This window comes from Limanda limanda, chromosome 12 (genome assembly GCF_963576545.1).
Source record: "Limanda limanda chromosome 12, fLimLim1.1, whole genome shotgun sequence".
Lineage (NCBI taxonomy): Eukaryota > Metazoa > Chordata > Actinopteri > Pleuronectiformes > Pleuronectidae > Limanda > Limanda limanda.
In genome coordinates, this window is record NC_083647.1 from 20,808,376 (window position 1) to 20,915,130 (window position 106,755).

The following is a 106,755-nucleotide window of genomic DNA, read 5'->3' on the forward strand; positions in this document are numbered from 1 at the left end:
TACTAGAACTCTGAGGAAAGAAGAATCCATGTGATGAGATTAGATCAAGTTTAACAATTGTATTAAATCTTAGTTGGAATAAGCACATGGAAAGATATGATGATGGAATAAAGATGGGAGGACGAACACTGGACATCGATGTCTGGACATTTGGGCACAAACGTGGTTTTCAATTTCAACAAGCATTGAAGAGGAAACACAATATTTGCTGCCTCCAGATGTGTCTCTGAGCCGAGTGCTTTGAGGGAAAAGCTGTAAATGTGTGCGAGGTAAACAAGTTAATGGGCTGACATGGGACCTGTACCCACGTGCGTATGTTCACTTCAGGTATGTTGTGCTTTCTTCTTCTTCCACCGCTGCAACATCTGATTCCAGTCGTCTCCTGCAGCTGTAGCTTTAAAGCTCTTGATGTGTGTTCTCCGGCGGCGAGGCTTCATTTAGGATTTTCCCGGGAGATTTCTGAACTTCTTTGGAATTCGGGGGGAAGAACTGGTCTTTAAATGAACACTGACAATTGCTTCCACCTCGACGAGTTATCAGTCACCATCAGCTGTCCCGAGAGCACCGGGGGGTTAGATGTGTGCATGCGTGTGTGCGTGTGTGTGTGTGTGTGTGTGTGTGTGTGTGTGTGTGTGTGTGTGGTTTACTGACACCAGCAGAAGGACAGAAACACCCTGAGGTTTAAAAGAGGATGTAGCATTCTCTGATTTATTTTCATTTCTGGGCCGTACCTCATATGAGTACCTTACACAAACCTGGTATTCACAAACACACACACACACACATCCATACACACACACACACACACACACACACACACACACACACACACACACACACACACACACACACACACACAAACACACACCAAACAGAAGCTTTTAATCCTTGGATTTCAGTGAGGCTGTGCATATGTGTTTACTGTGCAGCGTGCATGTGTTGTGTGTATGATGGGGGGGGGGTTGGGATTTTTTTGGCAATGTGCTGAGCAGAGAGAAGGTTCAAAGCTTCGGGTTTTTTCTTTTTTTTGCTGTCGCTCTGCTCTGCTTCAGCATGTGCACCACCAATGACCTCAATTAGCTCAGTGTCTGATAGATATACACACACACACACACACATGCACACACACACACAGAGAACATCTCCAAATCACACACTCATACAGAAACAAATACTGGGATGTAGCATAAAGAAGCAGGGGAAGAGAGGTGACAGTTGTGTTATGTAGTTTGATTAGATGAAAAGACGAATATTTGAATTTGCTGCTCGAACATATTTGTGCACTTCTCATCATTTGCTATAAACCTTAATTTCCTGGGTTTCGCTGCCTGGCCGACAGAACAAGAAGGAGTGTGACAGTTCGTGAGAAAATGGGGGAAAGTAAGGAGAAGGAGAGAGAGAATGTCAAAGCCTCTAAACAATGAACCGGACGAGACAGCGGGAGGAACTTTGGTTTGGAGACAGGACAGAGTCACAGAGCCGTAAATATAGAAAAAGTAGATATAGCGTACGCAAAATGGAAGGAAGAATGACACATGAGAACATGGAGGAGAACATAAAAGTAAGGAAGATGAATTAAGGAAAGAGAGTGAATAAAAACACAGAAAATATGGAGATAGAGGAAGAGGAAGGAGGGCGATAGACCAAGAGGATGTCGTTGGCTGTGCACAGATGTAGATGGAGGAAGGAGGGATCTGTCAAACTGCAGGCACACTGAGAAACCGTGCTCTGACCTTCACGGGATAAGCTGCTGCCGCTGACAGGAATTTATGTGTGCTCTCACTTTATATTATTACCGTAGTACAGTTAGAGTGTATACGACGGCACAGCCATGCAGGCATGTGTGCAGTTTTTATATTTGTGGACATGTGTGTGCCGCAGAGTTTTGTGTGGGAGTCAACATGTGTGAGAATGTTTTGTTTACAGAGTCAGCCTCAGCGTGAGTGAGGTAAAGATTTAGGGTTTTCCCTTCATCACACACACTCTCCGCACCTCTCTTTCCTCTCTCTCTCTCTCTCTCTCTCTCTCTCTCTCTCTCTCTCTCTCTCTCTCTCTCTCTCTCTCTCTCTCTCTCTCTCCCCTCTCCTCCTGTCGACCCATCTCTCCACGGGAACTCCATTAGACCTCGCACCATGTTATCTTTTCCCAGTAAAGTAGACAAACCGCCCGCAGTTCAGAGCAATTATTGTACAGCATATCTCAGGAGGAGTTACAAATTAAACATGGCTAGGGTCATGCACGTTTAGCTCCAAGCAACAGCCTACTGTATCACATGTATTAATAAGGATCTCAATCCAACGTGTGGCACACATTACTTTAATAATAAAGTAAAGTAGAAAGTGGACGGCCCCCGAGGTCGTAGAATGTGAGAAAAAGGTCGTCTTACCGTGTTGATTCATCTTGTGCAAAAGGATTTGGTTAAATACAAACAAGACGTGAATGTGGGCAGCCCTCAGGAACCTGTCAGTGAGGAAGAACGTTCTCTGACACATTCAATATTAGTCCAAAGGGATTTCTCTCTGAAGAGTGCCTGGCTGTGATATAGCTACTGTCTTAATTCCCTTCTCAACAAGAGCAAACATGGCCCTGAGCGATTCGGGGGCTGCTCAGCGATCATCTCAGTGGTCAGACTGTGATCTTCTTTGACCCCTCTAGGATTAAAAATTAATGAAAAGCATCATGTGGGCTGACTGCAGCTGAAGTATCTCCTGGTATATTGATACAGATTTACCCTCCTTAAACAAGCGGTTCACTTGTGGTGAAAGCCTATGAGCAAACAAGAAGATCCTAAGTGAAGCCCACAACAAATCTTTTCCGGAATATTTAGCAGGGGAACATAAAGTCATGAGATGCGACTGCTCATTTCCTCTTCATGACATTTCTTATTAATTAATTTGCGGTGTGAATTGATACAAATTCATCGTAGCTTATTCAGCGTATTTGCTAAATGTTCTCAATAAGTTTGGAGGTTTATGAGCTCAACATTACATAACTGAATCAAACGTAGCCCATGGGGCTGAATGCAGATGAACCGCGGAGGACACGTTTTAGATTCTTTCCGCTCCGCTGCCGTACTTACGGGGGAATACTGTAACCAAAACAAATTGCTTCCTTGTAGCTATCCTGCAGTACTAATGCGAGATAGCTGCACGCAAGGCAGAATTTCTACAATGGCCAACACTGCAGGCTCGTTTCCAGTGAATTTAATAAATATCTGCTGCACAGCTCAAAATGTCAGGCAACTTAAACACATACACACCAAGGAAGCACAAAGAATCCACTTTGCAGACTCTGCTTTTTTATTGTCTTTTCCCTCTCTGCTGTCTTTCCTGATCTGAGTCGGCATGTGTGCACATGTGTGTAGAGCTCTGGGTGTGCACCATGCTTTGGAACGTATGTGTGTACTTGTGTGTGTGTGTGTGTGTGTGTACTTGTGTGTGTGTGTGTGTGCCTGCAGGCGATTCACGGTGTGTTATCTTGATTGCAGGAAGCTTGAGCTTGCAATCTGGTTACTCGAGCATCTGCATCTCTGACGGCAGCCATCCACCTGTGGTGAACGCCAACAGCACAGGAGGCTTTTCCAAGATCTGGGAGAGAAGAGGGAGGAATCATCACGAACGCAGACTGATCACTTCTGGTGTCTCGCCATGGCGCCAGCGGGAGATTCGTGGCCGCACCCCAACGTGAGATCCAAAAACTAGAGAGGGCAGAAACTTGAACTTTCGAATCCTTTCACTTCTTCTGGACAGCAAAGAAAACACACACACACACACACACAAACACACACAAACACACGCTTACAGACACCCGCTGACCTAACACAAACGCACTAATACCTGCAGACAGCCAGCAGGGCTTAAAACCTACACACATACACAACTTACACAGGCCAGAGGCTGTTTGCTAACATGTGATTAGTGATGACTTCTAGGAGTTAAACTAGCCTCTGGTGGCACGCACACACACACACACATGCACACGCAGACACACACACACACACACACACACACACACACTCTCTGTTAAGTTAAAGAGGTTTTCTGCCCTGTGGTTGTCCTTGGGCAATATCATCACAGAGAGAATCAATAGAGCCATCGCTCAGGGTGAATGGAAAGAAAGAGAGAGACATTGAGAAATATCTACGACGAGAGAGGGGTGGGGGGGTTGTACAGAAAGATCGGGGGGGGGGGTAGGGGAAGAATAATAGATGTGAGGCAGCGGAGGTGAGGGAGGAAGGAAGGGAGGAAGTGCTGGAGCGAGGTAGAAAAATAAAAAAACAGAAAAGTGTGAAAAGAGTGTATCATTAGAGCGAATGAGTAGGAGAGTATCACAGCGGGATAAGAGGAGGAGTGAAGAAGGGAGCAGGCAACGGAGTACAGAAAGGAAGTCGGAGACGAGATGACAAGGATGGATGGAGGAAGCAAATGAAAGAACAGATGAGGGACGGAGGGAGCAAATAAGGGTGTGCATAGAAACAGGATTAGCGAGCGAACAGGTATAACCGAGCACGTAAAAGAGTGTGAGAGGGGACGGAGAGATAAGGAGGGAAGAGTGAAGTGCCATAAATGAGTGTGTGATGAGGTAAGAAAAAGAGAGGACAGGAGGACGAGAAAGACAAAGAGTAAAGTCTGGACTGAGAGAGAAGGGGTGGGCGAGGGAAGAAGGGAAGAAGAAGGGTGAGAAAGTTCACAGGGAATGGAGGGAGGAGGGAGGACGGAGGAGAAGAAAGAGTGATTAAGCGTTTGAGTGAGCCGGTGATTAAGTGGGAAAAAGACTGACCCTGCAATCAAGTTTTGTCAGATTTACGGCGGCTGTACATGAATGACACTTTATTAGGTCTCAGGATCAATCTGGGATGTGGGTGCTCGTGTCAACATGGCCGACCGGGTGCTGGGTTTCTGCTGTAGCAGTAATAAATGTCGGAAAAGTCCAACCCGGCAACAAATTAAGTACAGAACTGGAGGGCATGCTGCGATCGCTATCAAACATCACATTTAGGCCTTTATTAAAAAGTACTTTTTTGGAAGCTGCACTTATCAGCCTTATTAAGCAGATTAGGATCTTTCTGATTGTTGTTTTGGTTATATTGGTTTTACCTGCAACTTCTGCTGTTTTGATGTTCCGGTTTTGCAGTCTCACTTTATTTGACAGGGACAGTGTATAATAATAAAACTTTTCAAAATATTTCCTCTGTCGTCCCTGGTTCAGGCCAATAAAAGCGCAGATGTTAAGGATAAAAGCAGTGAAAAATAAAGAGACACAAACAACCTTGAAAATCACTGCGGCACAAACTGGTGTTTTAGCTCGTAAAGGAGAATTTCGGTATTTTTTAACCGTTGGCCTAGGTTTATGAGTGTTAGAAGATAAAAATTTCTGGAAAAGGTCCATTAGATCGACTGTAGCAGCGGCCATTGCATGGTCACACTGGTTGCTATGTAATCTGATGGGGCAACTGCATCAGTCCATGAAATGTCCAGTAAAAGTTCTTTCTTTTTAAAGGCTCAAATTTTGGGTCTTTGCTAAGAGTCTCATTGGTTCAGAGAGAAGGCAATGCCCGTTGTAAGAACAGTATTTCCCTCAGGAAATGCAGGAGAGCTAAAAGGAGCCGACTTCCATCGATCCAATCGACACAACTGTTTATTTTCCTCCATGTGTGCTCGGCGTCTGTAAAGGAAATGTTTGTTTGACATATCTACATTATTATGGGAAAATGATAGAAAAAAGCTGTGCTTACAACTTTTTCTGGTTGTCTTGGAATGAAAAAATAAATCAGTTGAAGCTGCTCAATTTAGCACCAGGCTGAAAATAGTGTTTGCTGGTTTTAGATTTTTTAAAATCCGTTGGGTGCGTTCAGAACTTTGCCTTGTTGCATCTTTATCCTCAACTAACAAGTACAGGTCCTGGTGTAAAAGTGTATAAAGTTAAATCTATGTAGAGCAGCTGAAACAAGATATTTTTTGAGGGGGAATAAAGTTACTCGTAACATCCGATACAATCAACAATTGTTGGTAATAACGAATCTACTGCTGCAAAACTAAACTATTATTGGTCAATACACAGAACCATTGTTTTTTTGATCTTCGTCTGACCATAAAACATAAGAAGTCAGAGTCTGGAGAAATTCAGTGTGTCAGGAGGAGAGCCCGGAGTTCAGGGGCTTTACGGAGGTGGAGGAGCGAGAGGTGGGCGGAGTGAACTCTGTGATGGTGTCATTACATGGGACTCGTCCCGGCCAGGAGGACAGCCTGCCTGTCACCAGCTTCATTAGCGGGTCCCATGTTAAAGCAATGACAAATGGCCGACACGGCGATGTGGCTGATTAGATTTGAATAGATCATAGAAGACACAGATTAGCTCATATTAGCCTCAAACAGGAGCTCCCATTATCACCCAGTCGGCCTGTGCTCCTGCTGTGAGGTGAGCTCAGGCTGCCCGGCCTTCATCCTCCTCCTCCTCCTCTTCCTCCTCCTCCTCCTCCTCTCTCCTGTATTATACATTGCAAAGTGCTGTAAACGCTTGGGAAGAGGCACAGTGGCCTGTATTAATGTAATCCCCGGCACCTAGCAGCGCCAGCTCAGCACTGTGCAGCCTCTCCTACGACAATGGGAGTAATGGGCACGACTCTCACCTATTATCGCAGCTCACTGTTAGCCAGGGGGACATTAACCTGTGGAACTCAACATGTTCATCTTCGTCACCATGATTGTCTGCTGCAGTCAGATTTCTTCCCCCCCTGGAAGCGTGAAGGAACCGATCCAGGAATGTAGTCTGCATCTTTACTGCAGTTCCAAGGGATTCTCTATCAGTACGTTATTATTTTTTTTATTTTTGTCCTGCAGCTCAGGAAAAGTGCAGCTGCAAAAACAGTTGCAAGGTACAGCTAATCTTTTTACCTTAAAAAAAAAAAAAAGAAAAAAAAAAATGTAATTAACTCGCACATCCCTCGGGCATGAAGTGAAAAACACACACCCAATTAGTTCCCACATATCAGGTCGATCAAAGACAATTTGCTCTATATTTGTTTATGGATCGTAGAGATACACATTCTCTACTGAAGCAGCGCTAAAGATTAGCATTTATCTCAATCAATCTGCAAAGACTGTGTGTGAAGAACGGGGGGGGCAAATATAGTGGATCAAAGCTTTAAAGTGTGGTGATGAAACCAAGAGGCTGCTGATGAAATGGAGCCGTCAAGCTTCTTGAGAAATATAAGGAAAGAACTTAACTCCGATAAACTTAAACTAAACTTTGGAAATTGAAGATCAAGTGGCCTCTCTGTAAATGAAAAAAATGAAGCAAAGCAGAAAATGACTTTGACAATTGATAATGGAGCTGATAGAAACCATGTGATGATGTAATGACCTTTTAATACCGGATCCTATATATTTTATGGATTATGCATGAAGACGTGAGCAGCACATGTTAAACATCTTATATATCTGTCACATTAAACCTGACGCCCTGCTGTAATCACGCCTCTCGAGGGGGGGGGGGATGACTCACGCTGGTCGTCTTGTTACTGCCGGATGTCAGCTGCCTCTAAACTCACAAGATCACATTCAACCATCATCACTCGCCTCAGCGTGGAAACAGCAGAGCGACGTGTCACTCCTCCGCCTCCATGTCATTTTAAAGTTTTTTACTTTATAGGATAAATACGTTGGAAGTGAATCTTAAGCTTTTCATTCATTCTGCCGTTTCCCTTCGTGTGAAACTCTAAAAGCTTTAATTCGGCTCCAGTCTTCTTCCAGTGATGTGCTGTTAAAGTCATCTCCGCCAATCTGACCCGATCACATAATTGGAAAAATGATTTGCATGTGGTTTTTTATTGTTGAGATAATGAGTCTAATTTGACCGATTGGACGAAGATGACTTAGTTCAATTTAGAAAATGTGCTGGTTTTCTTATCAATAATTTAAAGTGGCATTAATTTCCCTTCTATTACATTGACATCTGTCATATTAGCAAATTGATGTCTATTTTTACTTCCAAGCTCAGACTGTAAATAAAGATGGATGATGGGAGCTGCCATCTCGTGCTGCTGGTATCATTTGTAGCCAGAGGTCCCGCGGTACATGTGCATTAACCCCATTACTGCCAGTGATTGAATGAATTCTGAGGCAATCGTTGTAGAGAAAGTGACAGAAAAAGGATTCCTGTACCAGCTCATTTATTCAGAACCACTCTAACAATTAATAAGTTCTTCATGGAGTCACATCCCACCCCTCCACAAAATGTAATGGAAATAGGTGAAGTAGATCCTTGAAAATGTATTACTTTAGTCAATTAACTTTTGACTCCACTTTTATGTCAATGTCCCATCCATGAACATGGAGGCGGCCTGGTTTATGACCTATACTGCAGCAAGCCACCAGGGGGCGATCAATGTGATTTGGCCTCACTTCTGGGGAGCAGTGATGCTGTTGCTCTTTCTATAAAGTCACAGTGTAAGTCTCAATCAGCTCCTTTTGGTTTCATTGTGTAAAAATGTGTGTGTGTGTGTGTGTGTGTGTCTCTTTGGTCCCATGTAGGATTAACATCGAGTCAATCAACACAACCTCTTCATGCTCAAAGTCGGGAAAATAAATCCAATATTATAATTTCAGTGTTTCACATCACACGCATTTGAATTCAATGTCAAACTATTGATTAGTGCAGCTTTAAATCGGACTTGACAGAATTTTGCTTTGAACGTGTAAATAACATAACTTGTCAAATCATTACTGTCGCAGCCATATGGCCACTGTTGTCTTTTAATTCTGGCTGGTGAGCGAATAACTCTCTGCGCTGTCACACTATCCCCTCCGGCGATGTCGTGATTAAATAAAACACTTAATTTGAACTGAGCGAGTCTTTTTTTTCGTTATGCGGTGGAATGCAAAGACTGGAGTCACCATGGGAAATTTCAGCAGCCAATAAAATCGAGTTTGTGACAGAATAAGACGGACTACAATAAAAGTCAACAGCCTCGATCTGAGTGTTTTGTCCATATAACCAATGAGACAAGACGTGTGGAGACGATAAGTCCACTTCTCTTGCGTGCATTTCTTATTCATCATCATGTGCGAGTCATTCATCCACGTTTTTGTTTTGAAGTAACTCTGAGTTTCCATCTGTTTCTCCAGCCTTGTTTTCTTTCCACCGAGTTAATGACACAACAAAGCACAACACGCTGTCGGCGGAACACAAGAAAAAGCATCTGTCTCTCCTCCTCTGTCTTTTGTGCACATCAGCAACAGGTGTTACGCGCTCATCGGAGATAAAGGAACACAAACAAAGAAATATCCTCATTTGTCTTTTGATGAATGTGCGTCTCTCCTCTGCTGCTCAATGATTTTAAGAAGCTATAACGTGTCTGAAGCTACGTTGTGATAATCAAAGACCAAGCAGGACGAAAGGAGGGAGAACCTCAGCAGAGGAGCTCCAGGTCGGCCCTAACTTCCACCTTGGGAAAGTTTAAATGATTAAAAAGCTTGCGGTGCACCCCCCATCCCCCCGCCACCCTCCTCTGCCATCCTGCCGCTCATTATACAGCTTGTCCCACTATTGGGCCTCATCATTTTCTATAATTGCCCCCATTGGCCGGACTCCTATCTGGCCCATTTTATCCCGTTCTGCTGAGAAACTAAGGCATTCCTGCAGCGACCCTGACCCGTCCCAGGCCCCGTCGGTTGACTGACAGCCCATTAGCGGCCCATTGATTGGTCGAATCTTGGAATGTGCGAGCCAACCTAATTAGGAGCGAGTCCCTCCTCATCTGAATGTCAATTGAGACCCTCGGAGGAAACAAAAAGTGCAGGCAAATTAGACGTTTTCTAATCCCGGGGAAATGAGACTGCTGTTTTTACACAACTAGATCAGTGTGATTAACAGTACACAGGCTCTTACAACAGCAAATCACACACACACACACACACACTTGGATAATGTTATGTAGAGTCCAATATAATATGCACATTTTAATCAGTCAGAACGTGCAACTACGCAAATACATACTCACTTGGGTATTGCCTGTACGTTCCCTCTGTCTTCACATATATACGTTACATTAATTGAACCATCGCCACAGGTCCTGATTAACGTTTCACCCCCGTCACCTGAACAAACCTTCACCGTCCCAGTGGGAGGTGACGGAGCGGACACACAAACACACACTCTTCGGTACATATTCATATGCGAACACTGCCTTCTCCAATGTGCGGTTACTTTAGATGTGTGTGAGTGTACTTTAGTTTCCTTGAAGACACATTCATGCTAAAACATAAGACACGATACAACAGATATGAGGCAATAAGATGAGGTCAGTCGCAGTTGAACACAAGTTCAAATGTTTATTGCATCAGTAAACATGTTAGCTACAGGTGGATGCTGGGGGGGGTTGGAGGGGCGGAAGCAACTGGCAGGAAAACCTGACACAGCAGCGAGGGCAATCAAAGGGAGTGATGGGAAATTTTCTCTGCTTCAATAGACCCCCTAATGGAGTGGGAGTGTATAATGGGTGATTGTGCCGAGTGAGGTATGTCACATGATGTATGTCACATGTTGGCTGCCTGAATGCATCGCTCAATATGAGATAAGTGCGTGCAGTTTTTTTCTGGAAACTGCTTTTATCTACGCTTTATCTATCTACATACAACAACAACAAGGGGACTCAGAGCCCATCGGCCATTGTCTGGAGATGAATTAGCCTCTAGGGGCAACAGCCAATATTTGGAGGCAGCTATCCCGGTCAAGACTCCGTCTTCCAATCGCCTTCCACCACACAACTCTGACATTTCTCCACACGAACACAAACACTGATACTTTGTGTAGGTGTTTCAGGCCCAGATGACATTTTGGCTAATCTCTATTTACAGCTATTTCTATACCAATGCAGATTAATTAAAAAGCCAAAAGTCGATGGTTCTCGGTCAATGTGTTCCTCCTCTTTCTCTCTCCTCACGGGTCGTGTACCCTGCAAGCAACCAAAGCCTGCTCCACGGTGATTGGTCAAACTAGAACCCAGAAGGCCTGAAAATCTTGTCCCTTCACCTCCTGATTCTGCATATTCACATGCAGAATCTATTTATAGAGATTCTATCCCAGGCTAATCAGTGCAGCTCTCCACCACAGATGGTCGCAGACTGAATCTACTACTTTCCTGCCATTACTCATCTTGCCTTCTCTTCTCTGGTCGTGCAGCAACAACAACGTATTCTTCCCAAAACCCACCTTGGCAGTGGTAATGGGTTTGTGAAGTCAGTGATGAAAATGGAAGTCGTACGGTCACAGGCGAGATCAAGGTGATTTTTTATTTTTTTTATATACCATAAACGAGAAGCTAATGAGATGTGCTGCTGATGAGTTTTTTTTGGTTTGAAAAATTTGAGCAACAGTCGACGACAGCTTTCTTGGGATGAGAGGGATCGGGATCGTGAGCAAGATCCGCGACACCTCAGATATTGCTCTCGAGTTTTATGTGTGACTTTCTGCACATTTCCACAATGGGATTTCTTTATGCAGCAGATCTTTGTGCAGAGCTACTTTCCCAGAGTGTTTGTTTTGTTTGTTTGTGTCTGAGGGTCCAAGGTCTTTTTGAGGACACCGACCTAACTTGATTTGCTGATCAGCTTCAATTCTCAGCGGAAACTAGGGAAAAGAACAGATCGGGAAAAAAAGCACAGTGGTTGGAATGAAAACACAGTCTGCGAGTATAATGAAAATCTCAGAGGACATATGCAATATTGACACCCTGTTTTTGAAAGAAAAATACATAATTAAAAGAACACATCCGACAATAGCTTACCTTACTCTGCTGCATTTTAATATTTTATTTTCATATTCCACTGTTAAAAGCTTGTTGTGTGAAATTATTTAACAGACAAACAACATTTCTTTGTCACGATTGGCACTTGAGAGTTTTGTGTGTTGACTGAATTTCCCCTGGATGTTTTGTTTATATATTTAAACATCTAATGGTAATCGGATGCTTCCCACCGAGGAATCTGGAAAAGCAGATTTACACAAAACATTTTTTCCTATTAGAAATGATAAACAATGTTTTTTTTTGCATTAGAGTCTCAAGTAATGCTAAATGTTAGCAACATTATGCTAACAGGCTCAAATGACAGTGATAATTGCTGATCTACACTATAAAGGTTAAAGGAAGTGATATCATATTGCTGGTGTTTGATAAAAACCCAACGTACTGGACAAATGGACAAATGTGCCTGATAATGCTGTTAAAGGAAAAGTTAAGGTTAAAAGTTATTTGAGGTTTTGTTTATATGTTCATATGTCTCGCTACGGCTGCATCTATTCTCAATGATCTGTTCGAATGTCATGGTACCTGGACATATACCTTCAGGATGCCTCTGTACAAACTGAATACTTTCCATTCTGTAAGGAAAGAAGACGAGATAAAACCGTTTTGATCCACCCTACCAGGGGAATGCACATGTTACAGCAGCCAACAAGTAAGAATGAGGTATAGACTACGGAATGAAAATATAAAAAGGCAAGAGAATGACAATTCTCCGAACTTAACATCAACCAGAACCCATGAGAACCTGACCCGGATCCCTAAAGACTCTGCTGCTAAAGTCACAGTTGTTCCTTTGTCTGTCCTCACAATAAAGAATCAGAAAATCATTGAACGGCTGTAAAACATCTTACTACGCTGTGAATGTCATTGATTGTGTGAGTCTGTCAGTCAGTGTTTGTACCAGACTTCAGAAATCCTCAGTGAGACAATTCTATCACCTGAGCGCTCGAGCAGCGAGTTAAAGACAGAACACGGAAATCTTGGCACATAGTGGAACACACACACACACACACACACACACACACACACACACACACACACACACAAGCCCCCAATGTGTTCCCTTTACAACACACATGTTAACATATAAGTACACACTCACAGACACTTACAGCACACAAAACCACTCTGAAAACAGAGGCATGCACACACACACACACACACACACACATACACACATGCACGGAGCTGCTGTTGCTTCCTGATAAGTTCCTCTCTCCACAGCCCAGTGTCTTTGTACATCAGGGGAGCACAGAGGGAAAAAAGAACTGAGGGAAATGAACTCATGTCGTTAATTTGTTTCAACTGGAGACACAGACCACAGCAGCATCGAATCGTCCCTAAACAGTCCTGCTCTGCCACAATGTGTACCTTCTCATGCTCCACACAACCCCTTCCAGCTTTGTTACACTCCATTATTTGTCTTTCTGTCTTCTCTCTTCCTTCCTTTTTTCTTCCTCCGGCCCTTCTCTCTGTCTCTGTCTTGCTCCCGGTTAGTGAGCATTGTGCTAAAAGGTGATATTAGTGCCTTTAGTGCTGTGCCAGGAATACTAAGTCACAGCTCTCTGGCATTTCTTCAGAGTCTGTGCTACCTGGGCCTGCACGGGCAGATTACTTAGGATTACATTTAGACACACGCCCACACACACGCACAGACTACTCCCCCGACAGAAGAGCACTCACCCTTACTCAAATTGGCAGTTGTTGTTGGCTCACCCTTCAGCTGAACCGCCATGTCCTCCTGCAGTCTTTTACCAGCGTAATTGCAGTTTTGGTAGAGGAATGAATCACTGATGTGGTTTAATGCTGTGTCTCGTATGTTGGTGGGGCGAATTGCGAACGTGCGTTCTTCCCCACAAAATCTGACAAAAAAGGGGGAGAGCGAGGAAGTGCGAATGAAAAGATCATAGGGATGAGGGTGAAAGGCGGCAGGAAATAGGTGGAGCGGAGGCTGATAAACGAAAAAAGGAGACGGATGAATTGAGGAATGTGTTCGCGTGTAAAATGCAAAGACGGAGGGCAGGTACGGGAGGAGGCGAGGAACAAACAGAGGGCAGGAGGTGATGAGCGAACAGGAGGAGGGATCTCACGCCGTGAAAGGGAGACGCAGCCCCTGCAAGCGAAGATGAAGGGCTTCTTTAATTGGGTTTCCGATGCCTGCTTAATCCTATTCTCCATATTAATCCCTTACAATGTACATAATCAAAACAAATACACCCAGGGGGGAGAAGCTGTTAATAGGAAACAGTAATACAGTTAAAGGATGCATGCGGGACACCTGTGTACAAGCTTTGGGGACAAACTGAGGACATGTCCCACTCATCGATCTCCCTCTGCAGGGACTGGGGCTCCATTTGGGTTTTGCAATCACATTGTAGATTCCGGAAATTCATTCTGCTGCTGATATGTAAGTGCACTATTATTCTATTCCTGAAAATTGCTTTATATCTTCGCAACAGAGCAACGGAGCAACAAGTGCCAGCAGTCACCTTCCCCCGAAAATGAAATGGAAAAAAAGTATATATATATATCCGAGCGTACCTTTGTTCAGCTGTGTTTATTCCTGCCGCTGGCAAAAATATCTATTTTCTGCGCTCCCGGTGTTACTATTCGTCATGCTGCCACTTACCAGCCTCGAGAGCCTGTGTCTATACTTAACAATGCTTATAATTAATTTCACAGTTAATTCTAATCTCTCTCTCTCATGGTGGATTCGATTTGGATTGTTTCCTCTCCACTGTAAGTCTCACTAAGTGTCTTTTCCAAGAGGTGTTATTCATATTCTTAGAGAGGTGAATACGTTTTAGAGTGAATGGGAGAAGATGCCACCCTGAGTTAAACGATCCCTCCATCCATTTTCTACTGTTTGTCTGACGGCGGCTGAAGGAAGCAGCTGGCCGAGCAGGATGGTCCAGACAGCTCTCGTCCTAACCACCGTTTCCAGCTCGTTCTGAGGGATCCCTGAGGTGCTGCCAGGCCAGATGGGATCTGCAGTCCCTCCAGTGAGGTCTACCCAGGGGTCTCCTCCCAGTTGGGTCTGCTCAGTAATCCTCCAATCGAAGGCACCCGGGAGGCGTCCCGATAAGAAGCCCATAACACCTCAACTGGCCCCGTTTTACTTGAGGGAATAGCGTCTCTACTCCGAGCTCCCTCTGGATGAACAAACTCCTCTCACTATGTCTGTGGCTAAACCAAGTGAGTCAATGAAAAATCTATTTTCAGCCACTCGTATTTCGCATTCTTCTTCTTTCGGTCTCTACTCAGAGATCCAGGTCCATATGTGAGGATAGGAACCTAGACCTATGAACCAAAATCGTCCGGTACGACCCCCGCATAACTGCCGATGCCACACCAACCAATACACCTGAGATATTTAAACCCACCCCCAACCCAGAGAGAAGTCATGCCTCAACTGGGAGGTGCTGATTAAGTAAAGGAACCAAATATGCAAATTTACTTTTTATATGTATTTGTCTTAAAACTAAGATCTTCCTCTAAGTTACAAACGTGCACAAACACTCATTGCACGACCGTGGTCTAAAGAGAATTCCAACCATGACAGTGTGAGCTCGAAACAACCTGGAAGGCATTTGGTTAATGACATCAAAAAAAGCTAATTGGAGTCAGGAGCTAGTGAACCTGGACTCCAGTTAATGAAACCAGAAAGGACGTGTGAGTTATTAAGAATCATGGGGAAAAAAAACTCTCTGCAAAAAAAGATATCTCCTAAGACTTATGATCAAAGGTTTACAAACTTATTCTGAAAGACTTATCATAAATTCATCAGGCCACAGTCGGACAGACTGAATATAAACAGAGATGATTTAGTAGTGTCCCTACAAAACGAGCGTCCAGCTAAAATGACTCCAAAGGCACGAGGCAGAATACTCAATGAGGTAAAAAAAAAAAAGGAAAGAAGGAAAGAAGTCTATAGTATCAGCTGAAGGCTTAAAGGGAATTATTGAAGCTTAACATTTCTGTCTCATGGAGGTGTCTATTCCAGGGCGCCACAAAGGGAGCTGTGAAGATGACACTAAGGTTGAAATGGAAGAACATGCAGCACTATGTGAGGGGGGGTGAGAGGGGCGACACACAGCAACATGAACAAAGCCTCCCGGGCGGTGCCGTGCTGTGGAGGGAACGTCCCGATTCCCAATTGTATCAACACATTTCACAGGATGATGTCGGAGAGCTCCTCTGACATCGTTGTGGAAGTCGGGTGAAGCGGCGGGACAGTGATCCTGTTGTGTATCGACAGAATTGGTCTTCAAATAAAGGAAATCTGCTGTTTTTCGGAGTGACCCAGTCGGAGCTTTGACCTCAACCCGTGCAGCAGAGATACTCTGGAATGAGCTCAGACAGCAGCTGTCCACAACAGACACGAAACGGACGAGACTGAGCTGAAGCAGTGTGATAAAAAAACAACTGTCCAAAAAATTCCTCCAGATCTTGTGCAGGTCTGATCCGCGGCTCCTGTAAGCGCTTGTTTGAGATTGTTGCTGCCAGAGGAGGTAATTAAATCGAGGAGTTGGACTCACACTTTTTCCAGTAGCACTAGGTGTGTTCAACAAAGACAGAAATCACATTGTGTGTGTACATACGTATACGACTCAGGAGATAAGAACTGTTTTTTTGAGCAAATACTGCAGAAAACCGGGTAATTCCAGAGTTCACTTTTTCCATCTATTTATAAAAGACACATCTGACCTCAGTATGTACAGTATAGGCTATGTTCCGGTTTACCCTATTATATTAATAGCAAATGTTTGGCCAGAGGTTCTAATCCCCAGAAGTTATCATAAAATCTATTGCTCTCTGAGGCCTTTGAATCAATAACATGTAGAATGCAGAATAACCATTGCACAGTTATAGATATAATGTCAAAGGAACAAGAAGCTGAGCTCTCTTCCTCCTATTTGTCAAATCAATGAGCTTTAAAATGTGACACCAGAGATGATTGTAAAGTAAGCAGAGAAAAACTGCTTCTGATTATGAAGGAATGGATTTTTTCTTTTCTTTCCGTATTTTGAATCCAACACCTTTTGTATAAGGCACCTTGCGATAAACTCAGCTTGACCCAATCAAAAATCTTACTTCACAAAAATAAGCAGACGGAGATAGAGTCTGAAACAGTTTGTACTCGGTCCTTCCCGGCTTCAACAGGTACCCGGGGGAGTGTGTGTGAAGAGCCATGCAAGTTTAATGCTGCTGGTTTCTGCAGCGGAACAAAGCCCACAGTGTTGGTTTTCATCTTTCCCTCCGAATCGAGCAAGTAGAGCATAAGCAGAAGGAAGAAAGGTAAGAAATCACTTATTTTGCCCGACTGTCTCCGATTTGTCAGTAAACCGCACCGGTATCACACTAGGTCACCCAGCAGGCTGTGAAATGACTTGTTGATCCCTGGGAATATGTGTGTGTGTGTGTGTGAGAGAGAGAGAATGAGTGTGTGTGTGTGTGTGTGTGTGTGTGAGAGAGACAGGAAGGCTATCTGGAAGTTGGGCGGAGGAACCTTTTTCATGACAGACCTCAAATGGTTCTGCAGATTCAACCCGGTGCCAAATCCGCAGAGAGGAAAAGCAGAGGCAGAAAAACACGAGGAGACAGATGTCTTTGGTGGCTGACAAACAATCAAGTTAACAGACGAGTGGAATGTGCTGGAACACCACACACACACACACACAGACCCACACACACACCAACCCCTGGTCAGATCTCACTGGAATGACATGGAGATTTGCTCGATGTTCCGCTCTGGCGATGGCAAATTAGATCAAGGGGGAGAAAGAAGAGAGTGCAGAATGAATGAAGGGAGGACTGAGTGCTGTCCCTTGCATTGAGCAAAATTAGCATTCGCAGTCCATCTCTTTTATGGCACAGGCGCTGGCCGTGGTGCTGAAAAGATGTGGTTACACAACGGATAATGTTCTAGTTGGACGGCGGAGAGGAAGTGGGAATAAATCTCTGAGGAAAATTGAAATTTCAGCAAGTTATTAGCTTCATGTCGGGCCAACCTGGCCGGAGCAGCGGCGGGGAGAAAAGGTGTTAGAATGTGGTCTATCACCTCACAACAACAAATGACCACTGCATTCAGAACAGCCTCTACCTACTAATCTCACATATGCCTCTCGGTCTGTATGTGGAACGAATATCATGCAAACTGTGCAACTTCTCGACTTCACCCTTTGGACGTGTGGTGTTACCGTCCAGGAAAGTGCGGAGCCAATGTTAATGCCATTTGGCAACCGGATACGTTCGATACTAATAAAAAATTTGAAGAAAAAAGCAGCCATTTATCTTATAAGTGTCTTTTATTGCTATTCACTTTACCAACTTAATGTTTATCTCAATGCCCTTCACAAGACCTCTGCTGGTTTGTTTACTTGTGCTTTTTGACACGTATCATATTGGATGTTGATTGTGCGATCGTGAACAAATGAATTGTCTTTCCTTGGGGTCAATGAAGTTCTCTGTATCTGAATCTGAATCGGAACCAGCACCAGCACCGGTAGCTATAATGCGGGCAGGGCAGCGTGTCTGTTGAACGCTAGTCTTCTTTTACGTCCTCGGACAGCAGCCGTTGGCGACTAGCAGCCTACGGACAATAACATTTATCCTGCCAGATCATCTGATGATATTTATTTCACTATAGCGAACTGACACAGGCCTTCAGCAGGTGAAGCAGGGGTCGACTTCTGTCATAGAAACCGCATTCATAGAATTACTTCCTCTTTAGCATGTGGCCTTCAAAGTAAAAGCACGTTTGTTTAGTTGCTGCAATGCTTTATATCGAGCTGAATTGCACAGCTTTTATTCGGCAAAGTTGTGACCTTGGGTCTTAAGATCACGCGATTGCTTAACAGACCCCTGGAATAGCCGACATGCAATGAATGAAATCCTCATTCGTCAAACTTATATATGCCACGTATCAATCAATCAATCAAATTGTATTTGTATAGCCCATATTCACAAATCACAATTCGTCTCATAGGGCTTTAACATTGTCGTCCTCTGTCCCTAACCCTCAGCAAGAGTAAGGAAAAACTACTAAAAACCCTTTTAACAGGTAAAAATATGTAGAAACCTCAGGGAGAGCCACATGTGAGGGATCCCTCTCCCAGGACGGACAGAAGTGCAATAGATGTCAAGTGTACATATGGGAACAGTAATAAAGCAAAGTCTGTTTCATTTTATGAAAGACATAGACTATAAAACCTTCACTGCGGATAAAACAGGTAGGATGAAAATGGTTAACTATAGATAGTTCATAAAAAATGTTGGCCACTTTTAAAGGGACACTTTTTGGTGGCCTGGACAAAATGTACCTGAGCCTAAATTGTGCCACTTGTCAAATAGCAAATGTAGACAAAATATCCTACCAAAATTAGGGACTTTTCGACAAACAAGTTGTGTTCTGGGCAAAGTCCAGTCTGGTGTGAACCTAAATTTGCACATGGGGTAAATGTTGAATATGGCAAAAATAGCACAAAACAAATATGAGCTGCCTTTGGTTGACATTAGGTTTTGCTCTGGCTTACTTCCGGCCCAGATCTGGCAAAAAGGAGCCGGCACTGCACTATAGAAGTATAAAACCTCCTTTTCTCTTTAAAACTCTTCCTCATCTACATGCATGTGTGTGTCTGAAAGATTTCTCGTTTCATTTTGCTATCAAGGAAATGAAAATCCAGTGATGTGAGTTTATCCTTCATTAAAATGCACAAATTCAAGAGTTAACTCGGCTCCATGCAGCAGCAAACTCATTTCTGCATTGGACTCTGCCTCTTTCAAATAAGAATCATTATATAATTACAAGAAAGCGTCTTCGATCGTCTGTAGTTTAAATTATGAATGAAAAAACATTAGGTGCAGATTTCTCCCTCTCTGGGTTTTGGAGAACCGGAAGGAAATGTTGCCGGACGAATTTTCATTAAAATTCAACAAGAGGCAGCCTCCGTGAGAGGTTAGATTATTGGCGGGCGGGCGCATGGACGCACACACACACAGTCATAGCCACACACACACACACACAGTCACAGCTTCACACACACACACACAGACACACACACCCTCACACAGCTGGTGAGCCTTCCTCCAGCAGAGACTGACAGAAGCTCTAAGCTCTGTGCGCTCCTCATCCCTCCTCTCCGGCACCGGCGCGTCTCTCCCGGCTGCTGTTTGACATCCAGATAGAGGAAAGAAACTTTGAGGAGGTGAGAGAGGCGACGTCCATTCACCGCTGACAGCACATCAACCCAGATCAAGAGGAAGGGGAAAGAGAAACAGAGCCATCCAGTCCGAGGCGCACGGTGGAGCTGGGAGCCAGAGGGAGCTATGCCATCTCCCGCCGAGCAGAGCCCAGTCCTCCTGTGTTGTGCGTCGGAGCTGCAGCATGGTGTCTCTCCCTGGACTCTGGACCTACTGCCTCGCCCCCGGGAGACCCCCGCTCCTCTTCCACCTCTGCACCGGAGCCCTCCTGCTGCTGCTGCACGCCTTGGCCGTGCTCTCCTCCCCGGATCCCCCCTGCTTCCCGCACCCGCAGCCGTGCCACATCCTGGCCCGGATCGGACACACCGTGCGCCTCGGTGCGCTCCTGCCGACGCGCCAGCCGGTTCGGATACAAAACGCACTCAACCGCGCCCTGGCGAGTCTCCGGCACCAGAGTGGATCTGCGGACTCCTCCACCACCACCAGCTCCCAAGCACCCCCCCTGCTGCCCTACAACCTCAGCCTGGAGATGGTGGCTCGCTCCCCGGCAGGAGGAGACCCGGAGTCGCTGTCCCGTAGCACCTGCCAGGACCTGGTGGTCAGGGGGGTGTCCGCCGTGCTCGCCTTCCCCCGCTCCAAGGAGGAGCTGATCCAGGTGGAGTTCCTCTCCTCTTTTCTGGAGATCCCCTTCATCTCCATCCTGGAGGACACAGAACCTCTCGTCACCAAGGTATGGATGGAGAGAGTGTGTGTCTGTGTGTTTCTGCTGCACTTGTAGCAGTCATACAAAACCCCAGTGAAGGTTATTTGAATACATTTCATTATGTTAATGCTTTCTGCACCTCCGCACTTTAATAAGCAACAATCCATTGCCAGACACATTTTCCATTTGGATCTTAATCAGAGTTGGAAGTGGGATTAACCTGCGACTGGCTGGTGGTTCCCTGAGGCTTCTGATGTCTGAGCTGGTGCAAAACTGTCCAGGCAGGAATGAGAGATGGATCCGGGCGAAGCAATAGCACGGAGCAAAACAAACAATTGTTCCAGGGAGGATAACAGCAATTCCTCCTAATCTATCCCCTTAAGAGTGACAAGAATAATAATGTCCGGGAACGAAAGAATATGATGTACTCGGAGGACGGGATAATAAGTTGATTAAAATGTCATTTGGTGTCTCAGATTCTTTAAATCTCAGCACTAAATGTTCTCCACTAGCAAACTTCGCTCTGCTGAGCTCGGCTGCTGAACCTGCAGGCCCCTTCACATGCATGTTTAATATCTGGTGGCTCGGCCTCAGTATTCGAATGAACCCTGACGCCCTCCAGCAGCCGAGGATTGAAGTGAAATACAGTTTTTTTCCCTCTCTATAAGCTCTCTTCCTGTGTGTGTGTGTTAACAGAGTCTGCCTCTGTCTGAGAGAGTGCACGACGTGTGTGTGTGTGTGTGTGACTGAAGATGGCTCTGTTTTGGCACCTTTCAGACCGAATCATTCACACAGTTGAGACCCCGATAGAAGGATGCTGTGCAGGAGTGTGGTGCCCACAGCGCCGGGTACTGGTGTGTGATCACATAGCCTTTGAATTTTGTATGTGTGTGTGTGAGAGAGAGTGTGTGTGTGTTGCTGCTGCTGCCATGTATTTGTGTGTAGAGATTTGTGGGCAGGCAATAAGCGTTTGTGTGAGAGTGTGTGTTAGGTTAGTATTCCCAGCAGCAATCGAGCTGCCTGCCAGTCAGTCAATCGAGCCCCAGTCACATCCGCCTCTCTCAAGCTGAGCAGCCAACTGCCTCTCTCTGCCACACACACAACGTTTGAGCGCAAACACACACACACACACATAAAAAGGACTTTCAACTTTAATTCGGGTTCAACTGAGACACACACCCACAGGCCCAAACTAAGAAGCAGCATCACGGACCCTGGGAGGAGAGGAAGAGGGAGGAGCGGTGGAGGAGATATATAGTTCGAGTCTCAAATCTTTGTCCTGTCGTGTCTCTTTGTCGACAATGGATTGCTTATTCGATTTCAATAAAGCTCGCATGAATGAGAAGTCACAGCACTTGACGAATGTGTCGGTAACGCAAGGAGATAAGCAGGAGTGGAGAGAGAGAGAGAGAGAGAGGGGGAAGATGAAGGGAGAAAGAGAAGAAGGGGTGGGACAGGAAGGAGGATGAGCTTTTTTTTTTTAGCTGTAGGAGGTCTCTTACTTCTGCATAACAGTGCCAAGTAGTCACCGAGCAAAAGAAAAACAACCTTCACTCTCTCTCTCTCTCTCTCTCTCTCTCTCTCTCTCTCACTCTCTGCTTTTCAGTATTTCTCAAAAATGTCATAAATGGAAATGGTTAGCGTTTGATGATTCTACACCAAAGTGCTCCAGCCTTATATTAAATTCATGCAATCGGCTTTCCTCCTGCCCAGTGTCAGTGTTTCTTGATTGCCGGAGGTGACGTGTTCCAGACATCTGTTTGTTTGTCAGCAGCAGAAGAGACAGAGCGGAGCTTTGAATAGTAAAAGCTAACAGCCAAGTGAGGGACTCGGGCCAGAGACTGGAAACAACTGAAGGAAATCCACAGCCAAAAGTCACAGTGCTGCGGGAAGCAGGAAAAAAAACAGGAAAAACAAATCTCAGCCATGTTACTACAACAAAATATAGAGAAGAATCTTGCATATTAAGATTATCACTAATCCTGCTTTGCTTTGGGCTGTGCACAAATGAATCAAGCAAATTGAAGACATCGCCTTAGACAGTTGAAGCCGTCGGATTCATCAGTTGTCTGATATGAGCCTTTCATATCCGTATCCTTATTTCATGTTTATCCTGTTTGCCAATATGAAAACATTTATTATACAGAAGAAGCTGTACATTTACTTGTTTTGCTTTATTATTTGTCTTTTCTTTGTCCTGGTGCAGTGGCCGCTCTAAACATGTCCGTTTGGAATGGGCTGTTTTCTGTGATTATGCTGGTTGTAGCGTTTCCATCTGAAACTATAAAAAGTGATGTGCAGTAATTGAGCCACAGCGAGTAAAGACCGACTCAGTCCACAAAACCCTGAAGCCGCAGCTGCTGCACAAAGAGCTGTTCCTCGGTTTATACAAAAATCTGTGAAACTCAACTGGAGAAGCAGTTGTTGGTGCAGATACAGAACACCGGTCGCCTGTTTATTCAAAGTTTATCACTGTTGAATTCATCCCGTGTCCAAATAGAAGAGAATTCGACAGTGCTCTTCCTTGGGCCCTTAAAAAAAACACACAGTGTGAAGCTGACGAGATGAACGGCACTCGAGATATGCCTTCCATATACAGACAGAGATTCAGATAGATAGTTTTTGGTTTAACTGTAATCTCAGTCATTTTTTATGCACGTATCAGCTGATGTATCGTTATCGGCCGCCAGAAATCCACATCGGGTGGACTCTATATCTCACAATTATCCGGATGATTTGCAGAGTGAAGGATAAAAAAAAATATGCAACTGCTTCACTCATAATGAAATAGTCAGAGGTTGCTACTCTAAAACAGAATGAATCAGTGCACAAGGGCTGTTGCATGCTCTCGCTCTCCGACACTCCAGGGTGCATCTGTATAGACAGGGAGCAACATGAGAGGGGAAATAAAAGGGGGCTGGCGGGAGGTGGGTGAGGTGGGACATGTTCCCAATACCCACACAGAGAGGACGGGCCATCGGGTCAACAGGGAGGAAATTTGTGCAAACACGTGCAAACAGGAAGCAGAAGCTGGTTTATCCACCGATAGCAAAATACACACACACACAATTCGAATTAAAAGGCTATTTAAAAATGTTTGCACCAGGAGGGAGGCGTGCTCCTGAGAGGTGGGAGGAGGGCTGGAGACAGACAGAGACAAAACAAACACGGCTGCCAGGGAAAGTGTCCTGATTCGTCATAGATTGATCCAGAAAGCGGAGGAAGGGAGTTGTTTTTGTTTGCTTTTGGAAGGAGAATCGTTTCCCCCGAGTTTTTGAGATGGCGAAGATTTTTTTCTGCAGGGTATTGGGAAGTGAGCCCATGTCTCAGTGCTGAACAGATCCTGAATATCAGACAGAAGTAGTTATACACAGGGAGGAAACTCGCACACACATACACAAGACACTTGCTGTGCCTCCTTCCAACTTGCAAGTTAACTTTTTAAATTCCCCAAAACAGAGAAAATGACTTTGTCCATCGCAGGAGAAAACACACCTCCTCAAGGTCAACGGGTATGTCGTCGAGAAAAAATACTCGGGAAGTAATTAGCGTGAGGGTTACTATCATTTGTCATAATATTTTTTCGAGTTGCTACATGGGGGGGGCAGCATGAACGACGTTTCTTCGGGGTGATGATGATGAGGAAAACGATAATGATGATGAGGGTTTTCCAGACTGCATCAACCCCCACTGTAGGGTTGTCATCATTGCTAGATGAGCACATTTCTCCCATAAATCATCACAACAGTCCCTTTATCGTCAAAAGAAATGTTCAATCCCGACAATAGACGGACTCCGAAGGGACAGAGACAAAGGACGGGAGAGGCAGACAGACGGAACTCTCGCTTGTCCGTCCGTGTCCTCCCCTCTCTGCTTAGTCAGAAGGAGCTGTGGGACTGTGGCTGATGCGTCTCCGAGAGGAAGTGCTTATTCCTTCCAACCTACTTAAGCTAATTAGAACCACTGTGTGACCCCTAACTGTAAATCTCTCCCGTCCATCTATGGCAGGCGGGATGGGGGGAGAGGAGAGGAGAGGAGGGGAGAGGAGAGGAGGGGAGAGGAGAGGAGAGGAGAGGAGAGGAGAGGAGAGGAGAGGAGAGGAGAGGAGAGGAGAGGAGAGGAGAGGAGAGGAGAGGAGAGGAGAGGAGAGGAGAGGAGAGGAGAGGAGAGGAGAGGAGAGGAGAGGAGAGGAGAGGAGAGGAGAGGAGAGGAGAGGAGAGAGGAAGAAAGGGACAGACAAGGGGAAAGGAAAAAAAGGAAATTGGCTTCTAATTCCCATCAGGGCCATTATGGGTATTTGGGCTGGTGATTTGACCATTAGTGGAATTCGGGGAAGAAATGAAATTGGGGTATTTGATGTTTGACTAAAGGAATCAGACTGCAGCCTCAATCTGACAAACTGAATGAGATGGATTTTTAGAATTGGTATTCTGCGAGTATGACGGGGCGAGTCGGTAATAGTGGCGCAGTCATCACAGGATTAAATAACGTCGTTTGCACAATTGCCAACAGATTTAATTAAAAAAGAATATCTACGCAATCTCAGTTCATTTTTTAATGTGGCCGGCCCCTTTTTTTTTAATCGCAGTCTAACCACAACACTTACAGATTGGCTGATAACATCACAGAGATTATTCCGTGGATCATGATTTCTATTCCAGAAATGTATTAGCAGCGAGTGCTGAGGGAAATGGTTTTGCTGATTCCTGAATGTGATTAGGTGAGAGGGGTGGTATGGTGTGAATTCATTATTTGTCACTGCTCAGTGGGAGCCATGTTCCTGCAGCTCGTTTTACTCCCAGCGACTCTTAACCACTGTTGAAATACACCCTGGAAATCTTCTGTACAGCACAGGACTATATTTCAGCGTCTGACACTGAATGGCAGTCATATTTTTTCTTTCCCTCTTTGTAGTTGGGTTACCAGCATTATTCACAATCTAAATGGTCTAATATGGGGCAGTTGGGTCCGGGGCCCACCACCTCAATACCCTGAGCCGTCTGCACTTTAACTCCTGATCAGCCAGTCACACTTTCCCTGTCCCCGTCCATTAAAGGCATTAAAATGTCAAACATAATAATGAAAGGTTTAAATACAGCCCGAGCGTTCGGTGACTAATTCACAGTCTCTAGTTTCCATCGCCATATTTTACTGCTTTCTGTTCCTCCCGCCTCTCCCGCGTTTTTTTATGTCCTATTGTTTTTTGGCTAATGTTGATAATGTTATCTGACATAATTTGCAAATTATCTTATTTTGCAGCCGCAATTTAAGTCCGTGTGAATCAGAGCATTAGTGGAACGCCCAAACTGCAACTCCGCTGATGTAACTCTCCATTATTCCTCCAACATAATCACCGCAACACACACTCGGGCGGATTTCTGCACCGTATTGTTCAAGGGGTTTTCACTGTTTATGATTCGGAATAACCTTCCCTCCTCTGGTGGGGAACTTTCCTTTCCCGTCTGCAATCTATCCATCCCGCGTTCTTTAATTAAGTCACTTCTTTTTTTTTTTTAATGACATACCTCATTCTGCTTAGTAAAATGAAGATTAGTACAGTAAAAAACCCAATTTGCCACTTTGAATGAAATTACATTTTAATCCAGGGACCCTGCTGAATAAGACGCATTGTGGCTCTGAGCTAGCCCCTCTCTCAAAGGACCCACACGGCGCACACGCTCTCACCCAGTAACACAAAGTCCGTGCGCTCAAATGCACACGGGGAGACACACACACGCACACAACCCACACAAACGCATACCTGCATTCACAAAAACTCACGCACACACGCACACAGTGTCTGCTCCGCGCTCACTAAAGGTTATTAAGCCTAATGAGGCTTTACAGGGCCGTGTGGCCTTTAGTGTTTTCTTTGAGATGATGAGGGGATTTGTGCCTCGACCACAGTGGAATAAACGAGTGGAAAGTGAGGGACAAAACTTGTGCTGAGCCACAGCCGGAGGCAAACTGACAGTTTGAGACAAGCAGGCCACTTAATGCAAACAGCTCAGAGCTCTTTCTTTATTAGTGTTAAGATGACAGTTCGGCGCAGTCTTGACTGAGCCAGATTAATTGAGCAGAGCAGAAACAGCAGTGTGTGTATTACCAAAAGGACTGTGGGCGTGTGGGAGCTGCTCAGTATGGCATTTGAGTCAGTGTTATAATGTTTGGTTTGTGTTTCTGCCTCTAGTGAAACATATGTCTCCAGTAGCTCCCCACCAGTGCACTGTTAGGAAAGTAAAAGAAGCCGTGTCGGAGGGAGGCAGACAGGAAAGAGAGAGTGGGAGAGGGGGAGATGTGGTTATCAGTATTGAGTTAATAGAGGGATTGAGGACGTATGTAGGGATCAAAGAACAAAGGATCAATGAGGAAAGACGGAATGAGTTGGTGGGGATTGCGGAGAGGAGGGATTAAGGCTGGAAGGGGGGAAGAGGGTGTTGGGGTACGAGGGAACGAGGGAACGAGGGATGAAGGATATGAAACAGTTGGTATCAGGGAGTTGGAAATAGTCGTAGGTTTTAGGTGTAGCAGCAAAGCCATTTTCAGACATCGAATTTTGTTGTCTTCTAAGTTGACATCTTCATCATCTTCCACATGTATGGCTCCTCTTTCTCAGCCTTGTATTGTTTTTGTTTTTTCAGTTTTGCATCCATTTCCTGTTAGAAGCGTCATCGGGGGGGTGAATCTCCAGACACAATCCTGCTGCATTCTCGTGTGAGTTGACTTGGCAGGAAGTGACTCGGACATTTGCATCCTCACACGCAGCCCCTCTAGATACATTTTTTGGAGATTAGCCGGAGTTCAGTCCATTGTCTGAAAGCCGCTGAAGTTAGGGGACAAAGGAAGGATGAATCAATGAAGAGAGAGAGGAATCAGGTAGTGGGTAACATGGGAAGGACAGGTGGAGGGAGAACAGGGGGGGGGGGGCTGGGAGTAGACCGCAAAGAAAGAAAGAGAAAGAGGAGTTGGGAGAAGGGGGGGGGGAATTAAAAGAGGGATTAAGGAAGGAATGCAGAGACGATGTACAGAAGCAGAAAAAGAAGGGATAAGGGATCAGGAAAGAAATGAGGAAAAGAGCAGAATGAGGAAAAATGAGATAAAGGGAAAGGAGGAATGATGAATGAATGGGAGGGATCAGGGAAGGCACGATCCAGGGAACGGGCGAGCAAAGGAGGGATCAAGGAAGAAATGGAAAGAGAGGAAGGAGGGACAGGACGAATCAGGTAGTAGGAAATAGTCGTGGTTATCAGGTGTGATAGGAAGTTATCGGAGGGGGGACGAGGGAAGGATAAATCAATGAAGAGATAGAGGACTCGGGTGGAGAGTAGAGTAGAAGAACATGAAGAAAGGATCGAGGAAGAAATGCAGAGACGAGGGGCAGAAGTAGGAAAAGAGAGGATGAGGGATATAGGGAAGGAAGAATGAAGAATGAATGGGAGGGATCAGGAGCTAAGAACAAGGGAAAGAATGATCTCGTAAGGTTGGAAGAACTGGGTGACATTGGAAAAGGGAAGGAGTGATCCAAAGGAAGTAAGTCAAGGATGGAGGAAGAAGGGAGTGAAGAAGGGATGATGGAGGGTGGGAGAGGATGAGGAGGGGAATTGAAGGAATGCAGAGGAGGATGACAGGAGACTCGCGCGTGGTGCTTTCTCTTCCGTTGAGAAGATTGATGGAGGCCGGTTTTATCTTAACTGTGCTGGTTCATTAGAGGATTAGTGAGTGATAACGTGGAGCTATCTGAGATTGAAAAAACACACACACACACACACACACACACAGACACACACACGCACACACAGCCTGTCTATTGATTACACACACACACACACTGTGCACATAGGGATAGCACTCATGCCTAATTATTCAAAACACACTCTGACGTCATCCTCCAAACTTTCCACATCCTGCTGAAGAGACTTTGCCTAATGTTGTTGATTGTGCAGCAGTTGTTGACACACACACACACACACACACACACACACACACACACACACACACACACACACACACACACACACACACACACACACTCAAGATTGTGGGTTATTGCGTTACAGTAGGTGGCCACTGAGGCGGAACAGCAGACATCTAGGCCAGGTGGGCGTCAGTGATAAGGGCAGACTTGGATACAGAACAGGCTGGACCCTATAGAAGCTCCCATAGGTCGCAGGTGGAAGACAAGCGGACGGAAGAGGCCGACAGGAGGAGAGAGCGGAGAGAGAGACGCTGAGGAAGACATGTGCCGATGTGAGATTAAACAGCTGCTGACAGATGCCTGTGGGACATGGCTGAGCGAGTGCCCAAACGACAGGTTAGCCAAGCAACCCCGGGGGGTGAAGACGAGAAAGTGGGGTAAAGGTTCCGGGAGGAGGAAGACAACATTAAAATAGCGGGTGAAGAGCAATGCGAGGGAAATATATACGGAATGAAACAGGCTCAGACAGACAGAGTGAGTGATTCCGACAGGTCGAGAGGTCAGACAAAAGAATGATTAAAGGAACAGAGAATCAGACAGAGAAGTAAAGTGAGGAAAGGTAGTCGGGGATAGAATAAGGACAAAAAGGAACCAGGAGGAGAAAATGCGACGGAACCAAAGCTTGCCAGAGATGAAGATATTTGGGAGGCGGTGGAGGTATAGACGGGATTGAAAGATGGTTGGACCCCAAGGTAACTCCTGTGTTCCTTCTGGGATATTTATGTTGCGAGTTGGCAAGAGAGCAGGTATGAGTTAGAGCCCATCTGGAAGGGATTCAGCAGCACCTGGCCCACGGAGGAACGCGTCTGAACAAGGAGACACACAACAGTGCAGCGGTGGCATTCACGCCGACGCACAAAACACACCTCGTTACATCCTTTACACCACTTTACGCCGCCGATTTCCCCCGTTTGGCTCGACGCCAGCTTGGATATGAAATTAAATCATCACGTTCCGGCTGATGCTGGCTTTTAAGATAATGCGGTGATCGTAAACACACGGACGGACGAGGCGGCCAAGGAGTTTTCTTGAGGTCGAACTGTGGAATCTTCTTGATTAGCATCGTCCGTAACGTGACCTCAGCCTAATTTAGCATGTGTTTAACGTGCTAAAGATAATATTGAGGGCAAGATGTCGTCGCGGCAAGAAAGAAGTGGAGAAGTCCGCTGGACCGTGAAGGACGAAAGCAGGCAGACGATAAAACTTGATAATATTCGTGTCAACAGTGTCTTAGCCTTGAAAGTCTCGGGGGGGATTTTCAAAAGGCTTGGTTGACCTGGTGTCAACTTCCTGTCCTGACTGATGAGCATCACAGTGTCAGACCAGTCAGTGAGAGCTTCATTCCTGTCTCAGTGAAAGAGCCTCAACCATTAGGAATTGAAACACTGTGAATTGGAAGCGGTGTGTTCACGTGCTTTGAAGTCAACACAGGGAAAAAACATGCTGTGAAGAAAATGTGTTGTCATGTTGTGCGTTTAGAGGGTTTAAACACCTTGACACCTCGGTCTGATATTTGCATAATAACAAAGAGCAAATAAAAAGGATCAGGTGTGTAAATAATTTAAAATGTACGCGTGTTAGTCAGATGGTGTTGAGTGCTCGGGAGAGACGTGGCAGAAATATAATATTTGACAAGTTCTTAATCCTCGACAAGAGTAAAACTACCCCAAAAAAATATTAATAGGGTTAAAAAAAATGAATAAACCTCAGATATCCACATGTGATGGATCCTCTCCCAGGACGGACAGAAGTGCAATAGAGCAAATCAATAAAACAAGAATATTACAACACTGATGAGAAAAGACAGCGCCTAACAAAGATGTATAAGTGTGTCAATGTTTAACGTATTTGTACAGAAGATAACGTCCGACAGAGAAGAAGGGAGCAGTCGAGTTGTTTGCATAATCAACGATCAGCTGCCGCCACCATGATCCACCCTCCCGGTCACAATGGATGACTTATGATAATTCGTTTGTAATTGACTCGTGTACCAAAAGAAAAATTCCGCCGACTCCCTGACTAGTTGCTCTGACTTCAGGTGAACCTTCCCAGTTGGGAATTAATTTTCCCATTATTCCGACACCACGTGGAGCGACATTCAAACTCGGGCTGAACCAGCTGCTCCGTTAGATGAGTCTGTTTGAAATCAGAAGCTGGTTGGATCAGCACCAGATGTTGAACATGTGCTGAGTCACGTGCAGCTTCCACACGGTCACTGTTGTGTTTGTCCTGCATTAGAAAGGAGGAGGAGGAGGAGGTGGGGGGGGGCAGTGAGGACTATAATTGCCTTTATTTCATGAGTCCGGTGGTGACGGCGACTAATTAGACTGTCAAAAGTCTCCACCAGGGGCCGTCCTGTGATCTGCATCCCAACACGCTGAAGCCTAATGGAGTCATGGAGCACCGTGGGGACTCGGCTGAGGTCAGAGTCGGTCCCGTGATTAACTGGATTGATTCAGATGATTAACTGGCTGCTGGAGGTGACGGAGCAGTTCTAGTACCTGACCAATTACAAATTACAAGGGCTGATATCGCCACTTGTTAAAACATTTGTAAGGATTGCTGGAGTTCTGCAGCAAAGAAACAAATAATCATGATAATTCACTTTCTTTTTGACAGCCTAAGTACTTACACTGTATTTTCGGTCTCTTGGGTTTATTCAGTATTCGAAGTGCTACATTTCCTAAACCTGCTTATCTGACATGGATGAAAACACCCATATGTTAAAGCTTCAACTTTATTGTTTCATTTCAAATTCCTCGTCCTCGTACAGATAGGTACACAGCTCAGAAGCAACTCCCCCCCCCCCCTTCTGACGCGGCTGTAAACTCCTGTAACTGCCATATGTACTACTTAGACGTACTGGTGTAGATGCCATAAAACACACACACACACACACACACACACACACACACACACACACACACACGCACACACACACACACACACACACTGCTTTTGCCCCACACATGCATGGATACACACACTCAGTCAGATTGTATCCGGGACCATCGATCATAAACACAGGCACTTGTCATTTGTTGTGAAGTCTTGTTTCGGCGCTCTCTCTCTCTCTCTCTTTTCACTTTCACTCTCTCTTTCTCTTTCTCTCGCTCTCTCTCTCTCTCTCTCTCTCTCTCTCTCTCTCTCTCTCTCTCTCTCTCTCTCTCTCTCTTTTCACTCTCTCTCTCTCTCTCTCTCTCTCTCTCTCTCTCTCTCTCTCTCTCTCTCTCTCTCTCTCTCTCTCTCTCTCTCTCTCTCTCTGTATTGACCTCTGTGTTTGAGCTGCCTCCATAAAGCAGAGCAGAGCGGAACAGTAGATAAATCCTGGGGCTGAGCACTGGTGCAGGAGAAACATCAAGACGATCTGATATTCACATGCACAGAATCTAAACGCATAAACAGCATTTACGAGCTCCGAGGAGGCAGGGAACAGCCGTCGGAGAGAGAAAGTTAACTCAAGACACTGGGCGGCTGAGGAAGAGATTTGAGAATGAGCGGATTGAAGGGAACGGATGGGTGACCGAGGCGAGGAGACAATAAATGAGAGCTGCAGGGCGGGGGGGTGACACAAAAAAGAAAAAAGAGGAGATGGAGAAATAAAGCGTAAAAAAGTGTGATAGAGAGAAGAGAAAGAGGATGTGATCAATTCTCCTCCCTCATTGCCCTTCACAGCAGAGGACAGACCGTCCTCCAGATAACGCTAAAGCAGCTTCCTGACGCACTTATCTAATGCCAAGTCACACAAGAGAGAGGAGCAATATTTCACTGTAATTCAGGTCAGTTGCATGAATATCTCGCATCTGTCCCCCGATCACTGTGCCTGTGTTAGAGGAGCGAACCGAAGAACCTGGTCAAACGACACTTTGAGACTTGAGGAGAGTTTACACCTGAACGTCCCGAGCATGGACTCAATGTCTCAATATTTACATTTTATCAGGTTTGTAATTCAGAGAGATAACTTCAGAATTTTGAATGACAAGCGTACGTCCTGTAACCATCATCTATAACGTCTACCTATCGACTAGTTTGATTGGTTTGTAGACGGGCGTGCGTCTGACATCACCCTGTTGTCAATTCAGCTACTGTATTCACTAACATGTTTTTGAATAAAGTGTAAAGAAAAAGAGGTCTTTCCGTTTGAATTGCCACTGGAATATCATTATAGTTTTATGAGCAGCAAAAGGAACCCCCTCGTCATTTAACGTTATATCATCAGAAATAAAACCACTGCTTCCACTTCTTTTTCTTCTCCTATTGTTTTTTTTATTGTCTCAACTTCCTGTGATTGGTTCGAAAGTCCAAAATATCATTTCACATTGAACCATGGAAAAGTCTCCTCTGGACCAGGGCCACCTCTTTAGTCCAGGTAGGGCGGCTGTGGCTGAGGGGTAGAGTGGTTGTCCTCCAACCTGGAGGTCGGCGGTTCAATCCCCAGTTTGACCCATCAGCATGCCGAAGCGTCCTTGGGCAAGATGCTGAACCTTGAATGGCCCCCCATAGAATAACAAAGTGTATGGAATGTAAAACTGTACTGTAAAGCACATTGAGTGGTCATCAAGACTAGAAAAGCGCTGTATAAATACAAAACCAAAACCATTTAATTCTGGTCCCTTGGTCCAGATCCTGGTCAGATGCACCTTTCACACCTTGACCACACAAGCCAGGTGTGAAGGTGTCTCTTATTGAATTAAAACTAGCACAAAAAGACAAATCACTACCATCGCTTTATTACTAAAAAGCCACACTTTACAAAAAATCAAATCCCGGCTGTGCTTAACAAAGTAAACTTGTGTTGTGTGAGTTTTGACATTATATCGAATGAGAAATACAATTGTGTTGCTGAGGCTGTGGCAGCAGGAAACAGCCCAGAATTGAGAGGAATCAATAATTTCCAAATTACCTCAGGCAGAGAAAACAGGGCTGTGAATATTTGTTTTTGGAATTTAGGAAATATACAAACATTTATTTAAAAACTAAGTTTAACTTAAATGCAGAAGGTAGAAGTGTTTTTTTTCCTGGACTGGACGAACATAAGGAGCCGTCAGGTTGAGTTTTTGCTGGAGTTACACTGTTTATTTCCGATGTCACGACAGAAGAGTGGACTGGAGCTGAGGCATCCAGGTGGAATGATCCTTTTCAGGAGGCACAGCTCAGTGAAAGAGGTTTGATGGAGATATCATTTCTGCCGGTAGCTCAGCGGTGATGACTGCTGAAGAGATTTGTCAGGTATAAAATTGAATCGAGGGACGGAGGGAATCTCTCACTTTTGGTCGAGATTCTACAGGAAAACAGGTGGAAATCTATGCTTTTAAAAAATGGAACCTCTTGTTTAAAGTGTTTCTATACATCATGTTATAATGTGATGTTGAGAAGAAAAAAGCACAAGAGAGAAATGATAGAACTTATCACTTCTTGTAGACGGATGTTCTTAAGGGAGGAAAATTCACAGCTCTGTCCATGGCGGGAATATCATGGGTTTGTCGATAAACAAATCAATCACAAGACCAAACAGCTTAGCTGTGGATTCGCCGTTTAATGCATTTCATATATATTCTCTTTTTGGACGAGATGTTGAAAGCTCGAGCAACAATTCTCCTGCTAGCAATAAAAAACAATTTTCCATGAGAGATGAAGCGTGAAAATTAAAATGTCACGCTCTGACTTTTTGGCAAATCTTTTGCTCCAAGTAAATAAGTAGTTGGATTTTGACGTGCAAGTCAGCTGGGAGACACAAGGCTTCCTCTCACGCAGCCACTGGTGTGCATGGTTATACAGTTATATGGATAAGGGGATAACCGGTTATCCAGCGGCTCATTGTTCGTTTGGCAGGAGAGAAACAAAGCAAAAGCTTATGACTCAGCAAAGCAATCGTAGTGTTGGACGTTCCAGCGACAGCACCTCCCAGACTTTGTTTTAACAGTGCTAATTTTCCAAATAGCACTGTATACAGTTGCAACATTCACTGGCAGCTTTGTGAGCTCTGGTTGAACTGAGCCAGTCAGACCGGGACGTGACCAGTCTGTCCATTCTGTGTCAGTCTCAATCAGACCATCGTGACTGGAGCTGCACTGTGGCACAGGTCGATGTGCCAAGGCTTTTCACAGCAGTGACGATGCTCTGCCAATCTCAGCGTGCATGTGCATCTGTCGTCATAACGCTGGGGATGGAAAGTGTGTGTGTGTGTGTGTGTGTGTGTGTGTGTGTGTGGTACCTTGGTATTCATGCCCTGTCCTCCATTTGTTGTGCAAAATTCTGTTGGATCTGGTTCTGCGTAGGTGAAATGATGAATTTTGTAACAAGCAACAACTTTTATTTTTCTTATTCTCTCCTTGTTGAGTTTTATATTTGAAAAACAAAAACCTGCATTGTATGAATTTCGGCTGCTTATGTGTGTGCAGCACAACAAAATAAAACACAAAACAGCATCTCATAAGGTTGTTAAGCCTAATGGGCATAATTGAACCAGTAGATGCGGAACAGCGTCAGCATTCTCTTGGGTTTGTTTGTCTCTGGTGAATTCCAATGCAATATTCAGTTTTTAGGCTGTTCGTGATCCATATGCTCTGCATGTTGTTTCCTCCGCTAGGAAGGATACTTTTTTTGTTATGTCTTTTCCGGTCTGGCAGTTTGCAGGAATAAGAAAAACCTAGTGGACTAAACTTTGTGGCAGGATGAAGTACACGTCTGGAGTGAACCCTTTAAAATCTGGGCGTGAATCCAGACCTGGAGGCAGATCCAGGAATCTTTTATTCACTCACCTGAGATTGTGATTTTAAAAAGGTTTCTTGATTTCTCCGAGAATAATTTATGGATCTTGGGGTGAAAAAAACAAATCAGGCACCGTTAGGGGACTGATATTTATGAGTGTGCGCAATTTGGTAAATATCCACAGACAAATCTGGATCTGGTGAATTTAAATGGGGATTCATGAGGGGATTGCTTGGTAGCTCTGCGCTCTGAGCACCAAGCTAACTCTGTCTGTCTGCAGCTTGGTTGTTTTATCTGTTTTTATCTGTTTCATCTTTCTTGCTGAAAATTCCTGTCGGACCCAATTCAAAACAAAGCTGGAATATCTGTAAACCCCAAACGAAAAAATGATGGAAAAAAGCTAGAATCCTCACAAGAGATGAGGGGCATCGCTGCAGAAGTGTGAATATTCTGTTGATATTGAATATATATATATTATTATACGTTGAATCTATGTCAAATAATATTAAATATAATTAATTATCGATTCCAAAGCCTCCTGAATTTTTAATTTGATCAGGTGCCTTTTTAGCCACTGGGCATAAACAAGCATGTGAGTGCACAGGAAACAGGTCACATAGTTTAAAGAGCGGAGGACCCTCGTAATTCATGGCTGGCACTTAAAGGATGAGATATTGATTGCAGCACACACAACTTATTTTCTTGCTTTAGGTAAATCACTTTGTGATTGACAGGTCCGGGTCCTGCAGCTGTCCATAGCTTTCATCAGTGCACCTGCCCCCATTCACCAGGCAGCCATGTGGGTTTACCCTCCTTTCAAATCAGCCTGCGGCCGCATCTCCAGGAATATTTATTAACAGTGGATATTTTCCAAAATCTAATAATATTGCTGGTTTTCTCTCTATGCTGCGCCTGAGATTGCACAAACCTAAGTGATTAGTTCCGCGGCTGCACAAATCTCTCCCAGGTAGCCAGAGAGCAGGAGGTGCTCTGGGGGGGGGGGGGGGCACGCGGTCCTCCTGCTATTTAATTATGAGGGCGGCAGGCGGACCCCTGGGTGCTCGGCTTCATTCTCCCACAACAGTGGCTCGCTAACAAACTGCGCTGAGTGCCTTTGATTGATCTGAAGCCATTCGAGGTGGCCGTGAACAGACAAAGGCAGCAGCACAAGGGTGGGGAGGAGGGGAAGGGAAAAAAGAGGGATGGAGAGACGACGAGGCCAGCGAGGTTGGGAGGAAAGGAACGGTAGAGGCAGGAGGGAATGGAGGGAAGAAAGATGAAAGGAGGAGGAAGGGGACAGGCAGAGGGATGTCAGCAGAGGAGGGAGGGAGGAGGAATGGATAGATGGCTGGAGGAATGGGAAGAGAGAGAGAGAGAGAGAGCGAGAGAGAGAGAGAGAGGATGGGGGGGGGGGTTGTTTCCTGGCACAGCATTTTCCTGCACTCACAACGCAACACGCACGTGGACCCAGGAGACTCACAACAAGCACACAAACCCACTCAACAGAACACAACACACACTTTTGTGACGCTGTTGTTCGGCCGTCCTCGGTATCGGGGGGGCAGAGGATGTGGATGTATTTGCATAAGTGGGTATTATGCTTTGAGCCGGTGGACAGTAGCGATGGTTTAAGTAGATCAGATAAAGCTTTCATTCTCCCTCTCTCTCTCCCTCTCTCTCCCTCCCTCCCTCCCTTACCCTGGGTACCACAGACAAACTCTCCATTTATTCCTCACTCGCCTCCTCTTTCACTCAGGACAGAAAACCTCCTCTCTCTCTCTCTCTCTCTTCTCCCCGAAACCCCTTCTCCACCTCTTCATCCCAACGCACACTCATCCTCCATGTTTGTTGTGATTCCTCTTCTCGCTCCCCTCCGAACTCTCCTCCTCTTTCACTCAGGACAGAAAACCTCTTCTCTCTCTCTCTCTCTCTCTCTCTCTCTCTCTCTCTCTCTCTCTCTCTCTCTCTCTCTCTCTCCCTCTCTTCTCCCCGAAACCCCTTTTCCACACTCATCCTCCATGTTTGTTGTGATTCCTCTTCTCTCTGTCCTCCGAACTCTCCTCCTCTTTCACTCAGGACAGAAACGTCCTCTCTCTCTCTCTCTCTCTCTCTCTTTCTCTGTCTCTCTCTCTCTCTCCCCCCGAAACCCCTTCTCCACACTCATCCTCCATGTTTGTTGTGACTCCTCTTCTCGCTCCCCTTCCGAACTCTCCTCCACCTTATCTGCTTTACTTAACTCCAAACGGGAGAACTTTTTTCAATTATCCATGACGCCACCTCAGAGGGTGGGGGGGTGGGGGGGGCGGGGAGGCCCCGGCGCTGGCAGGAGAAAGACTCCGCAGAGGAGAGAGGGAGAAAGGAGGGAAACGAGTGGGGATGGAGGGAGGGAGGGAGGGAGGGAGGAGAAGTTGAGGGAGGGATTCCGCAGTGACTCAGTTCCAACAAGTTATCTTTCATTTTTATGGCTTCAATCAAGTGTCCTTGAAGCCTAAGCAGACTGGATGTTGCTCTCTTATCCGGGCCTGGACGGCTCGGATACCTCTAAGTTTAATACCCGCGCTTCCCATTGTGAGCACACACACTTTAATGACTGCCGCTCTGATGCTGTCACTTTCTATCAAACAGCGTCCTGTCCCGGCTGCGCTCTGGCACAAATACAAGAACACACATCCCCTCCCTCTCTCTCTCTCATGTCTCCTCCAACACCTTTTCATCTCCATCTCTCTCTCTTTCTCTCTCTCTCTCTCTATCTTTCCCTTGGCACGGGACCCTGCAGCTTGTCACACACTGGGCAGTGTAGACTGTAAGATACAGCTCGGGATGTCTCAGTGGCTTTCACACATTTTGACTGGGAACACAGCCTGGACCAAAGGGGGGGGGTCTCGGTCCGAATCAAATTAAGTAAGATTTGGAAAGTGTACAATAGCCCGGCTCAAAAGATGAACCAGCTAAAAAGCTCACAGAGTCAATCATTTCCCACACCCCCTCCATACACACCCCCACAACCCAGGTAAGATGTAAAGACAGAACTAAATAAATTAATAATCAAAATAATGAGCGACGAATATAAATCTCTGCAAATTGCAATACTATAATTGATGGTCTACACTGCCCATAGAGGCTCAGGATTTATCTATATTTATTCATCAACTCTGGAAAAGTTTTCCAAGTAAGATAATAATGGTCTTGAAAGATATACCCCCGGTACTTCTCCAAAGTTAATCTCTCTAATGGCAAAAATGCGATTTGATCCAAAAACAGCTTAAAGGTTGGAGGAGACTCATTTTCCCAAAGTGAAATATGTGATCAATAAACTGCCTTTTTTTCTCCTATAAACGGAGACCAGGCATTACATTTAATAAATATAAACAGGGATTTATGTCCAATTCTATCTCTGAGTGAAAAGAGTGCATTGGACATTTCAACAGGTCTCATCGCCAAGAGAGAGAATAAATGTTCCTTCTGTAGTTTTACATCTCGGACAAGAAGGTGAAGTCTCAACCGGATCGATCGTAAACCACGTGTGTGAAAAGCTTCAGTGCATCGCTGTCTGTGTGCGTGTGTGTGTTTGTGTGTGTGTGAGGGCAAAAGAGAGAGAGAGAGAGAGAGGCGGGGGGAGTGAACTTGCTGAAGGGACCTTGTCTGTGAAAACTCGCTGCTGAAAGTCACCTGTCACCTTTCTGTGGTATCCCGGACAGTTACAGAGTTATATGAGTGTGTAATTCCATCTGCCAGAGTCTAACTCACTGTGGTGCACGTGTGTGTGTGTGTGTGTGTGTGTGTCTGTGTGTGTGCACGCTCATCCACGAGCACACACAGCAGGACAGCCTCCTGTTCCTTCAGCCTTTCCAATTCCTCGTCTCATTTCCATTTGGTCTTATTTCCGTTTAAGACCTGTCTGACCCGTCCACTCTCCGTGTCCCCATCTCTTTTCCTGTTCCTCTCCTTTCCTCATGCTTTTCTCTTCCTCTTTTTTTGATCACCTACTTTAACCTCAGCGATTCTATGTCTTGATCCATCTCTCTGCCACTCTCTTCATTTTTGTTTTACCTCTCTCCTGTTATTCGCTTTTTTCCCCCTACTCATTTCCCACCTGTGTGGGGATTGCTGTTCAGACCCATGGAGCCCAGAGCTTGTAATACCCTGACCAGAGTTATTTAGCCGCACAGTGACAGGTAGGAAAATGAAATCACCACTTGTCGATGTGTGCGTTTGTTTTTCTTTCCGTTGCCCTTTACTGTTTCTCCTTCCCATTTATGGGACCCTGCTGCAGGGCTGTTTTCAGTCGGCTGCCACCTTCTCAGTGGCTTTGTGTAAAAACCCGACCGCCAGACGTTCACTTAGGCGGAAATTCCATGATGGATGTAGGATTGATGAATGATGCTGTCGTCCGCATTTATGTTTGGTATGAATAAAAGAATAAATGAAAAAAAGCAAGGCTTTCATTTGTTGTTATAGGGCTTTCACAGAGAGTCAGAGAATCGGCTTGTGGCTGATCAATTTAAAGAACAATTAATTGATCATGTATTATTAATGTATCTGATCTATTTTTAGTTGTAGCGCCACCTTAAGGTCGGTTGGAAAGTTATGAAATTCAGGACACACTTCTATGCCCTCTTCAGGATGAATACATAAATATATATATATGTTTTTTTTATCGATGATGCCATAATTAGGTCAGAAAGTAATCAGACCATCTTTTAATTCCAATGCCACTGTTCTATTATATATTGTGACGACCCTCTCATTCTACCTGCCTGTGTGCCTTGCTCTGTGCTGGTGCTTCAGCCACCTACCTGCCCATCCGGGTGGGCTTTCCCATAAAGGATAAAACACTGCTCTTCTGGGAGTCTTCTCTCTCTCTCTCTCTCTCTCTCTCTCTCTCTCTCTCTCGCTCTCTCTCTCTCAGCAGGACCTGCTACACCAGCCTGAACCTTGATCCTTTGTTTGGTTTGCTGCACTAACAAACACGCATCACACCACATTCTCACTCTTCCACACACTTCTGACACAGCTGATGCCCTTCATACTTACACACCTCTCTAGTTAATGAATATGATGTTGTAAGAGTTCAGTTGAATACATTACTTTTGATTGATAGCTCTGTGTGTGATCTCCCTTTTTGCTGCCAGCCTTGAGCCAGGTGGTAACAAATGGGGGCTCGTCCGGGATTGGAATTGATTAGTATTGCTAAAGTGGTAAATGCAGCTTTTGTTAAAGGGAGTTTTGCCACACAGATGTTTGGTTAAATTGTATTTTCCTGAACCTGATGGCAGAGGTAAGGGCTGTGAACCCTTTTTCCTGTTCAGCATAAGCAATGAGGGGCACTAGCTGTCTCTCATTTAACCTTTTTTTGTTTTAGTTTGTTGTTTTGGTGCAGTAAGTGGTTAGAGCAGTTGCTCGGGGGCGCTTCCATGACTGTCTAGAGCTTATCTTGCTACAAATGCAACAAGAACATCGAAATACTCTGGAGTGGAAAAGTTAAGAAAAGATGCCCATCTTCGGGAGGCTGAACTAGCCCACACAGACGCTCATATTTAGATTTTTAATTGATTTGTCTGCCTGATTATTAACATGTAGTGAATTGTGGTAAAGGAGAATTAGGCTTTTTGGGTGTTTAACTCCACTAAATCTATTTTTTCTCCATATATTTGTTCAATCTGTTGTTTTAACTGACTGACGGTTTTCTTTCTAATGGACTGTCAGTGTCTGTTGATTTCCACGACACTGAAGCTTCCTTTTGAGAGGCTTCTTCTGTCCCTGTAATGATGTGGACTCCACATCAATGGGCAGTGAGCATGTTCGATTTGAGAGGGAACATTCACTGCGATTTGCACAAAGCAGAAGAAGATTAATCACTCAAAAATAAAATGTGAAACATTTGTAAAATCTATGATGTGGAAAAAACAGGTGCATACTTTAACACTGCAGGAATTATATGAATAAAATCACATTTTCTTTTAAAACATGATTAAGGGAATCTGACATTAGTTTGCATAACTGGTCAAGGCCAAAAAAAAACATGTGAAAGCGCTGCACGACATTTTAAACTGTAGAATTACTGAGGCACAGTTACTGTGACAACATTGGCCGAGTTTCTGTGGGTTGTTCACAAAGCTCTCTGGAGACGGCTCTGCTGCAAAGTGTAAATAACGATAATTAATTCATTTGTTCATTCATTAAGCCCGCGAACATCTGCATGGAAAACACAGAGCTATTAGTGGACTTTTTTAATGTCATCAAGTTGCTGCCACTGGTGTTTTGTGAAGTAGGCTGTCTAATGAGGACGTTTCGAAGTCTAGTGCAATCAACGCTCGGCTTAATGCGATATATGTCATCGGTTATTTGTCTAATATTTGTCAAACTCTGGAGACGACGACTCTGCTGAACACAAACTCTCAGCCGAGCACAAGCAGTCGCATTAGTATGGGGGGGGCAGGAAGGATACAGGCACATTGTTGAAGCTGAAATATTTAATAAACATGTACATGCACAGTGAAATGTAACTTTTTAATTAAAACTATTATGTTTGACTATAGGCTGGATTCAAATGTGTAATTGGCTGTTGGTCCAGGAACCGGCTGTATATGTGTTCTTCTGAGATCTTTTATTCTGAAGGTAATTGGAAATCTGTGGACAAAGTGAAAACTGGACATTTTAACATTCACGTTGACTTCAAATTAAGACACAAACTCACATAAGCTGCTCTCAGATGTGCAACAGTCTCCAGGTAATTTCAGGACAATATCCAGAGTGAGAACACAAATGTGAGTTGCTCTGGAGTTTCTCCCGACAGCCCAAAATTCCACATAATGTCCTAGTGAACCCATGTGAAAGCAGCAGGAGATTATATTAAAGATCCATCGTGAGCACATGGGCAGTTAATGATGTTTCTAACATGCGATGGACGCAAAACCGAAAATAACAAAATGAATTCAAATATCTCAGGATGAACATAATGTGTCATACATGTAGAAGACATTTAAGAAGACGTCAACTTGGTAAGACAGCAAGCCTCAAGATCTTTTATTGATACGGGCCGATGCCGGTAGAGATGTGCTGCAAACAAATACAATGAGCAATCTCTGGAGCAGAATTTATGTCCTGCCTTTTGCACGCTGCAGAGATTTCTGTGTTGCTGACCCGTGAATCTCCTGCTGCGTTCCTCAAATGTCAACGGCAAACTCCAGAGAAAGTCCGGCTCCAATTGTGCGGACATTATCTGGAGATCATGTCATAAAACGACTATGATCTCACAAATCCGAACCTACCTAATATGAGACCCCGTGAGATTCAAGCCAAAGGATGAAATTAGTTGTTGTTGTACATCAAACCAGGCAACTGTGCTTCCAAGGACTAGGTTGGGTTTGTATCGTGTAGAGTTATGTTGAACTCGATAACCGTAAAACCAATCTTGGTCCATTTAAATGTCAGATAAGCCAATGAAGGGGTTCCTGTGCCATAGGTCTGTGATTCTGTCCATTCTCCACTCTCATGTGTAATGTCACATCAACTTTTTCCACGTAAAACAGGCGACCCCCGGCCGCCTCACCTCTCAAGCAGAAAAATGTAAGATTAGGTTCCTTGCAGTTCAATGTTTTGTGCTCGAACGGGAAAATGAGGCCGAGGTGCTCATTCCAGACCCCCCATATTTCTCTGAAAACATTTCATACCCTCTGAAAGGACCCCACACCGGACCCACCGCCATAAAATGTGGATTGATTCGCCCATGCTTCAGCAGAGAAGTACATGTAGTAGCCTAGAGGTCGGACAGGCAGGTTTTGGGATTTGATGGTCGATGCCGGGTGAATGTGGGGAGAGAGCGCATTACAAGGTGCTCTTTTAAGCAAAGAGGAGGCCTGGTGTGACAGTGCCGAACCCTGAATGTGAAGTGAGGGGAATGTGACAAAACTCGTGCACGGTCGGTTTCGGTTTCGCAAAAGAAATTTGCCGTCAGAAAAGAGGAAACTTTTCTGAAATATCTCTTTACTTCTCTGTTTGCCAGAAAAGCCGGGGAATCATTCCCTTTTCCTTTCCGAGCAGCACGTTCCCCATCTGCATGGTTGTTTTCTTCTTTCTCCCCGGGCCCAGCTGAGGTGACAGATCGGTCCCAGGGAGAGGACGGGCTGTCTGATGCTCAGGAAGGGAAGACGTGTGATGTTCTGATCCGTAAATGTCATTTTATCTCCTGGCTATCTTTCAAAAAATTCATCCTCCCTCTATCTGTCTTAAGGGTATAGTTTTACACACTTTCTCCTGCATACTTCTTTTTTCCCTGCCTCCATCCTTCAGAACTCCCATTTACCTCTGAGACACACACGTACCTGCCAATGACACTCCCTCCTCTCCCGTCGCTGCTACCTCTCTTTTGCTCTCAGTGTCTCTTAAGTACAGGAACACACCTGCCAGAGACATTGATTTCTACCACACTTTCTCTCTCTGTCTCAGACACACACAGACACACACACACACACAAACACACTGACCTGCGAGTGCCACAAAGCAACTTTTTTCCCTTTGAGCAGCCTCCCTGCAAATGTCAGGTGGGTTATTGGAGGATGAGGAGAAGGAGGAGGAGGAGGAGGAAGGTGGTGGTATCTGGGAGGGTAGTGAGAGATGCACACATCAGACACGAGGAGGATTTCACTTTTGCGTGAAATCACATTATCAGACTGGCGCAGGGTGTGCAGGCTTCAGGAGAGAGAGAGGGGGGGAGGGGGGTGAGCGAGCAACAGGAGGGGAAAAGAAATGTTCTAGACACCGTGGGCTTTCATATCCTCGCTGGAAAATATAAAACACGTCGAAAGGCAGAGATTTTACGTCGATGCGTTTTATAATTTTTTTACTCTACAGTCGTGCTTTCTGTGAATCGCACTATTTAAGGGGCTCATTTAGACGTGGATGTGGTCCAGCCAACGGGATTGGGTGTCAATTTCACGCTTACTTTGTCTTGTACACCAACCTAAGCTTCAAAGAAATGTCTTAGATAGAAAAGAGGAGCGTATAATCGCCAACATAATGTGCGCTCACACACGCCGGTGCATGCTACACACAGTGTTGGTATAATCTCCCCCTGCTCCGGCATGTGGATGCACACTTATAGGCCCGGTGCACACTTCTGTTGTGTATGCAGCGCATTAGACGCATTTGTGTGTTTGTGTGTAGCGGAGATGGAGAGCACCGGATGTTTTTAGGAAGTATCCACATGTAGCACACAAACACATCAAACCTACTCCCAGCCTAGTGTGCTGTGCATATATTCACACGTTCTACTTTTTCCCGCGATTTATTATTTTGTTATTCCTCATTTTGTTTTGGGTGATATTAATAATTCATCGCCTGTGGCAGCCTACAAATATCATCCCGGGAGATTAATATAAAACGTAGCCGTCCCACTTCCTCAGCAACGTGTTCACCTGGGCCCGGCGTCTACCTGACACTGAGCCTGGAGCCTGTTTGCTATGCAGGCAGCCCACTGACAAGCCGGAGACCTGCAGCTGAGTTAATTAAACATTAGACATTAATCAAAATGAGATTGTTAATCTCGACACGATTATCTGTGATATTTTGTAAATTGCGTGCTTCTCCTCGGGCATACTGAGTGGGGGGGGGGACGCACACACGATGACAGACACATGCACACAGTGAGGGCGATTTGCATAGACCAGCTTGCATGTGTGTGTCTGTGTGTGTCTGTGTGTGTGCGTGTGTGTGTGTGGGCCGACAAGCCAGCGCTCATTGCTCTTTGATGCCCTTTACATGTTTCAATCAACATCAATCAACACTCGGAATGCAGCGCTTCATTTTAATTGAGACTGAAACATGCAGCTGCAGAGGGAGGGAGAGGAAGAGGAAGAGGAAGAGGAAGAGGAAGAGGAAGAGGAAGAGAAAGAGGAAGAGGAAGAGGAAGAGGAAGAGGAAGAGGAAGAGGAAGAGGAAGAGGAAGGACATTCACAGATCAGTGGATATCGCTTGCTATTCAGTTAGAACGTTACAGCGTAAGATGTCAGGTTACACCACAGGAAGCTGGCTCACCTATACACACTCCACCCACCCACACACACACACACACACACACACACACATACGCACACGGGCACTCACACAAATCATACAGACACGGCTGCTCCCTCTAATTGAAAGATCATACATTTCAGGGGTGTTTGCCAACTAAGAAAATTAGGTTTGGCTCCTAAAACTCCCTGTACTTAGGAAGATCTGACGCATGCAATCTTTTATTATGAATCTAAATTGGAGGTGACTTTGTACCGTGTTAAACTCTGAGCTTGCATTTATGGAAAGATTATTGCATTCGCTTTTTTTGAGGAGCAGAGCCGTAGTTATCGCTTTGTTTTGTCAAGAGAGACAGAGACCGGAGCTTCATGGCTCCGAGTCGAGTCTCGCTTCTTATCGCCGGTCCGCTTTGTTTCTGTCGCCTTCAAGTGTCCGCAGCCACATGGAATGTTGATATTGTGTCATGCACTCGCACAGACATTCAAAAGTTGTGTTGTGTCACGTGCGTGGACCACCCTGTGCACATAGACTCACACATGCACACGTTTCACACTCGTCTCTACAGAAGTTATCATCTAATCCCCTTTATTTTTCCTCGCTCTAAGTGGGCCACCCTTGCGCCTTTGTTGATGATAATGCCAAGTTATTTTCTATAAGTATGAAGCGCCGCAATTATACCTCCTGGCTAGAAGCGCTAATGACAGATATGCGATTAGGACCTAGTGCAGAGATCTGGCCCATTTATTTGATGCAGCAATTAATACTGAAACTGAAGTAATAGAGTTAGATTAGCCAGTTAATTTTTCTCTCGCCCAAAGGGAAGCGTCCAGAATCCCACCAATGGTATCGTGATTACATTTGGACGTACATTGGGGGGGGTCTTGAAGTTCTGTTGGCTCAGGAACCAGTGGATCACAACACAGCTTTTCCCAATTCATCTGAAACAATGTCTCGCTAAGAAGAACCTGCTTGACGCTGCACACGTCAGAAAGCTGCTTTTTTTGGTTAAATCAATTACACATCATGAATGAATGGAGGCTGGAGTTTAGTCCACGCTTCCCAAGCTGGAACTTGGGCCGTAACCGTAACTGGAAATTAGTGCGTCGCAATTTGGCTGATTGCATATGGGTTTCGGTAATGTGCACTAAAACAAAATATGCACTAAAATGAAAGTGATAAAGCAGCTCAATTATTTATCTGGCCAGAGGCATTTTTTTAGTTGATGGCCTCTACGTGGAAATCTGCTTTTAACAGCTTTATTAGTTTAGTTTGTTTTGGCAACCATACCCAAAAAATTAGGTGCAAGGTAGGAGTAATAGTTTTGGCTAAAAAAAAAATAAAAAGATCAACGCTGAGTGCCGTATAGAAACCATTACAAATAACTGTTGCAACCCTAAGGCTGCACTTACACCCCTTATCGTTAATGTTTGCTCAGGTTTATGCAACAAAAAGTTTTGTTGAGTTCAGCCAAATGTGATTTAAGTTAAAATCACTAGTTTCTTAAAAGATCCCCTGTGTTGCTTTTGGATAAGTTGGACTGTTTCTGGATGAGTCACCATTTTGTTTGTCCCGTGCACAATGCTAATGGTCTCACGCTGTTCCTCAAGTGGCAGGAAGAGCAAAAAAGAAAGGACACCGACGTGGACTGTTTGTAGGAAACTGGAAGCAAACAGTAGCTTCCCATGTTAAAGTCCCATTGACTTCCCACGACCTTCAAGCTCTGCAGACGCCCTTCCTACCCGAGCGTAATCATATTTTGTGTTTGTGCTTGAAACCTTCGATTTCCTGTGGAGGACAGTGTCTCTGCCATCTGCTTTGTACCTCAGGATCAAAATGGGCCCACAGCTCATTATTGGCCAGAGTTTCCCTCGGAGGATTCCTCAGCCCTGTCCCTGACATGTGCATTAGTTAACAAAAATGCCAACGGACAGGGTTGAATATACGAGAAAGTCTGAATTGATGAGGCAGCATGACATTTTCCTGCATATTTTCCTCACAGAAATAAAATAATACTTTTAATGTCGTATAAATAAACCAATGCACGTCCCTCTTTTGCTTTTACTGTCCCTACCGTGATTCTTAGGTTTTTCTTTGTAATTCTGAAATGTCATCTAAGTTACAAACACCAAAGTCTACGGCATTTCAGACAGAGGATGAAGAGTCGCCGCAGCATCGCACAGCTCGAAACCAATATGACATATTTTAGATATTACAACATGTGGACCTGTTCAAGTCGACACCTCATTGACACGATCAAACCTCAGGGAGTCTGCTTTCTAAAGGTCACATGTGAAGGAAGACATAGCTGGAAACAATTACACTTTTTGTTTGTTGGATGACTCATCAAACTGACTAATAGCACATTCACTTAGGAAAAAACAGGTGCTCAGGGGCCACGTTAAGTGCAAAGTCCCTTTTTCTGTCTAACCTGCACTCCCCCCCCCCCCCCGAGGATGTTAATCACACCACTTAAGAAAAAAAAAGTGTTTATTTAATGGCTTCCTGGAGTGAGTATCCTGACTACTTATTATCCTGTTGAACACATCAGTGACTTTCACCGTTTGTGCATTTCGATCATGCATAACTCTGGTGTGAGTTACTGTACAAAAAAAAAAAGACTGTTAATGAGCAGGTAGGGAGGGATTCAGCACTTCGCTTTTTTCGAAAAAGGGAGAATGAATAATGCACCAGGAGCCGGGGTGGCATGAACTCCAGCTCTCTACTTCTGTTTATCTGATGTTTGTAAGCACCGGGCCTGTAGATTTTTCACGAGAACAACAGCGAGTGTATTGCTTCTTTCTAAACATCACAGGGTTGAGGAAAGCATCCTGCCTGCAGCTGGACGTTATTCTACGGAGGTTTGACCCCGAGATCAACGCCAGCCGTGACTGAGCCGCACTCCTCCGTCTGTTCGGAGGAATAATCAAACGACCTACAAGAAGATAACTGTTAGCTGCTATTCAGGGAGGAGAACAGGACTGAATATATTCCCTCCTGAGATACGTTTACTGCCTTTTCAAATCTGCATTGACAGCTGCAGTGCTTTTGTTTATTTTTTGTAGTTTAGGCTCTGATGAACAACACGGTGTGAGGGACGCGTAATCCTAATGTAGCTGTTTACCGGGCAAACAGCTGGCGGTCAAGGTCACCAGGAAAAATGTGGTTTGCACAAACTAAACGCACTCTTTCCTGACCGTTCTAAATGTCCACTGTGCTGTCTTTGAGCAAGGCACTTCATCCTGTGGTCCTGTAGTTGTCAAGGGGAGGATGTGCTGGGGAGCTGAATATGACTGTGATTAAATGCTATTTGGTGCACTGCGTTAAAAGAACATGCATGCTCAGCATGGGAAGTGAATCATCCCGTGATAAATAAAGGTTTAAATATAGATATTACAGTGGTAGCTACTTTAGGGGGAAAAAAATGTCTACATCTGTATCTTGAATTAGTGCCACTGCAGGCACTGTAAATAATCCTCTCCTGGAATGTATTCATTAGGATAACATTAGCAGACTTAAATCACCGTTTATTGGAAGACTGAGCTAATGACAGCCCCAGATGCACAGAATTGATGTGGGCATGAGCCGTCTGTTGGCCCACGTGTCTCAGAGGGGAACTGCAGGAAGTGCAACTTGAGTTGAAGTGAAGTAAAGTCGTGCCAAGTTTATTTATAAAGCACATTCAAAACCACCAGAGTTGATAACAGTACTGCACAATAAGAATATAAAGAAAATGTTCAAGAATAAAAACTAATTAAAGTAAGTCAACTAACCACCAAAACTAAATCTAACACCAAACCTGTGTTTTAGCTCCTGATTAAGCGCAGTCTGCTCTGATTGGCCAGCTGGCCAACTCTGTTGTGATTGGTCAACTGCTTCTTGTGTGAGTAGGAAGTCTTCTTTTGATTTACCTGGTTTTGTTGGGGGCGTGCCAGACTAGCCACTAGGAGTACATAATGCAAATGTGGGAGAAGTATCGACCGGACTACTGACGAGGCGTTTCAGGAGCTACAGTGTTTTCTGTGGAAGAGGGGGGGAGGTAAAGTTTGCAGAACTCTTACATCGACAAAACAAACATAAAGGAAAGGTGAAAAAGCCTAATAAGTCTCCTTTGTGTCTATGAAAGTGGGACACTGTGAATAGTAAACTGAACTAAAGCAAATGCATGAAGGCCTTTAACCCTTCATCCTGGACCAAGAGGCCGAGAGTTGAAGCTGTGAGATCTGACAGAGGAAAGAGCAGAGAGGATGTATCGTTGGGCCATTAGACAAAAATGAATAAAAGAACCTTATAGATTAACCCGGTACTTCACTTGGAGGTGAAGATGAGCAGGTGAGCTGCTGTCTGTCTTCTGAATAAAGTGTCAGGTCAGTCAAAGAAAGGCTAATTGTAACGTGATCACAGTTTACACAGTGACACGTGTCATATCTTCTGTTAATCGATCCCTTTAACATAGATAGAAACCAGAATCATGCGGCCCTCATGATATGTATTTCTCTATTATTTCTCTCCCCTAGGGAATGATCTCTGATGAGTATAGAACATGGGTTTTCGTCTTTAAGCACGAAGCATGTCTTTACGAATACACCGTTTCATTTACATTATATGCTAAGACACATGAAGTCATGTCGGTCTAAACCACGGGATGTTGGACGTTGTTTTGCCGTGGGTCGCAACCTCTCTATATAATAAGGGTGGGAATTGGCAAAAATGTGACGATTCAATAGTATTGCGATATTTGGGCCACGATTCAATAGTATTGTGATTCTGCGATATATTGCGATTCTGCAAGTATTGCGATTCGATTCTGCGATATATTGCGATTCATGTCCCCCATATTATTCAAAGGCATTACAAAAAATGAGGAAAAGAAGACTGCTCAACTCACTTCAAATGTCACATTTAATTCTGTGAATAACATTGTCTTCTACACATTAACTGAAGTGCAAAAACTTCTTGTCTCCGGGTTTCTAGAATCCGTCCTGACCTTTTAGAATTTTGTGTAATAAACTTTAAACTATACAAGCAAGTTTTGGGTCCGCGGAGAATTCTTCCTTCATCATCAACTTCACCATCATCGACATCTCGGCTGCTCAGAATAAACGATACACGTCTTCGTCCGGCTGCTGCAGCTCTGCAGTGACACAGCTTCTCCATGCAAACAGGGATCATCAGCAGCATGGGGGGTGCACTCGCTCCACAGAACACCAGGCTCCAGGTGGTCCGGGGTCAAAGCGTCTGAGTGTCGGACCGCTTCATCTTTCTGCATCAGTCTTCATTGTTGCAGTGTCACTGTGGTCAGATCACAGCCAGTACTCTGGGGACTGTGATCTGACAGAAATGAAAATGACCCCCCCCCCCCATAAAATATGACCCGTAGTGTAATAAAGCGTAATGTTTGTTGAAGGTTCCCTGCCGTGGTTCATCAGTATCTGGGGTTTCTCCATCTGTTTCTCTCTGCAGCTCCGTGCCCTTGTCCTCACTTCTCCAACACACAGCTCATGTCCTTTTAAAATTACTTTCTCAAAGCCTTTTTTTCCAGGTCTTTATTTTTGTCCTGAATCCCCCCAAATAAACAAAGAGAACAAATCAGAAAGCGTTACCCCTGAGAGTGGGTGGGGGTATTGGGGTGGGAACAGCAGCAAGGACATTTTACCACTGGAGGTTGTTTTTCTGGAAATTGCAATATTCAATTCACCTGGTAAACAGAGCAATTTTCCAAGCAAGAGTATTTCCGATGACTCATGTTTATAATAACACGTAAACGTAAACGCGCCTAGTTTTAATTCCAGGAAACATTTTCTGAGTTAAGTGTAATTTCCTTTCACTCATTTCTGCCGTGGCTAATTTCGCAGGTTGAGCTGTTGCATGTTTGATCGGCAGAAGTGGGACGAGACCACACAACACAAGACACAAGATACATTTTTATTTATCCCACACACATGCACGGACACACTCATGCAATTGGGGGAAATTTGATGGGTTAATAGCAGAAGAAGACAAAATTCTTCTTCTGCTATTAACCCATCTGGTGAAGGACACACAGAGCAGTGAGCAGCCATGTACGGCGCCCGGGGAGCAGATGTTGGGGGAGTAAGGTGCCTTGCTCAGGGGCACTAGGCAGGGTAGGGAGAATCCTCTTTGATTTTTGGACTAGTCCAGGTTCGTCTTTAGTTCTTATTCCTGTCCAGGTAATTTTTTTTTGTTGAAACTCCCTGGAGTCGAACCAGAATCGAACCAGAGACCTTCTCTGCCCGCCTCTCCAACATGCTCCTCTGTGCCCCAGATCAACTCAAGCCCCCCCCGATCAGACCCTCAGTCGACTGCAGATCACGCTGGCATCAGGGGGCGGCGCCCGGGCGAGAACACGCTGCTGTTTGTCAAACACATTTAACGAGAGTGAAGTCTAATCGTCCTTCTTTCCCTCCTCTCGCTTCTTCTGTCTCCGTCACTTGTTCCCAAATTTCCCCTCGTCACTAATTAGCTCCTTTATGCTCCCGCGCACTTCAAATCGCTCTCTCTCTCTCCTCGGCGCTTATTCATCTCCCCTCGTCTCCGTCTCCGCCTCCGCCCCCCCCCTGCCTCTCCATCCATTCGTCCGTCATCTCTCCGTTATAGAGATGGATGAAAGGGAATATCAGGGAGTCTGGGTGGGGAGCTGGGCTGATAGGCTGAATCAAGGCAGGTCGTTTACTCACCGCCAAGTCCATCCATCCTGGAACCAGCCCCTCACACACACACTGCTTAACACACACTCACACAAACACACTGCTGCTCAACACACTGCTCAACACACACTCATACAAACACACACTGCCCCTAAATGACTTCCATCTCTCTCCCAGGTGTTATTTCACTCCTGGGAAGTCGTCGGAGTTTCAGTATTCAACACAACCAGAGCAAAAAGGATCATTTCTATTAGGAGCAGTCACACAAACCAAAGCAACGCACACACACGTCCCCAAACCAACAAACACACACCAAAAACTGCACACGCACCCTCAGACTAGGAAACATCACGCACACTCAGACGTGCACCCGGAGCTCCAGGCTCCTCATTACCGGCGTTGCGTGCGTCCACCGCTGGGGTGTTGTGAATAAATTTGTCCGTCCCCCCCACCAAAAGTTTGCAGCTGTGTTTCCCGTGGGCTGACTGTTAATGACATCAGGCGCCTCTCGCTGTTATCAACTGATATCATTCTCCCGGTAACACAATGATGTCGCCATCTCACCGGTCCAGCTGCTCGTTGGTCGAATTACTCTCCGGCAAGAGGCAATTTCCCCCCCCAGATAGACCGGAATACCCAAAACAGCTTATTTTACCACCCAACATAATGGCGTGATTTCTATGGAGGACCAAACATGACTTCAGTATAAATAAATAAATAAATAAATGTATAAATAAATACAGAAATAAATAAATAATAAATAGGCTGCGGTAAGGCCCGCCTTTCTCATTAGCATAAGCAACAGAAATAAATATGAAATAAATAAATGTGGAAGATATTTATTTAGACATTTCTGTTGTTGTTAACGTATTTATTTATTTATTTCTGTATCAATTAATTAATTTCCTCTTTTTATTTATTTATTTATTTATTTATTTATACTTTTATTTATTTATACTTAAGTCATGTATGGTCCTCCATATGATTACTGCAAACACACGATGCCACCTCCAGCAGGTTAGCGAGTCAGCGTGATGGAAGTCTGGAGATACAAGAGGCTGGAAAACACCAAATTTATCTAAGTGTATTTAATAATGGGCTTTCTGCAGAAAGGATCAACACAGGGAAACCGCAAGGGTCTCAGAGTAAGAGATGCAGGACAGTCAAACACAATGATCTTATATAGGAGGACTAAGTCTATCTCTCTCAGCCAATCCAGACTGGTTCTGTAGGCGCAGGGAGAGAGCTATCTAAACACAGACAACTGATTTACATGTGTTTCCTTTGGAGATAAGCACACATACGTTCAGTTCTTTGGGGAGTCTAAAGGGTCCGACAGTTTTCAGGTCATACACAGTTCAGACCCTGAAACAGTCCAAGTCATAAAGTATTTAGACAGGTGGTGTATCTATGTACACAGCTAAATCTGTAGTGTTGTTTTTTCAGTGTTAATATTTTTGAGTTGGTGGGTGTTGATTTTGGAGTTGTTTTAACACCTAGTGTTAAAAAAGCTCTGCGAGCGTTGTCAATCAAGCGGGTTAAATTTTAACACCTGTGACTGAGTTAGATTCACTTCAGGTGGAGTTGATCATAAAATATGGGAGGAGCTTCACCACAAATCTCTGCACCCAATGAACCATAACAAAATCCCTCGGCTCTCTTTATCAAGAAAGGTGTGAGACTGACCCTCGGTCTCATTTTAGTGTTAAAAATACACTTTAATGAGTCATAAAATAACACTATGTATGTAAAAAATGAACTATCATAGTGAAATGAAATAACACGATTTTAGTGTTAAAAATACACTTTAATGTCATAAAATAACACTATGTATGTTAAAAATTAACACTCACAGTGAAAGGGAATAACACAATTTAGAGTTAAAGGTGCACTTATGTGGTGTCATAAAATAACACCAAGGGTGTCAAATATTTATCACTGTTAAAGAGTTAAAATATGAACACTTTTCAAAGTGTAATTTTAACTCAGAATCCGTGAGGACTATATAGACTCAGAAAAGGTGTTAAATTTAACACTCTGTGAGTTGAATTAACACTCCCGATTTTGCTGTGTAGAAAGGCCATAAAAGCCTTTAGACAGAGCTACAAAAACTTACTTTCCAACTACAACATAGGTTTCAAACATACTTAGTTAATTTTTCCATTACACCAGCAAGGTAAGCAAAGCTCTGCCGCGGCCCGGTGGAGAGAGAGATTTATCAGCCAGGGAAATCGTGGCGATGGAGAACCTGGCGGAAGGTGTTCAAGGAGGAGCCTCTCCACCACCAGATTACAGTATTTGTTATTGACAGATTTGCGGCATAATCAGAATACAGCGTGCTGGCGCTCTGCTACTGTAGAGCGGATGGATGAGTCGGGGGGGGAGAAAATGTGATTACAGTGGCAATCATAACTCAGATTAGCCTTCCTTTGTACCTCTCTGCACAGCTGAAAACAGGAATCAATCACCATCACATTCTCTCTCGGCGTCGCACACGCACGACAAATATTATTCTCGGCGACGGAGAAAACAACATTGTCTACGGAGGCAAGGACAACAATCGCTCTCTTTAATAAATAACAGCGGCTTTTATGATCATAAATAGTGAGTGGGCCGGGGGGCTGTTTGTAGGGGGTGGGGGGGTGGAGGGGGGGTTGATACATGAATCCATTCAGCACATTCCTGCTCCGGGCTCGTATCTCTGCAACTGAGGAGGAGATCAAAGCGCCTCCTGACAAAAGAGGCGCCGAGGCAGCGTGCTGAGATGACAGCCTTCACCGACGCTAGCAGTGCACTCAGCACTTACATCAGCTGACTGGAGACCTGACTAACCACAGCAGAACAGCACAGTCAGTCCCCCCCCCCCTCTTCTATCTGATCATTATTGATGACATCAGGACATTCTCGGGCCCGTGGAGGCTCATTAAATCACAAGTCAACTGATAATGGGAGTGAAGGCACAGCCCTGGATTTCTCCATTTACTCAACACCACCGACTCTCCTATTTGCATACTTTGATATGCACGCCCCTTTTTAGTTATTCCCTTTGGATTGCCCCCCCGATTAAACTGTGCGACTCGCGTAGCAGAAACTTCTTCACGGTTATGTAAAAAGCCGCAAAGCCCTTGGCTGGTTTGAGCATGTGATCAGTCTGTCAGGGTGTGTGTGTGTGTTGTACTGTGTGTGTGTGTGTTGTACTGTGTGTGTGTGTGTGTACGTGTGTGTGTAGTTGTGTGTGAGCGTCAGTCTTCTGGTTGCGTCGGTGCTACAGAAGCTCGTAATGCTCGGGGGGGAGAAATGCTGATGTGCTCTGAGTCTTGAGCATTCAAATTAATTTGGAGCCGTGCTGAGAACAATATTCCATCAAATGGTTTGTAAATCACTCAAATGCAATCACACACACAGACACACGCACATACACACACACACATACACACACACACAGACACACACACACACACACACACAGCACACAAAGTACACACTCAAACTTAGTGCACACACACATGAGTTTGAACTTGCACAGCTACACGAGCGCCTCCATCCCTCGATTGTGGTTTGATGCCAATGTGCAGAGTGACCGAGCCCCATTGTCTCTCTCTCTCTCTCTCTTTTCTCTCGTTCACAATCACCCTCATAAACCCCGACCCTGGAGAAAAGAGAAGACGTGGCCCGTCAGGACTTTTATGCTTCTCGCCACAATCTCCCAGGACTACAATGGTGTTTTTATGATGCTACTGTAGAACCCACTCCTGCCCCCTGCTCTCCGCCACCAAGGAAACTAACAAGATCCTTACTTATACCTAATGGACTCCACACCCTCATACCTCCGGCAGCTGCCACAGTTTCAACGCTGCCACAGCAACAGGCGAGCGGTTCCCTCTAATCAAACCTAATTCGAAGTGCGCTGTACACCTTCCGCCTTCCGTTCCCTCGTGCTCACCTACAGGACGCCATCATGCTTCTACTTTCCTGCTCAATCACTGTAGGGGCGATGGAAGATGGGTGGGAGTGTAATTGGATCGAGTCGTGGTATTTGCATATGTAATTTAGCAGCGACAATCAGAGAGACATGTCTCCATCTCCATCAACTGTTAACTGTGAAACAAGATTCAGCCCCTTCCAGTCTGTGGCCGGTCCTGTTGTGTCTCCTAATAGTGTGTATCTTACTTCTTATCACAGTTTTTTCTGAGCACAACAGGCTGTTGTGCTCAGATAACCAGAGTCATTTGCTGCGTTAAGTGGCTTCGGTTGTGTTGTGCGTGCATGCACCAGGGTGCGGCGACACTTTCACGCACGTGCAAGCATGTAACTGTAATCTGCTGCCGCGGCCTGTGAGCATGTTGCGGCTCGGTGTGCGTCTGCGCTGCTTGTATGTGTAACCGCTCGAGCCTGTCCTTCCCAGCGAGCTTAGTTCCAGTCCCCGGCAGCGTGGCTAAGTTAGATTAAAGTCACACGTATTAAACTGAGCGCCGGGAGACATAAGGAAATTAAGAGAAAATTAAACAATGCAATTTGCATTCAATTGCACAACAGTGGGGCAAACTGCTCGGCTCGCCACCGTCCGGTCATCGGAAGAGCGGCCGCTCAGCGCTGTTTCATCAGCCGTGCAAGCCGACTTTAGCTTTGGCCTTATTCAATCACGACTGTTTACTTTGACTGTGAGGAAAAAAAGTCTTAAAAAGGAAAATCAGACCCATTCAACAGTTTCTTTAATCACTATGCATGAGGGAAAACCGGCGAGTGACGCCACTCCCTCGTGTTTTACTCAGGAACAGGAAAATACTTCTGCACTGAAGGTTAAACCAAAATTGCAGAGGCTGGGTTTAGATTATTCTACATGTGAGCCCACTTCTGCTGCGACATTTACGTCTGACATTCAGGCAATGAAACAGTTTTCATCTCGGCTGTTTGAAATATATAAGACCTGCACCCTGCTGAGAAAATCTTCCTCGAGACACAAACGCGCTTCTCTCTCCGTCTCTCGCTGGCTCCTCTTCGCTTCTCACACGCATTCAGATGCAAACCAGCACCTTTTAGCGCCTTTCACAAAAATACGGATATTAAACCACGTATCAATTCCTCTCTCAGCTTTCATCTCAAACATACACTACACTCTCCCTCTCCCCCCTGTGTATCTCTTTTCCTATCTCGGCCTCACATCCTTCCTACACGCCGGCCAACTCACCTGGTGACAGTGCTGGTGAAATATTAATGTGCTCAGTGAAGTGTTGTTGCTTGGAGCGCTGCCCTGACCACGAGCTTTGTTTCTGGACAGAGAGGGGGAGAAGCTAAGTAGTCATTCAGAGGCCCAAGTCGGAGCAGCTACCCCCCCGCTCCCTCTCAGCCGGCACTGGGGCTCCATGCAAATGATTCATGACTGCAATATTAAGCCGGTCCGGGGCTGCAGCGAGATTTTCTCAGTGAGTCAAGCTGCAGCGAGTTAAAGAGATCCCTCGCCTGAAGCTGTGGAGGAAGAGGACACCCAGTGCTTCAGCTCTCATCTTAGCCCTCTTTAGCCTCCTTCAGCCACTCAAACCTTCCTGCACACCCTCACACACACACACACACACACACACACACACACTACTCCATCCTCCTCGCCTCCTGCTCCCAACTTTTAACAAGTTCTGAAACTGCAGGTGCATCCGTTTCTTCTTCTTCCTCTTTTTTTACCCGTGCTTTTCGGCACCGCACCTTCCAAAACGTTGATGCTTTTCTTATGGAGGCCCTAAATTAGGAATGAGCCTGGTAACTGGGAGCTGCTGCAGCTCCTGTTCAGACTCAACCCTCTCCTGTCAGTTTGCTTACACCACGTTGCCCAAAGATCCCTCCGGGTTCACGCTCAAGCATTCGCACCACGTTGTGTTTTGTACTGTATCTGTGTGTGCTTGGTTATTGATGCCTGGGACATGTATGTCTGCTGTCTGTGTGCAGGGGGGGGGGGTTCACTGCATGTATTTGTGCACTCGCAGTTATTTGATTTATTTTTTGAAGGGATGGAAATCTCTGGGCCAGTGCATCAAAGAGCAGAGTGGAGGAGAGAGGAGTCGAGGCGGAGGTTCAGTTCTCGGCTCCTCATTTGCAGATGTATGAGTAGGGATATGGATTTTATACTTTATACGGGAATAATGCTGACATTCCTTTTAGCTGTGCTTGTCTTGCATCCTTAGTTCTGAGTCTTTTTAACCTTGCGCTCGCAGATAAAGCTTATACCTGAGTATAGAAAGAAAGATGATAGCACACGCACACACACACACACAGACACACACAGACACACACACAGAGGAGGTCCTTACAGGTCGAAAATGTGTAGCTGCTTAGACAGGAAAAAAAAATACATCCATTGTGATTCTAACCAAGCCTGAAAAAGACTTGTGCTGCGACTTGTGAGTCTGGATTGATGTGAGCAGCAGAGCCGGACTTAGGCTTCACCACTTCTTGCAGGATCAATCCTGTTTGTGTCTAGCTGCTCCCTGCACACCACGGACGGAAAAACAAAGCAACAAGAAAGAGAAAAAGAAGAGACGTGCCTTTTGGATTCTGAAGAAACTGCCAATACTCTGATCTTTCCAGCTCCAGTCTCTTTTTTGGTATAAATCTTGAATAGACTGTGACATAAGAGTTAATACACTTCCTGCTAGAAATCAAAACCTCGGCACAGCTTCCTTCAGTTCTGCTCAAAAGTGACATTTTACATTTTAAATGTTTCATAGATGCAAAAACAAAGTTGGAACCACTGCAAAGGGAAAAGCACAGAGCCAAACACACTTTGACGCAGACGTCCCCGGTGGACGTGGAGATCTGTCGCAGGCTTTCGCCCACAATTGCTCAGACGTATATGAATATATTACATACATACGTTAAATGTGATGTGTCACAGGGATGAACAGTGGCGCTGCCGGCTTATTTTTAATGCAACCTGGATTTGTGATGACTGGCAGGGATTTCATTGTTATGGATGCAGTGCAATACCTTAAGATGCTACATGTGGGGTTTTGGAGCAGATTGATGGAAGATTGCTTTCCGGCCTTTTCCAGGTTGCGTCCATAAGAGTGTGTGTATGTGTGTGTGTGTGTGTGTGTGTGTGTGTGTGTGTGTGAGGACAGAGTAATGACTAAGGGACAGACATGGCAGGCTGGCTCTCTGTAGGTTTCCTGGCTTATTACGTGGCTGTATCAGCGGCCAGCTCCAGCAGAGTTCATTGAGCGGGCGGGTCAAACACAGTTCATTCAACTTTTGTCTTTTTTTTTGTATTGGTCCACAAAGAAAGAATCGAGAGATAGTCGGATTTATTTCGCAGCTCAGACCAAAGAACAAACCCGGTTTTTTTTGTTTAAACTGCAAAGGGAACAGAAATCTCTTTTAACAGATACTGCATGAGAACCTGCAGGCGAGGGGCTGGGAGCCTTGTGATTTGCGTTTGTAGTTTGACCAATGACGTTAGAGCAGGCTTTGATTGGAAAAACTTCTCCTATTCATTCATTTAAAACAGTTGAAATGGGAGGAAGGGTATTTCATTTTTGATTGTAGGCTAACGCACGAGATAATGACAATGAAGAGGTCTTGAATTTTGAAATGCATCGGTTGGCTGCTTTCTAATTTATCTGATTGTTGTTAGGGTTACAGCATCCATTGCTGCAGGTCCTCTTATCAGCCTCTGTCTGAAACACCTGCTTTTAGCTCCTGTCTCTTTAAGGCCCACCTCCTGATAAAGCCTAGCCTGCTCTGATTGGTCAATCAATTCACCCGTGTAGGAAGCGTCAACCTCCGCTGTCACTATAGCTAGCTTTGTACATAGCGGTGCCAGACTAGCCGCGAGCTGTGCATTATGCAAATGTGGAAGTATCGTCCAGAATACTCACGAGAAATTTCAGGAGCTCCAGGAGCAAAGTTTTCTGTTCAGGAGATGATTTTTCCCTTTACTAAGATTTGAAGCCTTTTAACTTTGCAAACCTTTTACATACAAAGAAAACCTTTAACACACAAGCAGAAAGCAAAAATAAAAAACTCATAAATATGTTTCCTCCAGATCAAGGCGGTTTTGAGTTTGAGGAACAAGCTACAGCGTCAATCCGCCGCCTCTAAGCTGCAGAGCTGTAAGAACGGCTTAAACCACTCTGTTGTCTCATCACAACAGTTCATAATAGAGCTTTGAAACTTCACTGTTACACAGGCATCTACGGGGGGGGGGGGGGCTGTGTATGTGCTTTTTGGCAAAAGTTGAGCAAACTTCAACTTTATTGATGGATGACTCGTGCTGGTGCCAGAGCCTCTGTACTGGCACCGTCACTGCGTCAACAAAGGGCCCTCATTTAAATGAGTGAGGCTGCATTTTTCTCTTTAATTCATGGCATTGTCTGTTAGAATAGGTTCTCAACAGCAGACACGTTAGCAAACATGGTTTCTTTTCAAGTGCAACAGCAGCTGAACAAAGTTGACTCTCCACGTGCCAGCGACATAAGCACCTAATACTCCTGATTCGGGGCTAATGCTTCTGCCTGGTCTACTGCAGATGCTTTTCTGAACGGAGAAAGAAAGAATATCTGTCCACACGACCTTAAGTTTACAAAATACTGTACCTCAAGATCACAAAAGCAACAACACATGTTCAAACAAGTAGGTGGCGATAAAGTCTACATCAGATTTGTCAAATACCAGAGAAGAACACTGTGGTACAATTACTATTGGGCGAGACAGATACCTGCGAATCATGCTAATGTAGTGGAGTGAGGCTACTTTGTTATTAGAAAAGTGCTAAACACTCGTAGAGAAACTGGTATATTGTTTATAGTGCATTGTTGTTTCTGGCGAATGCTCTTCACACAAAAGCAAAAGTGGGAATTGGAGAATTAAGATCTGACTTCATCGTTGCTCCGTTTTACACGTACTCACAGAAACCAAGAGTTTTTAAAAACTGCAATTTCCTATTCGTAAAAAGCTCAATTGTAGCAATTTAAAGCCCAAACATGGAGGAAAAAGTTTGTTTTGAAAAACATCCGCATTAGCGTGGACGGGATGTGAATCAAACACACCCAACCGATCCCTAGTTCGAGGATTTTCAACGAGCACTAGGTTTGTGTTTACCGCGAAACTCTTTTTTATCCGCTGTTGTGTCGTGTTATTATTAATGTCCACCACTTGGAACAAAACTTTCTAAGGCGGTGCCGCGCATCACATTTGTACCAAACCGCGGCAGAAAATGTTCCCTCGGGAGTTACTGCTCTAATATATCACTGGAATTAATTGTGCCGAAACATTCCAATGCAGGCAAGAAGTGACTGCTGTTGTAATAGGCAATAACTCTGGCAATGTGCTTTTTCTAAGTTTCATTGCGTCCACTTTGGGGCTTGTCACGTTTGATCGCGCGCAGAATTTTTTAAGAAGCCTCCTCCATTGAACTCATGGGTGGAAACTGGTGTCTCTCAGCGAAAAGGCTCATATCGCCTTCATCTCCTCAGGATCACCACAGGACTCCTACACCTGCCTCCTCCATTCGCTCTAATTTAGAGTTGAATCACAACTTCTCTAATGCCCTCGCTCGGCTCTTATTATTATTACTCTCACGTCTCCGCTCTTGAAGTAATTCTACTGTTGTGCTCCGTTTGAGTCGCTCTGAGATAAGAGCCCGAGCTAAACACTCAAATGTAAATGAAATTGTAGCAGAATCTATTTAAGTTGTGGCAAGTAATAGCGATAATTGTCAGCGGAAGAGAAATAACGGTGGCAGAAAAACAGCCGACGCAGCTGTGGGACGCACCACAGACGATCATTGTAACAATTAATTTGACAATGATATATTCAACAAGCAACATCCTGGTTTGCTAACAAGCTAGATTCATAATTTAGAGGCTGTTTGCCACACGCGTCATTCGTCTTGTCTCCTTTTAGCAGCCTTTGCTTTTCTCCGTGTGTCCTTTCCACGGTGACATACAGAGCCATACGTTAACATAAAGTCACGGAGAGATGGCACAGATAGATTATATGCACAGAAACAGCGTATATAGATTTACATATAATTCCTCCAGGTGCCTCTGGGCTCAGTTTTCATCTTCTATCGTCATGTGAGTCACTCTCTGAATCCTTTTGAGGAAATATGCATGACATTAGTTTTATTCTTGACGGCAACGTGCAGAATAACGCTCACTTTGCCTATCTTCCATCCACTGCCGTCTTGCCGCCAACCTCCCACCGAGGCCACCTTCCCGGCCCCCCCATCGAGTTCAAACGAAGAGGCCTATCTTCCCTCGTCCACGTGCACACAGACACACACACCTCTCGCAGGAAGAGAAACACACAACGCTGCATTAATTCATCCGTGTCCCGGCCGGTTTCATCTCTCTTTAGGGACTGGAGGAGTTTCAACAGAGGGTCGGTCTGTTTACTTTGTTGTCTCAGGAGGGATATTCCCATTTGAATTCCAGCGAATGAGTGAGTGTGGTCTGCAGTTTGGGTTTAGATGTCTAATCTTCAGACACACACACACAGGTTGGCTTGTGAGTGTGTATTTCACACGTTATTTCCCCCATGCGCTCACTGTACAGATGTAATTAAATACTTTAGGTGCGTGTTTTTGGGTGTAAATGTGTAAATCTGCACTTCAGCATATCAGGAAGCTGGAAATGTGTAACTTAATACCAGGGGTTGTTTACAAGCACTATAGCTTTCATGTGAGTTCAATGAGGCTGAGCCAGTCAAAGCAAATCTTAAGTTATGTTAAGCTTAACTTTGAGCTCTCGGTATAAAAGCAGGTTAGCCCCCCAACCTTTCCTTGCCTTGAGCACTGCAGGATGGAAACATGGATAGAAGCCCCCAGAGGAAGGAGGGGGAAGGTCCATCTGCGAGCTGCATTCAAGGACAACAGTGTTATCCATTTTGGAACAGTATGAAACAAGCCAGTGTTTTCGGCGGTGGGTTTGGAAAGGCGGGCATCTGGATGAACTGTGGCTGCCACTGTTGTCTTGCCAAGCCAACTGTGATGCCGCAGATTAGACGCGAATCATTGACTCCTTGTCTGTATCGGCGCGCCTCCCCTCATTCAGGGGGAGAGATAATGAACAAATGTGACTGATTATTTCTGATCGGTGTTGTGGTGAATTGCCGCAGCAGCCGGGATTGTTTTTTCCACAGCACACTGGTGCTCATAAAAGCTGCGTTTAATGTGATTTCAAGTTATTCCGCCCCGAGGTGTTTGGGTCCGGCGATATCTATTAATCTCTGTTTTGATCTTGTTTTCCCTTTTCTCTCCCCTTCTTCACTTTGTGTTCGCCACTCCGTCTTTTTCACTTCCTGACTTTCTTCTCCCCATTCCTTCATCTTTGTTTTTTTCGGTTCTCTCACTTCTTCCACCTCCTCGCTCCTGTCCTCTCTGATAGAACCGGTTCCACCTGCAGATGTCGGCCCGGGTTCCCCCGTCCACGCTGGGCAGCCTGCTGCTGGCGGTCCTGCAGGGCGGAGAGCAAGACCGAGACAGGGGACGTCGGGGGGAAGGGAGCTGGGGGGGAGCGGCTGTGATCTGCCCTGGTTGGGAGGAGGGGGGCGACGGGCTGCTCTCTCACCTCCAGAGGCACAGCGGCTCCACCTGGCATTTGTGGGACATCATCAACCTGACCCGCATCACAGGGGGCGGAGAGCGGAGAGGGGAGGCCAGCGAGGAGAGGAGGGAGGATCAGATGGAGGAAGAGGCTTTGAAGATTCTCTCTGCTCGTTTCCTGCGCTCCCCCTCTCCTATCTCCTCGGTTCTCCTCCTGGGCTCCGACCCCGAGTGTCTCTCCTCCGTCCTGCGGGTCGCCCAGCGCCTCGCTCCAGCACTGCCAGCGCTGCAGTGGATCATGGGATACCCCTTGTCTCCGGACTCGCTGCACACCCTCGGAGGGCCCCTCGGGCTGCTGGCCTACGGGGAGGTCGGCCGCAAGCCAATCAGCTTCTACATCCGGGACGCCTTGCAGTTGATTGGCAGAGCCGTCACCGCGGCGACCCTGGTGAGACCGGACTTGGCTCTAATCCAGAACATGGTGAACTGTTACGACATAGCAAACCGCCATGAAGCGCCCTCTTCAGGACAATACCTTTCCAGGTAAACACACGCATATTGAAGTAAAGACGAGCAATTCTTGAAATCGAGTTTTAGTGTAAGAAGCTCGAGAAGATAGAGATGGAGATTGTTTGCGCACACAGCAGCAGCATCTCCTTCTAGAAAGTGTCCCAGCTTCCAGATGATCCTCTGACCTCTCCGCATTTTCCATATAGGACCCTTTTCCACTTATAGAAAGCTGTTTTTGAATACATATATTATTCTTTTGCAATTTGGGTGAACCAAAACTTATGGATGTCGATGTCAGTTTTGAAGCCTGTGGCGCTAAGAGAGGGGTCAGTTCCAGGGATGTACCCTGCAGCTGGTAGAGATTTGTCCAAGAAAACTTTGAGAGACTCGATGATTGAGAAACTTTACATGTGGCTTCAGGCGACGGATTAGCTGCGGTACAGTCCGGGCAGGAAGAGCAGAATAACTGGTGTCTGTATCACCTGCAGCTCCCAGTCTAGCCTCCAATTTCTGATTTTAAATGATTCTTGGGCACCTTAAATATTTGGACAAGCTCGGAAAAGTCCTCCCATTTAAATGATACTTGAAATAAACACTGACAAACAATTAAGGCGCCTCTAGTTGCACTTTGGAGATTTCGTCAGAGGCCGTTTGCTCCACTTATGGCAGCGGACGCTCGGGTTGACGCCCTTGTCCGTCCTCTGCAGCATGGAGTGGTAGCTTCATACTGGGGGGTGGGGGGGGTCTTTACGGCATACAGATGACACTTTAGAGTTTCATCTGTTTCCGTTTGCCGTTGTTTCAACACCTGCAGCTTTTTAAAGGCCCTCTTTCCCTCCAGCCTTTATAATGTTCTGTCAAGGTGCAGTCTGTGATAACATGTGCACGGGCAGAACAAAAAAGCCATTTGAAATAAAACTATAAATGTTTTCAATTAAAGAAAAAACTGTTTAAATCCTCACATTTGTATCCAGCAAAAACTCAGACTCGCATAGTTTATAACCTTTCTCCGAGACATGTGGCAGCTCTTGAGTTATGCTCTGAAGCTGAGTCTCCTTTAAATTCACTGGATCCAGGGTTTTTTATTAGATTTGCACAAAATAGCACATACTCATAAATATCCGTCCCCTTAATATGTCAGATTTTAATTCATCAAGATCCATTAATTATCGTTAATTGCATTGTTAAAGAAAGTGGAAAAAACATTCCTGGATTCACGATTGACTGGGTTCTCTCCTGAAAGATACTGCATCCTTCCAAGTTTCGTGGTAATCCGTTAAGTTGTTTTTTGCGTAATCCCGTTTCCTGACAGACAGACAGACAAACAAATGCAGACTAAACCTTGGCCTAGGTAACTTTTAACGTTGACATTTGAAGCAGAAAAAACTAAATCCTGACATTTGTTAACAGCAAAAGCTCAGATTTATACTCTGTGACCTCTATTAAAAGTGTATGTCAGAATCTGACTGAAGCAAAGTGCTTGAAACCAATATTTCCTTTCCACCAGTTGACATGGTTCACTTTCAAGTATTGCACTGGCTCAAACAGCGAGCACGTCAACCTCGGCGCTCATGTGGTTCTGGTGAGTGAAGGATTTGTTTCTTGGAGATGGGCTCCAACAGGAAATATTGAACCAAACGGCGCCTGCCAGCTGAGAGGGATCATTAACAACACCCACCTAATCACGAGCTGGATTCTCACAGTGTTCCCTCTTGCTGTTTAGCTGAACTCTAGGATGCCAGAACCATTTGGCACGGAGGGCCAGCGGCTGAAAACGAGCAGAGTGGGAGTTCGGTTGCAAAGCAATATTATTGGACATTCGCTGTTAAAGAGAAAAACTTTAATGTGATTAAATTGTTCATTGTGAGACGCACCAGCAACGCAGCCTAATGGACGACAGTGATTCTCAGGCGGGCCGCCACTTCCAGACTGAAATATTTTAACGACCATTAGATGAATTGACTTTAGATCGTGTGCAGACATTATTAGTTTCTAGAGGATGAAGCTACTCTGTGTTCACCCCGTGTCTTTTCCTCAGCTTAACATTTGCAGCTTTTTAACTCCTGTAAAATTGGTCAAAAACACATTTTCAAGATAAACTCAAAATAAATTGAATCCTGCTCTCCACCCACTCAGACTACATGCGTGCTCTGGCTCCCCTTTTGAAAGGTGACACTCTGAAGTTAGTCACTTTAAATGCTACTGAACTTTGACTAACAAGTGTTACTCCCGGTTCAAATTTGATGGGAATACGACAAGTTTTCTGCACTCTCCAAAATGGGCCATTTGGAGACTTCAAAAACGACCGTTGGTAGCCATGGCAACATATAAAGAGTCAAAACAAGTGCTACAGCAAAAAATCCATAGCGTACATATAAAACATCCGCCTTTTAGTTACTACTATTCATTTTATAACCTGAATAGGAAATGTCTCAATAGCTACTGGCTGCAGGTTGCCATGTAAAAACCCCTCCTCTTTAAAACGGACTGAGATTCCATCAGGAAGCCAGAGAAAGTCCGTCTTCCTATTAGGACCCAATCAGCACTATCAGAACTGACTATTCATAATGCAGCCCAGCACATGTAGTGTCAGTGACCTTTGTTTCTGGCCTTTGAGAGACCGATAAAAGAGGTCGTTCCACCGCACTGTTCAAACAGGTCCGGTCGTACGTCTTTGCCCTCTGGTGTTCTCCCCGATTCTTATCCCTCCGCTGCATTAGCCAGACACGCCGCTGCTCCGGAGAACCCTAACAAAGCTGGAGGAAGGGAGAGACATCCACGTGGAGGAGGCAATTAACAACTCAATGCCCGAGGGGGAGAGCCAGGGAGGGAGAGAGGAAGTGAGGGAGAGAGGGAGAGAGGGAGAGAGCACGTCTGGAGATACAAGCGAGAGAGGAAGGTATGAGACAGTACAAGAGCGAGAACATAAAATGCACAGTGTTGCATTTCAAAGCACTAGTGCAATGAGGATATATGAGAAACTAGCCTGTTTTTATGTAGTCAAAAAACCAGGGTGCTTATTCTGAACAATATATCAGAGAGTATAGTCAAAGAGAAACACACGGATGAAAGACAGAGGATGTTGGGGAAAAACTAAAAGAATATAAGAATAAAGTCAAAGGAAAAGGAAACTCGTGTGGAAAAGGATGTGAGCAAAGGACAGACAAAGTTAGAGGAGGCCGGAGATGGGGAGCAGCTATCAGAGTGAGACGTGTCACTCATCACTGATTCCATCTCCCCTGACGAGATTTGAACCCCCGAAACAGGAAGAGCCTTTGCATCATCCCGCGTCAGCCAGGCAAGACACAGACGCAAGTAAACTTTCCTTGGAACTGACGGTGATGGAGCGATGAGCGAGCGAGACACATGCCCGGGTCTCTCTCTTATGGAGTCATCATTTACCCGCTCACAGTGCACGCCGGGGCCAGGTATCAGCGAGCGGCTGCCATCGCTCTCGTGACTCCGCCGGCTGACTCATCAACCTGCTCCGACGTCTCCGCTCATTCTTTAAAACTCAGCCTCTGGCCTGACGCAACACAACAAACCACAGAACCCACATCGCTAAAAGTTTATGCTGCATGAAAACAAATCCAGTTCTTTTTGTGTCTCTCCCTCCCGTCACGATTTTTCCAAGTGGGACTGAATCCAAAAAAGTCTCAAAGGGAGCTTCGCACTTCTCCGCTCCGATAACAGCTGTAAAGTGAAGCCCGTGGTTAGTGTTTTTATATAGTATGCGGTGGTGGCCAGCTGCAGCCACTACACGATGGTATATGAGTCTAGAGTGGGTTGGCTTGATGAATCTGCTGTCTTTGGGATATGATGATTCAGCCGTGCTATTACCATGAGTGATTTCGGCTCAAGGCAAGGCTAGAATGGGAACGACTTTCAAATCAGGTTCCTTCGGATTGTGGCGCGAGAGAGTCAGATAAGGTTTGTTAGAGTAAATCAAAATGTGAAGACTAAAGAATAAAAAAAGCACGAGTGGAAACACACGGATCCTCACACATACGTTCAGGTGTATTGTTCTGGGGGGTGCAGACAAGCTCTGGTCTGTTTGGATGAGAGTTAATGACCCTCCTGATCAGTTTAGTCTTTTCATTTACCGTCGCATTTCCCCCTATTTAATGGAGAAAGTTCTCCAGCGGCCGTTACAATCTATTCTCATCAATTCATACAAATAAATTGGAGAAGGGGAGGGGGTGAGGGGGTGAGGGGGGGGGAGAAAACAGAGAGTGAGAGGGAAAAGCTGCTTTTTCTGCCCTGAGAAAAGGCTTCGGCTTGACCAACCTTTCCCATTAACAGGAAGAGAAACTTGCCATCTCTGCCGGCTCGGCGCGGTTCAACACCCAGCGAGACGCAGTGATCCCTGCAACTTTAACATTTAAACAACCTCTATGATTCACTCTGACCCCCCTGACCACCCCCCACCTACCGAGACGTGATCAAACAGCACTTGTCTGGCTCCCACATTTTGAAACATCACCTATACGACGTCCACGTGATCGAATGGAGACGTGAGCTAACAATCCTCGCCTGGTTCAAGAGTCCGGGGCAGATTTATGTACGAACGGGGATTGCTCTCCTTAATATATTCTGCCGTAAAGACCAACGCGGGTCACCGGGCAAGTGAGACGAATAGCAATGACTGGCTGTATGGACTCGCAGATAGGAGGAGATCCTCTCTGCACTGCATTAACTTTTAATTATGACTTTCTGGGAGATGCAATTATCCATCTGAGACTAGACTTGCTAAAGCTGCACAACCAGACCAGGCCTGTCTGCACCAGTCTTTAACCTTTTCTCTGTTTTTATTCTTCATCTGGCTGGTTTAGCGGTACTCTTTATTGCAGGCTGCATTTTTTAAACACCCCAACAATTGCTTTTGCATTTATTCTCCCCCTGTTTTGCTTATGCTCTGTCCCTTTCTTTCTGTCCCTTGAGATTTCTCTCCAACACCTCCTTCACCGGAGCCACGGGCCTGATCCAGGTGGACGCCGGCCTCTCTCGGGTCCTCTCCTCGCAGCTGTTCCACGTGTGGAGCCTGAAGAGGGGCGCTCTGGGCCAGCCTGCCTGGGTTACTGTCGGCCAGTGGACCAGAGGCCGACTGGAGTTAGAGGGAGGGATCCTCGGGCTGGTGGGGGGGTTCGGGGGCAGCCAAGGACAAGGTCTCGGGGCAGGAGTGAGGGGAGGGGACGGCCAGGGGGACGGCCACATCGGAGGCCGCTGGAGGCCGGGACTTCCCATCGAGAAGCACCGCCTGCGTGTGGTGACCCTGGTGGAGCACCCATTCGTTTTCACACGGGAGGTGGATGAGGATGGATTGTGTCCAGCTGGTCAGCTCTGTCTGGACCCCAGAACCAACCGGTCTGACATAATCCACAGCCTCTTCAACCAGCTGCACAACCCCAACGCCTCAGCCACAGACTGGGAGGGCAACGGTGAGCTGGGTTTTGGCCTTTCTCCTGAGAACACTGTGGTGGTGAAGTACCGCTCTGCCCTAGAACTCTTGAATTACCTCATTTGAACTCGTAGAAGGACATGCATGAGTAATCTTTAAGCTTCTTAAATGCCTGTACTGATCCTCCTCAAGATTGAAGAGGATTTTAGTAGAAAAAAGTACAAATCAATAAGGGAGCTGGGAATAAGGTCATACCCGAGTTGACCGCGTTCCGGCACAATACAGTTTTGTGTATATTGTGTGTTTTGCGTTCATATGCAATCTACTGTGCAGAGAGTCGTCATTTCAGATGTTGAAGTCTGAGCTCAGAATGTTTTTCAGACTCCTGAGTGGGAAATACTACCTCAGGGGATCAAGGGAACTTTATTTCCTGAATGAAGAGGATTAAAGGTGTATTAGTCTTCAACACACGAACCAGTGTATCGCAGTAGAACACAAGACATCATAAGTAGGAGTATTCTTATTATTGAATGGAAACCCTGTGCATCTGCAAGTAAATCATTTGATGTTGGTTGGGCAGCAGCAGCCTTCTCTCCTTGCAGGTTAACATCCTAATGCCTGTGCTCAATAGGCTCATGCATTGCTCTGGTCAATTGGTCATATACCAGTTTTATTCGGACTCCGTCTCCACAGAACTTTATTTTCATTTTTTATGCCAGAATGCTGCCAAACCATGCCGGCTTTATGAGATGTCATCTGTCCCCACGTTCCACTTTGGTGGTTTACAACGTCTGGGCATTAGCACAGGGAGAGGACGGGGGTGGGTGGGGAGGGGGTGGGTGTCTGCCGTCTGCCAGGCCAGCAGCACTGGCTAGTGGCAGGTGGCGGCGCAACAGATGCAACAGTTAACCTGCTCTGGACCTTTTGTGAAAAATTATCATAAACTGGTATTTCTGGTACTGATTAGCACTGTTAAATCGTTTAGTTCCCTAATTGCACACATCGCTGGTCCTGAGCCTCTGGCTGGAATCAGCACACCGAAAATAGAATGAGGTTTGCCAGAAAAATCTGAACAACAACATTGCATAAAGAATTATAAATATAATACCATAGCATCTCCAGATTGTTGACTGGATTTAATGTTGATTCTGCGGTTATTAAAATCCAATAAGTACTGAATTGTTAAAGTTCCAATGCATGCATTAGAAAATCCAAACGTATATTCACACCATCATCACTTCTTTCCTTGCAGAACTACCGGGGGACCTGAGGAAGTGCTGCTACGGCTACTGCATTGACTTGTTAGAGAAGCTGGCAGAAGACATGGGCTTCACCTTCGACCTCTACATCGTGGGCGACGGGAAGTACGGCGCGCTGAGCGGGTCGGGCCGCTGGACCGGGCTGGTCGGGGACCTGCTGGGCGGGACGGCTGATATGGCCGTCAGCTCCTTTTCCATCAATTCTGCGAGGAGCAGAGTCATCGATTTCACTTCGCCCTTCTACTCCACCAGCCTGGGCATCCTGGTACCTTCGCCTCAAGTCATCATTAGTTAGAGCTTGCATTTTAATGAGTGTAGAAGACAGAGGGCATGTAGTAAAAAAGAAAAAAAAAGAATACTGCATTGTGAGTCAGTGGCAGCGTTGCAGCGAACAGCGTTACTTTGATTTGTCAATCCCCCCCCCCCACCCCCCCTGGCAGACACCAGTATGATTTGATGATATGATCTGCGACGGCTTAATTTGTCTCTGGTGCCCTGCTCACCCGGTCTCCTGCTCAGGAACAGGGGATCATTAGCTGGGGAATAATTAGTTTAGTGAGTTTTCAGTGGGCATGTTAATTATGAAAGTTCAAAACCAGAGCCAGTTTGTATAATTAGTCGGTGTTTTTTGCGAAGCCATCTTAGCAGAGATGCTGCAGTTACACTTTGATTTGTTAGCGTCTCCCTCTGTGGCTGAGACGCTGCAGTGCCTAACGTGATCTGGATATACGGCTCCATTTGAAAATGAGAAGTCGCTTGAGAAATCTCTGTCCTCACAAACTGATGAATCGCACCAAAATAAAAAATAAACTATCTTTAACAATTCTTTAAAAGCTTTTCATCCCATGGAGTGTTTAAGATAAGTTTACTGACAAAAAAGCCACAGAGCAGAGGCAGAATTACAGACTCAATGATTCACATGTCAGGTTGGCAGATGGTGACCAGCTGTGTGTTTGTGACCTACCAGGTTCGAAGCATGGACTCGGCGGCCCCCATCGGAGCCTTCATGTGGCCCCTCCACTGGTCCATGTGGGTGGGCATCTTCGTCACGCTGCATCTCACCGCGCTCTTCCTCACCCTGTACGAGTGGAACAGCCCCTTCGGCATGACGCCCCACGGCAGGAACCGGCTGCGCGTGTTCTCCTACTCCTCCGCCCTCAACCTCTGCTATGCCATCCTGTTCGGACGCACCGTCGCCACCAAGGTAAAGAAGCTGCCCTCTCTGTGATAAATAGGCATCATGCAGCAAGGGGCAGGGATTAGAAATGGCAGGGAAAGGGCGGAGGGGATGTGCTTTAATGGAACGACTACACAAACAATGAGAGAAACTGAAAAGTGGAAGTTAGAGGCGAAGGAGGCTTGGGGAGAGATGATAGAGATTGCCAGGGAGGTGGAGAAGATGGATAGGGGAGAGAGGTTAAGGAGGAAGGCAGTGATGAAGTAGAGAGGCGCAGAGAGGATAATGCACATGCAGGGAGGGAGAGGGGAAAGGGTAAGAGGGCTGACAGAGATTGAAGGAGTTACGGCGAGGATGATGGGGATGGATGAAGGTGTGGAGAAAGAAAAAGGAGGGCGAGGGTAGGGGTCAACTCCCCCGTGTAGTCAGACACAGAGTTGAAAACAAGAAGGCAGGAGAAGGAGGGCAAATAGGGGTAAGAAGGTGAGGGTGTGAATCACGAACTGGGCTTCAAACTGAAGGGGCTGCCAGGGTGATGGCGAGACGGGGTTGAGAGGGTGAGTGGGTGAGAGACGACGGGGGGGTGGGCAGACAGAGGAGGATGTAAAGGGGAAAGGGCGAGCAGGCGGGTGGGCAGTGTTGGGAGAGTCGGGCGACTTTAGGGTTAGACATAAATGTGACGTCAAGACTAATCAATCAAAATAAAAACCAATCTCCTTTCCTTTAAAAAATAAAGAAAACTTTACTTTAATGTCATTTGTTGGGTATAAATATGTTAAAATATTAAATTTACCTTTGCAGCAGCAGAAACCTGTCAGATTTGACTGATGATGTAACGCTCACAATCTCACCGCAGCGCCTATCCAACCACGACGCAGCTGAGAAACCACCGTGTTCCCCTCTGTCTTTGTATTTTTTAAACAGAAAACATTCTGTGCCAAAATCCATCATTGTGATAATTCAAATGGGAGCGTGTCTATGTTCCCACAGCTCTATGTTCCCACAGCCCTTTGTTCCCACATTTCTAATATTCATTACAAAATTAGGCCCTATGTTCCTACAGTTCCCACATTTCTACCCCTGCCTGGTAGTTAAGGGTTCACCATTCCGTAGCTGGCGATTTGAAGGAGTTAGCTAGCTTCCAAACTCTCTTGAGCTCAACAACCCTAACCCTAACCCCCTCTTGAGCTCAACACCGCTAACCCTAACCCTAACCCTAATTTTCAGAAAAATCTAGAAATGTGGGAACATAGGGCTGTGGGAACATCGGGACTCATTTTTCAAAATAAATCTGGGAACATAGGTCTGTGGGAACATAGGTCTGTGGGAACATAGGGCTGACCCCATTCAAATGACTCTTTCTTATCACACCTATTCCACCAAGTGCGTACACACCCCATCATCGTTCTCCTCTAAACATGTAGTCACACTGTCCCTAAAGGAAGCAGCGCAAATGACTGTGGTGCGACTGACCCCGAGTAGCTACAGGCTAAACCATAATTGAAAGTTCACAGGTTTCCATTTAACAGGTTGTGTTCATTAGCAGCCTCGTGACTTGAGCAACTCTCTGAACCTGCGTGTGCCGGGTCAGAGCCGCCCAGTGTGAGGACAGAGTCATCAGCCCACACAGCGGTGGACTGGGAATTAATAGCAGAGCACTTATCATAAGGTTCAGGTCAATCTTTTTAAGTATTCAAAACGAAAAGAGTCAAATGGAAATTACCGTTTCAGACATGCTAATGTAACCATGCTACTAGCTAACTGTTATCTTGATTGTGCAGCAAGAGTTCGCAAAGAGACAAAATCACAGCAGATTCCACAATAAAAACATATTTTAACAACCACAGGGAAAAGGAAAAGTCATACCACTTTCAAATATGCAAAACTGACTAGAGAGACGGCGCCGTGTGATCTTACTGGAGATTTAAACAAGGGTCCCTTTGGTCTTGTTTTATCCCCAGATTGAGGTTTCCTAACCAACACTACAGTTAGTTAAAACAGATTCAATAAAAACTTGTGTCGAAGAGAGTCAGCGTCTCAGAAGAGACATGAAAATACTTCATTACAGCAATGTTTGGAAATAACTTCCAAGGTCAGGAAAGCGTCATAAACATTAGTTTGGGAGGTTGTATTATATTATGAATAGCACATCTACTGTGTAATATTCCATAGAAGCCAGTTCTAGATGCTATGAGAGTGTCAAACTTTAAATTGATTGGTTTCTTCAAAGATCCATTTAGTTTCCCAGATAGCGAAAACTCTTGTTATTTGTGATGTTGAATTCATGTTGGATTTTCACTCGTAACCGACACAATTAAATTAAACCAATATTGATTATATAGTTTGCAGCGAGATTGTTTTGTTAAATTATATATTGAACGAATGATAGTGAAACAACCTTGAAACATCCTTTATCTAAAAAGTAATTCACATCCAAGTTTTTGGTTGATTCAAAGTTGTAATCAAGACATTTCCAAAAGCTTAACATTTTGTCCCCTGGTGAGTTTAGCAGACAACATTCTGACACTGTTATTTCCGTTGGTTCAGTTAATTGCTGTGAATATGGTAATTAGTCTCCCCCTTTACTCAAGTCACATATGAAAGTGTTTACTTGAATCCTGTGGAACGTGTCTTATTTCAAAACCACTCAGCTAGAAACATTAATATGCAGCTTGGTTGCCGCTGATCAAACTCTGCCCTCCAACAATTGTCATTTCAGCTCACAAAATGGATGTTTCACGGCACAGAAATCGACTTCTTTTTAGATGAGGCTGCCTCTGCTATCATTGGAAAGTGTTTATCGAAGAAAACATTGATCCCAGTAACAGTTACTGGGGGAGAGGAGGAACAGTGTGAGCAACATTTCCACTGAACAGAGCTGGTAGGCACAAGTTGAAATTGTGCTTACCATCTGAAAACACTTACATTGGAGGACTAAAGGCTCCACTGATCATTATCCTTCCTTATTTTCAACTAAGCTGCAACTGCAAAAACTATGCACATATATTTACAACTTCCCTTAGTTCACCTTTTCCGCCCAAATAATACGTGTGCCTGCCGTCCTTCATTTCCAGAGAATTATACTAATAGCTTGACGCTCCCTGAACACCTCTTCAATGACGGGTTATACACTTTTTTGTATAGTAAATGTCTCATTAATCCCAAGCCTTTCAAAAAAAATAAAAAAAATCATCTCTCTTCAACTGTTAAGTGGAATTTAATTGTTGGAGTAAATAAATGAACAGTATTCAGGTGGATTCCTTCCCCGAGGCGAGTAATTTCACGGAGGGACATTTGGGATCTAGGCTCGCAGAGCAGTCACACTTTGTTAGATTTCCTCTCCTGGTCTGTTTTGATTAACTTGATTTCCCTCACTCCGGAGTTAAATCTGGATTTCTACACCAAGGGAGGAGGAGGAAGACGTTGGGAGCCCAGGGAGACTTTGATATTTATGGCAACACCTGAAATCACACCTTTGTTGTGACCCCTGTCCTTTTTTTTGTCGTGTACATGTTGTGTAATCTCCGTTTCCTCCGTGTTTGTTGTCCTCTTGATGTCATTGTGGTTCTAATCTTGGATATTTTTACATATTTGTTTAATTATTTTCCGTTTGTTCTGTTTAATTATGTCCATGTGCTAATTATAACACAAAAAAGAAAAGAATAACAAAATGAAGTCCCTCTGCTGGGACGCATCTCCTCTCCACAGACTCCTAAATGCTGGACGGGCCGTTTCCTGATGAACCTCTGGGCCATCTTCTGCTTACTGGTGCTGTCCAGCTACACCGCCAACCTCGCCGCCGTCATGGTCGGGGAGAAGACCTTCGAGCAGGTCTCGGGAATCCACGACGACAAGGTTAGACTCCACCGCAAGGACACAAAACTTGCAACCGCACGCATGTCGGCGGGACCACGCACACACACGTGAACACGCAAACATGAACACGCAAACTAATCCCGCACAAGGACGAGCTAATGAGTAAAGAGCGGAATCACATGCGAAGGATTATCACTTTCCATATCCCCAGAACCCTGTGGGGAGTTCAGGGCCATAGTGAATTCGATATGAATCCCATCATGATATCTACCCCACCTCCCCCTCTCTTACTCTCTTTCTCTAATCAACTCCCCCATTGTCTCCCTCCCTTCCTGTGTCACTCCCCCAGCTGCACCATCCCTCCCTGGGCTTTCGGTTCGGCACGGTGAGGGAGAGCAGCGCCGAGGATTACATGAAGAAGAGTTTCCCGGAGATGCACGACTACATGAGACGCTACAACCAGCCCACCACGCCGGAAGGTGTACACATGTTAAAGTAAGATACACACACAGTTGTGCATAGTTGTGGGACGACCTCACTGACACTTGTGATTCAAATGCAACCAGTCGTGCTTCCATCCGCCAGCTGTGGTCGTCTGTATTCTGGGCACTTTCCTTTTTCATGCATTACAATTTGTCCACAGCCGAGCAAACATCTCTGCAGCCGTTAGAGGCCGTTCAGAAGTCAACATGTGTTGTTTCTACTCTGCAGTTTGGTTCATTTTAAAGCTGAACAACAATGTGCATATTTTCTCATTCACCAGCTGTACAGACTTTTCAGATTTGGTTCTAATATCTTTGTCATAACTTCTACAAGCAATGTATCGATTGAGTGTCTGTGTATTATCTCCAGAATGGACAAATTTAAAGGTCAACTTCCCCCCTAAGTTTTGGCTGAAGTGCTTCTCCCTTGAAATGCCAATAGAACACCAGCAGCAACAAACTTTGGTGGCAGAAATGTTGTATGGATTAGTAGCTTCTCACCTCTGGAGTTTCCAGAAAGCTAAAGGACGCAGTTGGTCCCGAGCCGTTCGAACCCCTGGCAGAGGCAGCTGGTGCTGAGACAAGTGTCTGAGGCGTGTCTGAGGACATGGGGGGGGGGGCAGGAGAGGACAAAAACAGTTCTGATTGGCAGACGATGCGGTGGTTTAGGGGTTTAGTTTCGGCGCAAATTGAAAATGAGTCCTGCAGATTCTCTCCCGCGGGCAGTCGCTGGTGGAGAGGAGTCGTCCACCTCTGATTAGAGAGTGTTAACTGTAGATTTCTTTATAAAGTTTGGTTATAAATGTGATATTAAAACCAGCATGAATATAATTTATCAAAGAACAGTCAAATAATCTAGTTTACAGCTTCAAAACACATTTTAATGTCAATGAAAATGCTTGTTTTTATCACCTTAGAGAGAGATTTGTTTTGCGCGATGTTTCTTTGATCTAAATCACAGGGAACATCTGATTTAATGTAAGTTGTTTTGTACTTGTGATACTTTTGCTTTGATTTTTTTTCAACACCTGCAGTGATGTTGCCTCAGCCATCGCTGCGTGGTTTTCTTACATGTGATGAAGATGCTGTTTGCTTCCCCGTCTGACAGAGATCCAAGAGATCCCTTTATCAGCTGCATATATTTACACTGTGCACTAGCATGAGTTTCTCCTCTTGCAGACAGACACACAAAGTGTATGTGAGGTGAGAGCATGTGACTGGGATTTATTTTTGCGTGGTTAAGGGGGTGAATGAGGGTCAGGGGCAGATTGATGCAAAAGGAGCAGACGAGAAGCAAAGAGACGAGGCAAGTTTATTTTTATACCGTATTCAATTATGAAGGTGCTTTACATAATGCATACAAAATTAAAAGGAGATACAGCGGAGGACATTAAGAGAAAAACACTAATTTAAGGGATTGGAGCATTAGAGTTTTAAGAGAAACAAGAAAGTATTTCGAGGTAACGGTAAGTGGATAAAGTTCTGGAAAGCAGTCGCCCCCAGACGACCTGAGACGGAGGCGTTCATGTTCACTGGGAATAGAGATTTGTGGTGAGGTTAAGGAGTTCACTTGAGTAAATGATGAAAAGAAGGAAGGTTTTCTCATCATAGTTTTAATCATATTCTGAATATGATGTTTACTTATAATATATACCCTGGTTTTTCAGTTCGTTGTAATTTATTATACTGACACACCAGTCAGATTGTATGAATAGTGATGTTTTATCCTTAACTCATCACATCTAGCAAAGCTTTACTTTCTCTTTCAGTCTGAGCTTCTTACTCTTTGTCCGTAACAGAAGACAAAAATGTAAATGTATATCAATCATCAACATCAGTCTTTCAGTTTGTTTGTGAGTTGTTCAAATCATCGTCAGATCCTTTATCATCATTTCTGGCGTCGTCTCCAGGTGATCACGCAGCTGGATCAGATGCCACGGTGTCAGAGTAGAGCCGGAGCATAAACGCTTCTCCAAACCAGAGTGTTTACAGATAATTGCCGTGCTAATCCTGGAACCAGGATGGGAGCTGGAGAATAAACAAACATCTCGTGGTGCTGAAGAACAAAAGGACTCAGGCAGCTCTCCTAATATCTTAGAATGGGAAATTGTTAAAGCATTTGCCCAATTTTGTATCAGGAATTTGTTATTATGTATTTTACGTATTCAGCTAGTTATGTTTCAAGATCGTATTCAGATATTTTTTAATGAAATATGCAGCAAAATGACCAATTAAAAAATATTCACATTAAGAATTTGCTAAAATTTTCTAATTATATTTGTATTCAGAATTTAAATACTTGCATTTGAAACTCCTGTTATGAAAATATAATTCAAGTCAAAATATGTAACTATGATTAGCAAACTGTTCCTTAGAAATAAAAATAATACTTATGCAGAAACAAGGTTTCCATTTGTTCCATTTGAGTTTTATAATATTAGGTCACATTTTAATGATGAAGTTGGTCAAGCTGGTTTTAACCCATTTAGTTACATAAATGGGTTTCATAAATATAAATTTATGAAAATGCATCATAAAAACTTGAAGTAGTAGTATCTGATGACTAATGCTGTCAGAATAATGCAGTACAAAGTACAATATTTCCCTCAGTAAAGTTGTGTACATATCATGAAGTCGAAATACTCAAGTGAATTAAAAAGTATCTCAATCGGTACTTGAGTAAATGTAATTCTTGACATTCTACCTCTGGAATCTAACAATATATAAACAACTACACATCCAGAAACTGTATCACCCCCAGAAAACGCACTCGCTTTCGAAAAACAACCACACACTCTCCTCAAACACGCTGCCTCCTCCACGGAGCAGCAGCAGAGATGCTGAGATAGTGCATGTGCTGACTTAGTGATACAAGTAGGTAGATGCGCTTGTTCAGAGAAAAGGGGGATGAGAGCGGGCGAAAGATGAAGGCGGCGTTTGTTTGCAAGCGTGGCAAAGGCAGGAGGGGAAGTCACAGCGGTGCAGAGGAGCAGAGTGAGGGAGTAAAATACTATGTTGGCAGAACTACCAACCCCAGAGCTGCACACACACAGACACACAGACACACAGACACACACACACACACACAAACACCTCATGGACAGAAAAAAATGAAAAACTGACGATTCATCTCCTGGAGAGAGAGAGAGAGAGAGAGTGCAGAGGGATGCACATGCAGCTGCACACAATGTATGGGCTCAGAGGAGATAATGCAAGCACAAACCTAAACACACCCTCATGACTTACAGCTACTCCTGCCTCACACACACACACACACACACACACACACACACACACGCACACACACTCTTCTTCCAAGGCCAGGCATCAGATAACTTCCAACCCTCTCCGGGCCCTAAAGAACTCTCCATCCTCTCCCTTCTCCCGGTGCCTGGTGTTTGACAGGTCCACACACACTCTGCCGCTTTGAGCAAAGACTTTGTAAAGTCAACATTTAGATTAGAGAAGTAAGTGTCCTGAATAGTTAACGTGTCAGATTAATGGGATTTCCCGTGAGACCACTGCGAGTGTGTGCACTTTACCCCAACACGTGCTTTTCTTCTATTTAAATGCCGTTTGTGTGTGGGTTTGGATTTCCGTTCACGTGGGTCGGTGGAACAGTATCATTTCCTCTTTATCAGCCTGTTAGTGTGTATATTGTGTTGTAGCCAATCCAGTGTGTTGTGCTTTGTATCCTGAAACTTCATCAGTCAGCTGTGATTAGAAGCCGAAGCCGCTCACAGAGGGACGGTCTATAATTAGGGGTCAGCGGGGGTCAATTGGATCGATATTAATGGAAATAGCGGTGTCTTCGGCAGTGTGTATAAGGCCTTATCAGTCCTCCACAGAGACTGTTGGTTTAGGTAATGATGTATGTGTTTACACAGTCTATTAGAATACAGTTCATCCCCTGTATAAATGACAAAGTGGGATGACAACCTAGAAAAAAAATACCGGGGATCCTGCCGAGGTGTCGGAAAATGTTAGGAGGAAAATAAATCTGATTAACAGGTCTTGAGAAGTTAATTGTGTTTAATGAATGATTCTCTCTGTCTCCCGTGATGTGTGTACGTGTGTGTGTGTGTGTGTGTTGGTGGTGAAGGACAGATCCTCCGACCCTGGATGCGTTCATCATGGACAAAGCCCTGCTGGACTTCGAGGTGTCGATCGACGCCGACTGCAAACTGCTCACCGTGGGGAAGCCGTTCGCCATCGAAGGTGAGCACACATCTTTTAAAAACCTTCCTACAACTAATCTGATTTGATGTTTTCTTGACAGGATGTGGCCTTTACACTTTTATACCATCTAGTCTGTCTCTTTATTTCCTCCGTTTCTTTCCCTTCCCTTAGATATATAAATCTAAAAGAACTTTCTTGTTCACTCTGACCCAAACCACTATCTCTATATCGCTCTCTCTCTCTCTATATATATATATATATAAAACACAGACCTTTACTTCAACTTTAGGCCAAATATAACTTTATTCTCGACCATTAAAACAAGCCTGAATACCCTAAAATAGACTGAGAGTCCGGGGACCTTTGCTGAATCCCAACAATGTGAGTATATGAACAGATCCCTGTACTGTAATTAAATACACACACACTTATACTGCATACACTCACACACTTAAGCCCCTGTTCCACTGGTCAAACAAACTTACACCCACTAACATCAGGCTTTTGTCTGCAGGGCTAATGTACAGTCGAGTTGACATGTTAATTAACTATGACCTTTTGTGTACTTTTTGTGCATCTTGTGCAAGAGCAGATTTTGCTTTGCTTTTGCAGCACTGGCAACACAGCCGGGGTCCCAGTGTGTTTCTGATGTCGGAACGGACTTAAATGCCTGAGACGCACATTCAGAAACCTGGTAATTTAGAGGATGAGACCTGCTCTGACTTGAACATGCACTGTGCGAGTCCACAGCCTCTTTTTCCTGCAACATAGACTAACTCCCTCGCAGTGTACAGAGCAGAGAGGAGATCAAACACTGTAGTTAGCTCCGTGACTGACAGAACAACACAGTGATTCACTGCGTGCACCTTAAGCTGCAGGGGAGAAGTAGTCATCTATTATTAACCACCGGGCCGAGTCAGGAACCTTTGGTCTCACACCTCACAGGTCGGACCGACCACACCACCGTCATGATGCGTACGGTAAAAATCCACTGGGTCATCATGTTCAGGTTCTTGTGCATCGCTAAATCAACGCAGGGGTTCCCCTACTATACAAGCACATCAGCAGATTTGCATGTTAGCTAAGCAGAATACTGTATCGGCAATAATTTAAGAGTATTCTCTCTGAAAGTACATGGTTATGTGTGGATTCCATACAACAGATATTCTCTTTGAATGGAGAGAGTTCCAGTGTAACACAGTCTTTTGCTCTCAGGGTCGTTCGTAGCCTTATTGATGCCGGGTTTCCAACTCCATCTATACTGAGTCTTTCAGAGGTTAATCAACCTTGGAAGGTTCTGTTAGTTTCTGAAGGCTGGTGTTACATGTTCTGCAGCCACAAAGGAACTTACATTCTACTCTAAGTAATATTGGATATTAGCCCGTTGAATTGAGTTATGAAATATTAACAAACCATATGCTCCTTGAAGTGTCACCTTTTCAAGTTCTTGGCTTCGAAAGAGTCTTCGTGTTCTCTCTGAGTCTGTGTGTATCCTCCAGGTACTTCAGGCTCCTCCCACAGTACTAAGACGTGTAGATTGGGGTGTGGTTCAATTAGAGACTGTAGATGTTAATGAGTGTGAGTGGTTGATTGTCTCTTTGGCCCTGTGATGCGTTGGCGACGTGTCCAGGGGGAACCACGCCTCTCGCCTAATGTCAGATGGGATTGGCTCCAGCTCCCCCGGCGACCCTCAAAGGATCATGGGTATAAATAATCGATGGATGGATGATGGTCGACGCGGGAGATGTTGTCCCATACGTACCAGCTACAGGCATAATACCCTGAATGCTCCGACATGAAATCCTTAACTTACCAGGAAACCCTAATTGCAGGTTGCATCACTACATTGATTTTGTGAGTCAATAGGTCAGAAGGTCATTAAGGTCGAATTTCAATCTGCACCAGTTTTTTCATTATATTTTAACTGCCAACAAACAACAAGTAATAAATCATGTTTTTTGTTAAAGTAAATGCATCATACAACTACTACCGCCAGATGCATATATAATGAACACATGATCATTCTTGCCTATTGCGTTATTTCACCTATCACCGATGACAGTAAAAACAGAAGAAGTCGTCGTATCCATAATTGATGTGTGTATTCCACGAACTCATAAGAATAGATTTGACTTGTGGGAGTTTTTATTACAGAGCCGCAGTAAATTGTGTCAGTGTTAGAAATAAAGGCTGCTGACAATCTGTCAGAAGAAATTATACCCTGTCCCAATAAAACGACCGGGGCCCCCTTTCACTGAGGTAAATAAAAAAGGTTCCAGCCATTAGGAGAAGTTTTACAGTTTCCCAGTCACATGCCATCTGCACGCGTTCGCCTTCCGAAGGTGACATTGAAGTGAGGATTCGAGCGTTTAACCTCCAACACAAAGCTTTTTTACAAGTATGAAAAAAAAATAGCGTGTCTGCTAATGCGTGTGCACCAAAGTGCTTTTATATTCATTAATGCAGTCGTGAGGGTTGTAAACATGACTGGTTGGAACAGGGCGGTTGGTTCCAGTTTCCTCTCTGAAACTGCTAAATCAGCTTTTTATCTGTTCATCCAAAGTTCGGTGGAGCTAGAGAACCCGAAACTGGAAAATCACTCATCCTTGCCGGGGTCATGAACACACCTACGACAACTCTACTTAACGTTACGACTCCCAGTGGCTGCTGCTACAGAGCTGTGGTACGCTGTCTGCAAATGACACAGAATTTAACGTGACACAAGTACAGATGCACAAGTGTGAAACCGATGAGATGAATGGTTCGAGATATGCAGACAGATTTCTGGAATATTGACGCCGTCCCTGCAGGGACTCGTCACTCATCACAGGAAGTGAATCAGTCCAACGGTTTATTTTGAGTTCATCAATATTGATCAATATCTTGTGTCCGAATGGCATCGAATTGGACGCCAAGTGTGAAGCTGAAGAGATGAACAGTCTGAAGATATGAGAGCCACAGACAGACAGACAGATTTCTGGAATATGATACAGATGCATACGTGTGTGCACTTCTTCAGTTATTTTATCCCATTCAGTCTTTTCTCCTTGTATTACTGAGCTGTGAATGCTGATTCATAGAAAGTGAACAGATACTAGTACACGTCCATATTGTTGTGGTTTTGAGATGGTTTTTACTCTGTTGTTAGAAAGAGAAGTGAGGATTAAACTGTCAAGTCAGCGCACACACAACAATATCAATAAACCAGTGACAAGGAAACATCACCCATTTTTTTAAAGCTGTTTCAGGGTGATGACCGTAGCTGTGTCTCACACATCCTTCTTTATTTATTATTTATTTATTTTATTTTATTATTCATCCAAGACAGAATTTAACATTTTGGCTCATAACATAAACATGTCATGTCTGAACATTTAATTGGGAGACGACACGGCACTCAAACAGAATTATAAACAAATTAATAATTTTTAAAAAGTAGAGTTCTCATGGCTTCAAGGATCTCAGAGACTATTATGACGTCAACATCGACCAGTCAGGAACTGAAGGATCCTTCAAATATGTCCTTCCATCCCCCGAGCAACTGAGGCTCCATCAAGTAAAAAAACAAACATCTTCAATATTTTTTAATCAACCAAAGAACTTTGACGTCCAAAGCTCTGTTGCTTAGCGATGGCTGAAAGGGGCGGGACTAGCTGGTGATGGAATGGGACCACCAGGCCGCCTCATCTCTGCTGGGCTGACGCAGCCCGATGAAGGATGCAGCCGGTGTCGGCTGCGTGGGCCCGAGTCCTCCGGAGGATACGGCCATGAATCCAGACACCCCCACTACTCAAGGTACAACCCTGGCCCACTGGAGACTATCTGCTGCTTCTCCTGAATGGACACGACAGAACGAGCAGAGGGATCGCCCAGTGGCATTACTCACCAGCGTGCGGATGAGAGAGCAGGTCTCATTGGAATGGAGAGTGGGTCAGTTTGATGACTGCTTGATTCAGAGTCTACATGAAAAGCCAGGCGAACAGAAATATCCACACAGCCTCTGTTAGCTATTCAGCCCCACGGTCTGAGGGAGGAAACGAATGAGGGAAGGGAGTGAATAACTCAATGAGCCCAAATGAGGTGGAGGAAGAAAGTGCAGGAAAGAGAAGCAGGCAGGAAATGTGAGAAGAAAACACAGGAGGTGGTAGAAAAAAGAAAGAGAGAGAGAGAGAGAGAAGACAGAATATGAGATGACAAAAAAAAGTAGGAGAAAGAACAACACAGGTAAAGAAAGGGCTGGTGCACAGGGGGCCGAGCGAGGTGGGAGTTGAGCACAAGAAGGAGATAGAGGGCTTTCATTTGCCCACTGCCAGTTTGCGCCTCTCTGCACAGCGAGTGATAAAAGAGGCAGCCAACAGAGTCCCCTAATCAAGACAAACCTTCACCCCGAGCAGATGGAGGGAGGCAGGGAGGGAGGGGGGGAGGGAGAGGACACAGTGAGAGAGAGAGAGGAAGGAAGGAGGGGAGAAAGAGAGGAAGTGTTATTTGGTCTATGTGAGGATGCCCAGCAGGATTTATAGAGCGGTTTGTGGTCAGGAGATACAGAGAGAGAGAGAGAGAGGGAGGGAGAGAGATACAGAGAGAGAGAGGGAGTGAGAGAGAGAGAGGGATTGGGGCCGTGGAGTCTCTGCAGCCCGAGGTTCTCTGCTGAAAGTCTTCAGGCCTCTTAAGTGGAGGGAGATGTGGGAGTTTCTGCTTCCTCTGAGTGCTGCTGGGAGATGTTTACGACAGCCTAGACACACCCCATTAATAATATTGCCGCTGAATACGCAGCCACTCACTGTTTACTTGTGTGTGTCTGTGTGTGTGTGTGTGTGTGTGTGTGTGTGCATAGGTAGTCTACACAAGCTCAGTCAAGTGGGACAGAGCGTGTCTGAAGATCAAAATGAAGCTGTGCTGGCAAAGGATTTAGATTTTGTTGCCGGGGTGAGACGGTTGTCGGGCGGGCGGCTCACGTCTGGCAGGAGTGAAGCCTGTCTCTCCTTGTGCTGTGTGTGTGTGTGTGTGTGTGTGTGTGTGTGTGTGTGTGTGTGTGTGTGTGTGTGTGTGTGTGTGTGTGTGTGTGTGTGTGTGTGTGTTTAAATCCAATGCAAAATTGCACCATTTGAAAAACACGCCTCTTCTTAAAGGCTGCACTGACAAGTAATACTAATTATGTTGCATTGAAACTATTTCTTTATTAAAAGACATCAGCAACACATTTGATGATAAGTGATGAATGATTTTAATTCTTAAGTGTAAAAGTGTGATAATACACTTGTTAGGGACGTTTTGCCAGTTTGACATGTTTAAGATCAACGCATTTACCAAAAACTGATTACACATTCTCAATGAAATATATTTAGTTGCAGACAATCATGTATCCCATTGATTTATAGCACTTTTTCCAGCACCAATTTTGCAGAAAATCATCTAGTACAGTAGATAATAGACAATTATTATGTGTTTCATATATTCTGCAGTATTCAATAGAAGAGCAGTAGAAGCTACGAATAGGAAACTCATTCTTCATTGATAGAAATCAAAGGGAAAGAACATATGCTGCTTATTTCTCAAAAACTCTAATTTGAAAGTCATGAGATATAGTACATTTTGCACCTTTCACATCGAAGCAGTTGTGATTTGTGTTTGTAAAATAAGGAAGCAGTTTTTTTTTTATGAAGTCTTGTCTATCGGGTGTTTTGTGACTTGAAGTGCACGGGTGTGTCTGAGTCAGTCGCTGTGTGGGGGGGGGGATTTGAGTGACAGCTTCGGGGACTCGAGGCGCGTGATGGAATATGGGGATGTCTGGGGAAAATAAAACAAATGACAAGTGGCTGCCCACTTGTGTTTCGGTATTTGACTGAGTGCTCTCAAGAAAATGCGGGATCGAGATGGCTGCCTGTGTGCCGGAGAGAAAAAAAAACACAAGAAGGAAGAAGACAGCAGACGCACAGGGACAAAAGAAATGGACTCGGGAGAGCAGCCAAGAGATAGAGAGGAGAAGGAAGTGAAGCAGAAATTGAACAAAAGTGAAGGGATGACAGAGATAAGCAGCAGACTAACTGAGGGAGAGACAAGCGGCGGCGGTGGCGGTGGTGGGAACGAAATGACCTGGGTCAGGGGAAGGGGAGGAGGAGGGAGGATGAGAGAGATGATGGAGGGAGCGGGAGGAAATAAGGAAGAGGAGATGCAGGGTGGGAGTGACGGGAGGTAAATTCAGACGGTGTGCGTTATGTGGGAAGCAGAGTGTGACAGTTACGCCGTTCTCCGATTACATCCGCGCACGCCATCGGACTCGCACACCTTGACGGCCAACACACACACACACACACACACACACACACACACACACACACACACTGACACACACACACACACACACACACAAAGAGCTGCCAGGTCTGAGACAATCACACACCCACAAACAAATGTTGGCATTGGCTGCGTATCTGATTGCAGTACAGATGAAATGAAACAAACAACCCCAGGTGGTCTCGTATTGCAATAAACCTCGGAGAGAGGGTCTTTTGACTCGGAGCCGGGGGGCACATTATCTTTACCGAGGACCTGCCGACAGGGATGTGGGCTCTAATGCAAAAAAACAGATGCACTTATCAAAGTCCAGGCAGGAGCTCTGCAGCATTTCTCTCTTCATCTTCTGCAAAAAGACAGATGCATGTGTCGCGAGTGAAATTAGAGCAATAAACAGCGGGTGGTGGGTGAAAAAAAAGTCCTTAAATCTGTTTCTTAATTAAAAATATTATAGTTCTATAATTTTATTGGCGTAACTTTAACGTGTTTTACTGCGGTGTCTGGTCTCATTACTCCACAGACTGCTGCTGTTTTACTTTTCACAAGTAAATCCCAGGCAACAGCGGTCAAGTGACGATAAAACTTTTCTACAGATGAATATTTAATGTATGATAATAATGATTTGGATTACAGCCTTCAGCGTAATTAAAATGTTTTTTTTTTTGTTTTTTTTTAAAGCTATTAAATCCGTGTCTGCACCTGATGAGTTTTTACCTCCAGTGTTTTCCCGAGCGTTTTATGAGCATCTTGTATGTTTTGCATGCAAACGATATCACTCGGCAGTATAACCAACAAACAACTGAAGCTGTTAGTTGCATGTAGTGGAACAAATGTTGTGTTTCTCTTTAAAAGTTAGAGCTCTGGCGTAAAGGCAAGGAGCGCCATTACTTTGCTGCGGTGCCAAACTATGCTTGTAACTGCACAGGTTTAAACTGAGCGGCCTGTAAATCTACTACTTTTTTTGTTTAATCATCTCCACCTCAGTGTTTGTTTGTCAACAGGATTATGCAAAATAACAGCTTGGTTGGAAAAACGGGACATGGTCAGTTTGGCTGTTGATCCTAGAAACGTATTAAATCACTTTCTTTAATTTTTAACTTTGTTTTGACGTTTTCACCTGTTTCGGAGGGACTCATTCAAGGATCTTCGGGTAGATTTGGTGAATTGATAGCGTTGAGTGTGTTAAATTTGGTGCAGCTTGATAACATTAAGGCGATGGTTGGACCTTGCCAGAGGTACTGTATGTGCTCTACTTCTATTTTAGTCATTACCTCAGCTAAGGAGGTTATGTTTTCACCCTTGTCCATTAGTTCGTTGGTTGGTTTTAAAGATTTCCATGAAACCTGGTGGTAGGATGTAGCCTGACGTTGTCATACTCATGATTCTAGTCAGAATATGAGTCTGAGACCGCTCCATTGGGCTGTGATTATGGGGCGTGTTTCAACCAAACCAGGAAAAAAAATGCCTCTTCGCTCAATTGGATAGACCTACAATCAATCAGAGCAACGTAGTATGTGACGTATGAATCCCGTAGGAAGGACAGCAATAACATCTTTTCGATCTATAACTGCCTTGATCACGTTCCTCTGTTCCTCTTTCAAAATGAATGCGCTGTCGATGTCTCCTAAAACAGACTCAATGGCAGCATTTACACATCTCAGCTCTCCAGCGGCAGGCATGTTTGTGGAAAACAAAGTCAACCCAAGCGCTCTTTGATGACGTAGTTGATTACGTAACTGTTGATCTGTCCATCATCGTATAAAGCCCGCCCTGACAATTTGATTGGTCCGAACAGCATCTGTTCGGAGATAATTTCTCCCCACAGAGCGACTCCAGACCGAACTTCCCGACCGAAAATGTTGTGGGCGGGGCTAAGTTCGTCTGGCACCCAGGCTAGCAAAAAGCTGCTTGGTTGGAAAAAACGGGACATGGTCAGTTTGGCTGTTGATCCGCATCTAGAGATGTATTTAATCACTTTCTATAACTTTTAGCTTTGTTTTGACATTTTAACCAGTTTCCAAAGGGAATAATTTGAGGATCTTTGGGTATATTTAGTGAATTGATATCATTGAGTGTGGTCAATTTGGTATAACTTGATAACATTTCAGTCATTACCTCAGCTAAGGAGGTTATGTTTTCACCCATTTATTCGTTGGTTGGTTTGAACATTTCCATGAAACCTGGTGGTAGGATGAGTTATGGATCAGGTAGGAAACCCATTAAATGTTGGTGTGGATCCGGATCAGGGGGCGGATCCAGGATTTCTCTTTCCCTCTCTTTAACACTGCAAGATTTTCCACATTCTCTCTGTTTTCCCAAATAATAAATCATGGACCTTGATGGTAATAAGAAAAAAAATCAAGCCCAGTTACAGACTTGACATCCATGAGTGTGTGTGATTTGCTGCAGCTTGATTTGAATGTAAGGGGACTGTTGGGCCTTGACAAACGCCTGCGCTCCGCTGAGTGCAATTCTAGTTTCATTATGATTTCTTTCTTCACAGTCACGGCTGTGAAAACAAAATATAGCTCTAAATACATCCGGGAAAAGCTGCTTCGATAGCCATACTGTACAAGGGAGAAAACAGACAACACCAGAACAGGATCCACACAGGAGCTGTAGCGTCAGCATGTTAGCAGGTTCCCATGCAGATGAAGGGAAACTGAACTTTGTTTGGCCTCGCTATGAAACTGGGTCTTGTATGTGTAACCGGGGGGGATGAGCGTGAAGTGAGCGAGGGGCCGAGGATCTGACGACGATAAGTGTTTCACCACTGACGGCTCCGCTGGTGAGGTCAGGGTAGGGGACAGGTAGGAAATCCAATTATTTTTGATGCTGTGCGGGTTATTTTTTTTTTTATGAATTCTCGAAGTGTGGCGACCAAAGAGATTGTATAGCTGGAAACGGTTTCTTCTTCTTCAAGGTACGTGTCATAAACCCGCCTGTAGAAAACGGAATAAAAAGGTACAGTAGTAGGAAGTGTCATGTACCTCTTAAAGTTCCTCAGGCGAGCTCCATGGGAACCTGTCTGAAAACGCTGACAAAAAATGACGTCTAACAAAATGAGAATTATCGAGTACTAAGATTTTAAAAAAGAAAAGAAGAAGCCAGTAAAATTGACTGGAGGTGACAGGGGAAGACGGGTGTGATGTACAGGTGAGAAAAATGGAAAGAAATATCTTCATGGCCTCATGACATTTAGGGAAAGCATCATTTCTGACATTACTACATTTAAATCTTGAGTTACGAGTTCCTCAGAGCAGAACCTGAATCCCCCCCCCCAACTCAAGGGGTTTTACATGGGTGATTTACGACAGGATAACAAATCACCACCGGCCTGAGCACAGCCATGAGACTGCAGCTAAATGAAATGTAACTGCCTGTAAGGAGCACAGTCAGGTAAAATATGAGCATATTCGCAGCCCATCCGCTGAAGGGAGCCGAGAGAGAGAGGGGGGGGGCAGGCTTGATCCCTCGCCAGCCCTCAAGCTGGCATCGGGCGGCTTGATATTAGGACGAAAAATGGCCCCGATGGTGACAGATGGTGGAGAGAATGTACCGACGTGCGCTTCAGACTAAGCAGTTAGCGTTTCCGTGTAATATTTGTCGAATCTTAGGACGCATCGCAAGGATCCCAAGGAAAGAGATAGCATGTCGTCTCCTCTCAGCTGCTGCAGCTCTGGAAGGACAGCAGGTCGTCGGCGATCAATCAATCAATCAATCAAATTGTATTTGTATAGCCCATATTCACAAATCACAATTCGTCTCATTGGGCTTTAACATGGTGTGACATCCTCTGTCCTTAACCCTCAACAAGAGTCAGGAAAAACTACTAAAAACCCTTTTAACAGGTAAAAATACGTAGAAACCTCAGAGAGAGAGAGCCACATGTGAGGGATCCCTCTCCCAGGACGGACAGAAGTGCAATAGATGTCAAGTTGTAGGAAAACATCATCGGGATAAAGGTTTTTAGCAGCATCGATGAGGGTAAACATTTTTCAATACTATATGTCAAGCAGTCCTGCTGCAATCATAGTCTCTGGTCAGCATTGAATTCAGGATTGAAATCAAGTGCTCATTTTCTCCTAAAGAGGGAAGTTAACGCCTGAACATGGTGTCTTAAAGCTTTATGCCAAGATGGGCGATACAGAGAGTTGGTGGTTCAATCTGTGGCTCTGTCAGAGTCCATGGGCAAGACTGAACCCTCAAACATGTGAAGGGTATGCAATAGAGAAGCGCGCCATTCTCCATGTGCTCAGGTTGACAACATCTTCCCCATAATCCACAGATGCCACCACTGTTTACATCCCTGATCCTAGAGGGAGGAACAGACTTCTTATACCTAAAGCCAGAATCTGATCCACAGGAGTGTATGATCTATACCACAAGGGACACGTCCACCAGCTGTGCTTTGTTTCCGCTCTATACCTATACCAGGAAGAACCCTGGGACACAGTGTATCTGCAGAGTATATGCATCAGACTTTGCAGAAAACCTGGTTGATTTAGATTCAAAATGAAACCTGCAAAGCCATAAATCTGCTTTTCCTCCAGAAGGTATCTGCCCTTTGCTGAACTGCTTCTGGCAAACTACGATTTTTTTCCTGCCTGGACACTTTTCTTCTCCTTAGACACGACGTGTGCTCTCACCTCTTTACCTACAGCTTGGGCCATTTACATCTGTATGCGTCTTGTCTTTCAGGCTACGGCATCGGCCTGCCCCAGGGCTCGCCTCTGACCCGCAATGTGTCGGAGTTTGTGAGTCGCTACAAGTCTGAGGGATTCATGGACATGCTGCATGACAAATGGTATAAGGTGGTGCCCTGCGGGAAGAGAGTCTTTGCCGTCACCGAGGTAAGTCATTGGTCAGAGAGGGCGTTTGTGTACTGTGTGTGTAAAAAGCAAAAAGCCCCCCCTGCCTTTGTGCTCTTATAAATGAGTTTGCTCTGGGGACGCAGACGGGATTGGCTGCCAGGCAGACAGTCAAAAACATGCAATCACATAAACTTAAACCCTTTTACTGACCTTTGCCAGACTTTATAGACACGTAGCGTCTGGTTGTCGATACTTATTTGTGTCTCCTGTGGGCCACAACAGAGGGCTCTCCCTCTTTCATTTTGCTCTTTTCAAAAGAAGTGCTATCTCCAGACAGAGCACGCCGTATCTATATCGCTTGTTTGTGAACAAACTATACAAATCCCCGCGGCCGTCCCTTTTTAAATCCAACTTCAAAGTGGAATCGTACAGCACAACACGCGCAGCAGCCGCACAGGCCTAAGTTTCCTCCAAATGAAATGAAAAACCTTAACTTCTCCCTGCATCAGACAGTCATTAGCCGTCCATCCCATTTGAAGTCTTAAAGAGTGGGCTTACTCCCAACAATGTGGGCATTAGAGCCCTCTGGATTGGGAGCAAAAGGAGGTCAGTGTTGTCGCTGATGAATTTGTCGAGTCAGCATGGGGCTAATTGCCATCAGAGGCAGTGCCGAAATGAGCCGGATGGAGGGAACACGATTAGAGAGCAGTGGAAAAGCTCCCTCGTCCGTTTCCTCCGGGCTCGAGAAGCCTCGACTGAGATAGACGTTTGTGTGAGAGAGGACGTGTGCAAAACCAAATGGGAAGAAACGGCTCTTCAATTAACCATCAGCTATTTTTATCAGCTTCTTACTGGCTGCTGTTTCTTTCCATTGCTCAGTTTCTATTCCCGCTCCCCCTCTCTCTCGCTCTCTCTCCCCTGCTTTACCTCTCCACGTCCCTTTCTTCCCAAACATGTCTTTCTTTCTAAACTGTTGCCCTTGCTCCTGTGAAAAAAAGGAAAAAATCCCATTATTGTGAGCTCACACAATCAGAATATCAATTCCATAATCACAAAAAGAGCCTTAAATGGTGATTGTGTAGATACGACTCATCAATCTCTGCATTTCCCTCTGTCAGTGTAAGTCTTTGTTAATTTGTGTCACTCTCCCACCTCGCTGTGTGTCTGTGTGTGTCTGTGTGTCTGTGTGTGCGTGTGTGTGTGCCCCCCCCTCAGACTCTACAGATGGGGATCCAGCACTTCTCCGGCCTGTTTGTGCTGCTGTGTATCGGGGTGGTTGGAGCTCTGCTGACGTTGGCCGGCGAACACACCTTCTATCACCTGGTGATCCCTCGCCTCCGCCGCACTAACACACTGATGTACTGGCTGCACACAAGCCAGGTGAGTACAACACATGCTGTGAGTGTGCACACACTCACACACACACAGACACAGACTCTGTTCCACCATAGCAAAGGATCTCATGCGTACAAACACAGACCTTTGAATATTGTGAAGTGAGCTGTAACTCTAGTAGTGTGTGTGTGTGTGTGTGTGTGTGTGTGTGTGTGTGTGTGTGTGTGTGTGTGTGTGTGTGTGTGTGTGTGTGTGTGTGTACACTCAGCATGCTGCTGTTGGTGAGACGTCCTCACCCCCTGTAGTAGGCTCTTTTCTTGCTGTTGACTTGCGCCCTCTACTGTTGGGAAATCATAACAGTCCTGAGTGAGACTAATATCTTCTTTGAAACTGAATCATATTTTGTTTTCAAGGAAATAATTAAGTTTAAATACATTTTTACACACTCAACGATTACTGATAATGAAGAGCTTGCAATTACCCTGTGAGAGAATTGGGTTGTTTAGGACAGCCGACACCAGAGGAGCCACAAAATGAGAATTTAAAGGTCATATTTTGCTTTTATTATGAAACTCCAGCCTTTACCAACCGAGGCGCCGGTGGCATTATTCGTGAGAGGAAAAATGGAACGAGCCCCGTGAACATGAAGACTGCTCACATTTGTTTTCTGTATCATTCTTAAAAGGGCAAACACTCCTCGGCCGCCTCCAGCATCCATCACAAAACCAGCTGTCTGAGGAGGAGGACATCTGAGTTAGTCTGTCAAGATGAATCCTATCTGCAGAGACAGATCTGCACACTGGCAGGAGGAAAGCTTAGCGATACCTAATAACTTGGTTTTAAGATGTTCTCTTAACCTAAGCACTCGGGTAGCTGAATCAAAAAGGGTTTAAGCAACCGATACTTTAACCTCCTCGAAATTCTAAGCGGAACGGCGTCTCTTATTGAATTTCAATTGTTAGATTAAATTATTCAAAGGAGCACGACAGCAGGATCTGTGAGGAATAGCTGTCGCAGATGTTCTGCAGAGTAATGGCTCTCAGAAATTCAGATTCATCGTCTCCGCTGGTTTATCTCGGCGACAGTGAAGTGATTACAATTTGTCATTTAGCTCATTTATTAATCTGGAGTTTGCTCATGTTGTTTTTTATTCTCTCTCTTCCTTCTCTGCTTGCAGAAGATCCACCGAGCCCTTCACACCACGTACGAGGACGTAGGGAAGGAGCTGACCGGCCACGACCAAAAGTAAAGAAGTTGATTGACTTAATATTTATATGTCATTGGTAATAATCAGAGTTGAATGCATCAATGTGGCTTATTTACCTGTGAAAACTCCAGGTGCATCTCCTAGGCCTCCAGATCTAAATATCCAACAGGTGGAATCAGACTGAACACACTTGCAGATTTTATTGCACTTTTACGACTTGATAAACAACATTACTTTTTAAGACGGAGGCAGTGACAGCTTTATCGGTGATCTAAAGACGAATTGCATGTAGTAAAAGTTATGCAAGTGACATTAACATGATTAAATCAGATAGTTTGGCTCACGCTGCAGTTGATAATCTTTTTATGGTAAAAAAAAAAGATGAAGTAGGCCTCAAATGGTAACTAGACTGTCACTCAGGCAGCGCTGCCTCGGCAATTAATCAACAAATAAGCGAACGCAGACTAATTACATAATCTCCTCATATTTATATATATATAGTAGTGCTGTCAGTTAAATATTCAGTATCTTTGTTCGGATCTAGTCTGACCTGCTCTCGCTCTCGCTTTTGAGTAGCTGGCTGAAAGCAAAGAAGTAGTAGGCTTACCTTTTATTGGTATCCTAACTGTTATGGTTCATTGTTTCTGAAATAAGAGGCCTGAGTGCTATGTTCACAGCAAACTTGACAAAAATAAAATATTAAGCCATGGTTTAACTGCACTATAGGCTGAGTCCTTGTTTACCTGAAATGTGCACTTTATAATTTTATTTTCTACCGCCCTGTTTGGCAATGTTGTTTTTCAATAAAATAAAACATTTGCATTAAGCAAGCCAATCCACTTTTCCATGTTGATAAGAGCATTAAAACAAAAAGAAAAAAAAGACTAGATACAAATTTGCGATTAATTGCGATTTATCGCAAGTTAACTATGACATAAATGCGATTAATCACGATTAAATATTTTAAACGTTTGACAGCACTTATATATAGTGTATACATTTAACTGTTTTTGCATATTGCTAATAGATACTTGTGATCTTCCTCTTTCACCAGCCCGTCCTCTTGCATCTCCGAGAACTGCACCCTTCACCGGAAACACCATCAGCCTCCTCCCCCATCTCCCCCCACATCCCTCCCCCCTTCCACAGCCGGAGACACCACCAACTCCTCGCCATCCCACGAGCCGAAGGAGAAGCGTGTGCACTTTGACCTGGAGACCCTGCACAGCTACCGCCTGCGCACGCACACGGCCTCGGTGCGTGGCCGGCCCGGGATGGTGGGCCGCCCCGGGCTCGGCCTGGGGGGGTTCGGGCTGGGCCACCTCGGGGGGTTCGGCTCCCCCCCACAAATTAGCCTCCACATCAACGGGGGCCCGGTCTCGTCACTGGCGTCCACAGGCCTGGTTCTCACGCCCCTGGGCGGCAGGCCCGGTCAGACCAGCCTGTGGGAGGGGGAGCTCCAGGAGCTTCAGGGGAAGATCGAGATATTCCGCACCCAGCTGAGGGAGGCTCTGGCCCGGAGAGCAGAGATCCAGACCAGCCTGGATCGAGAGAGGAGCGGCCTGGTGCGCAGGGACACCAGTCTGGAGCGGGAGAAGGACAGACAGAGGACACAAACTATTAACACAGACAGAAGCAGCAGCACTCAGTCCAAACTCCCTGAGAGAGACAGGACCAGCCAACTGCAGACCCTGAATAATCAAACAGGAAGGGCCAACCAATCAGCTGGGCCCGGGACCCTGGAGCACGGGAGGAGCAGCCAATTAAACACAGTCAACAGTTTGGAAAGAGGGAGACCGAACCAGTTGGGAGAAAGAACTGTCCACTCACGCACCTCCACCAGTTTGGAGCGAAGTCGAGTCAACCAACCAGGTGCAGGGATCGTAGCTGTCCAATCACGGAACACTTCCAGCCTGGACCGGCAGAAGGCTAACCTATCACGCACTATGAACACTTTGGAGAGGACAAAAGCCAACCAATCCGGTGTGAGCAGTGGAACCTGATCGTCCCTGTAGGAGATTACAAAAAGGACGAGTGCAGATGCATAACCGCGGGAAGATGGCGGCTGAGGGGATGCTGGCTGAAAACTTTCAATATGTCAACCGACGCCACTGGGGGGGGAAGCTTGCTGAAAAATGTCCGATATATGTTAACTGACACCATTACTTACTGTAACCTAATAATTTTCCACAAGAGTTATTTCCATACTCAGTTCCAACGACGACTAAAACAAACTTTAACTGCAATTTAAGAGCTGATTAAAAAAAAAAAATGTCTGCATCATCCATGAAATCATAAATAATACGGTTAATTTTGTTAAGTGAAAAGCAAGCACGTCGGGCCAAAAGTACAGAGGAATTCAAGTTTGCCAAATTTGAAAAATGCACCGGAAACATCCAGTTGTTAACTGAGTGCCAGTGGCAGGAGATAAAGTTAAATATGCATCAAAAAAAAGAGAAATGTGAGTAATAATTTCCCGAAATGTGAATGATAAAAGAAAAGTGAGGAAAAAGCGACTTTGTCCTGAAGCAATCTGCTCCATGATCCCCCCGAAAAAAGCCTTTTGTGTGTTAATACCTCGTAACCTTGGTCCCATCGTGAGTAGGAGCCCAAAATACATGTTTTGTCCAAGTACATCTCATCCGTCTCTTTTTCTGAAACATGGCGAAATTGAAAAAGGATGTCTTGCAAACTGAGCCGCTGCCAAACCAGCGCTTTGAGATGCTAATTTCCCTGTGATTTGATGGGTTCCACATGAAAAAAGGGACTCGAGGCAGGATTTGACAGGAGGCTTTTGATTTTTTTTTATCGTTTTAGTGGAGAAAAAGGGTTGGTTTTACCCAAATACACGTCATGATTAGTTTTACTCAGTCTGAAAACAGTCTCCGTGGCACAGAAAGAAACTTTTAAGTTTTGGAAAATAACTCCTGATGACAGCGAAAGGGTTTCGGAGGCTGCACAACTTTATACAAAAAGAAGAAAGGAAGAAAGGCATTAAAACAGGGGTTGTGAAGGGTTAGGGAGAATCTAATGAAAAGAGCGCCACTGGGAAATGTAAGATCCGTCGTATTTGAACTTTGACCCGTGCATCAGACAAAGGGCCGGGTTATCTCTGCATGTACCGCTTCACTTCTCAACTTTTTGTCTGTCTCCTGTGAGGCCAAAATTTTCCAGCGTAGGTCGTCTTTGAGGGGATTCGCGGCTAAACCATCCCCTCCTCATTACTGGTTATATTAATTTTTAATGTGCCCATCACTGACTGCAGCGCCGAGGGTGATTGTTGTGTACGTGTGGGTCAGTGTTTAAACGTGTTTCCATTATTCAAGCTGCTGCAGTCGCTGTGGGTAAAGAAGAACTTTTTGATCTATTTCCGAATTTAAAAAAGTTGTGTTTATGTGGAGACTCCTGGAAACCTTCAGTTATCTGATCCGTCTGTTTGTGTAGCGGCTCCGGACGGTGGACGAAAGAAGTGGCATCAATCTGGATTTAATTTCAAACACCTCATGCAACTCTGACAACATTGTTTTCACTCAGTGGCCGTAACGTGCATGAATTCAAACAAATCAAACTATTACAGTTTTCTAGCTCCGTGCAGATCTGGGTGAGTTCTCAGTGAGACCTTGTGGGTTTTTCTGTTTTTGTATTTTTCTTTTCCTGTAATCATTAAAGTAGATGGACACTTTTTTCACTGTTTACACTTGGCAGAGAGGAGGCTGCACTGGGACTCAGTTACTCTGTCAACCACCAGGGGGAGCTGCATCCCTGCTTCCCGCGGATATGGACGCTGCAAGTGTTTCTGGATCCAGAGACAATAAATAAGTCGAAGCAACTTGACTTTTTGTGGCTGAAGGAAGCTGCTCTTTGTTCCTGCTGTTCTCCTGCAGCTTTAAACGGACCTGGGGGGGGAATCAGCCCTCTCTGACGTCACTCCTGCTCCATTAATGGAATCTCACCTGCTGGATTAAAGATGCTTCATGGTCTGAGCTACAGACACGGACATCACTGACACTAAAACACTTACTGATGTCTATTTCAACGTTTCAAACTTTGCTGTGGTGTGACGTGATCGTGTTCACATGCCATGGTGTCTACGAGAAAGAAGAAAAAAAAGATATTTTAGAAATTTATTGAGAAAGAACTTGTGGTACTGGATATTTAAAGAAATAATTTTAAAATTTACCCCTTATAGAAAAAAAAATTGTATCAGCATATTATTGAAATTTTATCATAAATGATCATTCTCATGTTTTGAAATAAACATTTATATACTTATTTACTTGCATTATCTAATTTTGAGTGGAATCTTGTTATCTAAAGGGACAGAGGGAAGAGAAAGGTAACTTTAATTATTTCATATTATCAGTCTGAGCTCCATAGACATGTTCATTAATACACTCATTTCATTGCAGGTATACATGTTCATGAAGTCAGAAGTTGTATTAAATGTTTCTTTTTGCAGATGACGTTTCAATCAAAGTCGTTCAGGATGTTTTGCTAATGACAGAAACAAGTGTGGAAACAGTTTAAAGCCCAAACTGACTTTTCAAAACTTATTTTGAGAAAATTAAGGTTTAAAAAATGAACAAACATCTTGAACAAACAGGCAGAGGGTCGACCATGTCTGAGAAACAGCATCGGGATCAGCTCAAGCTTTTATACCTGCTGAGCTTTGACTGGCAACTAGCAGCAGTTGTAGCAGGTCCTCAAAGAAACATGAAAATATGGTAACATGAGACGTAAATCTCAGTGTTTCAATATGCAATAGTTCACAGATCAGATCAGTTAATAACAGAAAAACTGCTCCTCTGCTCATTGGTTTGCTGCAGGATTTGCATAAGAAAAGATTAAAGTAATATTGGTCTGACACAAATATTTCCGCATTCTCGTGAAGTTAAATCTATATATTTTATTGCCCTGATGCTTGAATTTATTCAGAATTATGCAGCATGGATTTGAGGACATATTTTCCCCTCTTCAAAAAGACACACCTCCTCCCACCTGCTACTTGTTAATGACGTTAACTCCCCGTGTGAGAATGAGCTGCTGCTCTGTTTATCAGATCATCGCAGGCTGGCAAAGATGCATTTAGGAGGGAAATTACTTTCTGTCACTAGAACGTTTATCTTGTATTTTACGTGACTGTTTTCATTAAGTGCAGGAGACACCTCATTCATATCTGTGTTGATATTCCTGCTCCATTGCTCATTCTCAATCCGGCTCTTACGACGCTGCATTGTGACAAAACTGGACAATGCGATCAAACAGGGCTGCAAAGTGAAATCCATCCTGCAAACCAAAGGACATCCGTGTGTTTGTGTCGAATGAGTAAATCCACACCTACTGCAACACCCACTGTGTTGCCATGGAGCGCTAAGGCAGCTCATCTATGTTGGAACTATGGATGATCATGTTTAATCTTGCTGTTCAATCATTCACCTTCATGTATTCTTTTAAGGTTTGATGAGATCAGATGCTCCTACGTTGATCCCAACAGGGCAAATTCAGTTTGACACAGCAGCATAGAAAAGTAGCACAAGAGGAAACAGGCTGCAGAATAGAATAAGAGTAGAAATGGAATCAAACTGAATAAAAATACCATTTTTATAATAGTATAAAATACAAACTAGACTTCTTTGACACTTGTGTAATATTCCGTAGGTGTCAGGGAGTCAGTGGAGAGAATCGTGTGGGTGTCAAACGTCCCTCGGGTCAGAAATTAAGTGGAAGATTGTGGCACAAAACCTTGAGCTGTGAACGACCTAAGTGACTTTTTTCAGAAATGTCAGCCACTTGAGGAGTTGGTTTAAGCCGCACTCCACCTGAGTGTGTAATGGTGTGTTTAAGTCCTCGTGTAATTACTGCTTTCAGCCACAGAGAGGCACTTGAACCTGCGTCTGCAGAAGACAGCTGCTGAAAGGGAATGCCTTCACATCATGGACATTTTACTGAGGAGAATCTACAACTTTGGATGCAAGTCATGTAGTGTGTGTGCGCGTGTTTGTGTGTGTGTGTGTGTGCGTGTGCGAGGGCCCACCCATGTACATTTACCCGTCAGTCACACTCCAGTCCCCCCATGAAGAGCTGCCCTAGATAACACAGCAGAGTAAATCACAGTTACACGTTTAGTCCATATTGATTTGAGAGTCTTGGATTTCACATTTGCGAGGGGAATGTTTTCTCGGCCACGTTATTACAGTAACATTAATACTCTTTTAAAATACCGTCTACTATCGAACCCTGGAAGCTGAGAGCTGGTACGGAACCTGACACTTGGCGGAGGAAGGGTTTGAGACTCGATGCCACAGAAGATGAGCTGCAGCAGCATGTGGGAGAGAGAGGGCGCAGTGTGCTGATGATTTAGTGCGGCTGCATCGACCAGACTTGATAAAATGAGGATAATCTCACGGCCATAAAGACGATCAATGATCAGTCTCTGCAGTCGCACGTGGCTGGATCCTCCTCGTTGTGATAAAATAAACAATGGGCTCTTGTGTCTGGTGCCTTCAGAGCTCTGAGGGGCAAAAATCAATCTGGTCGCAGAAGTGTGCGGCCTCTCATACATAGAGGGTTGAATCTGTCGATATCTGAATGACATGTGTGATGCATGTGCTCATACGTGCACTGCTTGTATGGAATGTGTGTTTCAACGGGGTCAGACCTATGTTCCCACAGACCTATGTTCCCACATTTCTAAGGATTTTTTTTTCACTGACAATTTTGAAAATTAGGCCCTTTGTTCCCACAGCCCTATGTTCTCACATACCTTGGAAGGGTTAGGGTTAGGGTTAGTGTTAGCGGTGTTGAGCTAAAGAGAGGATTAGGGTTAGGGTAAGGTTTAGGTTGAGGGTTAGGGTTAGGGTTACCGGTGTTGAGCTCAAGAGAGTTTGGAAGCTAGCTAGCTCCTTCAAATCGCCAGCTACGGAATGGTGAACCCTTAACTACCAGGCAGGGGTAGAAATGTGGGAACTGTAGGAACATAGGGCCTAATTTTGTAATGAATATTAGAAATGTGGGAACATAGGGCTGTGGGAACATAGGGCTGTGGGAACATAGGGCTGTGGGAACATAGGGCTGTGGGAACATAGGGCTGTGAAACATAGGGCTGTGGGAACATAGACACGCTCCCGTTTCAACCCCTGCATTAACCAAGCAAACACGCCTGTGTGGGTGTCTGGCATGTGCACACCGAACGTGTGTGTGTGTATCTGCATGGAAGCAGTCGGCCTCTTGCTGGAGACGAAGTAATTGGGTCACATGTGTGAACGGCAGTCGAGAAGGATTTTAATCAAACTTAAGAATCCCCAATGTGCATCGCCCCTGGCTCACAATTACCATCCAGTGGGTTCAGGCTGCAGCTAGAGCACAACTCAACTCTGAATCAGAGAAGTGGTGATTTCTAGTTCTCGCAGGTGCATGAGGACGGTGGTGACCAGTCTCACCAGTGGAGGGTGAGTGTGGGTCTGTGGGAGGCACAAAGGAGCGTTCAGCCACCTCCACCTCCAGCTCCTCTCTCCCTCCCTTTGTCTGGAAGGTAAATAGGAGGCGAGCACTGTGAATGATGAGTTTATTAGCTCCTGCCAGCTGTGACCAACCCTTGGGTATTATTGGCAGGGTGGCTCTCTCTCTCTCTGTGTGTGTGTGTGTGTGTGTGTGTGTGTGTGTGTGTGTGTGTGTGTGTGTGTGTGTGTGTGTGTGTGTGTGTGTGTGTGTGTGTGTGTGTGTGTGTGTGTGTGTGTGTGTGTGTGTGTGTGTGATGTTGTCGGGGTGGGAGCTGCTGGCAGGAGCGAGGAGGGGAGCAGGAGGGCCGCAGGGGGGGAGGGAGTCTGAGACGAGGGAGTACCCCATGAGAACCAGAGAAATTCCCTGGCAACCGCAGACAGGATCAACTCTAAATGAGGAGCTGCCCCACCACCCACCCACCCCCTCCTACTCCTTCATTCATCCAGCACTGAGCAACAACACAGAGCCAAATGACCGAGGCTGAGAACGGTGGGTGGTGATGAAGGTGGCAAATATCTGAATAAGAATAACTTCACTTATATAGGATCTTTCCAAACACAGTTACAAGCTGCTTAAAGATGCTAAAGATGAAGTTAAAAATGAAGAGTTGGAGATCACACAGAATTAGAGCAAAAATAAAGAAATTAATAAAGTACTACATTACATTACATTACTTTACATTTCATTTAGCTGACGCTTTTATCCAAAGCGACTTACAATAAGTGCATTCAACCCCGAGGGTACAAACCCAGAACAACAAGAATCAAGAAAGTACAATTTCTTAAAAAATAAAGCAAAACTACCAAATGCTATCAGTAAGTGCCATTTAAGTGCTACTAAATTGTTAGTTTTGTTTATTTTTTTATCCAAGGTACAGTCAGAAGAGGTGTGTTTTTAGTTTGCGGCGGAAGATGTGTAAACTTTCTGATGTCCGTACTACAGATGAGAAAAGAGTCAAACCAAGATAAAAAATAAAATAGCCGGTATCCAGGTAGCATACGGACGTGTCACACTTCAGGTAATGATGTGGCATCTGGCCTCTTGTGGCCCAAATATCTCAAAACAATTTTTTTTTTGCAAATTTACGGTGTAATCTGGAGGTAAGCATGAAGTGAGCCATGAGGCCAATGGTGAATATGGACCAAATGGAAAAAAACAAACTAATCAAGGGAATGTTTGGTTGACATGTGGTGTTGCTATGGTTTACTTCAGGCCCAGATCCGGCAAACAGCAGCCAGGTGCCATCATCCATATGGTGTGTGGGATGTGGGCTGTGAGCCATATCTGGGCAAGATTTGCTTTGTGGGTATAAGACCAGAACTAGGAGAAAGGACACTTCTTAAAGAAAAAAAGGATAAGGAGTTGTCAGTTCTCCCCGGGGAGGTTGTTCCAGAGAGAGGGAACACCTGACAGGAGAGAGTAAAACCAGGTCCTGCTTCTTTCCACCTTGTAAAACCAAAAGCACACAGATCTGAACATGGAGGGAGAGCGAGTCCCTGAACGCATCTCTCTCTCCCTCTCTCCCTCTCTCTCTCTCTCTCTCTCCCTCTCTCTCTCTCTCTCTCTCTCTCCCAGCATCAATGGCTGTTTAAGTCCAGATTTAAGCTCCATTAAGAATTGATAAGCGTGGGAGCAGAAGATATGGATCTCTGACCAGAGAACATCTGCAGCAACCACAGGGACGTGCACACACCCACACACACACACACACACACACACTCTTGATGCTAATTGTCGCAGTGTCATGAGTCAGTGCGTGTTGCACCACTAAAATAACACGTGGGTTCGATCCCCAGCATCTGGGTGTGGATCCAGAGGCATGGCGTGCACGGACGCGTGCCACACCCACATCTGGAGTAAACAAAGACCAGGGGGGGGTGGGGGGGGCTCCATCACCCGGATCAGATGCTCACACACACCGATCTGCTGCTGTTTACACGATCGGATCTGAACCTGATATTATAATTACACTGGAAATTGGCTCATGCTTATAGATGAGATCTTATCCGTGAATCCGCCCACTCGCTTTTTACGCACGCATGCGCACTAGGACCGTTTTTTTACGCACGTCCCCCCCCCCTGCCCCTTTGTCTCGGTCGCAGCCCCCCGAAAGAGGGATTCATCAGCAGGGGAAAGGAATAGGGGGAGAGAGTTAGGGAGCAGACTGTCTCCTCCCCCCATCCACAGGCTCATACACACACTCTTTCTCCTCCCCCTGTTAACCCTCCCCTCCCTCCCCCCCTCCCTCCTCCACACACCCCTCCCGTGCGCCTTTGTGTGTGTGTGTGTGCGCCGAGGAGCTGCCTGCGTACCCGAACTCCTCCTTGCATAGGGAATAAGCTTCTTCTTCTTCTCTGTTTTTTTTTCTGAAGAATATCGTTTGATCCTGGTTCCATGTTCTGGAGGAACCAGGAGAACCTGCAGGAGCGAGGTAGAACAGGAGGAACCGGATGGACAGCAGGTGAATCTCACTTCTTCCCAAAAAAGCCTGGAAATAGGAAGAGGAGAGGACCCGAGCACATTGCCTCCATCAGCAACCTCCTCCTCCTCTTCTCTCCATCCCTGCACCTCCTCTTCTCTCTGTAGGTCTCCCCACTTCCTCCCTCATCCCTCCCAAGCATCCCTCTTCCCTCTCTCTCTCCTCACTGGTCCCGGAGAGAGACCCTCACACCACCGCAGAGCATCCCTCACACAGCCGGGTGGGATCTTCTGGATTTCTCGGGGTGACTTCACCAGGGGACACGCCGGTGATGGATTAAAACCAAACACACACAAAAAACGCAAAAACGTTTTTTTGGGGGGGGTGGTGCACCGCAAAACTGGAGCAGCACGCTCGACCACGCCGGGGGGGAAGGGGGCGACGGGACTCGGTGAATTCGCGGAGCCCCCGGGACAGAGGTGAGTGGCTGCCCACCCTACCCGCATGAGACCCTCCCCATCCCCGGCAGCAGCAGTGCTCTGTCCTCCTGGAGCTGTGAGACACCAGCACATGGTTTCACGTTTTCCATAATTGATGATCTCATACACGCACTCACTGGTTTGTGCTGGGAACTATGGGATGGATCCGGGTCCTGAGCAAACAGCAGTTAAAGCACATTATCAATTTGAAGGGGTTTAAGCTCCATAATGGGAGGTGTGTGTGTGTGTGTGTGTGTGTGTGTGTGTGTGTGTGTGTGTTAACCCTCCTCCTCCACATATGGTCCTTTCTGTCTCTGAGGCTGCTTGGGGCCCTGCAGTGTGTGTGTGTGTGTGTGTGTGTGTGTGTGTGTGTCCGGTGTGTGTGTGTGTGGCTTTTGCATCAGCCGGTAACTTTCTTTCTGGATTTATGAGTTGACGAATGGATCAACTGCTCATTTAGATTTTGTGTTCTGCACGTTCATATGCAAGATAACGTGTGTGGACCAGGGGTCTTTAAAAAGATCTGTTTTTGATGCTGATGCTCGGTCAGTGGACTCCTGGGAACCAGCATGGATCCTGCTTTGTTTGAAACTATGCAGCAAATAGCACAATAGCCTTTATATCTTATTCTATATGTTGAAAACTATACATTTTGCTGATGCAGAGGCAAACATAAGTGGAATCAATCTTTAAGGAAAGGTATTGGTGCTTTTTCTACTATTTTGATAAGATCCATACTGGTATTATGACAATATTGGCGATTGATTTCCTTCTACTTAACTAGAATGATACTTTTAGACACAGTCTCTTGAAATGTAATAAGTCCGGCCAAGAAAGAGATTTCCCTTTTTTTGGTCCAAATGTTTGAACATTATGGGTTAAACATTTGCTTCAACCACAATGCTGAGGATGTTCCTGATACATGTATTATTTGTTTGACGTTTTTTAACCAAACCAAACCAAAAGTCCAACCAAAACCCAATAATTCTCACCAATACCAATGTAAATGTTTTTACCCTATACACACTTTCTTGAATGGCACCATTACTCGCTGTGTTTAAAATTTCATGTCCAAAAAAACAAGCATAATATGTATATAAACCTTTAAGTTCAATCATTTTCGCGTCTAACAACTATTTTCAACTGTCAAGTAATGTGATTGTGATTTTCCCAATCAATTTATTTCTATTAATAGATACTACTTAAATATCAGAGGATGAGAAAAGTAGATCAATCCCAAGATATCAACTTTTCTATCACATACCAAAACAGAAAAGCAGCAAATACTCACATTTACAGCAACTGAAACTAGGTCATATTTGGCTGATTAATTGATAAATCCGGCCTAATACTGTGCACAAGTTTGTCTGTATGTCCAACACAGGAAATTGCTCTGTGATATTCAGTATAAAATACACATGTATGGTACGTCTCTATTAGTCCTTGTCTCTGACTCTGTCACCCCGGCTCTGCCCTGGTGGTCACTGACTCTTGTGTCTCCCTCACGTCTCTCAGACTGACAGATGGATTCTGTCCTCCGCAGGCGATGCAACCCACATCACACATGCACACACAGATGAGACAAACAAACTGCTCAGACTACACACACACACGTGCACAGACACTCTTGATGGTTGAAATCTTAAGCAGACGACAGCTCAGAGGACGTGCACACACAAACACACACACACAAACACACACACATACACTAGACGTGGCCCAGAGGATAAATGCTGGTGCAATAGATAAACAAGCCCCTTTCTTTCTTCCTTCAAGAGGCTCATTGTGTGTGTGTTTGTGTGAGTGTGTGTGTGTGTGTGTGTGTGTGTGTTGGGGTGAGGTTTAAATGCTGACTGGAGTGGGTCATTGAGAACAAGCAGCTGGGAGAGTGAGACCCAGGACCCATCATCTTCCTAAGCTGCTTTCAGCCACACTGGCATCCATCCATCCCAGTATCCTCCACCCCCATCCCACCACACATTCACATACATTCACACACACACACACACACACAGACACAGAGACACACAAACATGCTTGAGCCTCACTTTTCCACTTTTCCGTTTCCTCTATCGTTCTTCTTGGTTGTGTCTTTGATCTACACTTATCTTGTCGCTGGTCCTCTCCTCTCCATTTCCACAAGTCATGGAAATTACAGTGTAGACGTCTTTGATACTCGGTGCCTCGGGGTCAGGCCCTCTTATCTGGGAGAGGCTGAGAGAGAGAGGGAGACAGAAGGGAGGATGGGGATGGAGAAGAGGGTAAATAAGTAGAGAGGTG

At 45.0% G+C, this 106,755-nt stretch overlaps 1 protein-coding gene across 1 annotated transcript; it reads left to right on the forward strand.

The window, feature by feature from the left end:
- The first annotated feature begins 20,189 nt into the window (after nt 1–20,189).
- Nucleotides 20,190–96,080, forward strand: grin3ba (glutamate receptor, ionotropic, N-methyl-D-aspartate 3Ba). The gene is made up of 12 exons (XM_061083171.1): nt 20,190–20,735; nt 63,449–64,149; nt 69,058–69,554; nt 70,767–71,038; nt 71,741–71,977; nt 75,659–75,805; nt 76,116–76,261; nt 80,351–80,466; nt 91,423–91,574; nt 92,751–92,915; nt 94,048–94,115; nt 95,132–96,080. The coding sequence occupies exons 1-12, from the start codon at nt 20,190–20,192 to the stop codon at nt 96,078–96,080; spliced, it is 3,996 nt and encodes a 1,331-aa protein (XP_060939154.1).
- The last annotated feature ends 10,675 nt before the right edge of the window (nt 96,081–106,755 follow it).

Coding starts and splice junctions, on each gene's coding strand:
- grin3ba (XM_061083171.1), top strand. CDS start 20,190: ATGGTGTCTCTCCCTGGACTCTGGACCTACTGCCTCGCCCCCGGGAGA. Junction 75,806..76,115: donor CGGGAATCCACGACGACAAG/GTTAGACTCCAC, acceptor TCACTCCCCCAG/CTGCACCATCCCTCCCTGGG. Junction 91,575..92,750: donor GAGTCTTTGCCGTCACCGAG/GTAAGTCATTGG, acceptor CCCCCCCCTCAG/ACTCTACAGATGGGGATCCA.